The sequence below is a fragment of the Salvelinus namaycush genome, chromosome 7 (assembly GCF_016432855.1).
Source record: "Salvelinus namaycush isolate Seneca chromosome 7, SaNama_1.0, whole genome shotgun sequence".
Classification (NCBI taxonomy): domain Eukaryota; kingdom Metazoa; phylum Chordata; class Actinopteri; order Salmoniformes; family Salmonidae; genus Salvelinus; species Salvelinus namaycush.
The window spans coordinates 24375585-24512209 of NC_052313.1; the positions used below are offsets into that span (position 1 = coordinate 24375585).

At 44.0% G+C, this 136625-nt stretch overlaps 2 protein-coding genes across 4 annotated transcripts; both read left to right on the plus strand.

The window, feature by feature from the left end:
• The first annotated feature begins 472 nt into the window (after positions 1–472).
• On the plus strand, positions 473–57466 carry LOC120051122 (dnaJ homolog subfamily C member 13-like). 3 transcript variants are annotated; one of them, XM_038997795.1, is made up of 54 exons: positions 473–627; positions 5351–5431; positions 24570–24645; positions 24920–25069; positions 31737–31778; positions 32620–32820; positions 34029–34235; positions 34406–34501; positions 34846–34937; positions 35209–35375; positions 35621–35700; positions 35779–35948; positions 36895–36994; positions 37156–37263; positions 37409–37564; positions 37918–37974; positions 38074–38195; positions 38351–38426; positions 38784–38879; positions 39020–39160; positions 40403–40420; positions 41054–41136; positions 41353–41506; positions 41609–41712; positions 41886–42045; positions 42138–42302; positions 42513–42617; positions 42808–43010; positions 43170–43254; positions 43529–43683; positions 43820–44020; positions 44156–44357; positions 44476–44591; positions 44687–44765; positions 44922–45057; positions 45668–45852; positions 46134–46208; positions 46480–46599; positions 46785–47168; positions 47322–47435; positions 47607–47723; positions 48088–48265; positions 48521–48612; positions 48789–48888; positions 48974–49048; positions 49183–49295; positions 49525–49694; positions 49915–49957; positions 50128–50301; positions 50476–50655; positions 50952–51092; positions 51359–51502; positions 54613–54712; positions 56140–57466. In XM_038997795.1, the coding sequence occupies exons 2-54, from the start codon at positions 5364–5366 to the stop codon at positions 56235–56237; spliced, it is 6774 nt and encodes a 2257-aa protein (XP_038853723.1). In that variant the 5' UTR covers positions 473–627; positions 5351–5363; the 3' UTR covers positions 56238–57466. The 3 variants fall into 3 exon arrangements, with proteins under 3 accessions (XP_038853723.1, XP_038853724.1, XP_038853725.1); XM_038997796.1 differs by having other exon boundaries at positions 40406–40420; XM_038997797.1 differs by lacking the exon at positions 40403–40420.
• Positions 57467–57948: 482 nt separating this feature from the next.
• Positions 57949–92629, plus strand: LOC120051123 (DNA topoisomerase 2-binding protein 1-A-like). The gene is made up of 27 exons (XM_038997798.1): positions 57949–58248; positions 58683–58776; positions 58915–59049; positions 59209–59352; positions 60051–60232; positions 64351–64544; positions 64812–64991; positions 68560–68726; positions 68986–69149; positions 69675–69931; positions 70075–70421; positions 70558–70730; positions 71364–71575; positions 71806–72128; positions 77967–78152; positions 78263–78375; positions 78604–78727; positions 78913–79077; positions 79435–79531; positions 80940–81120; positions 81435–81676; positions 81885–82021; positions 82144–82246; positions 82734–82897; positions 83115–83333; positions 85717–85878; positions 92340–92629. The coding sequence occupies exons 2-27, from the start codon at positions 58690–58692 to the stop codon at positions 92484–92486; spliced, it is 4605 nt and encodes a 1534-aa protein (XP_038853726.1). The 5' UTR covers positions 57949–58248; positions 58683–58689; the 3' UTR covers positions 92487–92629.
• Positions 92630–136625: the final 43996 nt, after the last annotated feature.

Sequence of the window (136625 nt, forward strand, 5' to 3'; positions counted from 1 at the left end):
ATATTCACAAATGTACATTTACAAACAAAACACCACATTTCATTACCTTGGAAAAAGAAATTGAACTATATTTTAAGACAATTAAACACTCTGTCAACAAAAAAGCTGTTAGAATTATAAATGTGCGCGCAGCGATCTAAGGCACTGCATCGCAGCGCTAGAGGCGTCACTACAGATCCTGGTTCGATCCCGGGCTGTGATCGGGAGTCCCATAGCGCGGCGCACAATTGGCCCAGCGTCGTCCGGGTTAGGGGAGGGTTTGGCCGGAGTAGGCTGTCATTGTAAATAAGGTCCTTGTGTAATATTCTTTATATATAGTTGTGTTCGTCATTTTTTTTTGTTTGTATTGATTTGTTGTAAATAATAAAAATACAAATAAAGAAATCAGGCACAGAACGCGCTACTTCCTGACAAACCAATCAGACACTCATGACCGACAGATTTCGCGCGTGCGCTTTCCGCACTTTCGGCTATCAGGAATATGGCAGCGTCCTGAGCCCCGAGTGAAGATAGCGCAATTAAGCAGCTACAGCATCGGATTGGGAAAACAGAAACACAACAGCCTCGCACATTGGAGGGTGGGGGTTCAGGGTCGGAAAATAATCGCATCTGGTAGCGAACATACAGGTAATTTCATCTGCGATTGCCACAATGCACAACTCCTTTCCTTCATTTTTGAGCTCCATAGACAGAGCCCTTGCTAAGCTAGCTAGCTAGGCTTACCTAGCTAACTAGGCAGCTTGCTAGCTTCCCCCTTTTGCGAAAAAACACATCCAGTTAAAGTGTGTTGATAATAAAATAAAACACTGTGACACTTCTAGGTTTCGCTTATTGTCATGATATTTACAATGTTCATCACGGGAATGGCCATTTCGACTCGTCTTTACTCGGTCTAGAGACTCCTCCCAACTTGGCCCGCTCGAGCTGCACTTGAATGTGGCCCTACTAGCCGCTAGCTTGCTACCCAAGCAGAGCCAGCGGCTGCCAAACAGGGTGTGATCAAAGTGAGTCGGCAGTTATTTTATAGAATTGTAGAAACCCATATATACATGATCTTTCATTGTGTCTGCGAAAGCATTTACCTAGTTAATTTTTCTAACGGAAGTTACTTGTCAACCTATAGAGTGGTTTTCGAAGAGCATTGTTTTGGTCATGACCCTGTGTGATATGTACTGTGAAATACATTTTCAAGTTTTATTAGTCGTATGTACAGGACACATGGTATACACCGACCAACGAAATGCTTACCGAGAAATTTATTTTGCAGTCATACTGTGAATTTGAAAGCAGCATCTACATCCTCAGGCTGACTGCGCTGTGTTGTGGTTGTCATGCATTCAATCGGATTTCTTGTGCCCCTACAGCTACATTAAATAATGTAACTTTATTTATGGAAAGCAATTCCAGGAACAATGCTCATTATTCTGCTGTGTTATTAGTATGTGTAGGTGATTTTACTTCCTAAGTTAGTGGTGGTAACAAATGTGGGGACTAATATCTGTCGATCAAATTTGTTGTAGACCGAATGAAGGTAATCTAGGCAACTCCATCCACCCATTAACCGAGATTGAAGTTTTGGAAGTAGCCTTATATTGATTTTTACCAGCACTATCAGTGCTCAATCAGACACATAATAAGACTAATGTCCGCTACAAAGGCTGAGATCCATAAGGCCTAGGGGGGCAATTCCACGCTAACAGAATGATGCTGAGACTAAGATTCTTCACTTTAAAATGTATGTCAAACAAAAACCAATCATTGCAAAGTTAAAGAAACCGTACAACTCTTATGCACAAGGACTACTTTTAACAATTTACACAAACCGTCATTCGGTTACCAAACTTTGCATCTGCATTGTTCTAAATCTGTTTTTCTAAAATGTTCAGTGGACATTGTTAAAAGTAGTCCTTGGTCATAGAGTTGTATGCTTTGTTTAACCTTCAATGTTTTTTGTTTTTATACATACATTTTAATGTGAGAAATCGGTATCATTCTGATACCAGGGAATTGCCCTAGTCATTGATTGCATGGACGCTATGTAACGATAAAAAGACCACAAGACCCCTTTCCCTGAAGTTATCAGTTGCAGAAATATTACCAACTTATAACATTTTAAGAACACTAGTGGAAATGTTGAGGCACAGAATTATCAAACCTCAAGTGTGTGAAGTTAGACATTTCTTTCTCAGTAGCAGAGTGCTAATATATTAGCTGTCACTAGCCAGGTTTCCATACAACCTTTTTGTACAAGCTTGATGGAAATAGCACATTTTCTGGTAAACTTTCCAAATGTCGACAAAACAAAATATGCTAGACAAAGAATATTTTTGTGTCGGTAAAATTTATTATGCAATAAATGGCAGGGGAAACACTTTTATGAGCAAATATTGATATAATAACCGTCATATCGAAGTAAATTGGAGTCACACAATGATATTGCGTGACTCCAATATTGTGAACACCAATATTGTGGACCCCAGGAAGAGTAGCTGCTGCTTTTGCAACAGCTAATGGGGATAAATAAAAAAATATTGTGTGGTCCTCCCACTACGACTTGGGGAAAGCATGCAGTTTATTAGGCTACAGATTATGATGAACTTCACAGGGTGTTGAAAGTGCTGTCCACGGTAATGGGGCTTTTCTGGTGACATGATGATCGATGGTTGGCTGCCGTTTGACAAATACAAATGATCTCGCTCTTTTGTCTATAATAATCTCATCATGTAGGTAGCCTACCCGCACTGTATCTGCCAGTTGTTTGCTAGAGCACACGTGCCAAGACCAGAGTGGGCACATTCACTATATAACGCAATTTTGTTTTTGACAAAACCATCAGAGACGAAAATGCGATGGAAACCCATAACTCGTTTATTTTATTTGATACATGGGATTTTAACCTCAAGTAATTTTTCTATGCACTACATCATCACACACAACGTTTTATCCGCAACAACTACATTTGATGTGAACACATCTCTGGTGGGAAAATGCGCAGATTTTTTAAAATGCAGATTTCAGAATATTTGCATGTAAATCTGTGTTGCTCCTGGCGTGACAACTGTTCCTTTCAGACAAATACGATTCAAAGATGTAAGATTTGACTCTTTTTATTCCCATTACTATTACATAATTCTGTGTTAACTGCAAACTGCCACAGGTATCTTAATCTTGTGCAGAACTTCAATGATTTAGTGTTATTGCGCAGTCACATGAGAGCAGGTTACACAGTCACCCAATGTTCAGAAAGGCCCTGCGTAGTCAGCACTGTTCACTCACTGCTTGGAAACCATATGCGGCCTCACAGGTCGTGTAACCCCCCCCGACTGTGAGGTGTCCGTACAATCATTTTGCAGCTCTGTCTTGTGTGTGTGTATACCATCCATTGGCAAGCTAAGGAACAATTTTCTTCAGAACAAAAAGTCCAACTACTTTTCTCTAGTTCTTCCTGGTCCGAGGTGGTTTATAACTCTGCAGCAATTGAGCCACAGGAAGAGCTGGGTAGGGCCATCACATGACCACATCCTGGAATCTGGGCGTTCTCTTAATACCCCTCATCACGGTAACAGAATTAAACTGCATGGCCTTTGAGTTGAGAGGAGTGCAGGTCACGTGGTCACATCGATGCCCATCGCTATTATAAAATTCCATCCGTCTGGGCTGGATTAAATTAATTAGGTGGAAGGGTTTGATGCATAAAAAATCATGTGCTCTGATTCAGAACGGTTTCTTTTGGTTTAGATGGCTCTAGCACTGGTTCTCTTTCAGAGGAAGATTGATGACTAACTTTAGGATTAGTCAGCTAGCTCCTGTCTGGTTTGCTATAGGCTGTGTCAGTGGTGAGTCAAGAGGGAAGAACACCCATCATATATGTTGCCTAGGAAGTTTGTATGATACAGTTCTCCGTGATTTCATCTTTCCGTTAAAGAAGGGTTCGACTCGTCGTCTCTTGGGGACACACTGGTCTTTCATAAGGACTTATTTTGTTGCCCCTTGCTGCAGGCTGACATGGAGAGGAAGGAAAAGAAAAGTCCGTTATTTCCAGGAGGATCTGAGCAGAGTGCTGACAAAGGTTCCCCCTGTGACACTGACAGTGCAGTGGCCAGCAGAGAGAGGTTACTACTGCTCTCTGGGCACGATTTACTACTAGTCTACTACTACTGTCTCACTGTACTGTTTGTTTGTTTGTATGTCTGTTAGTTACTACTAGTTTTTATCCACTGACTTTTTCTGTGATTTCGTGTGACTGTAGTTACATTCCAAAGAGGCCTAGGTCTAGTATTCTCAACACAAGTACTGAAAATATGGAAACCTCTGTTTGCCGTCTCAGTATGACACATGGCCAGTGTTTCTCTTTCTAAGGGAGTCTTCTGCTACGAGTCCAGTTTAGTGTATATAAATATGGAGGTTTTTTGGGGTTAAATCACAAGAGATTTTACAGAAATGATGTCTGAAAAAAACAGTCCCCTCAGGTTTCATTGTTTTGGCATGATCAATACATTCTCTTGGTATGCTATGCTGACCGGCTCAAAGGCTACGTTTTATTTGTGCAATGTTGTTGACCACTTGCATGCAGTTTCCGTCCCATTTTGCTGTGTTGGCACTATTTCCCCAATGCCTGTAAGTAGGCTATGCCCCAGTCTACACTGAGTGTCTGTGAAAATTTGCACACAGAGGCTTTCAACGAAGAGGGGGAGAGAGATGAATGGAAATTGTATGTGAAAGTTGAGGACATCTACAGTGACGCTGATTCTAATAGTTGCTGTCAGTCGGAGTATCACGTCTATCTGTTGTGTTGATTCCACTCTAATTTGCTTTTCAACACTGTTTATTCTGTGTTTAGCACCACAGAGTTTGCCAGCGACGAGACAGGACTCTCCCAGCCAGCACAGGGAGTGTCAACAAGGATTTTCAATCGAGGTGTAGAATGTGACCCACCAGTGTGAAATGTGTGTGGCAGGTTTTTTGGACAGTGTGTGACATAATGTGCAGTAATGGAAGTATTTTAAGCTCAGGCTGGGTTCTGCCTGTGACTTCTCAATAGAACTAAGCATCTGTTTATCCAAATGCCTCCACTCCACTCCCAACTCACGTGACTACTTCAAGATAGCAGTATGAGGGGAATCCATCCCTCTCATTGATCTGTGCTCTTCACGCATAATTGAATTAGCAAACCGGAGGCCTAATTTATATGCTTGCTGCCATTCGCTCAAATGAAAGTTGCCTGGCGTCCAATTCCACTGCTCTGACCTGTATGTACTCAATGAAGAGACACTAAAGCGGGACTGTTAAAAGCCCATTTCATCATCTCTTTGTGTCTGTCTTACCCTGACCTTGTTCTCTTGTGTTGCAGGTCTTGCCAGAAGATGAATGTCATCAAAGACAACAGAGACCTGGCCTGTTTCTACACCACCAAACACTCCTGGAGGGGAAAGTAAGAGCCACCTCATATTCTAACGTTCCTTTCCCTGAAAGACCTCCCATTGATACTGATAACATTCGTTCAACCAATGAAATCCTTTCTCTCTCCTTGGGGCTGGTTTGCTAGGCTGAGTTGGGTAATTACTCCTAACTCCTTCACTAGTCAAGTACCATAACTTCTATATGCATCTCTGCTTTGTGAAAGATAGCTTAGTTTTCTTGATGTTCAGGTCACGGGCAACTAGGTAATGTCAGGTCCGGTACATTCCCTTCTACTCTTTATCGTTCTCTACCATTCCACACGGATCCTAGTTGTAGGCCTAGCAATCAGGCAGCAGGACAGACACACTGATGTCAACACCAGAACAAAGGGAAAGCACTGAAATCCCTGACTCAGTGCTTCCATTGTGTGTGCGTTTCCTTCAATGGGTGACAAGGTGTACACAAATCACTAGTGTCAGATTCTCACTAACCCGAATACATGTCTCTGAAATCCCAATACCTAGATAACGCAGGTTAGACTGCACTCGTGATCTATGACTTAAGGTCCATAAGTACAGCTGAATGGTAACAACCATGAGATCATGAATCAATGGGATCTAGGTTTATATACTGTGGAAAGGAAAGAGCAAATGTTACTAAACAAACTGGTCCCATCCCTTTTCTCTGGTAGACCTCCACAGAGGTGAGACATTGAGCAGTAGACAACAACAGGACCACATTACCGATACCTGCTTCCTAAAATAGCTTTGTCCCATTAAGGCAGCCATTGACTGTGGTAACTTTAGCAGTAGTGCTAGAGCGCGGATTAGCCACAGGCAGGGTTGAGGGCTTCATAATATGTCATCTTCTACACATCCTCTGTGTGTGTGGGTGTGGACACTGAACTGGACAGTCAGTGAGTGAGGCCAGGGCTTTGACTGGGAGGTCAAGAGAGAAGGGTTTTGTGTATTACGTAATGTTGTTGCTCCTTTTCGCTCCCTGTGGCGCATAAGGCTGAAGTAAGGTCCTTTGCGGCTTTCTCAGCTTCACCCCAAGACATTTTTTTTGTTTGTATAGCCTACAGTGGCCTATTTGCTGTGGCTTTATGGAACTTTATGGTACGCAGCCACGGTACCAGAATGCAAAGCCGGGCTTCTCTACTGTGAACACGGAACATCTGCCAGGGGGCCAACCTTAATTACAATCAACCTTGATTAGCCTGCACTCTTTACTTTAAGTCCCAGCGTGAGCAGCACGTTTGTCCTTTTAATTAGAACCTCCTCAGTCCTGAAGTACAGTAGAGAGCAGGTTGAGGAAGAAGCTAGCTACAAGCCTCAGTAGAAAAGGTTCACCACCGATTACACGGCTTCAAAGGGCTTTTTCTGATGTGTGTGTGTGTGTGTAGTAGTATTTTCCTCTCCCACGGCTGTGTCCCTTCTGTAGTCTGAGTCCTTTTGAATCCTGTGACTCTTGGCATCTTAAGGCTCTATTAGACTTGGCCCCGGCGTGGCAAACAGGCTGCTCAATGTTGTGGCCACACAAAGGACCTCTCTCAGAGCCATCGCTGCCTGGATCGTGGACCGTCAAGAATCTCCGCTCCCCTGCTGCCATGACGAATCTGCTCTGAGCCGGGCGCAAAGGATTCACTCTACACACACACAGACCACATCGGTTACGTTTAGGCTACAGTTTACACACACTACTTACACAACACACGGCTTCTAAAACCAGTTTACCAGGAAACTGGTTTTGGCAGCCATGTGATTTGTGTAAGAAGTGTGTTTGGCCAGTGGCGATTTCTGAAGGCCTCAGGTCCTGGTTTTTCTTTATTGGATTGTTCATACCTTGAAAGTTCAAGCCAAGGTTATGAGGACAAGTGCTTGCCAAGATAAGTGTTGAAGTTGTTCTAGGCTCATACTTACCTAATGGGATCTTAATGAGGATCTATGGCAGTGTGGTAGTTAGCTAGCTGGTGTCCAACCACTAGTCTACCACTTAGTTTAGCGTCACTTAGCCTAGCTTCACTTAGCTTAGCTTAACCGCAAGTGAAGGAGTGAAGGCGCCATTACTCAGTAATCTGATTGACTGACTGCTTCTTTTGTCATCTTCTGACTCAATCAAGGCTCAGACTACAGATCTCATCCTTTATGATAAAGTAGAATGGAGGTTTCTGTCCAAAGGAGTATTCATACCCCTATACCTATTCCTCATTTATTTTTGTTGTTACAGCCTGAATTCAATATTAATTAAATGGATTGTTTTTACCCAATATCGCATTTAAATAAGTATTCACACCCCTGAGTCATACTTTGTTGAAGCACCTTTGGCAGCGATTACAGCTTTGAGTCTTTCTGGGTAAGTCTCTAAGAGCTTTCCACACCTGGAATGTGCAACATTTGCCCAATATTCTTTTCAAAATGTCTCAAGCTCTGTCAAAGTGGCATATAGCCCCAGTCTCTGCTAATCTCCAGGCGAGCTTCAATGCCATACAACTCTCCTTCCGTGGCCTCCAACTGCTCTTAAATGCAAGTCAAACTAAATGCATGCTCTTCAACCGATCGCTGCCCGCACCTGCCCGCCCGTCCAGCATCACTACTCTGGACGGTTCTGACTTAGAATATGTGGACAACTACAAATACCTAGGTGTCTGGTTAGACTGTAAACTCTCCTTCCAGACTCACATTAAACATCTCCAATCCAAAATTAAACCTAGACTCGGCTTCCTATTTCACAACAAAGCATCCTTCACTCATGCTGCCAAACATACCCTCGTAAAACTGACTATTCTACCGATCCTCGACTTCGGCGATGTCATTTACAAAATAGCCTCCAACACTCTACTCAACAAATTGGATGCAGTCTATCACAGTGCCATCCGTTTTGTCACCAAAGCCCCATACACTACCCACCACTGTGACCTGTACGCTCTCGTTGGCTGGCCCTCGCTTCATACTCGTCGCCAAACCCACTGGCTCCAGGTCATCTACAGGTCTTTGCTAGGTAAAGCCCTGCCTTATCTCAGCTCACTGGTCACCATAGCAGCTCCCACCTGTAGCACGCGCTCCAGCAGGTATATCTCACTGGTCACCCCCAGCCAATCCCTCCTTTGGCCACCTTTCCTTCCAGTTCTCTGCTGCCAATGACTGGAACGAACTGCAAAAATCTCTGAAGCTGGAGACACATATCTCCCTCACTAGCTTTAAGCACCAGCTGTCAGAGCAGAGCACCTGTACATAGCCCATCTGTAAATAGCCCATCCAACTACCTCATCCCCGTATTGTATTTATTTATTTTGCTCCTTTGCACCCCAGTATCTCTACCTGCACATTCATCTTCTGCACATCTACCATTCCAGTGTTTAATTGCTGTATTGTAATTACTTTGCCACCATGGCCTATTTTTTGCCTTAACTCCCTTATCTTACCTCATTTGCACACAATGTATATAGACCTTTTTTCCTACTGTATTATTGACTATGTTTATTCCATGTGTAACTCTGTTGTTGTATGTGTCGAACTGCTTTGCTTTATCTTGGCCAGGTCGCAGTTGTAAATGAGAACTTGTTTTCAACTAGCCTACCTGGTGAAATAAATATTAAAAAAATAAAAATCTGCCCCGGGTCTCATAAATGCGCTGCTATACTCACAGAATGTTTCAGAGTTTTAAAGTTATGACGCTGCATTTCATCAAATGTTCGCACTAAAATGACTGTTACGCACGCCTCTGTGAAGAGGGAACGCAACACCCTGCTGCAACTCAACTCCCCGTGAAGTGAAATAGGTATGAACTGTAGGTGTGAGGAAGGACGACAAAAAGGCAGATTTGACCACTGGGGAACGTAACAATGACCAATAATACTGTGCGACTCTGGTTCTTTTCATGTGTTTGGTCTGGACTGCATTCTCACCTGCAGCGAACTGCACCATGGTCCAAATTGAATCGGACCGAGACCAACCTTTATGAGCGAGCCATGGTGCTAATTATTTTTTTTTAGTGCGCTACGAATAGTGTTCACACTAGTCCAAATGAACCCAACTAAGAGGGTAAACACACCAAGTTGTTCAACATTTTTATGCTAAGACAGATTTCCATGCACATGGATGTCTCATTCAGTTTGTGCAGATGTCTGTTTAAATGGCTACTGGATTTTCCTAGCATTGGCATTTTGGCTAAATGTTTGGCGTGTTGCACATAGCAGCATTCCTAATGATTTGGATTCAGTTAGAATAGTTTTTACCATTCGAGATGTGGGGTTTGTGTGAGGTGCGAAAGAGAAGTGATTGTACCAAGGTTTCCAGCAGACAGAGGAAGTTGGGTAAAGTGATGCGTTATTCTGAAATCTGAGGCCGGGAAAGGAAAGCAAAACCCCAAAGTTTGCACAGAGTGGAGGGATGGCTTTAACAGGCATAGATGACTGAAGAAGTGGACAGTTCAGTTATGCCTAGTTCATTTCTCAGGCTTTTCTGCTCTGTCAGTGAGGTTGAGGGCTGTACTATGCACTCTTCTGCATCTTGTGCTTTCTCTCATATAAACTCCCTTTATTGGAGGGTAAAACCTTCATCTCTATTACATCCTGGTAACATAAGCCACCATAACCACCCCCTGCCTGCCTTCCTCTGTCCCAGGCAACAGTGAGGAATTGTAAAGGAGGGAAGAGTCATGGATTCAGTCAATGGAAAGGCTCTTTCAGTGTGTGTTTGTACACAACAGTATGCGTGCGTGTATGTGCACTTGTGTGTACGTCATGTACCAAAGCCTGGCTGACTGTAGACAATTGATTTTCCAGCTGGAGTCAATAGCTCAGTGCCAAAGTGCTTATCACTACCTTGCTTTGCATTAGGCCTCAGTGCAACTCTATAAGCTGTGTGCAGCACAACAGCAAACTAGTGTTTTTATTTTCACCGTGTACTTTACCCTCTGAGGCGGCCAGTCCCGTCAGGTGAGAGTGATTCCTGGCAAAAGTCTCACTCGGGTTAATAGGCATACTGCATACTTTACTGTAGTTATCTATTGATGGAAATAAATCTTGGCCTTGGAATTCATCTCTTGTTCAGAATATCTTCTGGGTTTAGCTGTGGTACGGCTTTTGAGGAAATCTAGCCGGCTGGACTGAGTTTCAGTGGAAGACCTTCAAACCAAACTGCAAACGGGAGGGAAGATCTAGCCTTTACCTCCATCTCCAGTAATAATGACTAGTTTATCTATCTAGCCTATTGAGTTGTAGCACTGCCAATTAAATGTTACACTGCTTCCAATAACATTCGTATTAACTTCTATGATGATATAAAGCACTCTGAAGTCATGGCAGGAAAGACTGAACGATGACTATTCTTGTGAGGAGCAGTATACTGTTCCTGCCCTGTACATGACACAATCTCTGACCCATGTAAATAGGCTATATGCTATGTAGATTTTTACTGACCATGTGACCTGCCCAGGAAAACAACTGAGCCCCTAGTTAAGCCTTTAACCTGGGCCCAGAATAAGAGAACAACCCTGGCCTTGGCTACTACAGTACCTGTCCTGGGCTGTTCCAAACTTAGACTGTGCTGGTGAGTGGCTGTGTCTGCCTGGAGGGGATGACTAATTAAACAGTCTTGTGACGAGGTCGGGCCCAGCCACTGAGCAGCAAGGTCAAAGGGTCTGTGTATGAGGGTGACTTTCGGAGCAGAGCAGGGGCCCTGCACTTAGAGCTGGGAGGGAGAGCGAGGGAGGGAGGGTGGAGTTGGCTAGGATGAAAGGAAAACGATGTGCTTGATGATGATCGAGGAGGAGAGGGAGCTCAGTTCTGCTACTGGGATGCAGAGACTGTAGAATCCACCCAAACCTTGACTCTGATTACTCTCAATCTACCTCTGGATTTCTATACTGATATCTGGGCACACTCAGGTGTGAATAAAAGGCCTTTCTACCAGTTATATCCACTTTGTTTCTCTTTACCTAGTGAAGCTGTGTGTGTGCACAGGGCTCAACGTCAGAATGTTTTGTGTTGAGGACAACAGTGATTAGGAGGTACTGAAAGTGCTTCTTTCAGCTCACACAGACTCCCTTCAGCTATTGAAGAGAGGCAACTCTGTGTGAATTCAAGGTCTACAAGCGTGACAGTCTTCTCCTGACAATATGCCTATGCCTAAATGTGTGTTGGTAGAGATTGTAAGACGACAATAAAGCCTAATAATAAGTAGTTGAAAATGTAGGGGCGGCGTGTTGAGCAAGGAAGTTTGCATGATTGTCGTCAGAAGGCCGGTTCACCCTTCCTGTGTTGGGTCAGTCAGTCAGCTTCCACTGAATCTTTTGCCTCACTCATTCAGCACATTTTTAAAAGCATCAGCGTGACCACAGCATGGTTAGCAGTATGTTGGAAGATGTCCAGAAATAATCCCATCCATTCACTTTGTCCAATTTAACAACCCAGGAAATAAGTTCTTTGGGGTTTAGCTTAACAACATCTGAGCCTCAAATCTGACTTCAGCTTGGTTTAGTTTTATAGTTCAGTTCAGAGGTGGATCAGGGGTGCAGTTTAGCGGAAACTCTAAAGCCGGTCTGAGGTAGCTAGAGTGGGGGGGTAAATGGCAATTGTGATTATTGATTGCGTTTTTCATTCACGTTGGTGTAGACCTAGTTCCATGAGACATGGTTAAAACATTAAGGTAAGGTAGATTATTATGACTAACTAGGTTTCCCCTTTCATCTGTGATTTAGCTAGCCAGCTAGCTAGCGATTGGCATTAGCGGCTAATGAATTTTGTAGGCACAGACCGCATGCTAACTAGCGTTTTGCAGAGAATAAGATACACAAACTAATAGTATAGCAAAGTGGAAAGCAGAATGGTTTTCTCGATCTGGTTTAGAGAGATGTTGCTACTTGACAGCATGTTGACTGCATGCAAGTGCCATTCGCGGAGTGGTCAAGCCTCGAAGAACAGCCTCCTTGAGTGGCAGGGGGCGGGGCTACAGGAGGTGTGTGTCTGCGAGCGGGGTACAGGAGAGAGAACTCACCAGCAAAAAATCACAATTATAAACTGGTTGGTTCGAGCCCTGAATGCTGATTGGCTGAAAGCCATGGTATATCAGACCATATACCACTGGTATGACACAACAATTTATTTTTACTTTTCTAATCCCATTGGTAAACAGTTTATAATAGCAATAAGGTACCTAAGGTTTGTGGTATATTGCCAATATACCACGACTAAGGGCTGTATCCAGGAACATCCCTTAGCTGTGCTATATTGGCCATATACAACACACCCTCTGCCTTATAGCTTAATTAACATGCAGAGTGAACTATAAAAACGGACGTTACAAGCGACCTAGTGGAATGTTAAAATATCACAACCTGTTAAGATTTGGATTCAATTAATTGTGTAGCCCTACCACACACAGACACACACACTGAGTGTACAAAACATTAGGAACATCTGTGCGTTCCATGACATGGACTGACCAGGTGAAAGCTATGATCCGTTAATGAGGTCACTTGTTAAATCCACTTTAATCAGTGTAGATGAAGGGGAGGAGACAGGTTAAAGAAGGATTTTGAAGCCTCGAGACAATCAAGACATGGGTTGTGTATGTGTGCCATTCAGACGGTGAAGGGGCAAGACAAAAGATTTAAGTGCCTTTGAACGGGGTATGGTAGTAACAGTGTTTCCGTTAAAAGAATGTGCCGCCGGACATTAGACCGGCAGCATTTTAGATACACTGGACATTTTGAGAAATGTACCGAATCCATATGCATTGGGTGTGTAACCTGATTAGGGCGTCCACCTACAGTGCTCAGAATGACAGAAATGCGATTTAGGTGATGGTAATTCATATTAACAAAGTATTCAAGTCGAGGATGCAACGATGTTCGGTCCTTCTTACCGAATTCTGATGTTCACTTTGAAGATGTTAGAATAACTGTCCAACAAGACAAGTAACGAACAGCAAAATCACTAGCCTGTGTCAATCCACTATCACCCATAGTAGAAAAGTTGACCTATTCTATTGGTCAGCTTGTTGAGAAAGAAATGGCCTGTTCCAAACAGACTCTGGGACGCTTGTGGGACAATAAATCCCAAATTCATACGACTAGTAGGCGTAGGCTACATAAAATAAACTTTGAAAAGCAATGAGTCTGATGCAACAGATCAGAACATTTAGCTTAAGATGTTGATCAACTATTTCTTCACATTAGGCGTAGCAGTGCACACAAGGCAGTAGGATACGAGTAAATGTTCGTTCCATAATGCAATTAGCGGGAAAACACTGTTGTCATAAGGGCACCGCATATGCGAGCAGTTTCAGGTGACAGATGAAAATATCCATTAGAAATATAGAAAGAAGGGAGATGCAACAACGAGCATGTTTTGCTAGTATGACGAGGATTGTGCCTTTGGGTACTCGACAATGAAAGAAAGTTGATACATAAAATAATTGCTTCCACGGATATGGTCTGATTTTGGCTAGGATACTTTGAAGCAGGGAAAACATGCCTCATAATATGTAGTAAAACATTCAGGTTTCAAACAATTAAGAAAACGTTTTCTAAATGCATACTGCCTCCAGCTCATTGCAAAGTGGTGTGTGACGCACTGATGAAGCCTGTCTTCATTTGCTGTTTGAGATGCGATGGCTGCAACACAGTCTCACATTCAATTCGCGCATATATGTACAAAATGTATTTCAGCAGTTTTTGTGCGTTTTCGTCTGGCTTAATTCGTGAGAAAAGACACATTTATGTGCTTCTTAATTCATGCGAAAAGACACATTTAACCAGTAGGCTACACAAGCCTTTGCAACAACCATATAGACGCGATAATTTGTATTTCATTTTTGTTCTTCTTAATGGCTAATTCAACGTCATGAATATACAGAAATGTTGTCTTTGTTTAACCATGTTTTAAAATGTGTCGTTGTATGCCTATATGTACTGTTTTAGACTTGCTGAACAGAATTTGAGAAAAGACGCACATTTACGTGCGACTTAATTCGTGGGAAATATTGTTTTATTAATGCCAATGCTGTTTTCTGTGCTTGATTTCGCTTAATACTTTGGATACTGGTGCACTTGTAATCAGAACGCCTTTTTGTCATGTAGGCAACCATACACGATTTTCTTCATAACCCATTTCAAATTTCGTGGAGCCTAAATTACACAATTTTCTTCATAATGCATGTATTACATGTTAATGTAAAATAATGAATTATGTTGGCTTACACTTATGGCCTTTCCAAGGCCTTTCCATACCTTAAGGGAACATTTTAGCACTCGTCATATGGTTAGTGAGAAACGCCACATTGCAAATGTACGGTCCCTTACTAGACGTCCTGCAACATTTCTAAAATTCGCGGACGGCGTCGGGCCGTGCGTGGGGGAGAGATCTTTCAGGAAGTCATCAAACGAAATCTCTCGGACGTTCGGTTTCCGTTTTATAAAAATAACAAATTTTGGTCATTTTTCCGCAGTCTCGGAAATTCCCACCAGAGGGAAAATAAATAATATTGCAAATGCACAAGCACATTGCAAATGCATGTGGCCTTTTCTCCGAAACGGAAAATATTTCGAAGACGTAATGGACAGTTGGCCCCGAACAAGATGGCTTTGAGGCCTCAACGCTTTTTGAGTTATGGCCATTTTTCTGGGATTAAAGGTCAAAAACGCAAAGTAGGGTGCTAATTTGACCGCTTCACGTCAAAGTACATAAGCATACGGTGTCAGGAAAAAAAGAACCAGCCATTTATCTATCGTAATTTAAGAGAAATCGTACATTGACAAATTGGTAATGTTCACAAAAAGGAGTTAAAAAAAAAAGTTACAGATCCAGTTGCAGTGTGTTCAGACGAACATTTTTTAAGTGGGTCTCGAAGCTCTGCCAGAATTTTGTGATTTTATGAAATAACACACACTCATTTAACCCTCTGTAAATAAGTCAGTTCTTAACATAAAGACTTAAAACTCAATATTATATAAGAGTCTACCCCAAGGAGGATATGTGTTCACTTTCAGCTTCCTATGTCAACCGGAGTACCTTCAAATGGTGCCATAGGGTCAGTTTCGAAGGGTTAAAAAGGTCAGATCTGCCTCCCGGGTGGCGCAGTGTTCTAGGGCACCAGAGTCTCTGGGTTCGCGCCCAGGCTCTGTCGCAGCCGGCCGCGACCGGGAGGTCCGTGGGGCGACGCACAATTGGCCTAGCGTCGTCCGGGTTAGGGAGGGTTTGGCCGGTAGGGATATCCTTGTCTCATCGCGCTCCAGCGACTCCTGTGGCGGGCCGAGGGCAGTGCGCGCTAGCCAAGGGGGCCAGGTGCACGGTGTTTCCTCCGACACATTGGTGCGGCTGGCTTCCGGGTTGGAGGCGCGCTGTGTTAAGAAGCAGTGCGGCTTGGTTGGGTTGTGCTTCGGGGGACGCGTGGCTTTCGACCTTCGTCTCTCCTGAGCCCATACGGGAGTTGTAGCGATGAGACAAGATAGTAATTACTAGCGATTGGATACCACGAAGAAAAGGGGATAAAAGGATGGAGTGAAAAAGTACGGTACTTAAAGACACACAAAGCCTGCAATGGCATTGCCATTATCTCCAGGCCGTGCCGAGTTCAACGAGATGCCCCGCTTGACCGTAGCTCGCTCGGTCTGAGTGCAGCGACAGGGACAAGAAGAAGGACCCAAATGACCCTTTGACCTCAATTTCATATTTTTTTGCTTTTGGGAGACAGAGAGAGAACCGTTAAGGTTAGAAGCACAATTTGACCTCAGGAACGTTCCTAAGGTCCTCCCGATCTGTGCAAGCCTAACATTGACCGTGTGGCATTAACCCTTAATAGTTAAAAGAAGGTGTTTACATCAAACAGTTTACAATGACATCTCTCCCCATAGGAATACATTGCCTGCTCCCTTAAATTCAACCTGAAGCCTATGTGGGTTAATAATGCCTTATGAACCTGTCTTCGATGACAATCCATCAGGCCACTATGAGGTTTACCTGTGTCGATTCTAAGCTTCCTGGAGCAACCGGAAGTGGTTAAATCACCCTAAAAGTGTTTGCCATACCCAACCTGCAGTTTGAGAGAAATAGTGCATTCAACCCTATGTAAATCAGTGAGTTCTTAACGTATAGACTTAACTCAGGATTCTGTAAAAGCCCACTCCAATGAGGATATGTGTTTACTTTCAGCTTCCTGTGCCAACCGGAAGTGCCATAATTGGTGTCAAAAGGGCTGTTTCGAAGGGTTAAAAAAGTCCAATCTTTCCTAAACTTAATATATGTGAATAGGCAACCCTCATGAACTGTAAATCAGTCATTCATCCCATCAGATTTCAAGGAAAAATGTACACACCCACACAGAAAGGATGGAGTGACACACTGAGGGGCTTAGAGGCAGATAGTGCCTGCAATAGTTACTTTTGTTCGAACTTTTAAAGAACCGTCAGACCTAGAGTTCTGAAACTTTACAAACCTGTTCTAGAGCTCAGGTCGATTAAGCACGGTGAGTTATGTGGCTCTAGAAGGTTCTCGGACCGATAAAAAGCCTTGTGCATTTGCATTGATTTCAATTCATTTTGAGCATTACGAAAATGGTGACATTTAGAAAAGTCCCAGAGTTGCAAGACTAGGTGCATTGAAACCGGCTCGGCCCATAGAGACGGACCCCGACATTTCTGTCCGATAGCTCATTCAAGGACCCCGTAGCAAGGCATGGAAAAAAGTGGAATTTCAGCACCAATTAAGGTTTTGCTCGGGCACCGAATGACCTATCGAGCCGAAACTTGGGATTCGAGGTCGCCTCACATAGGGCTAAACATAATGTGGGAACTGGACCCGCAGCTAGAACATAACTACGTATTATTTGTTTTATTATGGTTTAAATGGAAGGCGCTGTGAATTTTGGGCCTGCTCTGAAATATGTGATAGTTGGCTTCTAAACGAGTTGGAAAAAGTGAGTTTGGAGTCAGATGGTATCAGTTTGGTGTCTGAAAATATCTAATTGGCTGATGGACACTGACTTGCTAGTTGACTTTTGTGCATTTGCAATATGTTTCAACAGTGAAAAACCACCAAAATAGCATTCTGAAATCACCACTAAAAATGACATCACCATAGTCTCCAGGCCGTGCCGAGTTCAACGAGATGCCCCGCTTGACCGTAGCTTGCTCGGTCTGAGCGCGGCGACAGTGACAAGAAGATGACCCTTGACCTACATTTCAAGTCTTTTGCTTTTGGGAGACAGAGAGAACTGTTAAGGTTTAGAAGCACAATTTGACCCCAGGAACGTTCCTAAGTTCTCTGTGCAAGCCTAACCTTGACCGTGTGGCATTAACCCTTAACAGTTAAAAGAAGGTGTTTACATCAAACAGTTTACAATGACATCTCACCCCATAGGAACACATTGCCTGCACCCCTAAATTCAACCTGAAGCCTATGTGGGTTATGAATGTCTTATGAACCTGTCTTCAATGACAATCCATCAAGCCACTATGAGGTCTACCTGTGTTGATTCTAAGCTTCCTGGAGCAACCGGAAGTGATAAAATCACCCTAAAAGTGTTTTGCCATACCCAACCAGCAGTTTGTGATATATAGTGCATTCAACCCTGTGTAAATCAGTCAGTTCTTAACGTATAGACTTAAAACTCAGGATTCTGTAAAAGCATACCCCGATCAGGATATGTATTTACTTATAGCTTCCTGTGCCAACCGGAAGTGCCTTAAAATGGGGTCATAGGTGATGTTTCGAAGGTTTAAAAAAGTCAGATCTTTCCAAAACTTTAAATGTGTGAATCGGTCAACCCTCATGAACTGTAAATCAGTAATTTCTCTAAACAGATGTCAAAGAAAAGCTCTCTCTCTCACACACACACACACACACACACACACACACACACACACACACACACACACACACACACACACACACACACACAGCAAGGATGGAGTGAAAAAGTATGGTGCTTAAAGACACACAGAGCCTTAAATGCTTTTAGGGGGGATCCAGACTTCCATACCCGCTCTGGGAGCGCTATACTACCGCCCCAAATCAATGGGTGCTGGCCTGAGTGATTTATGGAAGTTTTCAAAAAATATTCTATGTTTTTTCTTCTGGAAAATATTTTATGTTTTTTCTTCTCGAGTCAATGGCCTGAGTGATTTATGGAGGTTTTCAAAAAATATTCTAAGTCCAAACTTTTCGTGCACCTGGTATTTTTTTGGGGTTACCAGGCGTCATTTTTCAAAACGGTTGAAATTGCTTTTAGGGGGCATCCAGAGTGTCACATGACCGGATGAGGTAACTATTCTTGTTCTTCTTGTAACTTTCCGGTAGGCTAGAAGCTTTCCGGTGTTTTGCTGCTCGACACAGGTCGACGCAGGTATTGCACTTGATTTATCGTTATCGTAACCGTAGGTGCAGCCAAGTGGAAATACGAAAGCTTTCTAGCTATTTCGCACTGACGGTAATTTGAACACAAGAACGTTTCTACTGAAAAGGTGCTTACACTCAGAGCCATGTATTTACACTCAGCCACCCTAGCCTTATTACGGGTTAACGTTTTGGTAATTTTGGTTGGCCAACAAAATGTAAGACTACAATGACTGCATACGTTTCCCCAAATGTTATACGAAAAAAAAATGTTTTGTTATTGATGGACAATGGCAAGGCTGCCATTGTATTTTCAGTTACATTCTGGTCAATAAAAATGGTTTACACGTTTATTTTTTAAGAAATACATGGAACTACAACCGAATAAAACACCATTAACCATCATGCATTGCTTACATTCATTCTATACTGAAAAGTCTGTTCAGAAAAATCGAAAACAGTACATATAGGCATAAAACCACAATGTTTTAATAGGGATTTAAAAAAGACATATATATATATATTCATAACGTAAAATAAATAAATACAGGCGATCGCGTCTATGGTTGTTGCAACGGCTTGTGTGTCGCCTACTGGTTAAATTCGTGTCTTTTCGCACGAATTAAGTAGCACAGAAATTCGTGTATTTTCAAACGAATTGAACCACCCCAAAAATGCACAAAAACGCACGAAATCTGCTGAAATACATTTTGTACACATATGCGTGAATTGAATGTGAGGCTGGGCTGATAGCAGCCACTCCCGTGCGGTCTGACAAGGCTCTGTATCTGTATGCAGTGCGTGAGTGATGAATAAGATGCCTAACGAATATACTGTACATGCGCCGATCTTAATTGCACAAAATTATGCAAATTAACATATAGACCGATAAGCATGATCAGTCAAATGTATGTATATCGACTGGTATTTCCAGCAATGAAAGGCTAAAAAGCATTATTTCGCAATGGGATTTCTTCAGGCTTTTCAAAAAATGTTATCGGTCAAAAGTCGTCTATTACCGGCTAACGGAAACCCTGGGTAGGAGGTGCCAGGTGCACCGGTCTGTGTGTAAAACAAGTTTCCCCGTGTGTATCAAGAATGGTCCATCACCCAAAGGACATCCAGCCAACTTGACACAACTGTGGGAAACATTGGAGTCAACATGGGCCAGCATCCTTGTGGAATGCTTTCAACACCTTGTAGAGTCCATGCCCTAACGAATTGAGGCTCTTCTGAGGGCAAAAAGGGGTGCAACTCAATATTAGGAAAATATTCCTAATGTTTTTTACACTCACTTTATAAACAGTCAGCTTTACAGTGGCTGCCCTTTTCGACTACCTCTGAATGTGGCATGCGGTCACATTTCTCATAGATCTCGGAGCACACTTCCCTTGGCTTATACATTAACTCAACCACCGTCTCCCTCAGTGTCAGCTACTACTTGGTTTATGTACAGTGGGGAGAACAAGTATTTGATACACTGCTGATTTTGCAGGTTTTCCTACTTACAAAGCATGTAGAGGTCTGTAATTTTATCATAGGTACACTTCAACTGTGAGAGACGGAATCTAAAACAAAAATCCAGAAAATCACATTGTATGATTTTTAAGTAATTAATTTGCATTTTATTGCATGACATAAGTATTTGATCACCTACCAACCAGTAAGAATTCCAGCTCTCACAGACCTGTTAGTTTTTCTTTAAGAAGCCCTCCTGTTCTCCACTCATTACCTGTATTAACTGCACCTGTTTGAACTCGTTACCTGTATAAAAGACACCTGTCCACACACTCAATCAAACAGACTCCAACCTCTCCACAATGGCCAAGACCAGAGAGCTGTGTAAGGACATCAGGGATAAAATTGTAGACCTGCACAAGGCTGGGATGGGCTACAGGACAATAGGCAAGCAGCTTGGTGAGAAGGCAACAACTGTTGGCGCAATTATTAGAAAATGGAAGAAGTTCAAGATGACGGTCAATCACCCTTGGTCTGGGGCTTCATGCAAGATCTCACCTCGTGGGGCGTCAATGATCATGAGGAAGGTGAGGGATCAGCCCAGAACTACACGGCAGGACCTGGTCAATGACCTGAAGAGAGCTGGGACCACAGTCTCAGAGAAAACCATTAGTAACACACTATGTCGTCATGGATTAAAATCCTGCAGCGCACGCAAGGTCCCCCTGCTCAAGCCAGCGCATGTCCAGGCCCGTCTGAAGTTTGCCAATGACCATCTGGATGATCCAGAGGAGGAATGGGAGAAGGTCATGTGGTCTGATGAGACAAAAATAGAGCTTTTTGGTCTAAACTCCACTCGCCGTGTTTGGAGGAAGAAGAAGGATGAGTACAACCCCAAGAACACCATCCCAACCGTGAAGCATGGAGGTGGAAACATCATTCTTTGGGGATGCTTTTCTGCAAAGGGGACAGGACGACTGCACCGTATTGAGAGGAGGATGGATGGGGCCATGTATCGCGAGATCTTGGCCAACAACCTCCTTCCCTCAGTAAGAGCATTGAAGATGGGTCGTGGCTGGGTCTTCCAGCATGACAACGACCCGAAACACACATCCAGGGCAACTAAGGAGTGGCTCCGTAAGAAGCATCTCAAGGTCCTGGAGTGGCCTAGCCAGTCTCCAGACCTGAACCCAATAGAATATCTTTGGAGGGAGCTGAAAGTCTGTATTCCCCAGCGACAGCCCTGAAACCTGAAGGATCTGGAGAAGGTCTATATGGAGTAGTGGGCCAAAATCCCTGCTGCAGTGTGTGCAAACCTGGTCAAGAACTACAGGAAACGTATGATCTCTGTAATTGCAAACAAAGGTTTCTGTACCAAATATTAAGTTCTGCTTTTCTGATGTATCAAATACTTATGTCATGCAATAAAATGCAAATTGATTACTTAAAAATCATACAATGTGATTTTCTGGATTTTTGTTTTAGATTCTGTCTCTCACAGTTGAAGTGTACCTATGATAAAAATTACAGATCTCTATGTAACAGTTTAACTTAATGGCGTCCCCTCGCCCCGACCTGGGCGTGAACCAGGGACCCTCTGTACACATCAACAACAGTCACCCACGAAGCATCGTTACCCATCCATCGCTCCACAAAAGCCGCGGCCCTTGCAGAGCAAGGGGAACCACTACTTCAAGGTCTCAGAGCAAGTGACGTCACCGATTGAAAGGCTATTAGCACGCACCACCGCTAACTAGATAGCCATTTCACATCGGTTACACTCACCCCCCCTTTCAACCTCCTCCTTTTCCGCAGCAACCAGTGGTCCGGTGGCGACAGCATCAATGTAACAGTACAACCTTAGTCCATCCCCTCGCGCGAACCAGGGACCCTCTGCACACATCAACAACTGACACCCACGAAGCATCGTTACCCATCGCTCCACAAAGGCCGCGGCCCTTGCAGAGCAAGGGGAACCACTACTTCAAGGTCTCAGAGCAAGTGACGTCACCGATTGAAAGGCTATTAGCACGCACCACCGCTAACTAGATAGCCATTTCACATCGGTTACATCTACATGCTTTGTAAGTAGGAAAACCTGCAAAATCGGCAGTGTATCAAATACTTGTTCTCCCCACTGTATGTATTAGGAATGCAACGGTACAGTGGGCCCACAGTTTGGTATGTATCACGGTTTGTGGGTAACAGTACGGTTTTGGTATCTTTATATTTAAGAAAAAAATTAAAACACATCACCCTTTAAACAAGGAAGTCTTTATTTTGCCTATAGACAAATACAACTTTCCAATCAGAAAAATGGCAGCATGACTGAGTAGGCCTGGTTTCTGGCTCTACTATATGAAAAAAAAATGGCTCTACTATATGAAAAATATTTAAAAATGAAAAGTGCTTCTTAGCTTTGACAACCTGTAGCTCTTCATCTCCCAATCCAGTACATAGCGAACTGTCACAGTGAGGTAGCTTTGAGTTGCTCTGGAGGGCCAACTATCAGTGGAGAGAGCTAGATAGGGTGTCTGTGTCAATTCGTTTTCAATTTCTCTCCGTGATGTTTCATAGAGTTTGGGCATTCTGCTGAAATGTGTGCGGGAGGGGGCGTTATAATGCGGTTCATTTTTTTTCATCAGGTGACGAAATCCCGAGTCAGTAACCACCGAATAGGGTGGCAAATCTTTGGCTATGAATACTCCCACTGCGTTCGTTAATTCTTAGTTTTTCTGAATTTGTCGCAAATTGTTGTTGAAAGGCAGCAGCGAGAGATTGTTGTGTTTTCGCTAACGAGTTGACTCTCCTTGCTCCAGCTCCAGGGATACGGCCTGGTGATGTAAATGACACATCATGTTAGAAGTGTTTCCACTCGAGTAGCCGACAGTGGCAATGCTTACAGACTGTACTTTGTTTGTTTATGGTCTTCTTACCCTCGTCATTGTATTGAACGCTGAATTCAAAATGTTCCCACACAGCAGATTTGAAAGAGGTCGGTGCCTCTTCAAATTTGCTTCCCTCTGTCTCGCTAGCGCTCGCATTTGTCACGTCGGAGCAGAGATAATATTTGTTTTTTGTTTCCCATCTCTTCATGAGACCCTGTAGGGAGGTTTCCTACTGAGATGTCGTTTCAAATCGTCCATTAGTTGTTTAAGGGGGAGGTGGTTGCGGCCTCTACATTTTGAGACATTGCTGTGGAGTAAAATTTGTCAGCCCCCACAAGCTGCGCGTCTAGTTCTGTGGATCTGAATGTACAACGTGCGTGTAGTCTGCAGCGCAATAAGCACGTTTTGGAAATTATAGAAAAATGACAGGCATACCGTAATTCCGCGGTTCAAGTGTGCATATTGAACCGTGGGGGCGTACCGAACGGTTCGATAACATACTGTGTACCGTTGTATCCCTAGACTATGGATGGATGGATGGTTATTCAGTTCCAGTGACAAAACACTCAGTTTTTCAGAGCTCCACTCATCCGTATTGGTACAGAATAAACATCTGCCTCTGAAAATAGCACCATATTCCCTTCATCGCGCATAGAGCTCTGGTCAAAAGTAGTGCACTAGGGAATAGGGTGCCATTTTGGATGTACACAAGTTCCCTGGTCCATTGGTCTCACTGTCCAGTGTCAAACTCCCCAGACATAATAGGTCTTTATTTCTGCCATGGTTATTTCCAGCTCGGACGGTATTTTGTGGAGCGCTGACTAACGGGGAACAATGTTAGCATAATTTTATCAATGCTAATGGAATTCACAAGCCAAGCCAATGCTAAGCTAACCTCTGTCACTTCAGAAATACCACCACTTAGGCTACAGCAAGGGCAATCATGTCCACCTACTCCCTCACTGCAGTTCTCCACAGTCCACTCCACACTGCTTGTCTGCATCCCAAATGGCACCGTATTACCTAGGGCTGGCACAATGACCGTATTATTGTGCAACTGACGATTATGGATGAACATCGTCACGAAAATAAAATAACTGTCATAACCGTAAAAAAAAGTGTATTTTATTTATTTATTATTAGTTTTGTGTGTGGGTTAGCTGACTGCAGACAGGAAGGCCTGGCACAGATGTGGTTGAGTCGGTTTCCGCGGTAACATTGACTTTTTACAACCACTTTGGTTGCCTTGAGTTCATTTGACTGTTACGGCCCTGCTATTACCTATATACCGCTTGACCTTTGACCAGGGCCCATAGGTCTCTGCCTCTGGTCAAACGTAATACACTACGTAGGGAATTGGGTGCCATTTTGAGGTGCAGACATTGTTTTGGGTGTTAAGCTACCTCCTGTGTCTTGTAGATCTTTGTATATCAAATGTTGTGTAAGTAGGTATCGGACTTACTGAGCTCCCCTTTTCTCTGTTCCAGGTACAAACGAGTCTTCTCCGTGGGCACTCATGGCATTACCACGTACAACCCCACCACGCTCGAAGTCACAAACCAGGTCAGGGGACTCCTCTATAATCCCGTCATGTTTTCTCAGTCTGAGTCATGTGACATTATCCATGTGATGAGTACCATTATGTGATGACTGTCAACATATTTTTTTCTTCTTCTGTTTAGTCCTAAATAGCCCAGTGGTTATGGTTTTGTTCAGCATATCCCCTTTCACCAAGTTGATGAATATCTATGAACTGTCATTTTCACTGTTATGGAATGTGACTTGTTGACACGTGACATGTTGGTCTCTCTGTCTCACTCTCTGTGGTGCCCTGTAGTGGCCGTACGGGGACATCTGTGGCATCACCCCGGTGGGAAAGGGCCAGGGCACCGAGTTCAACCTCACATTCCGCAAGGGCAGTGGCAAAAAGTCAGAAACGCTCAAGTTCTCCACAGAGCACCGGACAGAGCTACTCACAGAGGCACTGGTGAGAGAACACACCATTGGTTCTGGAAGAATATACTTTATAAATACCTGAGGAGCTTGGTTTAACTGTCTTACCTCATTACAACCCAAATATAAGCTTTTTTTGGTCGATTGTTTGTAAACCATAGAATTTTAAGAATAACATTGTATAACATAAACATGGCTCAAGCTAGCATTTTGATATCATGGGTGGTCAGTCCATAGTGCCATCTATACATTTGAGAGGGGTTACATTTCTTAAGCCCCACCCCCTCAGCTGTTTTCCCCAAACAGTGGTGAGATGACTGCTTAGTAGTTCTTTGAATCCCAGAGTGCCCTTTTTAGTATGTTGTACTGGGAACTACACTCACCTCCCACCACCAGAACCCATGTGTAGCATCAGCCATTATTTTTTCATGAGAACGCTCAACACATTAGCAACTGTGGTCGACTGTTGGACGCTTTAGAAACACCATCACATACAATAAAAGTAGGGCTGTCACGTGATACAAATAATTAATGGCATTACTTAATTGCGATTAATCACAAATCAAGTTTGGCCCTGAAGAACATATTTTTCCATTTTAAAAAGCAGTGCATTGAGTTACAGGCATACTATTCTTTGATTGTAAGGGACGGAAAACACTTATCTCCATCAGAATGTTTTAGTAACATGTTCTAAATGAGTGCGAGTATAGGAATAAATAACTGGATACGTGGATACAGAGAGCTTTTAAACTTGTCCAACAATGTTATGAAAACAGTGTAAACATCTGTACTGTTCAGATAACTACACACACAGGCCTACACTCTCTCCCTCCCCTCCCTCTCTCCCACACCCGATGTCTTTCACTCCCATTCTCACATACACACACAATCATACACACCCCACTCTTGCATATGCAGCCTACCTTTTGAAGCATCTCTTTGAGTAGCCTATTACTTTTCAATTCTTCCTGTGCCATTCCAATTTGTGCTTAGCCTAGTCAGTGGTAACATTTCTTTGGGGTGGCAGGTAGCCTAGTGGTTAGGGCATTGGGCCAGTAACCGAAAGGTTGCTGGATCGAATCCCCGAGCTGACATGGTAAAATACAAAAATCTGTCCTTCTGCCCCTGAACAAGGCAGTTGTTCCCCGGTAGGCCCTCATTGTAAATTTGAATTTGTTCTAAACTGACTTGCCTAGTTAAATTTAAGGTTGAATGATAAAAGCACAAATTCGCAGCAGAAAGAAAAAACATAGCTTGGGCATAACTTTTACATGATTTTGGCTAGAGGCACACTGTCTTCAGTGACGTAAAGGCGCAAGCATTCAACACAATCAATTTGTGTTCTGCGCAATGGTCCGTGCGGAAACGCGTGTGCTTAACTACAGCCGATGTCCACGCCGCCGCCTCAAATCTAATTAGCATCATAAAAAAACTGTCTAAGCTAGAGATCCATGTTTTTTTTAATGGGCTGCATCTCAATCCGCCGTTTGACGGATTGCCAACTTCTGTCTGTGGAGTTCGAAAGCTTGGGCTACAATCAATCAATCGATCAAATGTATTTATAAAGCCCTTTTTATATCAGCAGATGTCACAACGTGCTGTACAGAAGCCCAGCCTAGAACCCCAAACAGCAAGCAATGCAGATGTAGAAGCACGGTGGCTAGGAATAACTGCCTAGAAAGGCAAGAACCTAGGAAGAAACCTAGAGAGGAACCAGGATCTAAGGGGGGGGCCAGTCCTCTTCCGGCTGTGCCGGGTAGAGGTTATAAGAGTACGTGGCCATTAAGGCCAGATTGTTCTTCAAGATGTTCATATATGACCAACCGGGTCAAAAATAATCAGTGGTTATAGTGTGTGCAACAGGTCAGTACCTCAGGAGTAAATGTCAGTTGGCTTTTCATAGGCGAGCATTGAGGTCGAGACAGCAGGTGCGGTAGAGAGGGAATCGAAAACAGCAGTTCCAGGACAAAGGTAGCACGTCCGGTGAAACAGGTCAGGGTTCCATAGCCGCAGGCAGAACAGTTGAAACTGGAGCAGCAGCACGACCAGGTAGAATGGGGGCAGCCAGGAGTCATCAGGCCAGGTAGTCCTGAGGCATGGTCCTAGGGCTCAGGTCCTCTGGGAAGGGGAGAGAATTAGAGGGAGCACACTTAAATTCACAAAGGACACCGGATTTGACAGGAGAATTACGCCAGATATAATGGACTGATCCCAGCACCCTGGCACTTAGACTATTGCGGTATAGATACTGGAGGCTGAAACTGGTGGGTCGGGGGACACTGTGGCCCCGTCCGACGATACCTCCGGACAGGGCCAACCAGGCAGGATATAACCCCACCCACTTTGTCAAAGCACAGCCCCCACACCACTAGAGATATCAACACACCCCCAACTTAGTACCCTGAGACAAGGCCAAGTATAGCCCACAAAGATCTCCGCCGCCACACGAGCCCGAGAGGGGGGGGGGGGGGCGCAAAACTGGACAGCAAGATCACGTCTGACTCAACCCACTCAAGTGACGCACCCCTCCTAGGGACGGCATGTAAGAGCACTAGTAAGCCAGGGACTCAACCCCAGTAATGGGGTTAGAGGCAGAGAATCCCAGTGGAGAGAGGCTACACACACTAACATGACCGCTCTGTTGAAAGGTGAGACTCTCGCTAACACGTCCGTTGTTTTTGCTCTAGGACGCTCACAAGAATAGTCTGAAGGTAGCCCATCTACCAGTGTTTTTTATATTTTTTTATATGGAAATATATATGGAAGTAGTTTAGTGCCTAAAAAAAGGGGTTAAATATGGTTGCAAAATGTTTTTATTTCCTGATCATTATTATATCGCTCAGGTATACACTTCAAAACAAACTTATTTTTGATACATGTTTTTCCATGTATCTGTTATTCAATGCTTTTCTATGGGCTAATAGCAGTAAGGCCAAATTCAGTGTGTCATCCCCCAACAAAGTATTTATTATGTTATACCTAAAGTGGTTGTAAAACTCAAAATCAAAAGCTAAATAATCCTTGGTGTATGACCATCTTAAAACAATTCCATATCTTGTCTTAAAGAATCCCCCTTAGACTCTAGGAGGTTAAAATGCTCCGTGCGGTGAAGAAATGGAGACGTGATTAACAGCATCAACTTTTTAAACCGACGAACATGTCAAGCGTTATTAACACGTTACGTTTACAGCCCTAATTAAAAGCAATGAAATTGTCAAGAAGGTGCGCCCGCTCACACCACACACACACACACACACACACACACACACACACACACACACACACACACACACACACACATCTAAATTGCAGTGGCGGTGGGAAACAAATAGCTGCAAAAACGCTCATTGTCTAAATATTTAGCAAAAAATGATAGCGCTTGCAAGTTACAGGTCCCTTGTCACCGCCGGTTCTCACACCACGCAGAAAACAAAATGTGTTGATGACATGAAATTGGTATTCTGAGGAGATGTAAGAGATTCTCTTTTTAATGAGTCTGATATTTCCCATAAGACTCAAGTTTCTCTTTCTAGTGAGTATATGCAAATTAGACCAGCATATTTTTCTCAACCTTTATTTTGACATGGAGTCATGCTGAGACCAAGGTCTCTTTTTTTATAGATGAGCCGTGTAATTACAAAACTATACACATCAGTACAATATGAAAATCAGAACAGAGATACAAAACAGTCATAGAAAACAAACACATTCATCATTTAAAATGCTCCTCAATCGGTCGTCTGAAATGCCCTAGAGGCACCAAAAAAACAAATCGAGACCGAAGGTATGTTTGACCGGTTCTTTGAGACCGGGTATGTTAAGTTGTACAGTGCCTTCAGAAAGTATTCATACCCCTTGATTTATTCCGCATATTGTTACAGCCTGAATTAAAAATGGATTAAATCTAGTTTTTTTCCCTCACCCATCTACACACAATACCCCATAATGACAGAGTGAAAATGTTTTATACATTTTTGCAAATGTATAAAAAATGAAATAGAAATATCTAATTTGCATAAGTATTCACACCCTTGAGTCAATACATGTTAGAATCACCTTTGGTAGGGATTACAGCTGTGAGTCTTTCTGGGTAAATCTCTACGAGTTTCATACACCTGGATTGTACAATATTTACCCATTTATTCTCTTCAAAATTCTTCAAGCTCTGTCAAATTGGTTGTTGATCATTGCTAGACAACAATTTTCACGTCTTACCATAGATTTTCAAGCAGATTTAAGTCAAAACTGTAACTCGGCCACTCAGGAATGTTCTTTGTTCTCTTGGTAAGCAACTCCAGTGTAGATTTGATCTGGTGTTTTAGATTATTGTCCTGCTGAAAGGTGAATTCATCTCCCAGTGTCTGGTGGAAAGCAGACTGAACCAGGTTTTTCTCTAGAATTTTACCTGTGCTTAGCTCCATTCTGTTTCCCTGTCCTTAATGATTACAAGTTACCCAAAACATGATGCAACCACCAAGATGCTTAAAAATATGGAGAGTGGTACTACTCAGTGATGTATTGTATTTGCCCCAAACATAACACTTTGTTTTCAGGACAAAAAGTGAATTGCTTTGCCACATTTTTTTGCAATATTACTTTAGTGCCTTGTTGCAAACGGGATGCATGTTGTAGAATATTTTTAATCTGTACAGGCTTCCTCCTGTTCACTCTGTCAATAAGGGTAGTATTGTGGAGTAACTACAATGTTGTTGATCCATCCTCAGTTTTCTCCTATCACAGCCATTAAAGTCTAATGGTTTTAGTCACCGTTGGCCTCATGGTGAAATCCCTGAGCGGTTTCCTTCCTTTCTGGCAACTGAGTTGGGAAGAACACCTGTATCTTTGTATTGACTGGGTGTATTGATACACCATCCAAAATGTAATTAATAACTTCACCATGCTCAAAGGGATATTCAATGTCTTATTTTTTTATTTTATTTTACCTATCTACCAATAGGTGGGGCCTTTGCGAGGAATTAAAAAACCTCCCTGGTATTTGTGGTTGAATCTGTGTTTGAAAGGGACCTTACAGATAATTGTGTGTGGGGGTACAGAGAGATGAGGTAGTTATTCAAAAATCATGTTAAACACTATTATTACACACAGAGTGAATCCATGCAACTTATGTGACTTGTTAAGCACATTTTTACTCCTGAATATATTCAGGCTTGCCATAACAATAAGTTGAAAACTGATTGACTCCAGACATTTCAGCTTTTTATGTTTTATTTTATTTGACAAACATTTGAAAAACATAATTCCACTTTCACATTATGGCTATTGTGTGTAGGCCAGTGACAAAAAAAAATCTCAATTTAATCCATTTTAAATACAGGCTGTAACAGAACAAAATGTGGAGAAAGTCAAGGGGTGTGAATACTTTCTGAAGGCACTGTATGTCTAAATGTTAACAATGGAGTTTTTGTGAAAGAGCTTTATAAACAAAAAGAGAGCAGTGCATCAATCTATGAGACGTCAAATATGGCCTACCTACTTTCTGATACAGAATGCAGTGATGTGTACAGGACATGTCAGCCGTAATGAAGCGTAGTACACTGCGATGAACTACATCCAATGGGTTGAGTGTGTTGGCAGCTGCATTAAATAGACGTCGCCGTAGACTAGGACCGGTAGGAACGTTGACTGCATGTTCTGCTTTCTATTATTAAGCGAGATGCATTACCTATTTTTATAGAAGAAACCCATTTTTAGCTTTTTAGTTAACTCATCAGTATGTTTTCGAAAAGACAACTTGTCGTCTATCCAGATGCCCAGATTCTTGTAAGCAGTTACACAGTCAATATTGGTACCATCCAAGGTACAGATGCTTAAAACATTTGAGAAATTATTGTACGCCCTAGAAAACACACTTAATTTTTACCCGCTTTCAATACTAGCTTGAGGGCAATAAAGGTTTTCTGTAAAACAATGAAGGCAGAGTGAAAATCAGAAAGAGCCTTGTCAACAGAATGGGCAACAGAATATACAACAGTATCGTCCGCAGACAAGTGGAGGTTACAATTTCTTCCAGACAAACCAATATTGTTTATATAGATGGTAAAAAGTATAGGGCCCAAAATCGACCTTTGTGCGACACATTTAGTAATAATATCAATGCATATCAGTAAATCCCAGCAACAAATAAATGCATACAACCAGCATCTCACATTTCTTGGGAACGGTCAAATTTAGACTACATGATGACGTGAATGTTGTTTTCACATAATTAGCCATTCCTCACCATTTTTGCAATCTAAACTGAAGATATTGTAACCACAAATAGCAATGTCCTTATCAGATACCGAATCATTCAGGCAAGTCTCTGTGAGAACCAATATGTCAAGGCTTGCGTCCAGCACCCAGATATCAAGGCCATTTTTCCCATTTTTTTCTCTCAATCAAACTCTGCACGTTTGTGTTCAACAGCCTAAGTCAACTTATTCAAAGGATACTCAATCATCTAACTAAAAAGGATACAGTGCATTAGGAGGAAGTTAAATGGATGGCAATGCATCACAGCCCGTATTCATAAAGTGTTGCAGAGTTATAGTCCTGCTCTTGGATCCGGTCCCCCCTGTCCACGTAATCTTCATTATGAGCTAAAAGGCTAAACGAGTCTTAGATCAGCACTCTGAGAAGTTTTATGAATACCTGGCTCAGATTACATGGATGTTTAATCTGATCTCCCATTCTCTCTGCAGAGATTCAGGACAGACTTCTCTGAGGGAAAGATAACTGGCAGGGTGAGTATTGAATGAGGTAATGGAGAAAGGAGTGAGGGAATGAAGACCTGAACAAAAGAGGGAAAGGAGAACAGAATGCATGATCTCACTGCAGAGGAGAATGGAATGATATGAATGCCGACATGAACGAATGAATGAATAAAAGGTGGGGGAACAGTACAAATGAGTAAACGAACCCTGCACACACCCTAGGGCCATGTTGAGTAGAGGAGGAGGAAGACTGGAGCAGCCTCTATTTCTTCTTCCTGAGTTGCTAATAATAGGATCTGTGTTCTCCCTCTCCTGCACTGAGCTGGTTTAGGAGACTCCCTGAGGGTTTTATTGTGTCGGTCCCAAATGGCATCCTATTACCTATGTAGTGTGCTACTTTTGGTCGGAGGTAGTGCACTATATAGGGTGCCATTTGGGACAGAGCCTCTATCCGTGTTGGTTTTCTCCTCCATCAGCACAATCCCATTTCCTTGTGAGAGAGAGAGAGGTTGGAATAGAACAGCTGCTCACCTGCTCCCCTAAGGGTGACTTTCATCTACAGCACAGATCGATACAACTTCCTGGTGATTTCATCGAAGAGGAGCACAATGGATGTGTCCCAAATGGCTCCCTATATAGTGCACTACCTTCGACCAAAAGTAGCGCACTACATAGGTAATAGGATGAGCCCTATGGATCTCTATGGGGTTTTCTAAGCATTATCATTACCTAGCTTTGGTCCAGGGCATTACTGTACGGCATGTGTTGAGCACATAATGCCCTGGAACAGAGCTAGGCGTGATAATGCTATATCATGCAGTGATGCTACAATTTCTGTCCACTTTGTTAACATGGATGTCCCTCCCGTCAGCGCTACAACTGTTACAAGCACCACTGGAGCGACACGCGGAAGTCGGTGAGCCTGGAGGTGACCCCGGGTGGCATCGACCAGATCGACCCCCAGACCAACCGGGTGGTATGCTCCTACGACTACCGCTCCGTGGAGGGCTTCGCAGAGGTCAACGACTACCAGGGGGGCTTCTGCATCCTCTATGGGGGCTTCAGCCGCCTGGTACGTACCCAGGGGGGAGGGTAGTGTGTGTTTACTTGTCTTTGTGTGTGTCTCTCTCTAAACCAGGGCTCTCCAACCCTGTTCATGGAGTGCCACTGTCCTGTAGGTTTTCATTCCAGCCGTAATCTTGCGCACCTGTTTCTAATAATTAGCTGGATGATAAGCTGAATCGGGTAAATTACAACGGGTTGGAACGAAAACCTACAGGACAGTAGCTGTCCAGGAACAGGGTGGGAGAGCCCTGTGTCATGTGAAAATCTTCCCAGTGTGAAATAGTTCCCAATTGTTCTGATTTGTGTTGTGATTGTGAGGTCATGTTGTAAAAATGTTGAGTCAATAATGGCTGAGCTCCTGCAGATGTTTCTCTTACACCCCCCCCCGCCCTTGATTTAGCTAGCTAGCTAGTGTAATTAGCTGTAAACTGGTTGAGATGGATTGTTCTCAGAGGTGTGCAGTTTTAACTTGTTTGTATAGCTAGCGTACAAATATATGCACGGTCAATCTCTCCTCACGTCAACCCTCAGCACTTTGGCGCGCGAGTCCGGGTATTTATATGCTAACCTCACGCCTCAACAAGCTTCTGATTGGTCAGTCAATACTCCTGGTCACCATTTGATTTGGCAGATGTGTGACGCAAATGCGCATGCTCACAGAACAGATTTTCGAGGTCGAGGGAGGGTGTGAGAAACATCCGCACAAGCTCAGCCGTCCCCATAAAGAGACGAGCTCAGCCGTCCCCATAAAGAGACGAGCTCAGCCTTCCCCATAAAGAGACGAGCTCAGCCTTCCCCATAAAGAGACGAGCTCAGCCTTCCCCATAAAGAGACGAGCTCAGCCGTCCCCATAAAGAGACGAGCGTGCAATTATACAACTGGGGACGGTTTCACGCTGGGAGTAAATTTTATAGCATGTCAAAATCGCTACACGATCAGAGGGACTGGGAACCGTTTCACGCTGGGATGGTTTTTACATGACAACCTGCTCTAAATGTTTGCTTGTCTGTGTGCAAATGTGTTTATGCCCTTGAGAAATTTGACTGTCCAGGACTGATTCACCATTTGTATTGCACCCCCACCCCCACCCCTTCCCATCCCTCTCTCTCTCTCTACCTTTCCTATTGCCTCTCTCTGTCCTTACTTTCCTCTCTACTTTCCTATCCCTCCCTCTCTTACCGATCTCTCTCTCTCTCTCCCTCCCTCCCCCTCCAGCACCTGTTTGCGTCAGAGCACCGGGACGAGATTATCAAAAGCGCCATTGAGCACGCGGGCAACTTCATCGGCATCACGCTGCGGCTGCGTAAGGACCCGCTGACCTTCGAGGACTTTGTGACGGACCGACTCGGGAAGTACGGCTCAGACGAGTCCATCACCTCCCTGGCTGAGTTTGTGGTGCAGAAGATCTCCCCACGCCACTCGGTCAGAATCGCTCCATCCATTACTTTTATAAATGTCCTTTTTAGTGTTTACCTTGTTATGAGGATGCAATTTTTATTAATTAGGATATTGAGATGAACATTTTATTTTGTAGTCAACTGGCCCTTTATAGACTTGAGACTAACTTCTTCTGTGCTGTTTGTCCCTGACAGGAGCCCGTCAAGAGGATCCTGTGCCTGACAGAGACATGTCTGGTGGAGAGAGATCCAGCTTCCTACAACATAGTCACCATCAAGCCCTTTGGAGAGGTGGGTGGCTGCAACAACTCCTACATAAACACTGGGATTGACTCATAGAATTGGTAGAATAATTTTCCATGACGTGTTATAATGCTTCTACACCTGCGTTGCTTGCTGTTTGAGGCTGGGGTTCTGTACAGCACTTTGGGGCATCAGCTGATGTAAGAAGGGCTATATAAATACATTTGATTGATTTCAGAGCTGTCTGTTCTATCCCATCCTATTTCTATGGCCCGGCCTCTGCCTTAGGCTCTGTTAAATGCCATGTTTGTCTTTTTCAAATAAATTTGACTGAAGCGCCGTTTAAAAAAAAAAAAAAAGTCATTTGGGGGAAATGCTGTTTGTATCTGCAGGTGTTTGCTCTCATCTGCGATGCGGAGAACCCCCAGGTGTTCACCATAGAGTTCATCAGAGGCCAGATCAGGAAGTACTGCTCCACAGACAGGTACAGAGAAACACAAAGCTCTTATTGTACACATACAGTATCATGAATGCCATATTTGCCCTCTACGGTTTCCTTCCACACTTTTTTCTCTTTTTACACCAAATCTATCAGTCTCAGTCTACGCTCTGCTGTTCTTCATGCGTTCATGTGTGTTGTATTTAACCCATCCCACATCTCTCTTTCTCTGTTGTTTGAAAATGTATGTATTTGTGGGTCATCTGTATCCCTAGCCTCTCCATCTTATTGATCTGTCTGACGTGTGTGTGTTTAGGGACTCCCTGATGGCCAGCCTGCTGGACGGGGTGCGTGCGTCGGGTAACAGGGATGTGTGTGTGAAGATGGCCCCCACCCAGCGGGGCCAGCGCTGGGGCCTACTGAGCATGCCTGTGGACGAGGAAGTGGAGAGCCTGCACCTCAAATTTCTGGCAACGCCCCCTAGTGAGTAACACCTTTCACGGGTGTATTCATTAAGCACCAAACGGACGCAAACAGAATGAAACAGGGAGGGATTATTTGAACTTGTCCAATAAGAAACGTTAATTTTCCGTTGCCAAACATTTTTCTACGGTGTGTCCTAATGCATACAACCCAGGTTTTTTATCAGTGACCTGAAATTGCCAGTTTAATATTGTATATCTAAAGGACTGAGGGTTTGACCATGAGTCCCTGTCTGTCTCCCTCAGATGGAAACTTTGCAGACGCAGTGTTCAGATTCAACGCTAACGTATCTTACAGCGGTGTGCTACACGCCGTCACCCAAGATGTAAGTGTGTTCAAACCTACCAAACGACTGTGTGTGTTACGCTATCTTTAACATTCCTCTCCTCTTCCGGTCTCTCAGGGTCTGTTTTCAGAGAACAAGGAGAAGCTGATAAGCAATGCTGTCTTGGCCCTGCTGTCACAGGAGTGTGAGCTGCCGGGCCCCAACGCCGAGCTGGAGAGCCACTTCCAGGCACTCCGACGCCTGGTGGCCTCCAAGGCCGGCTTCCAGGCATTCACACAGCTTCCCAAGTAAGGCCTCGACACACACACACACCATACACACACACACACACACACTGCTGCCCCTTCTTCCTGAATTCCCTCTCTCCCTTCACTACCCTCTCCCTTCAAAGCTCTGACTAATTGTGCTTTTCACCTCCTCTGCTACGTTCTCCCACTCCTTCCGCTCCTCCCTCCACCCCCCTCTCCTACTGATAGTTGTTGCTATGCAGTATTGTGTAGTAGTGTGGTGGTAAGTGTGTAGGTAACAGACGTACTCTGTCATTCCAAGGTCGGGTCAAGGGTCTGGATTCACAGATGGAACGTAAATATGAATCCATACATCTCAGTCTGCCCTCTCTGTCTGATTTCCATGTCCTACCTGTCTTCCCTGTCTGTATGCCCTCCGTCTGTCTATGCACTCTCTAGCTCTGTTTGCCTGCCTTCTGTCTAAGACTGACTACGTCTGTCTGTCTGGCTCAGATTGTTCGCTTGTCTCCGTCTGTCTGCTCTCCTTTAATCTGTCTACTACTCTCCTTTCATGTGTCACACACCGGGAGATCAAAAGAGAGGTGACGTCATCATCTCTCTTCTCCGACTCTGTGTGTGTGTGTGTGTGTGTGTGTGTGTGTGCGCGCGTGTGTGTGTGTGCCTCTCTCTCTCTCTATTTCCCTCTCTCGATCTGTCTCATGTATCCAGGACACTGTCTGTCTCTCCTCTGGGGTCACTGAGATGTATGAGAGGAATTCCATTCTTTGTTCCTGTATAGTTGAGAATGAACCCCCAGACCCTTTTAAAATGATATTTGTAGAGCAGAGATGCCATTTAAAAATGTGTCTGTTTGTCTGCGTTTTTGAATTTCCAGTGTCAATGAGCCTCCCCCTTGTCTCCATATCATGTCAAGGAAGTGAATGAGTCTTTGTCTCGTTTAATCTCTCTGTGTGTGTGTGTGTGTGTGTGTGTGTGTGTGTTGCAGGTTCCGGGAGAAGTTGGGGGTGAAGACGGTGAAAGCTCTGAAGAGGAACAACAACGGTGTGACACACGCCGCCATAGACATGCTCTGTGCTCTTATGTGTGTAAGTACCATTTGCATTCCCCTGAGCAGAACGTTCACACAGACCATCTAACACACACTTCTGGTGTTTACGCCATGACACTACAGAGAACGTGACTGCCGTTGGTAATGCACAATTTCCATTTACAACTTTTTCAATTGCAATTGTCTGCATCCTTCCAGCCGATGCACGATGACTATGACCTGCGACAGGAGCAACTGAACAAGGCCTCCCTGATGTCCTCCAAGAAGTTCCTGGAGAACCTTCTAGAGAAGTTCGTCAGCAACGTGGTACGTGTTTCAGCCTTTTTCTAACCTTGGATATTGGTGCTGAAACCTGGGAGCGAAACCAAAGGAAGCCGTCGTGTTTCTTGAACAACAGTCTCCTTCAATCTTTTTTTCTCTTTTTTTCTATATCCTCCCTCTCTCCCTGCAGAACCACGGCACGGGGGCTCTGGTGATCAGCTCGCTGCTGGACTTCCTGACCTTTGCCCTGTGCGCCCCCTACAGCGAGACCAGTGAGGGACAGCAGTTTGACATGCTGCTGGAGATGGTGGCCTCCAACGGACGCACCCTCTTCAAACTCTTCCAGGTAGCTAGGTGGGGCGAGAGAAAGGTAGTCTGGAATCCATAACTGATATGCTCCGTTTCAGTTTGGGTTCCAGGCTAAGAATAAGAGAAAGGGGAATGTAAAAAAATAAAATAATAATAAATATATATATATATATATACTTTTCACTACAAGGAAGGAAGGAAGAAAAACACTCTTAATTAAAAAGTGGAGGTGGGTTAAACTAAAAGATGGAGGACAATTTGAAAAGAAGAAATAGTATTGTTAAACAGTTTTTGTCTGATATGCTCTGTATACAGTATGAGGTATGTGTGACTAACTGTTTTGATGGGATTCATTTAACATTGTCTCAGTGAGTTGTTATTGTTTTCCAGCACCCCTCTATGGCCATTGTGAAGGGAGCGGGCCTGGTGATGAAGGCCATCATCGAGGTGAGGTCGGGGGGAGAGCAGGTCTTGATATGACAAACAGGGTAATTATTGTGATTATATTGACGATGATCAACAATAAATTATTGTTTTGTTTATTAGGAGGGGGATAAGGAGATAGCCACTAAGATGCAGGAACTGGCTCTGAGTGAGGGAGCCCTGCCCAGACACCTGCACACCTCCATGTTCACCATCAGCTCAGACCAGAGGATGCTCACCAACAGGTAAAGGACTAAGGGTCCAAATCGGTTTACGTCAGATTTTTACGGAAGTCTCCCATAACGTCCATGCATGTTTTACTTGTCCAAATTACGCATCCCTATCTCAAGTTAGGATTCTGACAAATTCACTCCTGGTTTTTAAACTGTTCCTCCCACAGGCAGCTGAGTCGTCACCTGGTGGGCTTGTGGACAGCAGAGAACCCCATCGCCATGAGCCTCCTCAAGAGAATACTGGTTAGGCTCCCGACAGGTGTTCAGTAGGGCTGTGACGATACCAATGTAGCAATCTTTTTTACCATGGCGAAAATGAAAACACAAAGCAGACCGAACTCTTTAGTCCTTTAAAAACCTGCTGTATGTAAAATATTGTGTGCTCTATCTTGGAAAATAAATACATGTGACTGGATGACAACATAATGTTTGTTTCCAACATAAATCTGCTTCGTGTTTGGTTTCCACGCCACGATGGTAAGGAGTATCGCGGTACTGCCTATCGTCCCGGCCCTAGTGTTCAGGCAATTCACTTGTGTACCATCCATACGGTTAGAGGCAGGGAATTTCATAGTGTACAATCTCGCTCTCTCCCCTCAGCCGACGGGGCTGCTGGCGTACCTGGACAGCCCTGATGCCGTCCCGGAGAAAGACGTGGACAGGATGCACATCCGGGACAATGTCAAAATCGCCACGGTAACCTGCAGCGGAGACAATAGTGACATTCCCCTTTACCAGCTCCGTACACTGTTGTGGTACCTTTAGACATGAATGTATGCTTGGATGTTTTTTTTTTTACTTTTACTCACCGGCCTTTTTGTGTCTGATCCTTACAGGACCAATTTGGTCAGCAAAAGGTGCCCGACTGGCAGCGGGTGGCGGGCAAGGCAGCCAAAGAGGTGGAGAAGTTTGCCAAGGAGAAGGCTGACATCGTGCTAATGCACTGGAGGGACAAAATGGGTATCGCCCAGAAGGAGGTGAGGAGCGACTCACTGCTCGCTTTTCTCCCCCCATTCAGGGGCTTCATTCTGTGCCAGTAGCACTAATGGCGATGCCCTCATTCAGACTCCTCTGGCTCTTGCTCCTCCTGCTGGCGCTGAGCGGTATTGCAGGCTCTACTGCTTCCATAGCCGTCTGCTGGACTGGTCCAGTTACTTTAGTACCAGTTAGCATGGCTAGCATTGCTATCACCCAGCAACTTTGCCATGGGGGAGACACTCTGGGAACCAGTGGGTTCTGAACCACATTCTAACAAATCATCTGCTTTGCTGTTTTGGACCCTGCTGAACAGATATGCGCTGCTTGCTTTGTGTGTGCGTCTGCCCTCATTTGTATGCGTCAGAGAGATCTTGGTGAAGTGTAGTATTGCTGGGATTGATGTTAAAACTCTTGGTGCTGTTATGACTTCTACTTAGAGAGTGTATGAATGATGCCACTGAGTAGAGTTCTGTGCATTATGGTGACGGAATGAAACGCAAGCATTTACAGTAACAGTGTCGCAAAGACGGTGAATGGGAGATGTCTTGTTTAAAGGACTAATGTGTGTCCTTTAAACCGACCATCTGACCGGGTCTGTTTATTAACAGGGAACACTCTCTCTCTGCCCTCTTCTCCTCTCTTCTACGGGCCGACAGCTGCCTCTCTGCTTTGGCACAAATCTTTAATCAAATCTCCTTTTAAATCAACTGGGCCACAACGCTGCCACAAACCGAAGTTCACCTATACTTTATATGACCATCACTGGGTTTTTGTCTCACCACGCTAGGTTTGTCTAAGTACCAAGATAAACAGAAACTTGTTAGTGTAGATTCTGAATGAGACTATTGTTAGAGGGCTGAATGGGTGTAGGTGAGTCCAGCTCAAATCAATCATTTAATTGAACTTTCTTTCTTTTATCTGCCAACCAATCACCTCACACATTCTAAAATTGCTACCACATCGGTTCTGATTTTCCTTTCAGTTAATGTTCATTTGATACAGTAAAAACATGTTTAAATAGATCCACTGTCATCGCATACGGTGGGTGAATCTGGACTGGAGGCTGTCGTACTGTTTTTGTCGATAAAGATTTTGATCGTATGGCGCAGATTGCCTTTGACCTAACTTCAATGAGAAGTATCTCTGTTTGATCCGACTGAGGACCAATAATCTCTGTGTTGTCTCTTGCCCCACCCTGTCCCTCTTGTCTGTTGGGGTTCTCTGCTGTCAATCAAATGCAGCAGGACAGAAATAACCTGGTAAGTAGAACTGACCAATGGGAACCCCTCTTCCTCCTTTTTGACCACTCCCACACTTACCTGTCAGATTTAGAGCTCATGTAGCACGTTATGTTGTGGGATCCCATCTCTGTAGTTGTCACTGTTTATGTCAAAGGTTGTGTGTTTTTTGTTGGTGTTTGTTATCATGACAGTATTTTTCACCTGGTGGTCAGTGACGTTAAACGTTTTGAATTCATTAATACTGTGAAAAAAGCATTTTGTAACATTGTGGGTTTACAAAGGTGATAGATAAAATACATGCCATTCAATACATGCCATACCTTTCCTCGTATTTGTCTTCATCAATCACCTGTGTTGTGACTGTGTTGTACTTTGAACGTTGTCAAGATCAATATGTGTGTGTCCTTGCCATCTCCATTACTGTCATTGTCAAGCCAAAGATGACAATTCGGCAATGACCGTGATTGACAGGGAATTGGCCTGATAGCATAAACTGACCGGCACTCAGGCTATTGAATGCTGGTATTAGTGGGGGGGGTCATAAATCATCTTACTGCAGTCGTCCACTCATGTAGACCAGTTGTCCAGCAACGCGAGTTGACCATTGGAGAGGTCTAGTGGTGACTGACGTTGTTCTTGGCTCTACTACAGAACCCCAACCAAAAACCTGTCATTCTGAGGAAGAGGAGACAGAGGATCAAGATCGAAGCCAACTGGGAGCTCTTCTACTACAGGTAGGTACATTGGTCACTTGCTCTCAAAATGGCTGCCTAACTCTCTCTTACTATTATACACTTTGTGTTTAATCCTTTATTTTTTATGTTTGTAATGTTTATCCGGCTGGAGCAGCCTCCTACTTTAAATGATCAAATAAATTAATGCATTAAAAGTGAATATTTAGATTTTGGATAAGTTGCCCCATCTCAATCTCTGGTTCTCCTGTGTCCTAGGTTCCAGTTGGACCACGCGCGGTCCAACCTCATCTGGAACCTGAAGACGCGGGAGGAGCTGCGGGACGCTCTGGAGGGAGAGATGAGGGCCTTTGGCGTGGACCGCGAGCTGGGCAACGCTAGCGTCATCTCCTGGAACCACCAGGAGTTTGAGGTCAGGGGTCAAACCAAATTATGACCATATTTATATTTTGATCATGTGGATTGGTAGCTGACGTGTGTGTGTGTGGGGGGGGGTTGTTTGCGTGTGTTGCAGGTGAGGTACGAGTGTCTTTCGGATGAGATTAAGATTGGTGATTATTACCTGCGTCTGCTGCTGGAAGAGGATGAGACGGACGAGTCGGGGGCCATCAAGAGATCGTAAGACATCAGCTACCTACAACACAATCGGCCATGTTTAACCCATCTAGTGACAATATTGCTCTTAAATCCAAACGAAAGGAATAAAGTCAAATGTTCAAATTGTTAAATTTCCCCAAAGTTTCTTTAGCAATATCCCTCTGTCTTTCTGTCTCTCTCTTTCTCCCGCTCAGGTACGAGTTCTTCAATGAGCTCTACCACCGTTTCCTGCTCACCCCCAAAGTCTCCATGAAGTGCCTGTGCCTGCAGGCTCTCACCGTCGTCTATGGGAAGTGCTGCGAGGAGATCGGCCCCTTTACTGACACCAAGTACATCGTTGGCATGCTGGACCGGGTCAGTGCTGTGGCACACACACCACAAACTAGTCAGAGATCCGTTGGGACAGTTTTGTAATGGTAAGTCTCTCTCTCCCTCTGTATTTACAGTCTACAGACAAACTGGAAAGAGACAGACTGATCCTGTTCCTTAACAAACTCATCCTCAACAAGAAAAATGTGAAGGAGTTGATGGACTCCAATGGAGTCCGCATCCTAGTAGACCTGCTCACCCTGGCCCACCTACACACCAGCCGAGCCACCGTCCCACTACAGGTAGGTCTTCACAACTGCCCTGTCCGAACCACCCAAATTGTAGCATATGCTTCTCATCACGTATCTAACGTATGTTTTGATACAGTTGCAGACCATGGAAGCGTGTAGCTGTCGGAAGTCAAATAGAATTTCGACAGCTATATCCTTCCATTACAGGCCAGTCTGTCTGGTTTCATGTTAATAACGTGCGTCTTTGTGTCTGTCTGTCAGAGCAATGTGATCGAGGCCGGGGCAGACATGAAGAGGGAGAGCGAGAAGGAGTGGTACTTTGGGAACGCAGACAAAGAGAGGAGGGGCCCCTTCAGTTTTGAAGAGGTACGTTTCTACTGAATACAAAACCAACACGGATGCTAAACTCTACCCCCATAGGTAGAGTTTCTCTGGGTCCAGTGCCATTGCTTAGATATTTTTGGGTATCCAAGACGATGTACATTTTGTAACGTCGGTGAACTATCCCTAAGCATGATATCTTGATGACTGAACACGTCCACGTTTCCCACATCAGATGCAGGAGTTCTGGAGCAATGGAGTGCTGACGGCCAAGACGAGGTGCTGGGCCCAGGGCATGGACGGCTGGCGCCCCCTGCAGGCCATCCCGCAGCTCAAGTGGTGCCTGCTGGCCAGCGGGCAGGCGGTGATGAACGAGACGGACCTGGCCACGCTCATCCTCAACATGCTCATCACCATGTGCTCCTACTACCCCAGCAGGTAGGGAGAAGATCTTCAGTTCTGACTCTTTAAAACATTTTTTATTTATATATTATTTTTATTTTTTTCTTATTGTCTCCTCTCTTGGTCGGCCCTCTCTCTCCCCATTTCTCTCTTTCGCTGTCACACAGTTTTAAAAATGTGACTGTCTTTCCCCAGGGACCAGGACAATGCCATTATTCGTCCCTTACCCAAGATCAAGAGAATGGTCAGCGATAACACCTGCCTCCCTCACATTGTCCAGGTGAGCAGAACCAGCCTATTATTAGGTATATCCGTCCTACCTCAGTGGGACTTCCTGGTTAAATACAAAAAATGTAATCAAATGTGTACTATTTCCTCTTCTTTTCACCTTCCTATATATATAATCATCTGAAGGTTGCTTGAGACTAAAACGTTGGTCAAATAAGATCCGTTCTATTCTTGGACTCAACATTAAAAGTGAGATGGAGGTTTTTATTTTTATTAAATAATATGCTTGCGCAAATGTCTCATGTTCTGTTCCCTTCTCCAATCAGCTGCTGCTGACCTTTGACCCCATCCTGGTGGAGAAGGTGGCCAACGTGCTGTACCTGGTGATGCAGGACAACCCCAACCTGCAGCGCCTCTACCTCACCGGCATCTTCTTCTTCATTATGATGTACACCGGCTCCAACGTGCTGCCTGTGGCCAGGTCTGACTGCTGGAGAGATGCACACGGACACACGCATGTCAAAAACACACACACACACACAAACACATTGTGCTCTGCAGATAGGTCTTTTATGTTGTGCGTTTTGGACTCTGTCACGTCTTGTGTTTTCCTGTAGGTTCCTGAAGTACTGTCACCTGAAGCAGGCCTTCAAGTCAGAGGAGGCCAAAGGTACAGACATCGTCCAACGCAGTGTGCTGGGGCCGGTGATGCCTGAGGCCATGGTGTGTTACCTGGAGAACTACGAGGCAGAACGCTTCTCCGAGATCTTCCTGGGAGAGTTTGACACGCCAGAGGCCATCTGGAGCAGCGAGATGAGGTAGACACAAGCTTGCTGTCTGTCTGGGGAGAGGTCTAACAAATAGTTTTGAAGGTTTTTCTATCCGTTTGTCTACATCCACCTCTTGTGTGTTGGTTTGTGTCTGATGTCTCATCCCCCTTGCCCCCCCTCCAGGCGGATGATGATTGAGAAAATCGCGACCCACCTGGCTGACTTCAGCCCACGGCTGTACAGCAACACACGAGCCCTCTACCAGTACTGCCCCATCCCTGTAGTCAGCTTCCCCCAGCTGGAGAACGAGCTCTTCTGTAACATCTACTACCTCCGCCACCTGTGTGACGCCAACCGCTTCCCCAACTGGCCCATCCGAGAGCCCGTATGTTCTGTGTGTGTGTGTGTGGTTATTGACTGTGTGAGACTTGCGAGAAGGTGTCAGTGTATGAGCGAGATGGAGACTGTTAATAGTGCTCTGTGTCGTCGTCTGCCCGCTGCAGGTGAAGCTGCTGAAGGACACCCTGGAGGCCTGGAAGAGGGAGGTGGAGAAGAAGCCTCCCTCCATGTCTGTGGACGACGCCTACGAAGTCCTCAACCTGCCCAAGGGACAGGGACAGTAAGTGGCCTTGCATACATAAAGAAGAAGCTTCTCCCTCCAAGATGTCTATCGGTACTCTCTGTGGAGTATGTTTAATTTTGGTTTCTCCACAGACATGAGGAGAGTAAGATCAGGAAGGCCTACTTCAGACTGGCCCAGAAGTACCACCCGGACAAGAACCCAGAGGGCAGGGTATGTTACCGCACCATTGCTGCACTATATAAGGAATCGGGTGCCATTTGGGACACAGACATCATCCGAGTTTGAGGAGTTTTCCATTCCTGTCTTGGAGCATTACCGTCATTGTTCAGAGGGGGGAGGTGGTAATAACTGTCTATGTGTGTTCAGGATATGTTTGAGAAGGTCAACAAGGCCTATGAATTCCTGTGCACCAAGTCGTCCCGCATCATCGACGGCCCCGACCCCGAGAACATTATCCTCATCCTCAAAGCCCAGAGCATCCTCTTCAACAGACACAAACAAGGTCTGACATTCTAATACTCTCTCCACTGTCTGTAGTATTCCATGTTATACGCATCTAAAGTGAATACGCATGGAAGGTGCGTCACAATCGCTAATTGTAAACATAACTAGAGACACCATTTTTGGAGGCGTGATAGACACGGTAGCGTTGCAATAGCTTGCAAAAGAGTGTAGGAGATACATATATATATATATATATATGTATGTATGTACATATATATGTATATATGTATGTATGTATATATATATATATATATATATATATATACATACATATACATACATATATATATATATATATACATATGTGTATATATATATATATATACATACATACATACATACATACATACATATATACATACATATATATGTACATACATACATATATACATACATATATATGTACATACATATATATGTACATACATACATACATACATACATATATATATATATACATATACATATACATATACATACATACATACATACATACATACATACATACATACATACATACATACATACGTATGTATGTGTGTATATGTGACACTTTTGCTACTTTCCAAGAGTAATATTAATGTAAACTGTTGTCCTCTTGTCAACAGAACTGGAACCCTACAAGTATGCCGGCTACCCCATGCTCATCAAGACCATCACCATGGAGACGGGTGATGAGCAGCTATTCTCCAAGACTTCCCCCCTGCTCCCGGCTGCAATCGAGCTGGCCTTCCACACGGTCAACTGCTCCGCCCTAAACGCTGAGGAACTACGCAGAGAAAGTGGCATCGAGGTAGAACTTACAACCCTACTGGCTAGTCAGATATCAGGATCATATTCATTAGGCACCAAACGGACTGAAACCGGGAGGGATCTACTTGGAGTTGTCTAATAGGAAATGGTTATTTTTGTTTTTTCATTGAAAAACTTTTTGCTTCGTTTTGGAGCTAATGAATACGGCTCAGATACTATTGTTGCAACAATATTCACCTTTTCCGACCGACATTCCTACATTCATACTTTCAATGTTTATAACATGATCTAAAAAAAGTATTCCCCCCCCTTTTCCGCTAGATTCTGTTGGACGCGCTATCCCGGTGTGTTGCTGTTTTAACCGCTTCCAGCAAGTCTGATGACATGGCTGTTCAAGTAAGATCACCAGATCCACAGTGCAGAGCCGTGGTCACTTACGATTCCCCCACCAGAGACCGGGGTTCAATCCTAGTGTCTACCCTGTCTGAATAGTGTCAAATCACCTTAATGATTATGGATGTGGTGTATTTATCTTATATATTTTAAGAATACAGCACATCCACAAACATCTGTCACATTATTAGCACTGTATTCTGACCCGTACGTGTCTGGCTGGAAATGAGTGGTACAGTTCAGTGTTGAAAGGGGTTGTGTTGCCTGTGCCTAGGTGTGCGGCCAGGTGTGTAAGTGCTACAGTGTAGCGGCTCAGTTTGAGGAGTGCCGGGAAAAGATCATCGAGCTCCCCAACATCATCAGGGACCTCTGTCATGTGCTCTACTATGGGAAGGTGAGATCTCCACTTAATCATTTAACAACAGCCTTGTATCTCTGGCTTTGTATACAACGTGATACCACTGTATCATCCAATGCAGAAAGGACACACATTTATACTTAACATTTTTTTCTTTTAAAGCATTTTAAAATTGAGCGTTTACCTTCAATTGAAAGCAATCTTCTGTTGTACACTCTCAGGGTCTCCCGCGGACGGCGGCGCTGGCCGTGCAGTGCGTCAGCTCCTTCGCCGTGGATTACTTCCTGCAGACGCACCTGTACCACGCCGGCGTGCTCTGGCACCTCCTGGTGCACCTGTTCAACTACGACTACACGCTGGAGGAGAGCGGCGTGGCCACCAGCCAGGACACCAACCAGCAGGAGGTGGCCAACAGTCTGGCCAAGCTCAGCCTAGTGGCCCTTAGCCGTCTGGGGGGCTACGCCCCACCCACCGGAGAGGGAGGTGTAGTGGAGACTAACGGAGTGGAGGGGCAACCCCCGGAGAACCCGACGATTCGTAAGAGCCTGGCAGCCATGCTCACACCCTATATTTCGAGGAGGTTAGGGTCGGCGGTACCGGCTGAGGTTAGTGATTATGGGAAAGTGTAAAAGGGAGATATGCAGATTAGACACAATAACACACACACACTCATAGACCAACTAGTTTAAAACACTCTTGACGATGCTATGCCACACTTCACCCACATTCACTCATGCTTCTTTTTCCATGTCGACCAGGTGTTGAAGCTGCTGAACAGTAACTCTGAGAATCCCTACCTTATCTGGAACAACGGGACCCGGGCCGAGCTGCTGGAGTTCCTGGAGGCCCAGCAGGAGGCCAACATCAGGAGGGTGAGCAGAGGAGAGCACATGGACTGGCTCTATCATATGTTTCAGCATGGATGTCTGTTATCGCTGTAGGATTGGCTCGTGTTCATTAGGCGCCGTACAAAACAAAATGGACTGTGTATTATTGGGCATCCTGTGTTAGTATAGTCATGTGTCTCTCTCTCTCTGTCCTAGGGGGAGAACGATAAGAGCTTTGGCTCAGAGTTTGTGTTCAGCGACCACGGTAAAGAGCTGATCGTGGGCGAGATCTTTGTCAGGGTCTACAACGAGCAGCCTGCCTATCCTCTGGAGGTGAGCCCCGACACTCGGCGTAGCGTTTGACCTTGCATCATACTCCTCCCAGTTACTGTCAACCACCGTTCAAGCAAATCGCTACTAACAACATTGTAGTCATTGTCATGTCATAGTCCTGTCATTAAGTAGCACTGAGTCACGGTAAATCCATTTGCTTCACGCAGCTCACAGTAATATCTGAAAACCTGCAGGTAATTATGTGGTAATACCTAGGTATTTAGCTACAATAATATCATTAAATAGAACGCTAGTAATTTTATGTATTTCTAGGCTATATCCATCCATAGATTTAGTTCGTAACGCCAGATAAAAGGTGTTATAAGCTTTATTATAAGCCTATAACCATGTCTCCATGGTCCAGTACCCCAAGGCGTTTGCAGCCAGCCTGCTGGACTACGTGGGCTCCCAGGCCCAGTACCTCACCACCCTGCTGGCCATGTCCCAGAGCAACAAGGTGGAGTCCCAGCAGCATGCCGAGAGGCTCCGCTGGGCCGAGATGGCCCTGGAGGCCCTCCGCAACGTCATCAAGAACAACCCAGGTACACAGCAACCTACTTCTGTGATATCTACAGTCAGTCTTACTACTACTGCAGTCAAAACTGCTACTACCATTTCTTCCACTACCGCGAAATTGACTTTTTCGCATACACGCACATTTTGCTTTAGGAGAGTTAAGAAATGCCCCTCCTAGTTGTGTGTTGTACCGTCTCCGTTGCCTTTTCTCCTCAGCTGAACAAACTGAAAGAGCTCGTTGGTCTTTGCGGTTTGCTGACTTGGCTCTTTGTGACCCCCAGGTTCGGAGACGGAGTGCATCGGCCATTTCAAGCTGCTGTTCTCCTTGTTACGGGTTCACGGGGCTGGGAAGGTTCAGCAGCTCGCTCTGGAGGTAAAACACAACTAGAATATTCATTTTATTTTATTATCGACGGAATTTGTTATAGAACACTTTCGTGTGATATCCTGTGGGCCGTATCTTTTTTTCGAAATCAACCAATCAATCAGCCCGCATGCATTGTATATTTAAATCCGCGACCTGAGACCTGTTTTTGTGTCCTCCGTAAGGTTGTGAATACGGTCACCTCCAACCAGGACTGTGTGGCCAACATCGCTGAGTCCCTGGTGCTGTCCAACTTACTGGTGCTACTGCACTCTCTGCCCTCCAGTAAGACCATAGAGCACCTACTGCGTCTACTAGTATATACACTTCATTCAAAAACCCCCTGTCTGATTTTCTGTATCCCTTTCAGGCCGACAGCTTGTACTGGAAACTTTATACGCCTTGACCTCCAACACCAAGATAGTCAAAGAAGCTATGACTAAGGGTCGGTATTATACCGATTTTGTTGTTAGTTCTTGAATATACAGTATTATATTCTGTTGTGTATATGGGCTTATATCATTGTCTGTTGCCATGGGTAACCTTCCCGCTTTCCCTCCCTCCCCCTCTCTCCTCCAGGTGCGTTGATCTACCTGCTGGACCTCTTCTGTAACTCCACCCACCCCCAGGTGCGCTCCCAGACGGCCGAGCTCTTCTCCAAAATGACCTCTGACAAGCTGGTGGGGCCCAAGGTGAGGCAGTATCCCTGTGTGGAGGATCATAGGGAGAGACCTTCTCCCTCTGTAGAGACTACTTTAGTACTGTGCCCCAAATGGCACCCTATTCCCAATTTAGTGAATAGGGAAAAGTAGTGCACTAAATAGGGTGCCATTTGGAAGTAATTTTTTTCCCCCTCGCTCATTCTCTGTCCCACCTCTTCTGTCCTTCTCTCTCTCTCTCTCCCTCATCCCTCCCTCTCAGGTGCGGCTGACTCTGATGCGTTTCCTGCCGGGTGTGTTCATGGACGCCATGCGGGACAACGCGGAGGCGGCAGTGCACATCTTCGAGGGGACGCACGAGAACCCTGAGCTCATCTGGAACGACGGCTCCCGGGAGACTGTCTCCACCACCGTCCGTGAGATGATGCTCGAGTACGCAAGCGCTTTTTTCTCTCACACACACACACACACACACACACACACACACACTGTGGCTTTGTGGTCGTTAGGCCCCAAATTTTTCGTGGCCCTGTAAAGTGTTGACATAATGACAGCACAACATTTAGCTGTGAAATGATGAAATACATTGTTTATGCTGTATATTTGATTTGTGTCTTTTGTGTACGATATATTCCTCCCTTATCCTCTGCAGGCACTTCAAACAGCAAAAGGATAATCCTGATGTTAACTGGAGAGTAAGTGTATCCACATTCAATCTAATGCTGTTCTATATGTTGTGAATTTCATTGTAGGCCTACAGTGAATGGGGATAAATGCTGAAGCAACAAAATAATCACATGTGATACCCATTGTACTGTTTATGATATGCGGCGTGTTAATGGTATGCTGTTGACTGTATGCACAGCTTCCAGAGGAGTTCACGGTGGCGTATGGGGCGGGGCAGGGTGAGCTGGCGGTGGGCGGAGTCTTCCTGCGTATCTTCATCGCTCAGCCAGGCTGGGTGCTGCGCAAACCCAGGGAGTTCCTAGTGTCCCTCCTGGAGACCCTTACTGAGCTGTACGAGAAAAACAACCCCAATGTGAGTACAGTCACGTGTTCATCTCCTTGCGACCATGAGTTTCTCACTGAGTCAATTAAAGCACATTTCGTACACTTCCTGTAACTGAGCAGAAAAAATATCTCTTGTCATCTCATAGAATAACTTGTATTTCCATTTTGGTTTGATAAACCTTTCGCTGCTCGTTTCCAACAGGGTGAGGCCCTGGAGACGGTTACCACGGCGGCGGTGTGTTTGTTCAGCACACAGACCCAGCTGTGTGACCAGGTCCCTCCCCTGGGCCACCTGCCTCGCATCCTGGCTGCACTGACCCACAAGAACAACGCCGTGCCCAAGAGCTCCATCCGCCTCATCCACGTGCTGTCGGACAACGAAGTGCGGTCACAGTCTAGGGCTACAACAAACATAAATTCATGATATTTAATGGGCAAGATAAACTGTCTTCCATAAGGTAGTTTAGCAAGCTATAATTGACGAATGTACTAATGTAGTGGTATAACTACAACCAAGCCAACTTAAACTACATACAGAGTCTACAATAGTACTGTTTGAATGTAAGGAGGTCAATTATCTTCCCATGGACACTAAATCTGTGTTAAATATATTTATACGTGTGACAGAAATAAATATAAGTCTAATGCCATGTTTCTGTATGTGTGGTGTGTGTGCAGCAATGTGTGCGCTCCATGGCCTCTCTGGAGACCATCGGTCCTCTGATGAGCGGGATGAAGATGAGGGCAGACATGGCAGGACTGGCCTGCGAGGCGCTCAACCGCATGTTCCAGAGAGAGCAGACTGACCTGGTGGCTCAGGTACCTCGTCTCTATTATGGCTACATATCAAATGGCACCCTATTCCCTGTGTAGTGCACTACTTTTCACCAGGGCCCATAGTAGTGCATTATAGGGAATAGAGCCATTTGGGATGCTTCCCATCGCTCTGATATAAAGTTCAATTTTCCCACACCATTTCTTACTGTTAATTCCTTTAGCAAAAGACATGGTGTTCTGTCCTTTTCATACGTGTTGTTATTCCATGTTATTTTAGTGTTTTAATGTGTTTGTACGTGCACACACAGGCCCTACGAGTGGATTTGGTGCCGTACCTTCTGCGGCTCCTGGAAGGGATCGGGTTGGAGACCTTAGACAACCCCTCGGCCACCAAGGCTCAGATTGTCAAGGCTCTCAAGTCCATGACACGCAGTCTGCAGTATGGCGAACAGGTAAGGCAACGCTGGCTATATGTCAAATCAATATGTCATCCAACATATCGTCCAATATATCATCCAACATATCAACAGGGCTCCAGACTAACATTTTTCGCTGTTGACAATGGTGCCACTAACTTTTACAGTTGGTGGCACCAGCCCGTGATTTGGTCGCACCTATTTATTTTGCAGCATCACGCAATAAAAAAATATCTAACCATTTTATCAAGTCATTCACCATGCTATACTAAGAGGTGTAATAGATTACTGAGATGGTATTCATCTTTAGAATGTTCATGCTGGGAATGCATGATTTAAATATATTTTGTTGTGCAACACAATCCAGGGATTGTCATGAATTTTGGGTTGGCAATTAGGCTATTGTATTTAATTGTTAAAATAGGGCTCCAGAATTTTCAGAATTATATTTTGTTCAATAGAGATGAATTTCACTACATCTTTATGTGCACTAAATATCACAGGCAAATTTATTTGGCGCTAATTCACCACCTGAGCAAGTGGAAACTCAAAACACGTTAGCTAGGTCGCTAACTGGAAACATAATACCCGCTGCTGGTAGCCATGTATTAATCTAACAGTAAATACAGTGTCCTGGCAAAAAACGGTGCAGTTGTAGCCTAGGTTACTACCCAATGAGGCTTACACTCGCAATTGCTCGTTCATCACAGCGGCAGGCCCCAGCGAAACAGAGACAGGGCAGATACTTTTATCACAGGAATCTTGAGGGTAATGCACATCACTGTTTTTAAACAAGTCACGGTTTTAGTAGCGTGAAAAAAAGAGGACGTTTTGGAGTGAGGGGAGCATGTAGAATGTGCAGCTTGCATCGATGCGACCAATTTAATAAAATAAATTAATAAATAAAAAATGTCACTCGCACAGCCAACTCAAAGGGTTGCAAAATGCGACTAAATTGTCGCAATCTGGAGCCCTGTATTAACAACCTGTAGTCTACTGAGACAGAGCACAGCTGTTTGATGTATTTGAGCTTGTAGTTGAAAGATATATATGTTGTGTGTGTGATGTATGTATTGTGTACAGTGTTCATTTTGTATACATCAATACTAGAGGTCGACCGATTATGATTTTTCAACGCCGATACCGATTATTGGAGGGCCAAAAAAAATCCGATGCCGATTTTATTTGTAATAATGACAATTACAACAATATTGAATGAACACTTATTTTAACTTAATATAATACATCAATAAAATCAATTTAGCCTCAAATAAATAATGAAACGTGTTCAATTTGGTTTAAATAATGCAAAAACAAAGTGTTGGAGAAGAAAGTAAAAGTGCAATATGTGCCATGTAAGAAAGCTAATGTTTAAGTTCCTTGCTCAGAACATGAGAACATATGAAAGCTGGTGGTTCCTTTTAACATGAGTCTTCAATATTCCCAGGTAAGAAGTTTTAGGTTGTAGTTATTATAGGAATTATAGGACTATTTCTCTCTATACGATTTGTATTTCATATACCTTTGACTATTGGATGTTCTTATAGGCACTTTAGTATTGCCAGTGTAACAGTATAGCTTCCGTCTCTCTCCTCGCTCCTACCTGGGCTTTAATCAGGAACACATCGACAACAGCCATCCTCGAAGAAGCGTTACCCATCGCTCCACAAAAGCCGCGGCCCTTGCAGAGCAAGGGGAACAACTACTCCAAGTCTTAGAGCGAGTGACGTTTGAAACGCTATTAGCGCGCACCCCGCTAATTAGCTAGCCATTTCACTTCGGTGACACCAGCCTAATCTCGGGAGTTGATAGGCTTGAAGTCATAAACAGCGCAATGCTTGAAGCATTGCGAAGAGCTGCTGGCAAAACGCATTAAAGTGCTGTTTGAATGAATGCTTACGAGCCTGCTGGTGCCTACCATCGCTCAGTCAGACTGCTCTATCAAATCATAGACTTAATTATAACATAATAACACACAGAAATACGAGCCGTATGTCATTAATATGGTCGAATCCGGAAACTATCATCTCGAAAACCAAACGTTTATTCTTTCAGTGAAATACGGAACCGTTCCATATTTTATCTAACGGGTGGCATCCATAAGTCTAAATATTCCTGTTACATTGCACAACCTTCAATGTTATGTCATAATTACGTAAAATTCTTGAAAATTAGTTCGCAACGAGCCAGGCGGCCCAAACTGTTGCATATACCCTGACTCTGCGTGCAATGAACGCAAGAGAAGTGACACAATTTCACCTGGTTAATATTGCCTGCTAACCTGGATTTCTTTTAGCTAAATATGCAGGTTTAAAAATATATACTTCGGTGTATTGATTTTAAGAAAGGCAATGATGTTTATGGTTTGGTATAGTCGTGCAACGATTGCGGCCCAAACTGCTGCATATACCCTGACTCTGTTGCAAGAGAAGTGACACATTTTCCCTAGTTAAAAGAACTTCATGTTAGCAGGCATTATTAACTAAATATGCAGGTTTAAAAATATATACTTGTGTATTGATTTTAAGAAAGACATTGATGTTTATGGTTAGGTACACGTTGGCGCAACGACGGTCCTTTTTCGCGAATGGGCACCGCATCGATTATATGCAACACAGGACACGCTAGATAAACTAGTAATATCATCAACCATGTGTAGTTAACTAGTGATTGATTGATTGTTTTTTATAAGATAAGTTTAATGCTAGCTAGCAACTTACCTTGGCTTCTTACTGCATTCGCGTAACAGGCAGGCTCCTCGTGGAGTGCAATGTAAAGCAGGTGGTTAGAGCGTTGGACTAGTTAACCGTAAGGTTGCAAGATTGAATCCCCGAGCTGACAAGGTAAAAATCTGTTGTTCTGCCCCTGAACAAGGCAGTAGACCCACCGTTCCTAGGCCGTCATTGAAAATAAGAATGTGTTCTTAACTGACTTGCCTAGTTAAATAAAGGTGTAAAAAAAAAATACAGATTTCCGATTGTTATGAAAACTTAATCTGCCCTGATTAATCGGACATTCCGATTAATCGGTCGACCTCTAATCAGTACTGTGTCTAAGAGACTTTTCTCCGTAGGACATTCAAGTTGATCTTATCCTATCCGCTGTGGTGCTGTACACGTATCAGTCTGAGTGGTCCTGTGTTGCAGGTGAATGAAATCTTGGCTCGGTCCACTGTGTGGAGTGCCTTCAAAGACCAGAAACATGACCTATTCATCTCCGAGTCCCAGACCGCTGGGTACCTCACAGGTAGGAATGGAATCTGCACACACGTTATGTTATGCGCTACAAAGATGGTAAGTTTAGAGGGGGCATTCTACGGGCTCAATCTGAATCCTTCGTTCTTCTATGCTTCCCTTGGGGCATTTTGTGGCCGCTGCCTCTTCACTTTGTGCTTAGTACCTTCCCTCCTTTTCCTCTCTTCCTCCTTTCCTTCCCTTTCTCCTCTTCCTCCACATTTCCTTCAGGTGTTTCCACTCCCTCTCTCATGGCGGCCAGCAGCCCCCTGCGGAGTGGGCTGTAGTTTCCTGTGCAGGGCCCTCCCAAGCGCGCCTCCTCTCTCTTTGCTCTGACGCAGGTAGACTTTATCCTTGCTCCCATGCCACCCTCCACCTCCACTCTTTGACATGGCACCCTCCATCTTTTTTATTATTTCTATTTTTTTACCCCCTTTTTCTCTCCAATTTCGTGGTATCCAATTGGTAGTTAGTCTCATCGCTGCAACTCCCGTACGGACTCGGGAGAGGCGAAGGTCGAGAGCCGTGCGTCCTCCGAAACACAACCCAGCCAAGCCGGAGGAATGTGTCGGAGGAAACACTGTACACCTGGTGACCATGTCGGCGTGCACTGCGCCCGGCCCGCCACAGGAGTCGCTAGTGCGTGATGGGACAAAGACATCCCTGCCGGCCAAACCCTCCCCTAACCCGGACGACGCTGGGCCAATTGTGGGCCGCCCCATGGGTCTCCCGGTCACGGCCGGCTGCGACAAAGCCAGGACTCAAACCCAGAATCTCTAGTGGCACAGCTAACACTGCAGTGCATTAGACCACTGCGCCACTCGGGAGGCCCCGTCACCCTCCATCTTGTGCCACATTTCAGTTTTTCAATTTCCACTCATCTCCATCTCCAGACATGGATTGGAGAAACACTGTACGGATGAAGTCCCTGTAGCACAAATCAATGGGTGAATCCTCTGAACCAGTAATGGGCCAGCCCTGCCCTTGATAAGCCAACAGTGTCCCTAACAAAGTAAAGTGGCAATATGCTCGCTGACGCTCTCAGTAGCAATAGTTCATAAACTTGTATACCTCCATGCCATCTCTAGCACCACCTCCCCATACAACCAACCCTGTAGCATAATCACACGATGTAGCACTTGCATCAGATAGTGACTTCCACCACATCATGCCTCCTCAGTCACCCAGTTTGAACATTCGCAGTGGCCTTTAGTATGTCTTGCGTTGTAAAAATTCTGGCAACTTTCCAAAAATTCTCGGGTTCAAAAAATCCTTTTAGGATTCCAGATTTCCTGTTTATTCCCTCCTGATTCTAGGAGTCTTCCAACCTGAATTTCTGAAACAACTAAGAATTTTTGGAAAGTTACCGGAATTTTGCCACCCTAAGTATGTCTCACTCTTATCTCATCCTCGCTCTCTCTCTCTCTGTGGTTCCTGCAGGTCCAGGTGTAGCAGGCTACCTTACAGCAGGAACCGGCTCCACAGTGCTGCCCAGCGTTCCGCCCCCTGTGGACAATGACATTGGAGACTCAGGCTGATTTGACTGACAGACGGAGAGAGAGAAGTGCTCAGGCATCCAGAATACCCTGTGGCTCACAGGCTGCAGCTCAGAGAGACTGCTCAGGGCTCTAGAGGGAGGAAGGAGAGGGGGCCATCACAGACTATCATTGACTGTCTCCAAAATGTCTGCCCTCAAACCCTTAAAATGTCGCTCTCCTTCCCCGCCTCCAAACAGCACTCGTTGTAAACCTTTGTTTGATTGTTTTAAAGCAAATGATAACACTTGTCATCGAGTCAACCTTTTTTTTTTTTTTTTTTTCTGTTTTTCCGCTTTGTTTTTTCCAATGAGACAAATAGTTTACTTTTGTATGAATATATTTTTTAATCTTAATTGTTTTGTGTGGGGGGAAAGACGAACAGAAGAAAATTTGGACCTACCTCCCTCCATTTTCTTCTCCTTCCTCTCTCCATCATGCCCGGTCTCACTGCTCTGCCTGGCAGCACATACCCTCACAGATCACAGCCACGAGTCCTGAAGGAGGGTACATTATGTGTATCCGGCCTGAACATGTGATCACTGGAAAAAGATGAACTTAATCTCCTCCGATCACCTGTTTACAGGACCAGTCAAACCTTTCCTAATTTTATAATATATGTTTTAGTGTCGTATGGAAAAGGTTGAAAAATGTTGTAAGGAGGAACTCAAAGAACTGTGGTGTATTATTGCTCTGGACCCCCCTCCCCTCCCCTCCCCTCCCCTCCCCTCCCCTCCCCTCCCCTCCCCTCCCCTCCCCTCCCCTCCTCTAAAGGGAACAGCGCCGGGGACTTTGAGACAGATGCTGACGTCTAGTCTTGCCCTGTCTACCCCTTTTTGAAGTGGTCACATGTGCGTTCATTGTCTCCTTTCTGTATTACCCCAATCATGATGATCCTGCTCCATACTTTGCTCTGCTCACTCTCTTTGAAGTTTGACCTTTCTGCCACCACCAACAAAATATTTTTTGTTATTTTCCTTCCCCAGAATGCAAAAAGCACTCTAATATTTATAGGTAAATAACGGTCTTTACCAATTCAAATGAGCTTCTGCTGAGACATGAGGAATGATGCTGACTCTGATTATAAATATATGTGAAAGACTAGTGCAATTGTGAAATGTTCAATGTAATATGACAAACTTTCTATATTGAATGTACATTTTAAAAGAATCAGTCGCACTTGTAAATACAATTTTAGGAAATAAAAAGGGAATCCACACTTGTTTTCTTCATAATGTGTGTTTCTATTGTCAGTACTACTGAGAAGAATGAATGACTATATAAAGTACAGTCAGATAAGAGAAATGTTCTACTTTATGCCAAAGTGGGGCATAGCAACACTACATACATTGACAGAACAAGCATACTCTTGTGCCATAAAGGTACAGAATCTTGAGCTGCAGTACACATACAAACAATACACATCTAATCACAATTTACAGCCCATACTTGTTACTATTTCTGATATTTTAAGTAGACTGGGCTTCAGATTTGACCATATTTTTTTTAATGTAATCTTAATGGTGTGCAATTGGTGGCATGCTGAATGAGTTACACAGCAGGCAATGGTAAGTGGAAATCGTGTTGAATTAGAGTTTATTTATATGCCTGCCAGCAGAGGGCGCACGTTCAAGTAAACTTTATTTTCTTAGGAGAACCTACAACCTCACTTCCGTCTGCTTCTGATTACGACTTCTGCGCGCGAATAGCAACGCCTCCAATATGTTTGAACTATTTGTTTTCTTTTTATTTGTTGTACACAAGTGATCGATACAATTGACGATAACGATTGTTTGTTCAGATTTAAACATCTTATTTTGATGGTCTTCAAGCTTTGTGAATGACGTTCCAATTCGAGCAGGCATCCAGTCTTCATTTGGGGCTCGTGCACCAGTGATTTTGGCCCCTTGCGAGCTCGACTTTTAAACCTGTTAATGTTGCTTGCTAGTTCTAGATAATTTAACAAACCAAGTTATTTCCGAAAGGAAAAATATTATATTGGCGGACCAATAAGGTAAGAACATTGGTGAACCAGGACCCGGTTTCCCAAAAGCATCTTAAGGCATAAGTTCATTGTTAGAACCATAGGATCCTAGCTATGGTTCTAACGTTAAACTTGAAGGTATATGCCTTTTTACACCGGGTCCTGAACTCATCCCATGTCCCAGACGTTTAGGATACACACTCCGCACATTCCCGACCAGAACAGAAAGTGACTGCCTTGCCATATTGATTTGTCAGCTAATGTTAGCTAGCTAACGTTAAATATGTAGATGACGCTATAGTCATTACTGATACTGGCAGTAAAATAAGCTAAATGTCATCTAGCAACTAGCTAGCTATGTTCTCTGTAGCTAGCTAACGTATGTCAAGAATTAAAGAGCCGGTGTTAGCCATATGACTTCCTAATTCCATATGACGAATTAATGCACTTCTGTCACATGGTAGGTTGACCATGTCGAAAGGAGATAGAGATGGCTTCGTTGTGAAGTTTGTAGAAGTTAATGGACGAAAGACAGAACTTGCTGTCAAGGCCTATGAGGTGAGTACAACTTTGATTACGAAACCAGTGCCGCTACTGTAGTGTCCATGACTAACCACTAACATTTGATATTAAAATTAGTAATGCTTTTGGTTTATGTTATTGAAATGACTCATCTTTCTATTCCTTCTGAAACAGGCCATAATGGCGCTCCAGTCAGAGAATTACTTGAAGAACATTGATGAGGAGACTGCATTACAGATGGACCGTAATGACAAGTCTCTATTTGTCTTCAGTACCTTTTCCACTCCAGCCTTCCACCACTGCACAAAGGTCTGTCTCAAGACGCACACATTCCCAAACCTGGCTTCTACCTACTTATCCTCACAAGTCACAACATGTTAAGAACACTGTCAGCATTCAGCAATGAAGTCTACTGAAAAATTGTCAGTAGTGTAAAACTTTGTTTCCCTCCCTTTGTCTCTGTGAAAGCTGGGCTGTCGAGTGGTGAGTCCACTAGTGGTGCTCTTCTGCCTGCAGCAGCAGCGCTGCGTTCCCAAAGCAGAGCAGCCTGTCTACAACATGGCCATGGCTGATGTCACCATCTCCTGCACCAGTCTGGACAAGGAGGCTAGGGTAATCCATTGCTTTCCCCTCTACTCTGCTTGACTCGTCAACATTGATGGCAAGTGTTTTTCATGCCAATTATGTAATACATCCACATAAACATCCTTACAGGGGAGCTCTTGAAAATAGAACCGCCTCCCGAGTGGCGCAAGGTACTGCATTGCAGTGCTAGCTGTGCCACTAGAGATACTGGGTTCGAGTCCAGGCTCTGTCGCAGACAGCCGCTACTGGGGGACCCATGGGGCGGCGCACAATTGGCCCAGCATCGTCCGGGTTAGGGGAGGGTTTGGCCGGGCACAGTATACGCTGACACGGTCGGTAGGTGTACGGTGTTTCCTCCGACACATTGGTGCAGCTGGCTTCTGGGTTAAGTGGGCATTGTGTCAAGAAACAGTGCGGCTTGGTTGGGTTGTGTTTCGGAGGACGCACGGCTCTCGAACTTCACCTCTCCCGAGTCCGTACGGGAGTTGCAGCGATGAGACAAGACTGTAACTACCAATTGGATACCCCTAAATTGGGGAGAAGGGGGGGGGTGAAAATAGAAACAAAGCGTAATTTTACCCTGAGCAGTGCGAGCCTCTTGCGGGGCTGTGCTGCTTAGGTCCAGGTTATATTGAAATGAATGGGAGCATCTCACGCCCAGAAAATGTTATGCATCCAATGTAGCAGGCCTGTTAGTGACTGTGTGTCTGTCTCTGTACCTCCAGGCTGACGTGATGGATCTGGTACAGCTGATGGGAGGGCGGGTCTATCGGGACCTTAACGTGTCTGTCACTCACCTGGTTGCTGGGGAGGTGGGCAGCAAGAAGTACCTGGTGGCCGCCAGCATGGAGAAGCCCATCTTGCTGCCCTCTTGGGTCAAAACCTGCTGGGAGAAATCACAGGACAGGTAATAGGGATTTTTATGCCTTTCTCATTTTGACAGAGACATTAATGAAAAGCTATGTCTGTAATCAACCAAAGATATAGCAAGTATGTTAAAAGTGTACACCTAGTTTCAAATTGAATTAGTCATATGTACGGGACACATGCTATACACGTCCAACAAAATGCTTACTTGCAGGTTCCTTCTCGACAATGCAACAACGAAAAGAAACAATAAAATATAAGAATACTAACAAAGTAAATGGTTCAGTAAAATACACTGAACAAAAATATAAGCTCAACATGTAAACTGTTGATCCCATGTTTCATGGGCTGAAATAAAAGATCTCAGAAATTTTCCATAGACAAAAAGCTTATTTTTTTGTACATTTTGTGCACAAATTAGTTTACATCCCTGTTAGTGACCATTTCTCATTTGCCAAGTTAATTAATCCACCTGACAAGCAAGAAGCTGATTAAACGGCATGATCATTGTGCTGGGGACAATAAAAGGCTACTCTAAAATGTGCAGTTTTGTCACACAACACCATGCCACAGATGTCTCAAGTTCTGAGGGAGCGTGCGTTTGGCATGCTGACTGCAGGGATGTCCAGAAAATGTCAGAAAATGTTATGTTAATTTCTTTTCCATAAGCCGGCTCCAGTGTTGTTTTCGAGAATTTGGCAACAGCTCCAACAGTCCAACCGGCCTCACAACCGCAGACCACGTGTAACTGCACCAGCCCAGGACCTCTACATCCATATTCTTCATCTGAGGGATCATCTGAGACAAGACACCCGGAAAGCTGATGAAACTAAGTTTGCACAACCAAAGAATTTCTGCACAAACTGTCAAAGTGCCTCAGGGAAGCTAATCTGCTTGCTCGTCGTCCTCACCAGGGTCTTGACCTGACTGCAGTTTGGTGTCGTAACCGACTTCAGTTGGCAAATGCTCACCTTCGATGACCACTGGCGCAGTATGATCTTCACAAATTAATCCCGGGTTTCAACTGTACCGAACAGATGGCAGCGTCATGGGTGAGCTGTTTGCTGATGTCAACGTTGTGAACAGAGTTCCTTATGTTGGCTGTGGCGTTATGGTATGGGCAGGCATAAGCTATGGACAACGAAGACAACTGCATTTTATTGATGGCAATTTGAATGCACTGAGATTCCATGACAAGATCTTGAGGCCCATTGTCTTGCCATTCATCGGCCAGCATCACCTCATGGTTAAGCGTGATGTACGGCTCCATGTCGCAAGAATCTGTGCATAATTCCTGGAAGCTGAAATGTCCCAGTTCTTCCATGGCCTGTATACTCACCAGAAATGTAGTATATTCACTAGAAATGTCACCCTCTGGATTGACGTGTACGACGGGGTGTTCCAGTTCCCGGCAAAATCTAGCAACTTCGCACAGCCATTGAAGACGAGTGGGACAACATTCCACAGGCCACAATCAACTGCCTGATTAACTCTATGCGAAGGAGATGTGTCGTGCTGCATGAGGCAAATGGTGGTCACACCAGATACTGACTGGTTTTCTGATCCACGCCCCTACTTTTTTTTTTTTTTTGGTGTTTTGACCAACCGATGCATATCTGTATTAACAGTCATCTGAAATCTGGCTCTAATGAACTTTTCTGTTGATTGGGTGGCAAGTTTTTAAATTGTGCAGTATTTAGCAATTATAATAGTCCGGTAGCAGCAGTTGTGTGTGCGTGCAGAGAATCAGAGCAGGTGGTCAGTTCAAGTGTTCAGCAGTCTGATGGCTTGTAGATACGAACAGGCTCAGAGAGAGTTTCTATCAGACGTCATGCTCCGATACCGTCTGCCCGACCGTAAGGGAGTGAACAGCTTGTGGCTGGAGTGTGTGGGGTCCTTGATTATGCTGCAGGCCTTCCTCAGGCACTGTGGTGTCATCAACAGGGGGCCCCTGTGTTAAGAGTCAGTTTGGAGGAGGTGTTGTTGCCAATCCTCACAGCTTGTGGTCTGCCTGCCAGGAATTCCAGGATCCAATTGCAGAGGGTGGTGTCCAGACCCAGGGCTCTGAGCTTGGTGTCGAGCTTCAGGGGAACAATGGCATTGAATGCTGAACTGTAGGTATTCCTCTTGTCCAGATGTGTTACGGCTGTGTGAATAGCTATGGAAATGGCATCTTCCGTGGAGCGGTAAGCAAAATTGGAGTGGGTCCTGTGTTCCTGGCCTTGATGTGAGCCATTCCCAACTTCTCAAAGCACTTCATGATGACTGGGGTGAGTGAGACGGGGCGATAGTCATTTGGGCATGTGACATTGTTTTTCTTTGGCTCTGGGACAATGGTGGTCTCCTTGAAGCAGGTGGGAACTACAGCCTGGCACAGGGACAGGTTGAAGATGTCAGAGAAGACACCCGCCAACTGGTTAGCACACACTCTGAAGACGCGGCCAGGGATGACATCTGGGTCGGCGACTTTGAGTATTCACTCTTTTGAGAGTTTTCCTCACATCAGCCTCAGAGAGAAAGCACTTGGTCGTCCGGAACAGCGAGAGACTTCTAGGATGGCTCGGTATTGTCTGCCTCGAAGCAGCAATAGAATGTGTTAAGCTCGTCTGGGTCGGAGGCTTTGGCGGGCAACACACACACCTGGATTTGCCTTTGTAGTCTGTGATAATCTGTAGTCCTTGCCACATGCGTCGCGAGTCAGTTGTCGTACATCAATTAAAGTTTGAGTCTGTATTGTATTTTTGCGTCCCTAATGGATTTGCGAAGCTCTTGCCTTATACGCATCACCGGGGTTCATTCTGCTGACATTGAATGCTGCAGTACGGGCTCTCAGCATGGTATGGATAACTCCTTTCATCCAGGATTTTTGATTGGGGTATGTCTGGATTGTTATTGTGGGTACATCATCAACACATTTCCTAATGAAGCCTGTGACTGATGATTTATATTCCTCAATGTTGATGGATGAGTCCTGGGTGGATGAATCTTTTAACATATTTCAATCAGTTCTCAAAACAGTCCTGCAGCATTGAGTCTGCCTCCTATTCAGCGCCTTACTATTCTCTGTATTGGTAGCTCTCCCTTGAGTTGCTGCTTGTAGACTGGGAGTAAGAACAGAGAGACGTGATCCGATTGGCCGAAGTGGGGGCCGGTGATGCCTTTGTATTCGTCACAGATGTTTGTATATACATGGTACAGCACATTGTTTCCTATTGTGGGGCAGGATATATGTTGGTGATATTTTGGAGAAGATTTGTTTTAGCGTGCTTGGTTAAAATTGCCTGCAACGGCCTCCCAGTGGCACAGCGGTCTAAGGCACTGCATCGCCACAACAGCCTGGAGTTCGATCCCAGGGATTGGACTTTAGCCATCGGGATACTAGGAAGAAGAGACCGTGTAGTCCGTCTTTTCAGCCTAGCTTGGAGTCCCATTTCCTCCTTTGTTGCCTTCAGTCATCTTGGTCAGCAGCAACCGGTAAGCCCGCTGTGCGTGGAACGAAAGAGTGAATGTAGTATTCCAGGTCTAGGAGGCTGAGAAGTGTGTACCTTCAGAATCATGATCCAGAAGTGTTTCAGTCATAGGACGTTATTGCGCGATCATTCTGAGCAAACAAAATAATAATTAACGCATTTTTTTTTTAAAGCCATAAAAAAAAAAAGCTAAGTCGAGCAGGGACCGGCAAGACGCGCGACCTCAGCACCTCCATCTCATCGTATTTACTAGATGCTCCATGTAGCTGCACTTGTATTTCACTTGCATACATTTAAGGTGCAATATTCAGAAATCACTCTGCCATTTCCTGGTTGCTAAAATAGTGTTTGACAAAACAAGCAATACATGGTGTAGAACAAGCAATGCATTACCATCTGATCCGCTGTGAAATATAATTTCGGTTACCAAAAATATTGTATTTTCAGCTGATTGAAGCTTGTGTACAAAACTGCAAGTAAAAGATGCAAAAACGAAACTTAAGAACAGAAAGCATAGAAATGGCTCACAAGAACAGACCTACCGCTTCTTAGACTTGCTTTCACTCAAAATGACAGATCTATAACTCGCTTTTCCATGTGAATTTGGTGGGGTCACTCAAAAAGTTACGTATTGCAGCTTTAAACCGATCTACTCATCTCCCTGTCCCGGTCTCTCTCTTCCCCTCAGCCTGTTCAGATACACTGACCTGCCCATAGAGGACTACTTGTGCCCTGTGCTCTGTGGCTGCACCGTCTGTGTCACAGGCCTCTCAACGGTGGAGCGTAAGAAGGTGCAGAGGCTCTGCCAGCTGCACGGGGCCAGCTACACCGGACAGCTCAAGATGAACGAGTGCACCCACCTCATCGTCAGCGAGCCCTCGGGTAGGTCGAACTTACCTTTTATTGTTCAACTTAGTTAGGTTCAGAATCAGTTCAGCACACATTACAAATAAATTAAGAAGGGATAAATCCTGCTTCAGCCACTCAGATATCTTTTCCTTCATAATCACAAGGACAGACATGCTTCAGCCCTGTCTTTCTGATGTCCTTTCATATAATAACAGCTTTAGGTCGTAGAGTTCCTGAGTCTCCTACTGCTACCCGGGTTCCGTCACTTTCACTGATCCCTCTCTTTGTCTGTGCCTGCAGGTCAGAAGTATGAGTGTGCGCAGAAGTGGAATGTCTTCTGTGTGTCTCTGCACTGGCTGTTTGACAGCATCGAGAAGGGCTTCTGCCAGGATGAGAGTCGCTACACGGTGGAGCGAGGGGATCAGAAAGACAGCAAACCCCACACCTCTACTCCGACCGGGACCAGCAAGAAGAAAGAGGGTGAGGCGCCAAGCTTAACATTTATTTTTACCATTTTTTATTTCAGAATTTTATGACTGATTATTCAATAGTAAGGATGTGCGTTTTTATTTGACTATCTAAATGGATGTTGGTATTCGATTTCTTGAGAATACATTTTTGCTAAACTAAATCAATATAAGCCTATTTTAACAATGAAAAGGCTTTTTCTAAATTACATTTAAAATATCAGTGTGGCATTCTTACATCCAAGGATATACCATGACATTTCAAATGATTAATTTAATAAAACAATGTAGTTATGACGTGCACGGTGCGCCCCATGAAAAGACCAGTAGCCCAACAGTTTGAGTTTTATTTTGACAGGGACGGTGCACATTAATCAACGTTGCAGTAAAAGTGACGGTTTTATTTAAATCAATAACAATACAGACAAACAATAAGCAGTGAGCACATGCAGAGCAACATGGGACAAGTAGCACGCAGACCGAGCAATAGCCCAAAAATCAACAAAACAGAATACATAAAAGCAACACTGTTTCAACACCTCACTTGCGACAGACATGGAAAGTGGTAGCCTTCGTGTGTAGCGTGTTTGGCCAATCAAAGCGGCAAAGAGGCTCAATGTGTAGCAAATGGAGTGAGCTCACTAATGCAATGCAACGTGGAATGAGATGACATAATTAAAAGTTAGTGAAATGAGAAGGAGCAGGATACAACGAGCACCCACAGGTGGGCTGTTTTATCTGAATGGGGTTGGGGAGAAAGCGCAGCATGTGTCCTCAATTAGCCTAGCTTGCTATAGCTGTCTAGCTTCTCTGGGCTACTCCCGAGGGGCTCAGCGGTCTAAGGCACTACATCGCAGTGCTAGAGGCGTCACTACAGACGCGGGTTCGATCCCGGGCTGTATCACAAACGGCCGTGATCGGGAGTCCCATAGTGCGCCGCACAATTGGCCCAGTGTCGTCCGGGTTAAGGGAGGGTTTGGCCCGGGGGGGCTTTACAAGTAGGCCGTCATTGTAAATAATAATTTATTAACTGACTTGCCTAGTTAAATAAAGATTAAATAAATATACTCCAGTAAAGACGGGAACTGTTAAATGGGATGATGAATACCATTGTGGCTGCTACAAGTTAGCTAGTCTTGGCTGTAGCCGAGTTGCCTTTGCATCTCTCTCGCCCTCTGTCTGCTCGCTACACACACGTCCTCCGCAGCTGCAGCAATAGAGAACGGTGTGAATATGGCAAGTGTCCAGTGTTCAATAGAGCGCCAGCATCTCTCCCTCGCGCCGCAGAGCTCAGGTTAAAAACGTAGCTACGTTAAAAAATAAATATATTTTCGTTATCTGACAAATTCACGATACTGTTAGAATAGTCAAATTATTTCAAATCCCTATTCAATAGATCTGTATTGACCTTGAAGGGCAATTGTCGTGTAGCGTAAGAATACACATGCATACATTAACTCATTAACTAAAAAAAGAAGCGTCCCTTTTTCAGGACCCTGTCTTTATAAGATAATTCTTAAAAATCCAATTAACTTCACAGATCTTCATTGTAAAGGGTTTAAACACTGTTTACCATGCTTGTTCAATGAACCATAAACAATTAATGAACATGCAATGAGCCTGAATCTCAATCCCATTAAGCACATCTGGGACCTGTTGGATTGGAGGGCTAGGGCCATTCCCCCCCAGAAATGTCTGGGAATTTGCAGGTGCCTTGGTGGAAGAGTGGGGTAACATCTCACAGCAAGAACTGGCAAATCTGGTGCAGTCCACGAGGAGGAGATGCACTGCCGTACTTAATGCAGCTGGTGGCCACACCAGATACTGACTGTTACTTTTGATTTTGACCCCCCCTTTGTTCATGGACACATTATTCCATTTCTGTTAGTCACATGTCTGTGGAACTTGTTCAGTTTGTCTCAGTTCTTTAATCTTATGTTCATACAAATATTTACACATGTTAAGTTTGCTGAAAATAAACGCAGTTGACAGTGAGAGGACATTTCTTTTTTTGCTGAGTTTACATACATACAATGGCAAGAAAAAGTATGTGAACCCTTTGGAAATACCTGGATTTCTGCATAAATTGGTCATTAAATTGGATCTGATCTTCATCTAGGTCACAAAAATAGACAGTCTGCTTCAACTAATAAAACACAAACAGTTATACGTTTGTGCCAATTTGATTTTCATGTCTTTATTGAACACACCATGTAAACATTCACAGTGCAGGGTGGAAGAAGTATGTGAACCCTTGGATTTAATAACTGGTTGACCCTCCTTTAGCAGCAATAACCTCAACCAAATGTTTTCTGTAGTTGTGTATCAGACCTGCACAACAGTCAGGAGGAATTTTGGACCAGTCCTCTTTACAAAACTGTTTCAGTTCAGCAATATTCTTGGGATGTCTGGTGTGAACTGCTCTTGAGGTCATGCCACAGCATCTCAATCGGGTTGAGGTCAGGACTCTGACTGGGCCACTCCAGAAGGCGTATTTTCTTCTGTGTAAATCACCCAACTTCTGTTGAGCTTCATTTGGCAGACAGACAGCCTAACATTCTCCTGCAAAATGTTTTGATAAATAATTTTTCCATCGATCGCAAGCTGTCCAAGCCCTAAGGCAGCAAAGCAGCCCCAAACCATGATGCTCCCTCCACCATACTTTACAGTTGGAATGAGGTTTTGATGTTGGTGTGCTGTGCTTTTATTTTCTCCACACATAGTGGTGTGTGTTCCTTACAAACAACTCAACTTTAGTTTAATCTGTCCACAGAATATTTTTCCAGTAGCGTTGTGGAAACATCCAGGTGCTTTTTTTGGACAGCAGTGGCTTCTGTGGTTGTCCTCCCATGAACACCTTGTTTTACGTATCGTAGACTCGTCAACAAAGATGTAACCATGTGCCAGAGATTTCTGTAAGTCTTTTGCTGACACTCTAGGATTCTTCTTAACCTCATTGAGCATTTTGCGTTGTGCTCTTGCAGCCATCTTTGCAGGACGGCCACTCCTAAGGAGAGTAGCAACAGTCCTGAAATGATAAACATCAAGGCTTTTAGATACTTTTGTAACCCTTTATGCAAGTCAACAATTCTAAATCTTAGGTCTTCTGAGATCTTTTGTTCGATGCATTGTTCACATCAGGCAATGCTTCTTGTGAGTAGCAAACTCAAATTTTGAGGTTTTTTTTATTGGGCAAGGCAGCTCTAACCAAATTTTCCAGTCTCGTCTCATTGATTGGACTCCAGGTTAGCTGACTCAATTAGCTTTTGGAGAAGTCATTAGCCTAGGGGTTCACATAATTTCCCCAACCTACACTGTGAATGTTTAAATTATGTATTCAATATAGACAAGAAAAATACAATTTGTTTATTAGTTTATGCACACTGTCTATTGTTGTGACTTAGATCAGCTCAAATTTGATGACCAATTTATGCAGAAATCCAGGTAATTCCAAAGGCTTCACATACTTTTTCTTGCCACTGTACATAAAAACACATGCTGCAAATATCCATATTATAATGCTTCAAAGCGCTTAGAAATAGCCCCTGGTCACAATGAGGTCATTTGTTGTTTTCCTACAGAGAGTGCGTCTCTACTGGGCTTGAGCCACATTTCTGTGAACAGCAGCATGACGGTGAATGACACGGCCTTGACCAATGCCACGCTCAGCCGGCTGGACACACCAGACCCTATCGACGCTCTGGACATCACAGTCGGCCCCGCAGACGACTTGCTGGACGGCTGCAAGGTCAGTAGGAGGTCCTTTCAGCACTTCATCTTGATATGAGCCAGTCGCTGGAGATCCTATAAATCTACTCTCTATGGAGTAATCAAAGGTTACTTTCCCCACTGAGGCCTTATAGAAATGTGCTAACCAGAAGTTCAATTCCGGTCACTTACAGACATGTCATATACCTTTTGGTTCTGTATTCCTTACGTTTTTTTATTGTAAAGCCACTTTGGCTTTTAGAGAACGCAAGTTGAATTTCTGCTGTCTTCCCCTGTAGCTGTACCTGTGTGGGCTGCCAGGGATGAGGCTGGAGAAGCTGCGTCGCCTGGTCAACATGGCCGGGGGCCTGCACTTCAACCAGCCCAGCGTGGAGCTCACCCACGTGGTCATGGGAGAGACTGACCAGGAAACCAAGACCTTCCTGGCCAAAGCCACACACAGGTCAGTCAGGACCACAGAGCTGCTGTTAGATACACACAGCTGTTGCATATCCATAATGTACTACGTTTAGGTTGATAAGCTTTGTCATTTAAACCATCATTTGTTCAAGTACGGGTATCACGAGGTTGGTGGCACCTTTAATTGAGGAGGACGGGCTCGTGGTAATGGCTGGAGCCTAATCGGTGGAATGGTATCAAACGCATGGTTTCCACGTCCTCCCCTTAGCAGCCTCCACTGACGGATATAGATGCAGGAAAGCAGTCTTGGATCCAAGCACTGTAGATAGGTTTGCAAAATTCCATTAATGTGCACAAAATTCCCAGGTGTTGCAGAAATCCCAGTTGGAATATCCCTGGAATCAGGAGGGAATAAACAGGAAATCCAGAATCCACCAAACTGTATTTCTGGACAACCTGGGAATTTTGGATAATGAATTTGCAAACCAACCTGTTGTCAAGTAGGAAATAACCTATGACGGTTATCTTGTGCCTTGACGTGATCCCATCTTTCTGATCTCTCCCCCAGGCCCCATGTCGTGACGGTGCAGTGGCTGCTGGATAGCTTCTCCAGAGGCGGCCTGCTCTCCGAGGGGGACTACCACCACCCGGCTTGTCTGCCCCCCGCCTCTTCAAACGTGGCCATGCCTGCCCCCCGCACCTCCGCTTCCCGTCCCTCCTCCACCACCTCGGCTGCCCCCCTTGCCCACGAACCAGCTACCCCTCGACACAGGAAGGCCGAGGAGGACATGCTCTCTCAGTACATGGATGACGACCAGACAGTGGGTAAGGGAGGAGCTCCTCTGTGTAGCAGCTAGACCACAACTCAAAGGGGTCACAGCACGGTCACCTGCAATCCCAGGTACCATGTACCACCATCATATCCTCCTAACTTCCTCTCTTCATCTGCTATTTTTCTCCAACCCCAGTGGAGATGCCTCCACCAGCTGACAGCAGCATCCACAGGAGGCAGAGCTCTATAGCACCAGAGCCCTGGGTCTCAGCCCCAGACCAGGCTTCTACTATAGCCGAAGGTGGGGCCGGCGCTGACACCACCCTGCAGGAGGCCAGTGAGGCGGGCCTGTTTGCGGGGAAACGCTTCCTCCTGGTGGGCTTTGGGGCTGAGGCGGAGGCCCAGCTCTCCATGCTGGTGACGGAGAACTGTGGGAAGGTCCTGGTGGGGCGCATGCGGGCCGTGGCTGACTACGCTGTGGTGCCCCTGCTGGGCTGCGAGGTGGAGGCCACTGTGGACGAGGTGGCCACTGATACCTGGCTGGTAAGAGAGGGAATTTTGACAAACATTCTGGCTCCATGTTTTTGATGTCTTTGGTGTGGGTGGGCTCTTCAGGCCAAGTGTGGGATTCTTCATTAACCCATATTGTGTGCTTTTTAATCAATGTGTCTTTGTGTAGGCTATGTGTGTGGAGCAGCAGTGTGTGTTAGAGCTGGGCTCCCACCCCTTGTTCAGCCCTGTGTCAGTGATGGAGGGCCGCTCCCCTCTCAGAGACTGTGTTCTCTCAGTCAGCCAGTTCACCGGGGCGGAGAGGGAGTCCCTGGTAGAGCTAGCCAAACACCTGGGAGCCAGGTAACCACCTAACCACCACACACACACACGAGGAAGGACACAGTTTGCTCTTGTAGTATACAGGTTGCACAGTAGGTAAATGGCACCAGCTGAAGTTAAAAATAATCAAAGATTATCAAAGCTACAGTTCGTAAAGTACAGCGGTTGCTAAGATGAAGGGCCACATGTTCATATGGACAGAGTATGTTCCAGCGTTCTGTTATATTTAGTGTTTGAATGGTTTGTTTTTAAGAGATAATTGTGATATAATGGACACACTTACATCAAAGGACTGCACATTTTCATATGGGCCGTAGGCGGATCCAACCTTTCCAATGAGACCTTAGGGAACTCCTAAGTCAATACTTGATGAAGACACCATTAGCAGCAAATACAGCTGCAAATCTTTTCAGATAAATGCTTTGTTGTTTTTTTTGACATTCTAATGTTAGTTATGCATCATACTCAGTCACACACACACACTGGATATACTAGTCCCTTGTTACAAACAGACATGGATTGCGCTGAGAACAAAATAACCTGTGGCTTATGCGTCAAACTGAAAGCCTGCAACAAGAACCTTTGTGGCGTATTTGAGTAGTTTCTCTTGTCTTACTACCTTCTCTCCTTTCCATCTATCCATCCTCCGGACAGTGTCCAGGACTACTTTGTGCGCATGGCCAATCAGAGGAGGGGCATGCTGGCTAGTACCCACCTGGTTCTGCAGAGCCCTGAGGGCACCAAGTACCAGGCGGCCGAAAAGTGGGGGCTGCCCGCCGTCACCCTGCGCTGGGTGCTGGAGTCTGCCAGGACGGGCCGGAAGGCAGAAGAGGGGCGATACCTGGTGGACTTGCCCCGTTCTCCAGGTCAGTCTGCCTCGCAATCATAGACACTTCTTGGATTTTAATTTAATGCCAGCATCAGTGGGGTGATGAATTACGTTTTTGCAACCGTTTTAGTAACTTCTGGGCCAGTGAAAGCTTAGCATTTCATTTATTGAGAGGGGATGAGTTTTGCACAAACAGTTTATTCTCTGCTGTATGTGATAGATCTCACCTTCATCTGAATCAGTGTATGTATTCCCTCTGTTCCCCAGAGAGAGAAGAGGAGAGTTTTGTGGGCGGTTCGCAGAAGCAATCCATGCCCCCTCCCCCAGCCCGTAACAAGTCCCCAGAGATTCCCCTGCTGGGTCCCCAGAGCGGGGCGGCCGTCACCCCCCTGGACACGCGCCGTTTCCAGAGTAAGGTGTTCCGCTCCGTGCTGGACCAGGGCCAGCTAGACAAGGACTGTACCACCCCGGGAGGTCAAGAGGGGGACAGGAAAGCAGGGGGGCAGAAAGAATCCCCAGCGCTGCCGTTGGACACCCCCTCCCGCTTCCTCTGCCGAGACCAGCTCTTCAGACCCACCTTCAATGTCAAGGTAAGATTCACTTGTCTCTATAGTATACAACATTTTAAGAATACCTGCTCTTTCCATGACAGAATGACCAGGTGAAAGCTATCATCACGTATTGATGTCACTTGTTAAATCCACTTCAGCAGTGTAGATGAAGGGGAGGGGATGGGTTAAAGAAGGATTTTTAAGCCTTGATACAATTGAGACATGGATTGTGTATGTGTGCCATTCAGAGGGGGAATGGGCAAGACAAAAAATGTAAGTGCCTTTTGAACAGCAGGTATGGTAGTAGGTGCTAGGTGCGCTGGTTTGTGTCAAGAACTGCCACGCTGCTGGGTTTTTCATGCTCAACAGTTTACCGTGTGTATCAAGAACGGTCCACCACCACAGGACATCCAGCCAACTTGACACAACCTTGGGAAGCATTGGAGTCAACATGGGCCAGCATCCCTGTGGAACACTTTCGACACCTTGTGTTGTCCATGCCCTGACGAACAGAGGCTGTTCTGAGAGGGGGGGGGGGGGGCAAGTAACTAATGTTTGGTATACTCAGTGTGCAAAAACAGTCATTGACGGAATAGTGTTGAGCATTGGGCTGTTACGGTGACCGTGTTACCGCCACACCGGCAGTCACGAGTCATGACCGCAGTCAAATTCCACCTGACTTGAGTCATAGTAACTAGGCTTCTCCAAAACTGCGCTTTGATGCCGCTGATGGCCGTTAGTACCCTACCAAACTTGCTAGCGGCCAGTCGCTAATGGCCTAATACCCAGCGCCCTTGAACGCGGCTGGAAAGCACATAGGCTGGAGAGCCTAGTGAAACGTGTTCTTATAAGCCCAATCATTGCCCAATCTTGTGTGGAAACAGAGTTTTGACTGTCTGCTTTTTAAGAGGATTCCAGCTTTCTCGTGCTGCTATATTTATTTCTCAATTCTTAAAATTAAGCACATTAATTTGATTTACAACCGGTGTATCCTACCTGGCATATTAAAAAAACTTAACCGCACATAACTTCCATTCGCTGTTCGAGTGCAGGCTACAGATGTGATATTGCCAACTGCTTTAATGATTTTCTTTCATTGGCAAGATTAGCAAACTTAGGTAAGATATGCCAGCAACAAACGCTGACACTACACATCCAAGAATATCTGACTAAATTATTAAAGACAAGCATGGTGATTTTGATTTCTGTTAAGTAAGTGTGGAAGAGGTGAAAAAAGTATTGTCTTTCAACAATGAGGAGCCACCGGGGTCTGACAACTTGGATGGAAAATTACTGAGGATAACAGTTGATGATATTGCCACTCCTATTTGCCATATCTTCAATTTAAGCCTACAAAAAAATTTGCCCTCAGGCCTAGAGAGAAGCAAAAGTTATTTGCCTACCTAAGGATAGTAAAGCCCCCTTTACTGGCTCAAATAGCTGACCAATCAGTCTTTTGGAAAAAAATAGTTTGACCAGATATAATGCTCTTTTACAGTAAACAAATTGACTTTCGGCACGCTTATAGGAAAGGACATTCAAGCACAGCACTTACACAAATGACTGATTGGCTTAGAGACGTTTATGATGAAAAGATTGGGGGGGCTGTTTTGTTAGACTTCAGTGTGGCTTTTGACATTATCGATCATTGTCTGTTGCTGGAAAAACATGTTTTGTATTTATTATGGATCCCCATTAGCTGCTGCCAAGACCCATACTCCACTACCACATACTGTTGAAGTCGGAAGTTAACATACACCTTAGCCAAATACATTTAAACTCAGTTTTTCACAATTCCTTGTCTTAGGTCAGTTAGGATCACCACTTTATTTTAAGAATGTGAAATGTTAGAATAATAGTAGTGAATGATTTATTTAAGCTTTTATTTCTTTCATCACATTCCCAGTGGGTCAGAAGTTTACATACACTCAATTAGTATTTGGTAGCATTGCCTTTAAATTGTTTAACTTGGGTCAAACGTTTCGTTTAGCCTTCCACAAGCATCCCACAATAAGTTGGGTGAACTCCTTGTTCGCACACGCTTTTTCAGTTCTGCCCACAAATTTTCTACAGGATTGAGGTCAGGGCTTTGTGATGGCCACACTACAACTTTGGAAGTATGCTTGGAGTCATTTCCCATTTGGAAGACTCATTTGTGACCAAGCTTTAACTTCCTAACTGATGTTTTGAGATGTTGCTTCAATATATCCACATCATTTTCCGTCCTCATGATGCCATCTATTTTGTGAAGTGCACCAGTACCTCCTGCAGCAAAGCACCCCCATAACATGATGCTGCCACCCCCATGCTTCACGGTTGGGATGTTGTTCTTCAGCTTGTAGGCCCCCTTTTTCCTCCAAACATAATGGTCATTAGGGCCAAACAGTTCTATTTTTGTTTCATCAGACCAGAGGACATTTCTCCAAAAAGTATGGTCTTTGTCCCTATGTGCAGTTGCAAACCGTAGTCTGGCTTTTTTATGGCGGTTTTGGAGCAGTGGCTTCTTCCTTGCTGAGCTGCCTTTCCGGTTATGTCGATATAGGACTCGTTTTACTGTGGATATAGATACTTTTGTACCTGTTTCCTCCAGCATCTTCACAAGGTCCTTTGCTGTTCTGGGATTGATTTGCACTTTTCGCACCAAAGTACGTTCATCTCTAGGAGACAGAACGCGTCTCCTTCCTGAGCGGTATCACGGTTGCGTAGTCCCATGGTGTTTATACTTGCGTAATATTGTTTGTGCAGATGAACGTGGTTCCTTCAGGCGTTTGGAAATTGCTCCCAAGGATGAACCAGACTTGTGGAGGTCTACAATTTCTTTCCTGAGGTTTTCTGGGATTTTCCCATGATGTCAAGTAAAGAGGCACTGAGTTTGAAGGTAGGCCTTGCAATACGTCCACAGGTACACCTCCAATTGACTCAAATGATGTCAATTAGCCTATCAGAAGCTTCAAAAGCTATGACATAATTGTCGGGAATATTCCAAGCTGTTTAAAAGCACAGTCATCTTAGTGTATGTAAACTTCTGACACACTGGAATTGTGATACAGTGAAATAATCTGTCTGTAAACAGTTGTTGGAAAAATGACTTGTCATGCACGAAGTAGATGTCCTAACTGACATGCCAAAACTATAGTTTGTTAACAAGAAATTTGTGGAGTGGTTTAAAAACAAGTTTTAATGACTGCAAACCTAAGTGTATGTAAACTTCCGACTTGAACTGTATCTACAACACAAAATCTGTGTACCTGTTGTGTGACTGTTTGTTGCTTCACAGTCCCCGCTGTTCCTGAAGGTGTATTTTTATCAGGTTTTTAAAAATCGGATTCTACTGTTTGCATCAGTTACCTGATGTGGAATAGAGTTCCATGTAGTCATGGCTCTATGTAGTACTGTGTGCCTCCCATAGTCTGTTCTAGATTTGGGGATTGTGAAGAGACCTGGTGGCATGTCTTGTGGGGTATGCATGGGTGTCCGAGCTGTTTGCCGGTAGTTCAAACAGACAGCTCGGTGCATTCAACATGTCTATACCTCTCTCAAATAGTGATGAAGTCAATCTCTCCTCCACATTAAGCCAGGAGAGATTGACATGCATATTATTGTTAGCTCTCCAACAGTCAGGTGTGCTTCCCAGTTCTGAGCCAATTGCAATTTTCCTTAGTCCCTCTTTGTGGCACCTGACCATACGACAGAACCGTAGTCCAGGTGTGACAAAACTATGGCCTGTAGAACATGCTGTCGTGTCTTTGGCAATGCCGGATTAAGTGATATGACATGCTATTCTATAAAATCCTTTCTCTGTAATTAATATTACCTGATTGAGCTAATCATGTAAATGTTATTAACTAGAAAGTCGGGGCAGCACGAAATAATATTTATAGAGCCGTTATCTTCCGAATAAACTCTTATAGACCTAGTAATATTTTACATCAATAGCAGTCAATATTAATCGTTACCTTATTCGTCTCATCTGAAAGTTGTAAATTCTTGGATATCTTCACGAACCCTAGCTAACAACTTGAATCAGCAATACAAAATTGGGTTTAATTATTTATTTACTAAATACATAACTAATCACACAGAATTACATTTACACAATGAATCATACCTTGATTACAAATTATGTCATAAAGGAAAACATCCCTAGCGGACGGAACAGATATGATAGCTGGTTATACAAAGAAAAGGGGGTTGGGTTTGAGTGAAAAGAGCGGGAGGACTGAGGAACAAAGGGAGAAGCTATCGTAAATACAGTATCTTATGCATTCTAAATTACCGCCCATTTGGAAAAGGAAAATGCAATAAATATTTACTCTGAGCTGCGCTTCAATAGGTTTGTGGTAGATGGAAGACCGTGTTGCCCAACAGTCCTTTGTCCTTTGAAGAGTGTCTCAGGTGGTGAACGGGATACGTTGTAGTGTCGTCGTTGTGTGGTAGACGGGATACTCTGTCTGTCCTCTCCTAGCCCACGTTTACAGCGGCCGCTGCTAACTTAACGGCAAGGTGGTATCACTTCTGTAGCGAATAAGAGTTCAATGTTCATACCATTCGCAACCAAAGCTCACGCTGAGGTTGGCTTCGTTCTGTAGTTATTATCTGAATCCTTCTGACATCGGACCGTCGTCCTAATGTACCCGGAACAAGAGGTTACATTTTCGTCAAGGACTTATATAGTGGAGGGAGAGAAGGGTGTGTTTCATAGTTTATAACTCATGTCTCTTCACAGGGGCGGGCCACTGATTTGAGCAGAGCTCTAATCTTATGAAAACCCAATTCTCTCATTTGGAAGCAAAAATTACATTTAATCTTTTCACATAGTTTCATTTAAATTGCATTTAAATTGCACAACAATTCCATGTGAATCTGATAACTATAATGTGTAGACTTTCCCAGATACAGTTTATTTTGTCCTGTCATCAGTCATAATGTCTCAGATGACAACCGAACTGTCATCATATTCATTAAGTACCAACGCATATTTTCAACTGGTTCTATTACCGAAATATGGTTCCTTTCCCTCCACTTGTTTGATGTTCCCAGACTTTCTATGTTTAACAAAGGCTATTCAAGAGTCCCTCAGTAGAGTCAAGGTAGAGGGAAGGGAGAAAGGTATTTATGGGGGGGGGGGGTCATAAACCTTACCCACAGGCCAACGTCATGACACTGCCTTGTTATATGTGGTAGTAGAGTAGGGGCCTGAGGGCACACACTTAATGTTGTGAATGTATTGTAATGTTTTTAAAAATATATATAAAACTGCCTTTATTTTGCTTGACCCCAGGAAGAGTAACTGCTGCCAAGGGGGATCCATAATTAATACAAAATACTAATTGGTTGATAATGTCATTGGAAACACTTATCTTCCTCTTATCTTCTTTTACTACAAAACTTAGAAACGCAGAATTTTCTCATGTTGGTGTTGCTGGATATGAAGTTGAACATTTAGAAATGCCCCTTTTTTTAAATTAACTATCAATTACCTGGAGACCGGCAGTTATTTGCATGACAATCACCGGCTGACAAAAGGTCATGACAACTACAGCCCTCGTTGAGCATTATTTAAGCATAAGGCACAAGAGGGTGTGGTATATGGCCAATATACCATGGCTAAGGGCTGTGTTCAGGCACTCCGCGATTGCGTCGTGCCTAAGAACAGCCCTTAGCCGTGTTATATTGGCCATATACCATAAATCTCTTGAGGTGCCTTATTGCTATGATAAACTGGTTACCAACGTAATTAGAGCAGTAAAAATACATGTTATCATACCCGTGGTATACGGTCTGATATACCACTGCTGTCAGCCAATCAGCATTCTGGGCTCAGTTTATAAATTGTAATAACACACCTTGAAACTATGTACTTGTATGACATTCCAGGCTGCGTTAGCGGCGTTGGACACACCAGGGGGCAGGTCACAGCAGAGTCAGAAGGTCGTGACCCCGCTGTCAGAGGTCATCGGGAGGAACCTGAAGGTGGCCCTGGCCAACAGCACCCGCAGCCACGACCCTGACCTCCAGGCCTTCACAGCCAGCCCCCAGCTCAGCAAGGAGACACACAGAGCGGTACAGAACACACCCTACAGTCTTCACAGCCAAGTTCATACACTCACAAGCCCATGTACACAGTTTCTTAAATGCCTGCGTGGCGTTTGTGTGTGCATGTGTGCCTTTAGGTGGAGGAGGAGGCTGCTGCCCTGACTGGTGTGGTGATCTGTGTGAGTAAGAAACTGAGCAAGAAGCAGAGTGAGCTCAACGGCATCGCTGCCTCACTGGGAGCTGACTTCAGGTACTCCTCTCAACTCAACAGTACATGCTCGCAACTATGTCTACAATGTTAGTAATTTCAGTCACAACACTTGCCATTAATGATGTATGTCCCTCTATAATCCAATACTGTGTGTGTGTGTGTGTGTGTGTGTGTGTGTGTGTGTGTGTGTGTGTGTGTGTGTGTGTGTGTGTGTGTGTGTGTGTGTGTGTGTGTGTGTGTGTGTGTGTGTGTGTGTGTGGAGTCCAGGTGGTCGTGTGACGACACCGTGACGCACTACATCTACCAGGGTCGTGTGGGGGACAACACGCGGGAGTACAGGGCTGTGAAGGAGAGAGGGGTGCATGTTGTGTCCCAGCACTGGCTTCAGGCGGTACGGAAGGTTTCCATTACACCCAATAAACACAAATGTACTGCATGAAGTATACGACAGGCACGCTCCATTCTTATATCAGACATAACAGTCACAAAAGTGCTGCTGTAGTTCGTCTGTGTAGTTTGTCTGTGTGGTTTTGTGTGTGTGTGCTCAATACTGACTCGTTGCTGTTGTCTGTCCAGTGTGCTGAGGATCAGAGGCACGTGTCGGAGTCTCTCTACCCGTTCACCTACAACCCCAAGATGAGCCTGAACCTCAGCCAGGTGCCTCCTGACAGTAGCCAGAGGTCTCCCCCTGCCACCCGCACCACAAAACTCGGAGACCTCACTGAGGCCCAAGAGAACAGGGTACGTTCCTTACAGAAACTGCTCACTGAAGATCTGGGGCTGTATGTATTGAGCATCTTCGCGTAGGAGTGCTGATTTAGGATCAAGCCCCCCCTCCATGTGTTTTGGAGGACGCATGGCTCTCGACCTTCGCCTTTCCCGAGTCCGTACAGGAGTTCCAGCGATGGGACAAGACTGTAACTACCAATTGGATATCACAAAAAAGGGGTAAAATGTACCCCCCCTAAAAATCATACTACTACTCTGAGATGCTTGATACTTACGGCCCCTGTATTTGTTCAATGGTTTGAGTGTCTGGAAAATGGTGCAGGGAGGCTGTCAGTTCAAAGCTTCACATCATAACCTTGTCCCCCTCAGCCTGAAGATAATGCCGTAGAAGACGCCACAAACTCCCATCACGTCAGAGAAGGAGAGACTGATCAAGAGCAGGGCCGGGACAATGCAGAGAAGAAAGGTGGGGCTCTTATACACGTAGACTTAGTTGTTCTTCTTGGTCGGACGTAATCAAAAACGTTTCAATAAAAGAACCCGTAACAAATGTGAAACGGCACAATCTGCTAGTCAAAGTAAATAAATCATGTGTTGGAACTACTGGTCAAATAGAACAGTGTAGCGAGCCTAGCACCTGGTAAATTTCGCAGTTTGCGGCAAGGGTTCAAAATCTCAGAGGATCTTTTTTTTGTACTTTGAAATGTAGAAGTTACACTTACTGTGTTAGTGTGTTGAGAAGGGAAGTGCAGCCAGCACCTTGAAGATTAATGAGGAGCTGCTTCTATCGTTAGCCTCGTAGACAAACACACTGCTAATATTCATACATATTACATAGTCCTGTACATTTAAATGTACGTTTTATATGCATCATTATATGTTGTACTTCAACACATGCGTTATTTACTTGAGGACCAGCAGTAGTTTTTTTTCTAACAAAAAACGAAAAGTTTGTCACGAAGGGTCTTGAACCCGCACTTACCGAATCCAAAAGATTCCAATTATACTACCTTAATGGAGGACGGCAACTGGCAGTGACAGCAGAGATAGAAGAGGAAGTGAGACGTTCCACTCTCATTTTTCCTGGTTCATGTACAGTCAACGAACTAAGCAGACCAGACACAGCTGCTATCGCATTGGTGTCTTTGGGAGAGCCACCCCTTAAGCAGACCGGAACTGGGACCATTTTAAAACAGCCTGAGTAAGACATTAATTTATCCACCATCTTTTGTGACAGTAATGGAGGGTAAATTAGAGCTATTTGACAAAGACCGTGAGCCTCTTATTTCACTTAACAATAAATTAGTATAAAACTTACATTTTGTATAATTGTCCTCTATCTTTTTCTTTAACAGCACATGGACGTGTGTGAAACAGAGAGGCAAAAACAATGAATTTTGTTCATTAGCTGTTTTCTAAAAGGTTTATACCGGTAGTTTCAGCAAGAGTTAATTAGTCTGGACCCGGAACGTTTCAATTCAATGCACTTGAGCTATGGCACAGCAGGGCAGACCGGTGGATCATCAGTGTATCAGTGGGTGATTTTTTATTTATTTATTTCTTATTTTTTCTTCTTTCTTTCTATCTTCCCTTCGTTGTAACAAGCTAGCTAATTGTGACATGTTTTCCAATGGGAAAAGCTAACCGCTAGCATAGTTCTAAAAGCTTTAAACCTGTGGTCTAAGCAAGCATTTTTAATTATGGACACTCCTGGTTCATACAGAATATGAGGCTGTTGACTGATAAAAAGTGAAGTTTGCACTTATCAGGAGTCAACTGAATATTCCGTGAGTGCAGGTCCCCAAAACACACACATACATACACACTTCACTTACTTTCATTCCCCTCATCCTCTGACCGTCTCTGTCTCCCAGACCTGTCAGAGACCCTGGAGATGAGGGAGAACCTCCAGAGGCAGCTGCAGGAAATCATGTCAGCCACCAAGAAGACCACCAGCAGGCGCTCTTCGGCCCGCCTAGGCTCCGTGGGGACAGACTTTCATCCCCATACTCCTGGCCGCAACGCAAATGTCCGACGCACTCTGGAAGCACTGCGGTATGAGACACCGACACACCAGGGGGCTGAGAAACGTCAAAATAATCGTCAATTTACCTTCACTATTCAGTTTCCCTATGCCGATGAACAGATCTGTGTCCAGACAGTCATCCCATTGTTTGGTTTTCAAATTTCTCTGCACTGCAAAGGTTTAGATTTTACTTGAGACTGAGTTGAATTTGTGCTTTAAGTTCGTTGGATGCTTATTAATGTAAATGTCTTTGTTTGCCATGTAAATAAGGCATGTACATCCGTGTCTTTACAGTGTGAAAAAGTGCTAACTCTCTCGGTCTCCCTCCTTTGGTGTTATTCAGGATGTCTCGTCAGGCAGCAATGGACCTGAACACAGAGCCGTCTCAGAGTGAGCAGATCGTGTGGGATGACCCAACGGCCCGGGAGGAGAGGGCAAAGCTGGCTGACAACCTGCAATGGCCCGGCAGCCCCTCCCAGCACTCTGAGCCCCTGGCTGTACCTCTAGCAGCACCTCTATCCCACTCTGACAATGCCGGAAACACACTCCGGGACTCCATGACCGACTCTGAAATGGTGGAAATGGGTGAGGGGGGGGGGGATTAAAAAAGTAGTCCCCTGTCTTCAATCACACTCAAGTGTTGTAGAAGTTTCAAAGGAGTTAAAAAGAGTGCAATAGACTTCGGAAAATCAGTTTTTCAATCTTGTTATATATGCCAATGCACCTGCAGCAAGAGATTCTTGCTATTGCGTTGCCAAATATTTACCTATGAAACGTTCTCCCTCCTATTCAGTGGAGTGTGACGTGATTGACCAGCAGATAGGTGAGAGGGTGATGACCGTGCCAGGGGAGGAGCCTGACCTCCTCACCCCTAAAGCCCCCAGCATCGCCTTCCCCCTCGCCAACCCCCCCGTGCCCCCAGAGCCACAGGTAATCACACTCACCCTCCCTCCCTCTTGTAAGGTGATATTATAAGTAAATGTTTAGATGTGAATCGTTACTTAGCGGCACGGTGGTGTACTGTGATGCTAAAAAGGCTGTGCTGTCAACAGATAGAAGAGGAGAGTGAAGCGGAGAAGGAGCCTCCTCGGTTCCAGCTCTCCTCCCTCAACCCACAGGAGAGGATAGACTACAGCGCCCTCATAGAGGAGCTGGGTGAGTCTCTGACCACCTAACTAACTAGACTCCATCTTTACCGTCTCTTTGGTACATATGTGGTCCCGTGTGGCTCAGTTGGTAGAGCATGGCACATTCAACGCCAGGGTTGTGGGTTCGATTTTCCCCGGGGGACCAGCATAAAAATGTATGTACCCACTACTGTAAGTTGCTCTGGATAAGAGTGTCTGCTTAATGACCAAAATCTAAAGTAGCCTCAACTCGTTGGTTGCGTGTCAAATTGACACCCTAATTCCTGTATAGTGCACCATTTTAACCAGGGCCCATAGGGTTCTGGTTCAAACTAGTGCACCATATAGGGAAAAGGGTGCATTGGGCACTCACCCCGTGCCTACTTTTTTATTTGCAGGGGTCTTAAAATATCTTGTTTCTTTCTCTTCTGAGACGGTCTGTCGTCCTGTTTGTCAGTCCCCCTATTGCATTTGTCTGTGTCCTTGTCTGACTCTACATGTCTGTGTTCCTGTAGGGGGGGTGGTGCTGGACAAACAGTGCTTTGACCCCAGCTGCTCCCACATCATCGTGGGGAGCCCCCTGAGGAATGAGAAGTACCTGGCAGCCATGGCCTCCGGGAAGTGGATCCTGCACCGTTCCTACCTGGAGGCCTGTCGCTCCGTGGGACACTTTATCCAGGTCAGGATTTGCATCAGACCACCACAACATGCCTCCACAGACTCGTAGCGCCATCTTTTTGGATCGAATCTTTATTTAACCAGGGAGTCCCAATGAGATCAGAAGACATCTTTCACAAGAGAGACTTATCCAAGAAGGAGCAGCTCAATTTAAAAAATACATCTTGTTTATGCTTCTTGAATTTAATGGAGAAGGGTGTACATACTGTGTGTTCCAGGAGGATGCGTACGAGTGGGGCAGTAGCTCCATCCTGGATGCCCTACCCTCCATCAGCTCCCATCAGAAGAGGCTGGCATTGGCTGCCATGCGCTGGAGGAGGAACCTGCAGGACCAGAACAACCTGGAGGGAGCGTTCAGCGGTTGGACCGTCATGCTAAACATCGACCAGACCAGAGAGTCAGGGTTCAGACGACTACTGCAGTCTGGTGGAGCAAAGGTACCAACAAAGCTCTTAAAGGGCAACTCCACTTTTCAAACTCATTGTCATTATCTCTAGCACAATACCAGTGTCAACATGTGTGAAAACGGCACATTTCTACATTTTTTTTTTAGAAAGAAATATAAAAGTTCTACCCGATGACAGCAAAAAACATTTGATCAACTTTGATTTTCAAACGCTATGAGATTCACGGTGACGTGGGAGCAAGAAAATACCCTCCCTTGGGCTAGAAACTCACTGCAGGTTTTAAAAAATCTTCATTTAATCCTGTGATGTCACAGAGAAGCATTTCTTAGGACCTTATTTTTATAACCACAGATCATAGAAAAATCACGTACTACTGGAAAAATAATATGCTGCTGAAAATATTAGGATAGGCTATTCATCCTATAGCATGAATCAGAAAAGGAGCTTGGCTTCATTTCATTCAGTTGCACCCCATTTAATAAGAAAGGAAACGCAAAACTGGCACCTGTCGTCATTCCTCGCACATATGTTGACCAACATAACGCTTGCTGCCTACAGTTTTCTGTCCATCTGATTTTAAAGGATGAAGTCCAGATAGGCTAGGCCTGAGAAACTTTATGGATGGACATAGAGAATTAGTAGCTCATACACGCACACCCACCCACCTAAAAGGACCTATCAATCAAAGCCGCCTGCAACCTATCTCAGACACTTAACTTCTTGTTAATCCAGCCGCTGTGTCAGATTTCAAAAAGGCTTTACGGCGAAAGCAAACCATTCGATTATCTGAGGACAGCGCCCCGCATACAAACACATGAAAATCATATTTCAACCAGGCAGGTGTGCCACAGAAGTCCGAAATAGCGACATAATTAATGCCTTACCTTTGAAGATCTTCTTCTCTTTGCACTCCAGAATTTCCCAGAGACATCACAAATGGTCCTTTTGTTCGATAATGTCCTTCATGTCCCAAAAATGTACATTTATTTGGCGCGTTTGAGTCAGAAATACACAGGTTTCAACTCGCCCAACATGCCTACAAAGTATCTAATAAGTTACCTGTAAACTTGGTTCAAACAACGTTCCTAATCCAACCTTAGGTACCCTACATAAATAATCGATCAAATTTAATAAATAAACTGTTTCTAATACCGTATAAAAACAATGTGAGGCACGCTCCAGTTCACGCGCACCAAAACAGTAGAGTCCACCTGGAGTGACACTTACAATGAATAGGACCACTTCTTCATTTCTCAAAAGAAAAGCATTGAACAATTTCTAAAGACTGTTGACATCTAGTGGAAGCCATAGGAACTGCAACCAGGTTCCTAATAATAAGGGTATCCCATAGAAAATGATTGGAAAATCCTATGACCAACAATTTATTTTTTCCCTGGATGGTTTGTCCTCGGGGTTTCGCCTGCCATATCAGTTCTGTTATACTCAGACATTATTTTAACAGTTTTAGAAACTTTAGAGTTTTCTATCCAAATCTACCAATGCATATCCTAGCTTCTGGGCCTGACTAACAGGCAGTTTACTTTGGGAACGCTTTTCATCCGGAGGTGAAAATACTGCCCCCTACCCAAGAGAGAGAAGGGAAAAAAACAACACATTTCTTATTTTTTTTAAAACATGTAAAAAACCTTGCCTTAGATTCAAATCCTTTCTGTTGGATATCAAAAACTAGTCTGCGTTATAGGATAATGCTAAATTAATGTAGCCTATCATATAAATTGACGAGGAAAGTTGAGGAGATATAAGCTGGAGACTGATCTTCAGTATTCATACCCCTTGACTTATTCCACATTTTGTGTTACATCCTGAATTCGAAATGGATTCAAGTTTTTTTTTTTCAGCCATTTACACACAATACCCCATAATGACAAAGTGAAGATGTTTTTTGACATTTTAGCAAATTTTATTGAAAATTAAATGCATATGTCTAATTTACGTACGTGTTCACACCCATGAGTCAATGCATGTTAGAATCACCTTTGCCAGCGATTTAAAGCTGTAAGCGTTTCTGGGTAAGGCTCTAAGAGCTTTAGCAGTGTTCCAGATAACAATTTATATTTTCGCTTGCAAAAAGACTCGAATCAATCATGTTCCGAATAAATAATTGATTGCGGCAGGACTGTATTTCGCAATTGACGTGAACGATGTCGTAAGCAAGACGTGCTCATATAAAAAAAAAAAAATGTAAAACAGACTTAGTGAGATGGCCTTTACTCTGTCATTCTGCACCTCAGTCTTCACTTACTGTTTCTTAGTATGGAGAAAGCTTATGATATATACTTATCTGTTTCTGACTGCCCATCTCCTCCATACCTTGTAGATATTGACAACGTGTACACTTCTGGATGTTACTCCATCCATCCTCTTTCTCTCTTCTCCCTAACCCTCTCTCCAGGTTCTCCCCAGTCCCTCTCCATCTCTGTACAAGGGAACCACGCACCTGTTTGCAGAATTCAGTCGGTTGAAGCCGGGAGACTTCCGGGTGGATGTGCCAGAGGCCATGTCCCAGGGAGTCAAATGTCTGAAGCCAGAGTTCATCGCAGATTACCTCATTCAGGTTGGTGGAACTGTAACTAAAGCACGTAACTGCCTCATAAAGGGACATTATGCTGGAGGGAATATGTGTCTGACTGCTTTAAAGGCATTTTACAGTGCCTTCAGAAAGTATTCCAACCCCTTGACTTTTTCCATATTTTGTTACCGCCTGAATTTAAAATGGATTCAATTGAGATTTTTTCGTCACTGACTTACACACAATACCCCATAATGTCAAACGTGGAATTATGTTTTATACATGTATTAAAAAAAAAAGCTGAAATGTCTTGCGATAAGTATTCAACCCCTTTGTAATGGCAAGCCTATATAATTTCAGTAGTAAAAATGTCCTTAACAACTACCATAAGTTGCATGGACTCACTCTGTGCAATTTTTTAATGACTACCTCATCTCTGTACCCCACACATACAGTGCATTCGGGAAAGTATTTAGACCCCTCGACTTTCTCCAAATTTTGTTACAGCCTTATTCTAAAATAGATTACTTTTTTCCCCCTCATCAATCTACACACAATACCCCATAATGACAAAGTGAAAACTGAAATATCACATTTACATAAGTATGCACACCTTTTACTCAGTACTTTGTTGAAGCACCTTCGGCAGCGATTACAGCCTTGAGTCTTCTTGGGTATGATGCTACAAGCTTGGCACACGTGTATACGGGCAGTTTCTTCCATTCTTCTCTCCAGGTCCTCTCAAGCTCTGTCAGGTTGGATGGGGAGTGTCGCTGCACAGCTATTTTCAGGTCTCTCCAGAGATGTTAGATCGGTTTCAAGTCCAAGCTCTGGCTGGGCTACTCAAGGACATTCAGAGACTTTACCCGAAGCCACTCCTGCGTTGTCTTAGCTGTGTGCTTGGCGTCATTTTCCTGTTGAAAGTTCAAACTTCGCCCCAGTCTGAGGTCCTGAGCGCTCTAGAGCAGGTTCTCATCAAGGATCTCTCTGTACTTTGCTCCATTCATCTTTCCCTCGATCCTGACTAGTCTCCCTGTCCCTTCCGCTGAAAAACATCCCCACTGTGTGATGCTGCCACCATGTTTCACCGTAAGGATGGTGCCATGTTTCCTCCAGACATGACGCTTGGCATTCGGGCAAAGAGTTAAATCTTGGTTTCATCAGACCAGAGAATCTTGTTTGTCATGGTCTGAGTCCTTTAGGGACCTTTTGGCAAACTCTAAGCAGGCTGTCATGTGCCTTTTACTGAGGAGTTGCTTCCGTCTGGCCACTCTACCATAACGACCTGATTGGTGGAGTGCTGCAGAGATGGTTGTCCTTCTGGAAGGTTCTACCATCTCCACAGAGGAACTCTGGAGTTCTGTCAGTGACCATCGGGTTCTTGGTCACCTCCCTGACCAAAGCCCTTCTCCCCCGACTGCTCAGTTTAGCCGGCCGGCCAGCTCTAGGAAGAGTCTTGGTGGTTCCAAACTTATTCCATTTAAGAATGATGGTGGCAACTTTGCTTGGGGACCTTCATAGCTGCAGACATTTTTTGGGTAACCTTCCCCAGATCTGTGCCTCAACACAATCCTGTCTCGGAGCTCTGCGGACAATTCCTTCGACCTCTTGGCTTGGTCTTTGCTCGGACATGCACTGTCAAGTGGGGGACCTTTATAAAGACAGGTGTGTCTTTCCAAATCATGTCCAATCAATTGAATTTACGACAGGTGGACTCCAATCAAGTTGTAGAAACATTAAGGATGATCAATAGAAACAGGATGCATCTGAATACTTTTACTTAATACTGAATACGGTATTTCTGTTACAATTTTTTTTATTTGCTTTGTCATTATGGGGTATTGTGTGTAGATTGAGATGTTTTATTTAATCCATTTTTGAATACGGCTGTAACTTAATAAAATGTCAACGGGTCTGAATACTTTCCAAATGTACCGTACAATTATCTGTAAGGTCCCTCAGTCGAGCAGTGAATTTCAAACACAAAGACCATGGAGTTTTTCCATTGCCTCGTAAAGAAGGGCACCTATTGGTAGATGGATCAAAATAAAAAAGCATACATTGAATAACCCTTTGAGGATGGTGAAGTTATTAATTACACTTTGGCTGGTGTATCAACCCAGTCACTACAAAGATACAGGTCTCCTTCCTAACTTAGTGGACAGTGAGAAAGGATTTCACCATGAGGCCAATTGTCACTTTAAAACAGTTTTGATTTTATTGGCTGTGATAGGAGAGAACTGAGGATGGATCAACAATATTGTAGTTAATCCACAATACTAACCTAAAATGACCGAGTGAAAAGAAGGAAGCCTGTACAGAATAAAAAATATTCCAAATCATGCATCCTTTTTGCAATATGGCTCTAAAACTGCAAGAAATGTGGCAAAGAAATTAACTTGGTCCAGAATACAAAGTGTTATGTTCGGGGAAAATGTTTATATTTTCAAGCATGGTGGTGGCTGCATCGTGTTATGGGTATGCTTGTCACCGGCAAGGAGTTTTTTAGGATAAAAAGAAAGCTGAATAGAGCTAAGCACAGGTAAAATTCTAGAGGAAAACCTGGTTCAGTCTGCTTTCCAACAGACACTGGGAGACTTTCAACAGGACAATAACCTAAAATACAAGGCCGAATATGCACTGGAGTTACTTACCAAGACGACGTTGAATGTTCCGGAGTGGCCTAGTTAGTTTGACTTAAATCTGCTTGAAAATCTATGGCAAGACTTGAAAATGGCTGTCTAGTAATAATCAACAATCAACTTGAGAGCTTGAAGAATTTTAAAAGAGTAATGTGCAAATATTGTATAATCCAGGTGTGCAAAGCTCTTCGAGACGTACCCAGGAAGACTCAAAGCTGTAATAGCTGCCAAAGGTGATTCTAACATGTATTCCCTCGGGTGTGAATACTTATGTAAAATAGATTTCTGTATTTCATTTTCATTACGTTTGCCAAAATCTCTAAACATGTTTTCACTTTGTCATCATGACGTATTGTCTGTAGGTGGGGGGGGGATTTAATACATTTGGAATTTAGGGTCTAACGCGACAAAATGTGGAATAAGTCAAGGGGTATGAATACTTTCTGAAGGCGAACTGTATATGGGTCTTCCTCACGAAACTGACATTTTAGCCATTTATAATTTTTCACAATTTCCTCATGTTTCACTGAAATTAGCATCTGTACTTGTCTATTTCATAATTATTATGCTTTTGGATCCGATATTATGCATTCTACCACAATTTTCACAATTCTCTAACGCAAGTAGAGGTCCAAAAAAGTTAAAAGCAAATCAATTTCTAAGATGTTTTTTTTAAACATTACTCCTCTAATGAAAAGGCCTGCGCTAAACATGACACTGAAAATATTAAATTCAGTCATGCGAAGGCCGAGTGGGGTAAGGGGGTGTTTTGATAAGAAGAACCTCATTCTGAAGGCATTTAAGCAAAAAAATAATAATTTTTTAAAAGCTTTTTCTCCCACATTTTGTGATATCGAATTGTTAGTTACTGTCTTGTCCCATCGCTACAACTCCCGTACGGACTCGGGAGAGGCGACGGTCGAGAGCCGTGAGTCCTCCGAAACACTACTCCGCCAAGCCGCACTGCTTCTTGACACAATGCGAGCTTAACCCAGAGGCCAGCCGCACCAATGTGTTGGAGTAAACACTGTACACCTGGCGACCATGTCAGTGTGCATTGCGCCCGGCCCGCCACAGGAGTCGCTAGAGCGCGATAGGACAAGGACAACTCGGCCGGCCAAACCCTCCCCTAACCCGGACGACGCTGGGCCAATTGTGCGCTGCCTCATGGGTCTCCCGATCGCGGCCGGCTGCGAAACACTCTGAGATCGAACCAGGATCTGTAGTGTAGTGCAGTGCCTTAGACCGCTGCGCTACTCGGGAAGCCCCTAACGAATACATTTACTAGTGCTCATCTAAGGACTACTCCTCTTGATCAGTGGTTCTCAACTGGTTTTGCCTCAGTACCCAAATTGAACCAGGTTGTCTCAGTAGCGACCCAATATTCACATCACAAAAATACAATTTGGTAAGCTATGCTATTTTCAATGTTACAACATTCCCACGTCTTTCATTGTCAATAATAAAATGTTGCCCATATTCTTGATGAATGTTAGTAAACTCAATGGTTTGAGACTACAAAATCAACCAAAATTGCGCTGCTAATAGCTCTATATTAAAAATATATCTTTTTTGTAAGTTCATTATAATTTCTAAACAATTTCTTCCTGGTTTGAGTTCAGACTGGAGTTTTTATTTTTTTTTATTTTAATTTACTCAGACACAAGATCCATTCAAAACCTCCCTGGTCGTGACCTACCAGCTGCTCTAGATAGAACTTTATTTTAAAACCAATTGGAGTTTTACAGGAACTAATGAGACGTGTTCTATTCATAAGAAATATAGTTGAATGTGAACTTCAACCAGTATACCATTTTTTAAAATGATTTATTGACAAACTACAGCAACATTTTGTTTTATTCAAATAAGTTAGGTTTTAATAAAGTAAAATTGTATTAACTAACCTGAGCATTTAATCTGGAAGCATTTTAGTAATGAGAATTTGGGGTGAAAATGTACAAAATTCTGACGACAATTTTAAATTAATGTAAAATAAGACACTTTGCCAAAACTAGACTTCTTAGTCCTCAGAATGATAGTTGATTTTTGCAGATTCATCATAATTCTGTAACCAATTTGCTACAGACATGTTTAAAACTGGTTTCATGGTTGTCACCCATACAAGTAATGTTGGGAAAGTCTAAAGCACGTGTCAAACTCATTCCACGGAGGGCCAAGTGTCTGCAGGTTTTCGCTCCTACCTTGTACTTGATTGATGAAATAAGATCACTAATTAGTAATGAACTCTCACTCACCTGGATGTCTGTCTTCATTGAAAAGGAAAAAGGAAAAACCTGCATGCACTAGTCCTCCATGGAATGAGTTTGACACCCCTGGTCTAAAGTGAAACCAGTTGGTTAATATTTGGTGCCTTAATTTAACCATACTATGTGATCAACCTTCTCCATAATACCCACCCTGGCCAGTTAAAGGTTCTCCATGTAACATTTCCACCTGCAACTAGGGCCCAAATACCAATTACATACCAGTAGTAACAAAGAAATATAAATTCACCAGAGAAAAACATATGTTTTTAGAAAGGCACGTGGCCTCCAACTGCTCCTAAATGCATGCTCTTCAACCGATCGCTGCCCGCACCTGCCCGCCCGTCGAGCATCACTACTCTGGACGGTTCTGACTTAGAATATGTGGACAACTACAAATACCTAGGTGTCTGGTTAGACTGTAAACTCTCCTTCCAGACTCAAATTAAGCATCTCCAATCCATAATTAAATCTAGAATTGGCATCCTATTTCGCAACAAAGCATCCTTCACTCATGCTGCCAAACATACCCTAGTAAAACTGACTATCCTACCGATCCTTGACTTCGGCGATGTAATTTACAAAATAGCCTCCAACAATCTACTCACCAAATTGGATCCAATTTATCTCAGTGCCATCTGTTTTGTCACCAAAGCCCCATATACTACCCACCACTGCGACCTGTATGCTCTCGTTGGCTGGCCCCCGCTACATATTCGTCGTCAAACCCACTGGCTCCAGGTCATCTATAAGTCTTTGCTAGGTAAAGCCCCGCCTTATCTCAGCTCACTGGTCACCATAGCAGCACCCACCCGTAGCACGTGCTCCAGCAGGTATATTTCACTGGTCACCCCCAAAGCCAACTCCTCCTTTGGTCGCCTTTCCTTCCAGTTCTCTGCTGCCAATGACTGGAACGAATTGCAAAAATCATCTGAAGCTGGAGACTCATATCTCCAGATCATTGCACCTGTACATGGCCCATCTGTAAATAGCCCACCCAACTACCTCATCCCCATGTTATTTATTTTTTGCTCCTTTGCACCCCAGTATCTCTACTTGCACATCTATCACTCCACTGTTTAATTGCTAAATTGTAATTATTTTGCCACTATGGCCTATTTATTACCTTACTCCCTAATCTTACTTCATTTGCACACACTGGATATAGACTTTTCTATTGTGTTATTGACTGTACATATGTTTATTCCATGTAACTCTGTGTAGTTGTTTGTGTCGTACTGCTTTGCTTTATCTTGGCCAGGTTGCAGTTGTAAATGAGAACTTGTTCTCAACTGGCCTACCTGGTTAAATAAAGGTGAAATATATATATTTTTTAAACAGTGCAAATTAGCTTCTTTTTTTCTCCCATGACTAGCCGGTCCGGCTCTTGTGTGTACTAGTTCTACACATCCTTGCAACTGATGTTTTTTGGATTGTGATAAAGTAAGAAGCAGTACCAAGCCATTTTAGGCGTTTCTAAGCAGTGTTCTTGTAAAACCATGAAGGAATCTAAATTATGGCTAAAATATTCCATGTTGCTCCACTAGGAAAATCAAGACTGATACTAAAACTCTCATAAGTCTATTGTCTTTTTGTCCAGGAGCCGTCTGCACCAATAGAGATGTACTATCTTCCTCAAGCGGCCCAGTGTCTGCCAGCGGGCGCAGACGTCAGCCGCACCACCCCGTCCCACAAGCGCAAAGTATCAGGAGATTCCTCCAAGCTCAAGAAGACCCGCCTCAAGTGAGAACATCGGCATTTAGAGCTGTGGTGTCAACAAGTAAATTCCATCATTTTAGAAACGCCTTTGCAAGCCTTAATGATAGTATGTCTGTAAATAAGATATTTTTTTTTAAATTAGTTGTATGAAAATAAAATGAATGTGACAAATGTTTGTCATTGTGATTGATTGGCCCTTTCAGCAAGAGTCAGACAATGTTCTCAAGCACTCGACACTGAGAGATGCACTGTCAATGTATGTCCTATAGAGGGCACTCTACAATCGGTTTGAATCCAAAGCTTCATACCTGGAATGAGTGCATTGTAGTTCATTGTTCTAAGCATCATATGCTGAACCATTTAGCTTTTTTTTGCACCTCTAAGTGTACTGATACCAAAAGCAGGGATAAAATGTTTTAACCTCTCCTTTTTTAATTGACAGCGTGAGTCCTCTTGAGATCAATTCTACCTGCTATGAAGTGATAATGGCATTTGTTCAGGGTGTCACACCAGTCTCTGACCCACGCTGTCACACATCCGTTGCCATTACTGGCACCAACCTCGTTACTCATGGCAACCACTTACCACCACACTGCTGCCATTGCCTCGCTAAGCTATAATTGTTATTTTTGGCATGATGGAACATTGATCTCACCTACCAGATTCCACATATGCGTACGTATAAACGCAGAACAAGCTGGCAACGGCTAACCATGGCAGAGGTTTACTTATTGTGCTGGAGAACAAAGAAAAAACAATGGAAAAATTAGAAATCCCCAGAGCCCACTAGATGTGTTCCAAGCAATTGTGCTGACCTTGCAACAGCTGTGTGGTGCTCCGGTACTGTAAACCCCAGATTTTGTTTTGCCACCTCTTACCCTGTTATGTGCCAATGCCAGGCTGGTGAGGGGCAGGGTTTCTACTACACGGCTATGTGGAGGGGTAAGTGGTTTAACCTCAAAATGGCTAAGCTGTTGGTTGAATGCTGCAGGATTAGGGGAGAAGATGGGGGAGTGCTCCCCGCAGAGCAATAGGGTGACACAGGCTTTCTGAACCAAACTGGATCCGTAGCCTACATTTCCACTGATATGGTGCTAAACATGCTACAATATTGTCTTGTTGGTTACAAAAGTGGTCCTCTCGCAAGTGCAATACTCCCCATTTAATCGACTTAGTGTTTAACAATTGTGCTTCCATGTTGGCCAGCTATAGGACATTCACAATGGGAAGCCCAATTATATTCCTCTGTCCCAGGTCTGTTTCTGTAGGCACAGATAAGTGTTCTCTCCCCCTCCACGATCTCACTGGCCATGGTTGTGTCCCAAATGGCACCCTATTCCCTATATAGTCCACTATATAGGGAATATGGTGTCATTTGGGATGCATTTCATAAGGCGAATGCTGCAGGGGCTGAGGAACCTAATGAGAAAGTCGGACCACTGGGACAGAGCACAGCATGATTCCCACAACAATGCCATGTTTCCTTGGTGATGATGAGAGGGACATGGGAGCCTGTGGCAGTGTTGTGTGCTCTCCATCTCTGAACACAATAAACATTGCAATAACAGAAACCTCCACTCATAGTGAACTGATTTAGTAAATATTGGTTGTATAAGCGAGAGAGCCCATACCATGGCCCATAATTAAAAACCTTCCAAAGTGGGGTGTCTCGGCATCAAGGACAACCTAGTTAAATTGAGTCAATTTGAATGTTTTCTGTCAACACTTGTATTTATTTAATGGGGTAATCTTTGTATTCTGTTAGAGGGTATTGTCTTGGATTTTTAGGCACGCGTTATTTTGTCTGGTTTAGCGTCCCAGATAACGCTAAATATTTTTTGCTCATATGATTTGAAAAACAAATCATCAGGACTAGGCAGCACCATAAGTAAGTAAACTGAGATATGACTAAGGAGTTAATCAGGGCAATTTTTCCATAAATAGACAGGTATTTACCTCTCCATGGTTGCAGGATCTTGTTTATTTTTACAAGTTTTCTATTGAAATTCATTGTGGAGAGCTTATTTATATATTTTGAGATATGAATACCAAGTATGTCTACTTCACCATCAGCCCATTTTATAGGTAAACTGCAGGGTAATGTAAAAGTTGTATTTTTTAAATATCCAATACGTAATATTGTACACTTATCATAATTAGGTTTTAGTCCAGAGAGTACAGAAAAGTTATCTAGATCTTCAATGAGACATTGCAGGGATCTAGCTTGTGGACTTAATAAAAAACTTGAGTCATCGGCCTACATTGTTTTTAAGCCTTGGATTTCTAATCCTCTAATGCTGTTATTGGATCTGATTTTAATAGCTAGCGTTTCGATGGCCATAACGAATAGATATGGTGACAGCGGACACCCTTGTTTAACTCCTCTTGACAATTGAAAACTCTCTGAGAAGTATCCATATTTACTAATTTACACCTGGGGTTGCTATACATTATTTTTACCCATTTTATAAGAGAATCACCGAAATTGAAAAAATTCTGGCATTTATAAATAAAATCCAGTCTTACTTTATCAAATGCCTTTTCAAAATCCGCTATAAATACCAGGCCTGGCTTCTTAGATGTTTCTTGATGTTCTATTATTTCTAGTAGTTGTATATTATCTCCAATGTATCGTCCATGTAAAAAAACCTGTCTGATCAGGATGAACAATACGTGGTAAAACCCTTTTAATTCTGAGTGCTATGCATTTCGCTAGTATTTTTGCATCACACATTGAAGTGTAAGGGTGCGCCAGTGTTTTAAATAGACTGGGTCTTTATATTTGCTATTTGGGTCTTGTTTTAATAATAGAGAAATCTGACCTTCCTGCTGAGTACCTGACATACTACCATTTCTATAGGAGTAGTTAAAATAATCTAACAATGGAGCTTTTAATATATCAAAAAAGCCTTGATATACCTCTTTTTCACCTTTTTTTAACCAGGTAGGCTAGTTGAGAACAAGTTCTCATTTGCACCTGCGACCTGGCCAAGATAAAGCAAAGCAGTTTGACACATACAACAACACAGAGTTACACATAGAATAAACAAACATACAATCAATAATACAGAAGAAAAATCTATATACAGCATGTGCAAATGAGGTAGTATAACCTACCAGTATGCCATCAAGCCCTGGGTTTTTTCCAGACTTAAAGGATTTAATAGCCTCAAAAGGTTATTCCTGTAATTTGGCCTTCGCACTGATCTTTCTGTACATTTGTTAATTTTCCATTTTTTATATTATTTGGAAAGAATTCCTTACTGTAATCTTCATTCAGTGGGAGAGGATGAAATGGAAAAGAGACTATCTGCCTAAAATATTTCGATATTTTGAAGATATTTAGAATTACATAGATGACTCCGTCTTCAGTAACGGGTTTATGCAAATCATTTTTGTTAGCGTTCCCGTATTGGAGATTCAGGAAGAATTTTGTGCATTTTTCTCCATATTCCATCCAGTTTGCTTTATTTTTGTAATAGATTACATTATATTGTTCTTGAATAAGTTCCTCAAGTTTTTTTTGTTTTCCTCTAACTTATTTTTTATCTCTGTAGTATCGTTTTTATTGCCATCTACCTGTACTATTAGTTCATGGATTTCCCTTGTTAGTCTTTTCTCTTTAGCCAGAAACTGCTTTTTTATTATTGATGAATATTGAAGTGAATTACCTCTGAAGGTACATTTAAAGGTATCCCAAACAATAAGGGGATTTGCTGAACCTATATTATACTGGAAAAAATGCAGTTATTTCCAATATCCCCATCCATGTGGAAAATCTATAAGAGTTATGTGAATGCCAATTAGATGATGATCCGATCGCATTCTGTCTCCTATTAACTTTTTTAACCTTTGATGCAAGAGAGAAAGAGACAAAGTAGTTAAGACGACTACCTTGATTTAGTCTCCTCCATGTACACCTTACCAAATACTTTTAAACTCAGTTTTTCATAATTCCTGACATTTAATCCTTGTAAAAATTCCCTGTCTTAGGTCAGTTTGGATCAGCACTTAATTTTAAGAATGTGAAATGTCAGAATAATAGGAGAGCAAATTATTTATTTCAGCTTTTATTTCTTTCATCACATTCCCAGTGGGTCAGAAGTTTACATACACTCAATTAGTATTTGGTAGCATTGCCTTTCAATTGTTTAACTTGGGTCAAACGTTTTGGGTAGCCTTCCACAAGCTTCTCACAATAAATTGGGTGAATTTTGGCCCATTCCTCCTGACAGAGCTGGTGTAACTGAGTCAGGTTTGTAGGCCTCCTTGCTCGCACACGCTTTTTAAGTTCTGCCCACAAATGTTCTATAGGATTGAGGTCAGGGCTTTGTGATGGCCACTCCAATACCTTGACTTTGTTGTCCTTACGCCATTTTGCCACACCTTTGGAAGTATGCTTTTGGTTGATGTCCATTTGGAAGACCCATTTGCGACCAAGCTTTAACTTCCTGACTGATGTCTTGAGATGTTGCTTCAATATATACACATAATTTTCCATCATCATGATGCCGTCTATTTGGAAGTGCACCAGTCCCTCCTGCAGCAAAGCACGCCCACAACATGATGCTGCCACCCCCGTGCTTCACGGTTGGGATGGTGTTCTTCAGCTTGCAAGCATCCCCCTTTTTCCTCCAAACAATGGTCATTATGGCCGAACAGTTCTATTTTTGTTTCATCAGACCAGAGGACATTTCTCCAAAAGTACGATCTTTGTTCCCATGTGCAGTTGCAAACCGTAGTCTGTCTTTTTTGTTCTAGGATTGATTTGCACTTTTCCCATGGTGTTTATACTTGCATACTATTGTTTGTACAGATGAATGTGGTACCTTCAGGCATTTGGAAATTGCTCCCAAGGATGAACCAGACTTGTGGAGGTCTAAAAAAAAATGGCTGAGGTCTTGGCTGATTATTTTTGATTTTCCCATGATGTCAAGCAAACAGGCACTGAGTTTGAAGGTAGGCCTTGAAATTCATCCACAGGTACACCTCCAAGCTTCTAAAGCCATGACATAATTTTCTGGAATTTTACAAGCTGTTTAAAGGCACATTCAACTTAGTATATGTTGCTTCTGACCCACTGGAATAGTGATACAATGAATTACAAGTTAAATAATCTGCCTGTAAACAATTATTGGAAAAATTACTTGTCATGCACAAAGTAGATGTCCTAACCGATTACCAAAACTATAGTTTGATAAGACATTTGTGGAGTGGTTGAAAAATGAGTTTAATGACTCCAACCTAAGTGTATGTAAACTTCCAACTTCAACTGTATATCTCACTAGGTCGGAGATTTTTAGTCTCCAAATATCCACTATTTCTAATGTGCCCATAATATTTGAGATTTCCTTAAGGGCACGGTGTTAATCGTTTGTAGAGTGATTACCTTTACGGTCCATTGAGGTACTTAACACTGGGTTATAGTCTCCTACCATAATTATATGATAATTTGTTGCCTGTAAGTTCAATAAATTGGTATAAATGTTTTTGAAGAAGTATGGATCATCCTGATTTGGACCATATAGATTAATGAGCCAAATCTCTTTTTCGTCCACTTTTATATTCAAAAGGATCCACCTTCCTTGCGAATCATTCCTGACTATTTCCACATTCAGATCAAATTTTTTGTTAATTATTATCATCACACCTTTTGAGTTCCTTTGTCCGTGACAGAAAATTATTTCACCACCCCATTCCTTTTTCCACACAACTTCATCTAAGGATGTAGAGTGAGTTTCCTGTAAACAGTATATGTTATATTCCTTTTGTTTTAGCCACGTAGACTGATCTTATTTATAATCTGCTAAAGCATTACAATTTTAACTGGCTATACTTATTTCAGCCCTTAACATTACTAGATACTATTCTTAGTCTAAATTGACCATAATTAGTGCTTGTAAAGTTACTGTCGTCAGAGGTATTATGACGGTCAAAATTAGAGCTTTCAAATGTCTGATATTTAGAATTCAAGAAATAGGTTCTAGCAATATTTGTTTTATTCCCTTGCCTGTTTGCTTGTGAGCCAATGCTAGAAAATTGAGACAAGATATGTGAGTAGTAAAATTGAGTAGGTTGATGTGTATGATATTGGATGTGATTTAGTGAGAGTGTGTACGATGTCTGTATAAGAGTAAGACTATAATGTGTGCTATCCAAATAAATAATAACTCTGCCAATTTGCATGGTTGAGTGTCTATGTGTGTAACATGAAGTGAGTATAGCCTTAATATTCATGATGATAATTGTAATCCATATCGTATCACCGTCATAGTTGCATCATAATTACCTTTAACATCATTGAAAAACACATTCCAGCATTTCCATAGCAATTGATGTTTCACATGATCACGAAAGATACCTTGCATTACTCTAGAGACGGCTTCACTACAGTACAAATGTATTCCGTACAATGTTATTTTTCCCCAATGCCCCTAATCTGATATCTCCCCTTGCTTGTTGTAAACATATTTAAACAAATACATAAAAAAGATACAACCGATACAAACGAAAAACAGATACAAACGAAAAACATATTAAATTATGAAACCGTTCTCGACAATAGAGAGTGAGAAGAGAGAGCGAGATCAGGTGTGTATGTGTATGTATAAGTCCGTATGTGTAAGCAAGCATGTAATTGAGTACCTGTGTGTTCATATTCACTTCATAGTGTTCAGATATTTTTACAGTTCTCATACTTTCTTTTTATCTTGAATGGTAAGTCCCTGTAGAATTTAGTACAGCCATGGTGTTTTGGAGCTGTCTTGGAATAGCTGTCCATCTATAAAGAGTTTGTCCACAATGAGAAAGGCACGCTTACCCTTCTACCTCTGTTGCCTTTGTACTGGATACAGTTTCTTACTAAGTTCATTTATCTACCTTGGAAATTGGTCATTGAGACTGAATTTGGTCCCTTTAAGCTCCCTTCACCTGCTTTTGATCAGCTCCTTTTGTTGGCAGTGTTCAAATTTTGTGATGATCGGTCGGGGACCCTTGGTCTTGTCGCTCCGAGTTCCAATCCACACAAAAAATGGAACACAAACTTGCAGTCCCAGCCGTAAAGGCTAACTGCGTCATGGAATCCTTAGCAACAAAACTTTAGTTCTTAGATTTGTTTGTCTCGGATTTGTTTTACATTGGCTGCCCTTCTTTTCTGGGCCTAAACCCAAACACTGAAGAAATTATTGTCTACATTAAATCATTTCATTTTGGCTATAAAACTGCTGTCATATGTAGGAATGAATAGAAATATTTGATACAATTTGAAATTTTTTAGTTTTTTTTACACCTTAAAATGCCTTATGGGTAAAACCACATACGGACAGATTGGTATAAGCTACAGTATCTGCTCTGTTGTCAGGGCACATGTTGACAAGATGCTGGGGATTCACTTGAGGGGAATATGGACCAGCTGAGCATTTTTGAATAGTCACCTCAGTGTAGCTCAATAAACAAACTAGGCGTTTTGTTATATTTCAGTCTTCTGTGATGTATATAAAGTGTAATATTGGGTTGCAAACTTACATTTCAACTCTACCATACATGGTACATATGTATTTAATTTAAGCCCATAACCATGTGTGTGATGTGTATACTTTTGTCTCAAAGTAGATTTGTTAAAGAATACCAAGAAACGCTCTGTGTGGACCCCTGTTTAAGCCACAGGTTAATGGGACAATTCATGCTTATCCGCAGGGGCTCTTGGAAACCTAGCCCCTAATCTGAATCAGGACCAAAAAGCTGTGCCTGCTGTTGCAGCAATATGTCCTCATTAAAATTCCGCGGCTGTACTCACGCCACGAAAATCCAACAGTCCTTTAGTACCTTGTGACCCGCACAGTAGCCTAATCACATAGGATGCACCTCATATTTGCGAAGCCTGTTACCTCCACCAAGTGGTTATTTGCGAAGCCTGTTACCTCCACCAAGTGGTTATTTGCTAGCGTTGTCAGGACCAAGGATTTCAGTGGAGGCATCCCCGCCATCCTATTGTGTTGAAAAAACCGAATGGCTCCTCCCGGGCAGCAGTATAGAGCTCCCTCATATTGAACATGGAGCTCATGTGACTTTCTGGTTCAGAACCAGACACGTGCGCGCGGCTTGTGTGACTGGAGTGGTGACACAGCGGCTTTTGGGGATTCATTTGACTGGGATACGCGGAGTACCCGACGTACCGACGCACCTTGTGTAATAGGTAAGTGGAATCATTTGTGTGGCCCCTAGGCTATTATTTGTTCAAATTGTAACATGTTTCGTGCATTCGTGAGTCGATAGTCGATATATGCATCACTGGGTTACTAACCTCGTGTTTAGATGTAGCTACTCTGGCGTTTGTTGTTACATTGTTACAACCGCGGTACAGTTATTTTCGCGCGCGTAGCCTATGTGAGTGCGATTGTCTGCGACTCTTGAATGTTTTCAGGAGACTCACTCTATCGGAGTAATGATATCAATAGGCCTCCAGGCTACTCGGGCAACTCTGTCTAATCAATTAATAACCCATTCATCAGCTATTAATTACAGTTCACGGTTGTGAGAGCCAGGGGAATACAATACACGAGTCATGGTTTAGAAACAAAGACGCTCAATAACTGGCTAAAATACTAATTGTTGACTTACTGTATCTGACTGTGGTGGTGTTGCCTCCGGTGTAAATCGGTTCAATTTCTAGTAGACTGTTGCAGCACTTGGCATGTGGGAAAACGAACCTGATGTTCTACAGTATGACAATAATTGGGGAGAGATACTGTAAAAGTACTGTACATTCCTGTTAAAAAGGATGCAGAGCAAACAATTGTGGGTAAATTTCCACCATCATCAAATGCAATCGAACAATTTTATGTCATATCATTGCCATTTCTTAGCCAAGTTAGGGATTCATCCATGCATGTGGAGACTTTGGGAGGTGGGGGCACATGGACGTTTTCGTAATTGCCCCTGAACTAATGACCAACCGGTGGTCTCAAGTATACACTAGATGCCTGACCTTAAACCCAACAGGAGTGGTGACAACCTACAGTAAGCTCTAAAAATATTGGGACAGTGCCTCTTTTTGTTGTTTTGGCTGTGTACCCCGGCACTTGGGATTTGAAATAATACAATGACTATGAGGTTGAAGTGCCAACTGTCAGCTTTAATTTCAGGGTATTTTCACCCATGTTGGGTGAACGTTTAGAAATTACAGCATTTTTTTATACATAGTCAACCCATTTTAGGGGACCAAAAATATTGGGACAAATTCATTTATCTGTATTAAAATAGTAACAAGTTACATATTTTCTGTATTAAAATAGTAACAAGTTACATATTTGGTCCCATATTCATGGCATACAATGACTACATCAAGATTGTGACTACACATTTGTTAGATGATGCATTTGCTGTTTGTTTTTGTTGCGTTTCAAATTATTTTGTGCCCAAAAGAAATGAATGGTAAATAATGTATTAATTTCTATTGGGCACAAAATAATCTGAAACACAACCAAAACAAGCAGCAAATGCATCCAGCAAATGTATAGTAACAAGCTTGATGTAGTCATTGCGTGCTTTGAATACGGGACCAAATACGTAACTTTTTACTGCTTTAATACACATAAGTGAATTTGTCCCAATACCTTTGTCACTGTCCCAATACTTTTGGAGCTCACTGTAGGTCATGTTTACTGAACCCTGAGCCATATTCATCATAACAATTAACACTTCATCTAATCTCGTCCCCGGGCTATTGCATTTGGGCGGAAGTGTCTGGGACCGAGATTACACCTCATCAAACAGACTGTTTTACCACTTGACCGTTATTTCCATGTCGTAATTCATCCATTGTTGATGTAGTTGACTGGTTATAGAATGTATTATTCATGAAAACTACTGTGTATGTGAAACTGAGAAACCATTGAGAAGGAAGACATGGCAGAGACAGCAAGTACATTTTTCTTCCATTAAAGGGTAAATTCCCGCAGGAAATGCATTATAAGCGGCACTCTCTTAAACAGTAAGACGATTATCTTCTCCCTCACATTGAAGACCTTCTTAGCTGGAAACTTCGGCTTTGTTTCCTCAGCAACAGTGAGGTAGTAAATTGTGTAGTTAAGTGCGTGTTAATTGAACCTGCTGGTCACTCTTACCATTGTGATTGGAATGTTGGTCCCCAGTTCTCCACAGAACCCCCCCACCCTCTTTGTTCTGTGGATAATCCTCCACTGCTGTGTGTGGGGGAAGGGGCGGGGTCATTAAGGGGCATTGACATCTGTAACTGACAGCTTCCTCGGGGTCCATTTGACATGCTGTATGTGGATCTCAAAGACTGGTTAGTGAAATACATGAAGGACGCATCCAATCCAAGGGACTAAGTAAAAAAAATAACCCGCAGGATGGCAGTCTCTTTAGAATTTAGATTGTCTGTCACCCTTGATGAGTTAGCTACATGTATTTGTCAAGTCAAAATTAACTGTTTTAATACTGATCCAGGTTGTCCAAGATAAAGACCAAATTCTGTCATTGTTTACCATGACAAAGAACCAGAACCAAAATGTTGTGACTGGCTTTTATTCAACCCCAATGTTATGGTGTTCTAACTGGAGGAGTGACATGTAGAGGACATGAACCATTCCATCTGGGAGATTAATGGGTTATCCCGGTCCAATCCCCCATGATCCTTTCTGATGTGCTTGTGCCGGAGTGATGGAGGGCAGACCTGGGAAAGTGTATCGACTGTCTGGTATTGACAGCAACTGCCTCCCAATTTATAGACCTATCTGTCTTCTCTCATCTAGAGGAGCGTCAGGGGACCAGTGGTTGGACATCCTGCGGTCTTATCAAAATTGTCAGGAAAAGTCTGCTTCAGCAGTAGAAAACACCCGGAAAGTATCTACTTTCCCATCCAAAACATCAGGCCCACTCAAACAAACTTATCAGGGAAGGTTCAGGAAAAGGGAAAATCTGGTGTTTGACTCTGGGTTGTTGAGAAATACGGTAGTAGTGAAGCTCTGTGATTGCAAGACCGTGTGAAAGTGTTGGAATGTAGGCTAGTCAGGGCATCAGACTACATAACAGTCCCACAAGAGCCCCCATGACTGGCGGAGCATGGTACGACTAGGCCTTACAGCATGAGGTGGAATTCACCCGTCTGAGTAAATATGGCCCCCACAAACTATACATGCTCAGGGTAGACTTAGAACTCACTACCTTTAGTGCTGACAAAAGCACCATGCTGGAAAAACAGGATTTCATAGAACAACAGAGGGAAGGAAAAACAGCCACCTGCTTCTCCTTTCCTCCATTTTCTAAATGTCACACAGCATTAGCGACTAGCGATGCGCTTTCAGACTCGGCTGCCTTAGAAATGAGTTTCGTTTTAAGCCGAAAGAGTTGAGGGTTCACACACAGGAACCGCAGGAGTTGGTGACATGCTGAAGACTATTTGTTTGGAACAGCGAAAGCGCTCTATTCGAACCAGGAAATAAAGTACATTTCCCCCTTTAGCCACTTATGATCCTATCAGCTAGAGAGCGCTCCCATAGGAGATGGAGGAGCGTTGGCCAGCCAAGCAGAACGGTTAGCCTCGCAAAAAATGGCTCTCAATGGTGGTGACATTTCAAAAGCCATTACACTGTATAGAGACCAGTATCAGACTGAGGTCTGTCTGTGCATTGGGGGGTATCTGAGTGAACGGTGATGTACCAACCACCGGACGCTTTAGGAACACAAAAGGCCAGGCCAGTGCTAGCAGAGGCCCCAGCTGCACAATCACATCAGCAACTACAGGAAAAGCAGTGGTAATAGATAAGTAGCCATTATGTTGATTAAAGGGACCGATGGGCACAGGGAGATAAGAGCGCAGGCAGTGGCCGGCCAAGCATGAAGACGACGTGTTTACATTGGGAATTCCTTACATTCCTCAGCTGCAGCCACGTCGATCCGATTCTACACCTCCACCCACTGACGCTCGGGTCGTTCATCCCCTGTGGCAATGGGGTCCCCCAAGGGGAAGGGGTAGGGTCCTCTCCGGCCAACTTCTATGTGACGACACGCTGGTCTTATGATCCTCTCTAACTTCCAATGGAAGCTCGGCTGAGTCATCTTGCAAAAGCACCCCTAGGTTATCTTCTTCATACGTTTTCAGTCTCTAAGGAAGTATCAGCAGCAGGTTGAAGTGATTGTGCCTTTAATTCATCATACATCCTGTTTACTGCTTTTCAGCATGGTTGGCTGATCTTACTCTCCACAAAACACAAAAACAAGAGCTGGCTTAGATATTTAACCTGCTTATGTCAAACTCCCAGATGATCCCCAGTCCCTCTGGAGACTAAGGACCAGTAATTCCCAGTGGATTTCAACAGGTTTGGACGGTTATCTCAAAGAGCTGCACTCAAGCCTATAAGACTATTGGCCAAGACAGTCAACAGATACTGTATATTTTCTAATCTAGCCTACATAAGGACTTTCAAAGCTAGAGTCCTTAGTTACATACATTTTTTGACTTATTCATTAATTATATACAGTGCATTCGGAAAGTATTCAGACCCCTTCCCTTTTTCCACATTTATTACGTTACAGCCTTATTCTAAAACGGATTAAATTATATGTTTTCCTCATCAATCTACACACAATACCCCATAATGACAAAGTCAGTGAAAACAGGTTTATATAAAATAAAAAAAATGTATATATAAAAAAAATTAAAAAACTGAAATACCTAGACTCTTTGCTATGAGACTCAAAATTGAGCTCAGGTGCATCCTCTTTCCATTGATCATCCTTGAGATGTTTGTACAACTTGGAGTCCACCTGTGAAATTAATTTGATTGGACATGATTTGTAAAGGCACACACCTGTTTATATAAGGTCCCACAGTTGACAGTGCATGTCAGAGCAAATACCAAGCCATGAAGTCGAAGGAATTGTCCGTAGAGCTCCGAGACAGGGTTGTGTTGAGGCACAGATCTGGGGAAGGGTACCAAAAAATGTCTGCAGCATTGAAGGTCCCCAAGAACACAGTGGCTTCCAACATTCTTAAATGGAAGAAGCTTGGAACCACCAAGACTCTTCGTAGAGCTGGCCGCCCGGCCATACTGAGCAATCGGGGGACAAGGGCCTTGGTCAGAGAGGTGACCAAGAACCCAATGATCACTCTGACAGAGCTCAAGAGTTCCTCTGTGGAGATGGGACAACCATCTCTGCAACACTCCACCAATTAGGACTTTATGGTGGAGTGGCCAGACAGAAGCCATGACCGCCTGCTTGGAGTTTGTCAAAAGGCACCTAAAGGACTCTCAGACCATGAGAAACAAGATTCTCTGAACTCTTTGGCCTGAATGCCAAGCGTCATATCTGGAGGAAACCTGGCACCATCCCTACTGTGAAGCATGGTGATGGCAGCATCATGCTGTGGGGTTGTTTTTCAGCAGCAGGAACTGGGAGACTAGTCAGGATCGAGGGAAAGATGTAAGGAGCAAAATACAGAGAGATCCTTGATGAAAACCTGCTCCAAGGCGCTCAGGACCTCAGACTGGGGTGAAGGTTCACCTTCCAACAGGACAACGACCTTAAGCACAAAGTCAAGACAACGCAGGAGTGGCTTCGGGACAAGTCTCTGAATTTCAGTGAGTAGTCCAGCCAGAGTGCACCGCATCCAACCTGACAGAGCTTGAGAGATCTGCAGGAAAAAAATGGGAGAAACTGCCCAAATACAGGTGTGCCAAGCTTGTAGCCTCATACCCAAGAAGACTCAAGGCTGTAATCACTGTAATCACAAATGTGCTTCAACAAAGTACTGAGTAAAGGGTCTGAGTACTTATGTAAATGTTTATATTTCTGTTTTTTAATAAATTTGAAAACATTTCTAAATTTGAGCTTTTTCATTATGGGGTATTGTGTGTAGATTGTTGAGGGTAAAAAACAATTTAGTTTTTCACAATTGTTAACACACGTTTGCTGGAGCTACATCTCAGGTACTCAACTCTAAACACAAAACATTTAGCCAATTTCCACAAACCCCAAAGACATCTTGCAAAATGAAACACAGCAATCAAAATCATGTCTTCCCTGCATACAAATGAGACACACACATCAAATGAATCTAACTTCGTGACGAACGAGATCACACTGTGACATTCAAAACCTGTTTCAGTGTAAAGACTAAGATTGTTGTTATACTGTGTATTGTTTGTGTGTACTCAAACAAGGAACACAAACATGTTTGTTTTATATTTCAACATGACTCAGTACATGTCAAACAGCAAACTGTAAGCACACATACAGTAAATATATTTAGCATATGCAAAATAACTACTGTACGTTAGATCAATTATACAGAATAGATAAAGAAACTGTCAAAATACTCCATTGCGAAAAAACAAAAGCAGTGTTGGAAAAAGGACCCAATTTTCATAACTTGAGTAAAAGTAAAGATACCTTAATAGAAAATGACTCAAGTAAAAGTGAAAGTCACCCAGTAAAATACTACTTGAGTAAAAATCTAAAAGTATTTGGTTTTAAATATACTCAAGTATCAAAAGTAAATGGAATTGCAAAAATATACTTAACTATCAAAAGTAAAAGTATAAATCATTTCAAATTGCTTATATTAAGCAAACCAGAGAGCATAATTTAAAAAAATATTATTTACAGATAGCCAGGGGCACATTGACAATTTACAAACAAACATTTGTGTTTAGTGAGTCCACCAGATCAGAGGCAGCAGGGATGACCAGGGATGTTCTCTGTTTAGTGAGTCCACCAGATCAGAGGCAGCAGGGATGACCAGGGATGTTCTCTTGACAAGTGTGTGAATTGGACCTTTTTCCTGTCCTGCTAAGCATTCAACATGTAACAAGTACTTTTGAGTGTCAGGGAAAATGTATGGAGTAAAAAGTACATTACTTTCTTTAGGAAATAAAAGTTGTGAAAAATATAAATGGTAAAGTACAGATTCCCAAATAAACTACTTTTTTATAAAAAAAATGTATTTCACCTTTATAGAACAAGTTCTCATATGCAACTACGACCTGGCCAAGATAAAGCATAGCAATTCAACACATACAACACAGAGTTACACATGGAATAAACAAAACATACAGTCAATAATACAGTAGAACAAAAGAAAACAAAAAGTCTATATACAGTGAGTGCAAATGAGGTAAGATAAGGGAGTTAAGGCAATAAATAGGCCATGGTGGCGAAGTAATTACAATATAGCAATTACACACTGGAATGGTAGATGTGCAGAAGATGAATGTGCAAGTAGAGATACTGGGGTGCAAAGGAGCAAGATAAATAAATAAATACAGTATGGGGATGAGGTAGGTAGATAGATGGAATGTTTACAGATGGGCTATGTACAGGTGCAGTGATCTGTGAGCTGCTCTGACAGCTGGCGCTTAAAGCTAGTGAGGGAGATATGAGTCTCCAGCTTCAGATATTTTTGCAGTTCGTTCCAGTCATTGCAGTTCGATACAGTCACTTAAGTAGTACTTTAAAGTATTTTTACTTAATTGTTTTACACCACTGCAAAATCAGTCATGTCTGTTGTTTTGGTCCGGCAACAGAGTTTCATCAACATCACAGGCGATATTCTCCTTGGCCAGACAGTTTGGAAAATAGCTTCTGGCATGACGCTTCCACCCCTGACAGGACTCTGCTGGAATGTCACCACAGGCCTCCTCCATTGCCTGGAGAAGTGCCATACGTTCATGGGGTTTGCGATCATACACCTTCCTCCGCCATGCTGAAAACAACTCTTCAATGGGGTTGAGAAATGGGGAATATGGTGGGAGATAGAGAATTGTAAACCTGGGATGGTCATGGAACCTGTTGCGGACCTGAGCAGCCCGATGGAAACTCACGTTGTCCCAAATTAGAACATGCATTTGCTGTTCAGGATCACCTGGCCCTCTCTGCTCTGGCTGAAAAAGATTGTAATTTAAGCTGTTCAGGAAATTAAGGAGATGGGCAGTGTTGTATGGTCCAAGGGTGGCATGGCGGTGGAGGACCCCATTGTGGCTAATAGCTGCACATATAGTGACATTTACCCCACGCTGGCCAGGTACCTCAATGATAGCGCGTTGACCAATGATGCTCCTTCCTCTCCTCGTCTTCGCTAAATTTAATCTAGCCTCATCTATGAATATGAGTTCCTGGGGGATGGGACTTGTATCCAACTCCATGATTCTCTGAAATGACAGTAAATCCTGTAATTGCTGTATAGTAAAGTTCACTGGCAACAATGAGTCTAATGTTTCAAGAGTGTACATTACGTACTTGCACATATTCGTACCGTTTATCCTTCACTGTTTGAAAATTCCTTTCAAATGGGACTCTGTAGATTTGCTTCATCCGGAGATGGTTGATAAGTTCACGTTGATGTTATGGAACATGGCATAGTTTTCAAAAGTCTGTTGTTGGATTTCCCCACAGTCTTATGGCATTATTTTCAACTACCATTTGCGCAATGACAGCCTCCTGTTCATCTGTAAACAGACACGTTCTACCACCAAGTGGGGGTCGTCTTTCAGTTCTACAAAAACAAAATAGCATACAGTTCAGTAAACACTACAGTAATACAGTATACAAGATAAACATGTTACAAAGTAGTATTGCTCCCAATTTCATACATACAGTAATACATTAAACATTGACTTTGTTTCCCCTTACAGTATGTATTGGAATCTACGGTCTTTACTGTGCTTTATGTTGTTCTACTGTCAAGTAGGTTCAATGAATGCAGTACATACAGTTGAAGTCGGACGTTTACATACACTTAGGTTGGAGTCATTAAAACTTGTTTTTCAACCACTTCAAATGTCTTGTTAACAAACTATAGTTTTGCCAAGTCGGTTAGGACATCTACTTTGTGCATGACACAAGTCATTTTTCCAACAATTGTTTACAGACAGATTATTTCACTGTATCACAATTCCAGTGACTCAGAAGTTTACATACACTAAGTTGACTTTGCCTTTAAACATCTTGGAAAATTTCAGAAAATGTCGTCATGGCTTTAGAAGCTTCTGATAGGCTAATTGACATAATTTTAGTCAATTGGAGGTGTACCTGTGGATATATTTCAAGGCCTACCTTCAAACTCAGTGCCTCTTTGCTTGACATCATGGGAAAATCAAAAGAAATCAGCCAAGACCTCAGAAAAAAAGCAATTTCCAAATGCTTGACGGTACCACGTTCATCTGTACAAACAATAGTATGCAAGTATAAACACCATGGGATCATGCAGCTGTCATACCGCTCAGGAAGGAGACGCGTTCCTATCTCCTAGAGATGAACGTACTTTGGTGCGAAAAGTGCAAATCAATCCCAGAACAACAGCAAAGGACCTTGTGAAGATGCTGGAGGAAACAGGTACAAAAGTATCTATATCCACAGTAAAACGAGTCCTATATCGACATAACCAGAAAGGCCTCTCAGCAAGGAAGAAGCCACTGCTCCAAAGCCGCCATAAAAATGCCAGACTACGGTTTGCAACTGCACATGGGTACAAAGATCGTACTTTTTGGAGAAATGTTTTCTGATCTAATGAAACAAAAATATAACTGTTTGGTCATTATGACCATCGTTATGTTTGGAGGAAAATGGGGGATGCTTGCAAGCCGAAGAACACCATCCCAACCGTGAAGCACGGGGTGGCAGCATCATGTTGTGGGGTTGCTTTGCTGCAGGAGGGACTGGTGCACTTCACAAAATAGATGGCTTCATGAGGATGGAAAATTATGTGGATATATTGAGGCAACATCTCAAGACATCAGTCAGGAAGTTAAAGCTTGGTTGCAAGTGGGTCTTCCAAATGGACAATGACCCCAAGCATACTTCCAAAGTTGTGGCAAAATGGCTTAAGGACAACAAATTCAAGGTATTGGAGTGGCCATCACAAAGCCCTGACCTCAATCCTATAGAAAATTTGTGGGCAGAACTGAAAAAGCGTGTGCGAGCAAGGAGGCCTACAAACCTTACTCAGTTACACCAGCTCGGTCAGGAGGAATGGGCCAAAATTCACCCAACGTATTGTGGGAAGCTTGTGGAAGGCTACCTGAAACATTTGACCCAAGTTAAACAATTTAAAGGCAATGCTACCAAATACGAATTGAGTGTATGTAAACTTCTGACTCACTGGGAATGTGATGAAAGAAATAAAAGTTGAAATAAGTCACTCTACTATTATTTTGACATTTCACATTCTTAAAATAAAGTGGAGATCCTAGGATTAAATGTCAGGTGAAAAACTGAGTTTAAATTTATTTGGTTAAGGTGTATGTAATCTTCGGACTTCAACAGTACCTTTTCTCATTCTGGAACGTCCGGATGCTACGGTGAAGCGGCTCAGATTGGGCTGCACTCTCTGCCCAGCCTCTCTCAAGGTCAAACCATGGTTGACCACATTGTCCACCACAGTTGCCTGAATTTCATCAGAGATTACTCTCCTTGTTCTTGGTCTTGGTCTTGGTCTTGGTCTTGGTCTTCCTCCACCTCCACCTTTCTCTGCCAAGTTTGCTTCCATTGTTCTCCAAACACAGGAGTACTCACCTGTGGCCTTTTTATCCATACCAAAGGTTTGATTGCAAAGTGAACATTTACGCAATTAGTGTTTGCACATGTGAAAGTGATTAATTGGTAATTGAGCTTAGCTTGTTATTAAACAGTGTTGCTTTTCATTTGCACACAAGATATTTTAGTTGTGAAGGTAGGCGCCAAAGGTAGAGAATTGTGTGTTGTGTTTTGCGAAATGTTTGTTATGGAATTGCAATCTGAGTGTGAAGCCAAACATATGCCAGTAGTATTGCAGATTTGGTGTATGGTTCTGCTAAATGAGTTACTGGTTTGGGTCATTGTGCCTCATGGGCCAGTTTTAGTTTATAAACAATTAGGAAAACTTTCATCCGTTTTAGAATAAGGCTGTAATGTAACATGTGGAAAAAGTCGAAGGGGTCTGAATACTTGTCGAATGCACTGTATACCCATTGATTCTTGAAGAATATAACTTTTTGAATGCCCCAGGAGCTTATTTCAACAGTCGTACCACATCAGAACTCAAAATATAAGCTTTTTTTACTCCCCTGTTTGTAAACAATGTAAATGTAAACGAACAATGTATAGTTAAAACTATAATTTTGACATGATGGATGGTGATTCCTTGCATCAATAGCTCTGTCTATGAGTTTGAGAGTGGTTGCATTTCTCCAGGCCCATCCCTCAGCTTTTTACCACAACAAGTAGGGTGACCGCTTTCTTATTGTTTCAATTAAGGTCATTCTTTAGCTAGTTTTCAGATTGTCCTGAAATAGTCATGGCCCTTCTTTCTGCTGTCTTCTTCAATGATCATAGAGAGAGTTGTTTTTGCGAATCACGTGGACACAATTTGAGTCTAATTTGGTTATTGGAATTTGGCATTCCAGGACATATTGCTAAATCGCCTCAGGGTTAAGGGGTGCACAAATCTCTGGTACCCTTTGTACAAGGAAGTCATAAGGCTGGGCTTAACACTAGACTTTATCCCCCAGTTGTCTGAATTTTTCACCAGCTCAGTCTTTGTCACCCAGTTCATTGTTAGTTTGACAGGTGTTGCATATTTGCCCTGAGAAACTCTAGACTTGTTTTAACCATAGATTCACTACTCAGCTTGAAGAGTTGATAACAAGCTTGGAAGTCAACCTGGTCTCAGAGCATTTCGTATTATTATAGCTGGCTAACGTTAGCTAGGCTAGGGGTTAGGGTTAGGCTTAAGGGTTAAGGTTAGGGGAAGGGTTAGCTAACATGCTAAGTAGCTAAAAAGTAAATAGTTGAAAAGTTGTCCGTGATGAGATTAGAACTCGCAGCCTTTGGGTTGCTAGACGTTCGTGTTATACGCCCACCCATCCACCTAGCCCAATGTTTTTGCCTTAAGTAACCATCTGTTTTATATAACCATACTAAATGTAACATATCGTATTAATTTGAGTGTCCCGGATTTACGTTTACTATGTTACATCTGAGACAGCTTCTCATGGTCAGTAATGGTCAATAATGGCTGCCTAAGTGTGAAAGGTGAAACGGAAAGACATTTGGAGGCATTTGTGAGTGAAGGCACAGCGAGGGCTTGTGTTCAGGATCGATCTGACCTTTCAATGTGGTACAGATGAATGGGACTAATAGGATTATAAGGAGGGCCTGGTGGGTGGAGAGGTGAGGGGGGCAACATGCCACTCCTACCCCTGTGCTCTGGCCCAGGATGGTCACCCAGGGTCATGTGATGAAGGGGAACAATGCTGGCAGGTGTCGCCCTCCCGATTATTGAGGCTGGACTGTGCTCAAGCAGGAGGACTACTCCGACAGACCCACTAATGGTGGATAGGTTGTGACCCCTGTTGACAAGCAGTGCAATTAATGCCCTCATCACCTTTCTAAAGTGGCTTTCAATCTGTTTAAAAAGGTTTAAATGGGCACTTCTGTTTCCTTGTCAACTCCTTTGGATAGATCTCTTTCCAGTGAGCCTGAAATACTGTGGCAGATATACAAAAGGAACAACATTTCTCTTTTCTCCGCATGACTTCAGAACATTTAGCACCTTTCAACAGTAAAACTCAAGCCATGGCAGCGGTGCCCATGCAGGCCGGGCTCATCAGAGACGGGCTAGAGATGAAACCATGCACCATATGCTGAGGAGCCAGCCCAGGGGGACTACTGATTAGTGGGCTCCCATGTCACTGTCGCCTGCTAGAGGATGAAGGGTGCTGAGAGTGCCTGCAGGAATGGCCTGAGCAAAAAGCTCTTCAGGAGAGACAGATTGAGAGGGATGAGGGTCTTCAGAAGGCTGGTTTTAGAAGAGTATCCAGTGTTAGAGATTAGTTTGTTTGGAAACCCAGAGTCTATCCTGTTTTAATAGTACGGATTATTAACTGTTCTCATCATGTTATTGCTCTCAATGTATCACTCGGGCTCCCGAGTGGCGTAGTGATCTAAGGCACAGCATCTCAATGCTAGAGGAGTCACTACACACCCTGGTTCGATCCCGGGCTGTATTACAACCGGCCCGTGATCGGGAGTCCCATAGTGCGGCGCACAATTGGGTTAGGGGAGGGTTTAGCCGGGGTAGGCCGTCATTGTAAAATAAGAATTTGTTCTTAACTGACTTGCCTAGTTAATTAAAAAGTAGCTGACATTTCACCAAAATCCCTGAATTAGCCACCCACGCAAGCACTGTACTAGTCAAAGGTTTGGACACACCTACTCATTCCAGGTTTTTTCTTTATTTTTACTATTTTCTACATAGTAGAATAATAGTGAAGACATCAAAACTATGAAATAACACATATGGAATCATGTAGTAATCAAAAAAGTGGTAAACAAATCAAAATATATTTTAGATTCTTCAAAGTAGCCACCCTTTGCCTTGATGACAGTTTTGCACACTCTCGGCAGTCAATCAACCAGCTTCACCTGGAATGCTTTACCAACAGTCTTGAAGAAGTTGTCACATATGCTGAGCACTTGTTGGCTGCTTTTCCTTCACTCTGCGGTCCAACTCATCCCAAACCATCTCAATTGGGTTGAAGTCGGGTGATTGTGGAGGCCAGGTCATCTGATGCAGCATTCCATCACTCTCCTTGGTCAATTAGCCCTTACACAGCCTGGAGGTGTGTTGGGTCATTGTCCTGTTGAAAAACAAATGATAGTCCCACTATGTGCAAACCAGATGGTATGGCGTATCGCTGCAGAATGCTGTGAGAGCCATGCTGGTTAAGTGTGCCTTGAATTATAATTAAATCACAGACAGTGTAACCAGCAAAGCACCCCCACACCATCACACCTCCTCCTTCGTGCTTTATGGTTGTAACCACACATGCGGAGATCATCCGTTCACCTACTCTGCGTCTCACAAAGACACGGCAGTTGGAACCAAAAATCGCAAATTTGGAATCATCAGACCAAAGGACAGATTTCCACCAGCAAGTCTTTTCTTCTTACTGGTGTCCTTTAGTAGTGGTTTCTTTGCAGCAATTCAACCATGAATGCCTGATTCACACAGTCTCCTCTGAACAGTTGATTTTGAGATGTGTCTGTTACTTGAACTCTGTGAAGCATTTATTTGGGCTGCAATCTGTGGTGCAGTTAACTTTAATTAACTTATCCTCTGCAGCAGAGGTAACTCTGGGCTTCATTTCCTGTGGCGGTCCTCATGAGAGCCAGTTTCATTATAGCGCTTGATGGTTTTTGCGACTGCACTTGAAGAAACTTTTAAAGTTTTTAAAATGTTTCAGAATTGACTGACCTTCATCTCTTAAAGTAATGATGGACTGTCATTTCTCTTTGCTTATTTGAGCTGTCCATAATATGTACTTAGTCTTCTGTATACCACCCCTACCTTGTTACAGCACAACTGATTGTCTCAAATGCATTAAGAAGGAAAGAAATTCCACAAATTAACTTTTAACAAGGCACACGTGTTAATTGAAATGCATTCCAGGTGACTACCTCATGAAGCTGGTTGAGAGAAAGCCAAGAGTGTGCAAAGCTGTCATCGAGGCAAAGGGTGGCTACTTTGAAGAATCTCAAATATAATATATATTTTTTTCTCTGGGGTTGATTCCAAGTGTTATTTCATAGTTTTGATGTCTTCACTATTATTCTACAATGTAGAAAATAAAGAAAAAAGTAGGTGTGCCCAAACTTTTGACTGGTACTGTATGTCTATTCAAATAGAGGCTTTTGGCACTTGTCTTTGTCAATTAGAGAGTACTTTATATGGTTCTTTCTCTCGCTCTCTCTCTTTCTGCCCTCTGCTCTAAAGAGATCCCAACTCCCTGGGGGTTGGAGTAGAGCTGTCTGGTAATCTGAGGCGGCATTAATATTGAATAAGATGGAGAGAGGCGTCAGCCACACAATTAATTTCCATATACAGAGCTGCTGACAATAATGAATAAAGCCTCAACAGAGTAGGGAAAAAACACAGTCACTGCAAAACGACACACTGGGATATTGTCTAGAGAGAGAGTGTGTGTGTGTGGGGGGGGCATCTGTACTAGCCACATCACCATGGAGACAGTGGATTCAATGGATCTTGGGAGGTCTCTGGAGTGGACACAGCTTGGAAACAACACAGGAGGGGGCATGCAGATAATAAACATAGTAACACATGAAACAAACTCCCAGTCACACAAACACAGCTACTCCCAGTCACACAAACACAGCTACTCCCAGTAACACAAACTACACCGTAACTCATTGGCAGAAAGAACAACTGGGCAGCCATTGGGAAATGTCTGCTTTAGTAAGCTGTCCTTCGCTGTGTCTGCCTTCCTGGCTGCTGGCTTTGATGTTATGGCTGAGGGGAGGGGTTACGACACATGAGTTATGGATATGATTCTGGACTTGTTTCCATCGCCCATATGTTCTGTGTTCTCTCCCAGATTTCCTAGCTAAGTGTTCCGACTCTATGGAAGATAGACTCTGTTCTGGATGACAGCCCTGAGCCAAATGAAATGGCCCTACTGTAGCTGCTGCCTGCCTGCTGGACAGTCCGTCTTCTTTAGCCGCATCTTTGAGCCAGAGATGGAAGCATTTCAGGTTCATCTGAAGGTGCACCTAAATTGGACAAGTGGTTGCGGTACAGACTGTTTGTGCCAGTAAAATCACTGCAGTTCATTGCAGTGCACTACAAGTCAGACATGCCTCAGAAACGTTGATGATTTATTCTCTGTGTATAGTACATGTACTGTCTGTGATGCTACTTTTAAACTACTGGTATTATGGTATTAGCTCCTTCTTCCTTTCTCTCACACACACACACACACACACACACACACACTGCTCTGTTGTCCGCGGTGCTGCAGTCATCCCCTCAGGAAACTGTCACCACAGCAGCTCTTAAAATAATGTCGTTGAGGAGGCTTGGCTCCACTCCTCCAATCTTCCACTCCTCCATCCTCCCCTGCTCCATTCACTTCATTTTTCACCCTTTCGCTAATAATAGATCCTGCTGATCATACTGCCTCGTTGTCCCGCGCACAACACTTCACAGGAGAGCGTGATAAAGGAACAAGAGCAAAGAGTCACCTGCGAGTTTCTTGCTCTTTGTCTGCTGCAGTTGCAAACTCTCCCCTGGGCCAAGCGTTTGACATTTAACTACCACAGCCATAAACTGCCGCTGGAATGCCATTGACATTCATTTTGTCTGGCACACACGGTCTCTCGCTGGGTGTGTTTTGTCTCCGTACCTTACTCAACCAAGATCCATCACAACTCAGGACAATTTCTAGTGCATACAAGTGTTGGTGGCCTACCATGTTTTATCTATTTAACAAGGCAAGTCAGTTAAGAACAAATTCTTATTTACATTTACAGCCAAACCCGGACAATGTTGGGCCAATTGTGCACCGCCCTATGCAACTCCTAATCACGTCCAGATGTGATGCAGCCTGGATTCGAACCAGGGACTGCAGTGACACCTCTTACACTGCCTTAGACCGCTGCGCCACTCGGGAGCCCATTCACCAACACAAATGTGTAGAGGAGGAAATTCACCCGTATAACGTGTTTTATTAACATGGTGAATATCAAGAAGGGATGTAAGTGAACTTTCATTGATGGGACACAATCGTAATTTGTTCAAATCTTCTCCCAGCCGACACGTCTGTCTTCCAAGTAGAACAGCAAGCAAATCATCACCTTCCATCAAAGCAATGTTGCCACTGCACATAAGCAAAATACACTTCAATCAAGCTTCGCCTCCAGCCTAGCGCTGGACCGTTCGCTGCCTTCATCCATATTAATAAACAGTTCTGACTGTGTGGGTTTGTGATCTCTCATGTTATTTCTGAGCCGCTGATTCTTCCATCCACTATACAAACCATGCTGGGGCCTGCTATGCTAGGTACCTCCTCCTCTGTTTACCTATTCATTTATTCAGCAATGACTGATGACACGTACAGGCCAACCGTAGCTCTCTTCGTCTTCTGGTAATTAAACATCTGTTGGGGGTCGTTTTTCGCCTTGAAATCACTCCAAACACAAACACACACACACACACACACACACTCACTGCGTCGGTGCCGGCAGAAACAACTTGTCCCGGTCGAGCAGGCTAGCGTTTGGTCATTAGTGTGCTGAGTGGTCGCATTGATTACTTCATTATTTCCCAGATAAGCATCTACGCGAGGCAGTTGATTGATGCTGCGGGTTTGACAGTAATACATGCGAAAGCTCCTTCAAATTGCACTATGCAGAAATTGCTCCGCCCTTTGCTGTTTGCTAAAACTCAAATTGTCACGTCCTGACCTTAGAGATCCTTTTTATGTCTCTATTTTGGTTTGGTCAGGGCGTGAGTTGGGGTGGGTATTCTATGTTCTATGTTTTCTATTTCTTTGTTTTTGGCCGGGTGTGGTTCTCAATCAGAGACAGCTGTCTATCGTTGTCTCTGATTGAGAAACATACTTAGGTAGCCCTTTTTTCCACATGTTGTCACGTTCCTGACCTGTTTTCTGTTGTTTTTGTATGTGTGTAGTTGGTCAGGGCGTGAGTTGGGGTGGGCATTCTATGTTTTGTGTTTCTATGTTTAGGTCGTTGGTAATTAGCCTTATATGGTTCTCAATCAGGGACAGGTGTTTGACGTTTCCTCTGATTGAGAACCATATAAAGGTAGGCTGTTCACACTGTTTGTTTGTGGGTGGGTGTCTTCCGTGTCTGTATGTTTGTTCGTACCACACGGGACTGTAGCGTTTGTTCGTTCGTTTGTTATAGTCTGTACCTGTTCCTGCGTTCTACGTGTTATATGTAAGTTCTCATGTTTTAGGTCAGTCTACGTTCGTTTTGTTATTTTGTAATCATTCCAAGTGTTTGTTTTCGTGTTCGTTTTCGGCAGTTAATAAATTCATTATGTTTTCAAAACCCGCTGCATTTTGGTCTGATCACTACTCCTCCTCTTCGGAAGAAGAGGAGCTGGAGGCAGCGATATGAGGAGGCAGCACGGAAACAAGGCTGGAAGCCCGTAAGTCAAACCCAAAAATGTCTTGGGGGGGGGCTCTCGGGAAGTGTAGTTGGGTCAGTCAGGAGACGTGAGCCAACTCCTCCTGCTTACCGTAAGGAGCCGGTGAGGGCGGAGTTGGAGGTGAGTGACGCAGAGACAGTAAAGGAGTTAATGGAGAAATTGGAGGAGAGAGTTATGAGGGATGTACTGGTTTGGTGCTTTAGGCACGGCATCCGTCCGACTGAACGTGTTGGTGAGTTGATGTCACCGGGTACCGCTCTCCATACTCGTCCTGAGGTGCGTGCTAGCCGTCTGGTTAAGACAGTGCCTACACCACGCACCAAGCCTCCTGTGCGTCTCCAGAGCCCTGTTCCTCCTCCATGCTCTCTCCCTGTGGTGCGTGTCTCCAGCCCAGTGCCACCAGTGCTAGCACCAAGCACCGGGCCTCCTGTGCGTCTCCAGAGCCCTGTACGCACTGTTCCTTCTCCCCGCACTCGCCCTGAGGTGCGTGCCATCAGTCCGGTACCACAAGTTCTGGCACCACGTACCAGGCCTATAGTGCGCTTTGAGAAACCAGTGTGCCCTGTTCCTGCTCCACGCACTAGCCCTGTGGTGTGTGTCTCCAGCCCATTACCACCAGTGCCTACACCACGCACCAGGCCTACAGTGTGCCTCAGCCGGCCAGAGTCTGCCGTCTGTCCAACGGCGCCTGAACTGCCCGTCTGCCCAACGGCGTCTGAACTGCCCGTCTGCCCAACGGCGCCTGAACTGCCCGTCTGCCCAACGCCGCATGAACTGCCCGTCTGTACTGAGCTTTCAAAGCCGCCCGTCTGTACTGAGCCTGCAAAGCCGCCCGTCTGCCATGAGCCTTCAGAGCCGTCCGCCAGACAGGAGCCGCTAGAGCCGTCCGCCAGACAGGAGCCGCTAGAGCCGTCCGCCAGCCATGAGCAGCCAGAGCCTTCCGCCAGCCATGAGCAGCCAGAGCCTTCCGCCAGCCATGAGCAGCCAGAGCCTTCCGCCAGCCATGAGCAGCCAGAGCCTTCCGCCAGCCAGTCAGGAGCTGCCAGAGCCTCCAGCCAGCCAGGATCCGCCAGAGCCGCCAGCCAGCCAGGATCCGCCAGAGCCGCCAGCCAGCCAGGATCCGCCAGAGCCGCCAGCCAGCCAGGATCCGCCAGAGCCGCCAGCCAGCCAGGATCCGCCAGAGCCGCCAGCCAGCCAGGATCCGCCAGAGCCGCCAGCCAGCCAGGATCCGCCAGAGCCGCCAGCCAGCCAGGATCCGCCAGAGCCGCCAGCCAGCCAGGATCCGCCAGAGCCAGCCAGCCAGGATCCGCCAGCCAGTCCGGTGCTGCCCTCCAGTCATGAGCTGCCCTCCAGTCATGAGCTGCCCTTCAGTCATGAGCTGCCCTCCAGTCATGAGCTGCCCTCCAGTCATGAGCTGCCTTCCAGTCATGAGCTGCTTCCCAGTCGTGAGCTGCTTCCCAGTCATGAGCTGCCCTACAGTCATGAGCTGCCCTACAGTCATGAGCTGCCCTACAGTCATGAGCTGCCCTACAGTCATGAGCTGCCCTACAGTCATGAGCTGCCCTACAGTCCGGAGCTGCCCTACAGTCCGGAGCTGCCCTACAGTCATGAGCTGCCCTACAGTCATGAGCTGCCCTACAGTCATGAGCTGCCCTACAGTCCGGAGCTGCCACTCAGTCCGGAGCTGCCACTCAGTCCGGAGCTGCCACTCAGTCCGGAGCTGCCACTCAGTCCGGAGCTGCCACTCAGTCCGGAGCTGCCCTATAGTCCGGAGCTGCCCTATAGTCCGGAGCTGCCCTATAGTCCGGAGCTGCCACTCAGTCCGGAGCTGCCACTCAGTCCGGAGCTGCCACTCAGTCCGGAGCTGCCCTATAGTCCGGAGCTGCCCTATAGTCCGGAGCTGCCCTATAGTCCGGAGCTGCCCTATAGTCCGGAGCTGCCCTATAGTCCGGAGCTGCCCTATAGTCCGGAGCTGCCCTATAGTCCGGAGCTGCCACTCAGTCCGGAGCTGCCACTCAGTCCGGAGCTGCCCCTCTGTCCGGAGCTGCCCCTCTGTCCGGAGCTGCCCCTCTGTCCGGAGCTGCCCCTCTGTCCTGAGCTACCCCTCTGTCCTGAGCTACCCCTCTGTCCTGAGCTACCTCTCTGTCCTGAGCTACCTCTCTGTCCTGAGCTACCTCTATGTCCTGAATTATCTAGGGGGGACCGGTGTGAAGGTTCCTAGACCAGGGTTGGGGGCGAGGATCACCACTCGGAGGACGCTAAGGAGGGGGACAAAGACAATGGTGGAGTGGTGTCCTCGTCCTGCGCCGGAGCCGCCACCGCGGACAGATGCCCACCCAGACCCTCCCCTTGAGTTTTAGGGGTGCGCCCGGAGTTCGCACCTTGAGGGGGGGGTTCTGTCACGTTCCTGACCTGTTTTCTGTTGTTTTTGTATGTGTGTAGTTGGTCAAGGCGTGAGTTGGGGTGGGCATTCTATGTTTTGTGTTTCTATGTTTAGGTCGTTGGTAATTAGCCTTATATGGTTCTCAATCAGGGACAGGTGTTTGACGTTTCCTCTGATTGAGAACCATATAAAGGTAGGCTGTTCACACTGTTTGTTTGTGGGTGGGTGTCTTCCGTGTCTGTATGTTTGTTCGTACCACACGGGACTGTAGCGTTTGTTCGTTCGTTTGTTATAGTCTGTACCTGTTCCTGCGTTCTTCGTGTTATATGTAAGTTCTCATGTTTTAGGTCAGTCTACGTTCGTTTTGTTATTTTGTAATCATTCCAAGTGTTTGTTTTCGTGTTCGTTTTCGGCAGTTAATAAATTCATTATGTTTTCAAAACCCGCTGCATTTTGGTCTGATCACTACTCCTCCTCTTCGGAAGAAGAGAAGAATAGAAGAAGAATATTGCCACCCCAAAGAGGAGCTGGAGGCAGCGATATGAGGAGGCAGCACGGAAACAAGGCTGGAAGCCCGTAAGTCAAACCCAAAAATGTCTTGGGGGGGGGCTCTCGGGAAGTGTAGTTGGGTCAGTCAGGAGACGTGAGCCAACTCCTCCTGCTTACCGTAAGGAAGCTCTTCTTCCGAAGAGGAGGAGGACAACCGTTACACATGTCTTGGGGGGAAGTTGACTTTGTTTAGGGCTCATAGCCTTTAGCTTCACGGTTTGTTTTTGTAGTGTTTATTGTTTTGTTCGGTGTCATTTTGATTAAATAAAAGAAAATGTACTCTCACCACGCTGCACCTTGGTCTCCTCCTTTCAACAGCCGTGACACAAATAGTTCGCCTGATTTCAGTTTGTGTCAAAATAGTGTAGAGCAGTGGTTTCCAAACTTTTTATAGTCCCGAACCACTTCAAACATACAACCTCCAGCTGCGTACCCCCTCTAGCACTAGGGTCAGTGTGATGTAGATTTTTTTGCTATAATTGTAAGCCTGCCACATACACTATACAATACATTTATTGAACATAAGAATGAGCGTGAGTTTGTCACAACCTGGCTCGTGGGAAGAGCCAAAGAGCTCTTATAGGACCAGGGCACAAATAATAATAATCAATTCTGCTCTTTATTTAGCCATACATATAAAACCTTATTTGTTAATCAAAAATTGTGAATAACTCACAGCAGGTTGATGAGAAGGATGTGCTTGAAAGGATGCACATAACTCTGCAGTGTTGGGTTGTATTGGAGAGAGTCTGTCTTAAATCATTTTACACACAGTCTGTGCCTGTATTTAGTTTTCATGCTAGTGGGGGACGAGAATCCACTCTCACATAGGTACAGTTGAAGTCGGAAGTTTACATACACCACTCCACAAATTTCTTGTTAACAAACTATAGTTTTGCCAAGTCGGTTAGGACATCTACTTTGTGCATGACACAAGTCATTTTAACAAACAATTGTTTACAGACAGATTATTTAACTTATAATTCACTGTATCACAATTCCAATGGGTCAGAAGTTTACATACACTAACACGGAACCCAAACCGGCTGCGCGCGTGCGCTATCGTGCATAAATGTATTTTGCCCCCCCCACACCAAACGCAATCACGACACGCAGGTTAAAATATCAAAACAAACTCTGAACCAATGACATTAATTTGGGGACAGGTTGAAAAGCATTAAACATGTATGGCAATTTAGCTAGTTAGCTTGCACTTGCTAGCTAACGTTAATAATTAGCTGGTTTGATGACATGAATCAGGTAAGTTACAACTGGGGTTGGAGTGAAAACCTACAAGAAGGTAGCTCTCCAGGAACAGGGTTGGAGAGCCCTGCTCTACAGTCATGGCGATGATACCATCACCATTAAAGCCTGAATTCAATTCTAGCAAAGGAGAATCCGCAGATAGAAGCTTGGCTGGGAGGAATGAAAGGAACAGGTTTTTTAGGGTGCATCATGGCTCAGACCCCTATTGCCTTGTTAAGACCATTTACTTCAAAGTACGTCACCTGAAGTTATTGGCGTGTTTGCCCATTGCTAGCTAAATCCGATGATGCTTGCTGGACAATGTCCTGGTAAATCCTCAACTTTGAAATCAACGTTTCCGTGATGGCGGAGCTTTCAACATTTTCAATGCACTCAACAGAAACCCATAGATAATGGAACTAACAAGCAGTAAACTATCCAGGGGTGCAAATAAACCTTGAATAAACTCTCGAACAGCATGGAGTTATGCTCACTTTAGCATGGCCAGACACCAGAGAGATGTCGGACAATGAGGTTTAGATATGATCTTCAAATCAATTGATAGGAAGTGCAATCTCCTCTTCCGATCCAGCCAAGTTATCTGTGCTGATGCGCTCTAAAGGGCGTAATGAATTTGTAAAGTGCATGGCAGACGCTTTGTGTTGCTTCAGGCACTGCCAGTCAGATGAGGCCAATCACTGCTAGGTATGCTCTGATTGTGCAGTGCCTGTATGGATGTTTATTAGCTGCTTATCCAATAATCGTGTTCCACCCTTAGATTGCTCTCTGGGCTGGGTGATAGCTCCTAATGTGTCTGAACTGAGCCCATCCGACACCTATTCTACTGGTCTGAACTCACAGCAGAATCACATCTCCTATAATAACCAATCTGCCTAGACAGAGTCCACACCCTATATGTCCTCATATCTGTCTGTCTGTCTGTCTGTCTGTCTGTCTGTCTGTCTGTCTGTCTGTCTGTCTGTCTGGTCAAGTAAGCAAACACCTCTCCATACCCACAGGGACTGGCTCTTTCACTAGCTCCATGATGGCCTCGGATGCCCTGTTCCCACTCCTTTGTCATCAACTTGTACAGCCAGGGTTCTCCACAAATTGCAACTGCTTTAATCATGGATCTCCTTCAGTGGCTGTGGGGAAAGGTCACCTCTAGCCTAGTAGTACCCAGGCAGTGGATAAGGCTGCAGGGTATAAGAGTTCTAGTTCTGCCACTTCCAGCTCTGGTGAATTACTCTCAGTGGGTGTCAATCATGAACACCCTCGTAGAGTCAAACCACTCCAACTCAGACCCACTCCACTGTATGGGAAGAATCCGAAGGATGAAGGACGTAGGATGTAAATAGAACACCGTGCAACCAGCCAATGACACTGCAGCCTTGAGTAAGGGATCCTCAGTCATCATTACAATCCTCATGTTCTCATACACAGACTGTCTAGCATCTGCCTTTGACTGTCATGTCATAATCATTGCGTAATTAACCAAGCTTACAGTGGCTGATTGTGCACATGTTTGGAGTGTTGTGCTTCCCTATGGGTGTGGGTGAGTTTGTTTGCATGTGTGTATGTTTGTGTGTGTGAGCGCCGAAGCCAGACATGCTTCCATGGCCAGCCGCTTTCTTGGAGTTAATCCGTCTCACTGGGGGTTGGAGTAGAAGGAGAGGGGGAGAGAACAATGCAGCATCTCCTTCTTAGTCTTTCTCGTGATTCTTGGACGCTCTCCCGGCAGATGACTGTTCTTCCGCTCATCTCACAGCTGTGTCTTTGAAGTCCCTGGTCCGTGGCTCGACAGTCAAGGAAGTCCCCCCCCCCCCACTACCCTGCGTTCCTGCCATTGTCACCGTGACAAGCGCAGTCTGCGTCAAGAGGTAAAATGTTGTGTGTGTAGAGTATGGAACTTCCTGGACTTGTCGTTCCTGCATTTTTTCGTTACGTTATGTGTGTATCTGTGTGTGCTAGGCAGATTTTAAAGAAGGAAGAGAGAGGAAGTGTAGACACATTGGAGAGTTGTTATTTCCCGCACAATGCAGGTTATTTTGTGTTATCTCCACAGACAGGCTTGCCGAGGCACCCTCATGGAAATACTTGGACTTTCAAGGCCTTGTACCAGACATAGCATTGGAGTGGGTCATAGTTTCGAACATGGAGAAAGAATAGAGATTAAATCCAGATCAAATCTCTCCATAAAGCACAAATACCATAGTTGGTCATCGTTGCTTGTTTTTCCAACCATCTTGGATACCATGTTTTTGACTCATACTAATAACTCACAAGAGCTTTAATAACAAATACTGTTGCCTCATGCTGTATGTCTTTACAGGGGTGTTTATCTGAGCCTAGTCTGTATGGTGTGTGTGCTGTGTCACTCCTGATGCCTTGAGAAAGAGAGCATTAGTCCATGAGACTGGTTTTGAGAGGACACCCCCTTTGTGGTAAATATTTGGCATGTGCATGTCAAAACCCATCCGCATGTTGAAATGAATATGATGATATCTGTTTATCTGAGCAATTAAGTCTGTTGCCATTATAATGTTCACTCTGTTGGTGTGTATTAGACCTTTTATGGAGAAACATCAAAAGCAACCCAAGTAGCATGCTTCAATTCTATGGCCGCATAATCTATGTTAACCCAGAAGTAAAATGTCACGTAATTTGGTCAGCTGCGTGATGAACTTCTGTGTTCATATGTGTTAAAAATGGAGAGTTCCAGCAAAAACTAAGTCATCACCCTCGCAAAAAGAAACTCTCAGCCAAATAACACTACATGACCAAAAGTATCATTGAGCATCTAATTTCAAAATCATGGGCATTAATATGGAGTAGGTCCCCCCCTTTGCTGCTATAACAGCCTCCACTCTTCTGGGAAGGCTTTCCACTAGATGTTGGAACATTGCCGTGGGGACTTGCTTCCATTCAGCCACAAGAGTATTAGTGAGGTTGGGCACTGATGTTGGGCGATTAGGCCTGGCTCACAGTCGGCGTTCCAATTCATCCCAAAGGTGTTCGAAGAGGTTGTGGTCAGGGCTCTGTGCAGGCTAGTCAAGTTCTTCCACACCGTTCTCGACAAAACATTTCTGTATGGACCTCGCTTTGTGCACGGGGGTATTGTCATGCTGAAACCGTAAAGGGCCTTCCCCAAACTGTTGCCCCAAAGTTAGAAGCACATAATCCTCTAGAATGTCATTGTATGCTGTAGCGTTAAGAATTCCATTCATTGTAACTAAGGGGCCTAGTACGAACCATGAAAAACAGCCCCAGACCATTATTCCTCCTCCACCAAACTTTACAGTTGGCACTATGCATTCGTGCAGGTTGTGTTCTCCTGGCATCTGCCAAACCCAGATTAGTCCGTCGGACTGCCAGATGGTGATGCGTGATTCATCACTCCAGAGAACACGTTTTCACTGCTCCAAAGTCAAATGGCGGCGAGCTTTATACCACTCCAGCCGACGCTTCAAATCAAATCAAATTTTTTTTGGCTTTTCGGATGGCTTTGCTTTGCGGATGGTGATCTTAGTCAGGTGTGCGGCTGCTTGGTCATGGAAACCCATTTCATGAAGCTCCCGACGAACAGTTATTGTGCTGACATTGCTTACAGAGGCAGTTTGGCACTCGGTAGTGAGTTTTTAATGTGCTACGCTACGTACTTCAGCACCCGGCCATCCCGTTCTGTGAGATTGTGGGGCCTTTGCGGCTGAGCCGTTGATGCTCCTAGACGTTTCCACTTCACAATAACAGCACTTACAGTTGACCAGGGCAGATCTAGCAGGGCAGAAATTTGACAAACTGGCTTGTTGGAAAGGTGGCATCCTTTGACGATGCCACGCTGAAATTCACTGAGCTCTTCAGTAAGGCCATTCTACTGCCAATGTTTGTCTATGGAGATTGTATGGCGGTGTGCTCGATTTTATACACCCGTCAGCCACGGATGTGACTGAAATAGCCGAATCCACTCATTTGAAGGGGTGTCCACATACTTTTGTATATATCGTGTAGTTTAAGCGTGGCCTTCCCCCAATCCTGATACGTCCAAATAACCCCAAAACCGGAACTAATGTTGGTTGGATCTCACCCATCACATTAATTCTGGCAGATTCTCTTGGCCTACACGCATAATCTGCCCACAGGAGATTAATGGCTGTAGAATACAGCCCTTATATATGATATTACACCATTACATTATTAATCTCTCATGCAGATAGATACCCTAAGGGCCACTAAAATTGCGTTAATGTTAATGCATTATACTTTATCATTGCATGAATCATTTAGACAAGCAGCAGGATACTTCCACTGTCCTCCCAATCTTAGAGGAATTCTCATTGTCTCTGAAACTTGAATCTGTCTGGATACAAGGCCAACTCCCCTAACCACTACACTCTGCTATCCTCTACACACATGACTCACCTCTCCTTCATTGATGAGCAATAGGACCATGGTTACCATGGGTACCTCATAGGCTCATAAAAACATCCAATTGACAAACACCTTGACAAACCTTCCGACTCAATTACATGCTCTCAACTGCCAGTATTACGGTCCTCGAGCGTCACTTCTCATTTGGTTTTGTCAGGGAAAAGCATTGTTTTTCCTTGTACTACCTCTCCCCATCCATCATGGCTGGCTGTGTCAGGCTGTGTAGAACAGTCTGCACCACAGTGTGTCAGGGCAAGAGGTGGAGGGCTCACCGGAGGGCTCACCGGGTAACTGCAATGCCCACTGTGATGGGCATTGTGATGGGCATTACTGTCGAAGGATAGATAGTCGTTGACAGGTCCCCTGGCGTTGCGGTGCTAGCCGCTGCTGCTTTGTCATGCTACAGCGTGGGCCATGGGACGCTGGGTTGTTTGTCTCCATTTGACATCACTGGTGAGGAGACTCATCTGATACTGCTGTGTCTCTGGGGCAAAAAATATCCCGCACCGGGCTGTCCGACCAATCAATGTTGAGAAAGGGCTGGACAGTGAGGTCTCATTGGTCAGGACATTGTCCCTCCCATGGTGCTCTCTGACTTACCATTGTCTGTCCCCACGGTATTGAACTATGTGAGCTCAACTGAATCTAAAACAGCTGAATCTGAGAGTTTTTAATTCCCTCATTAATACGACCTCCACGCTCTTAGAAAAAAAGGTGCTATCTAGAACCTTAAAGGGTTCTTCGGCTGTCCCCATAGGAGAACCTTTTTTGGTTCCAGGTAGAACCATTTTGAGTTCTGTGTAGACCCCCTTCTACAGGGGGTTCTACATGGAACCCAAAAGGGTTCTGACTGGAACCAAAAAGGATTCTACCTGGATCCAAAAAGGGTTCTCCTATGGGGACAGCCAAAGAACCCTTTTGGAACCCTTTTTTCGAAGAGTGCAGAGCATTTGTTTAACATAAATTGTGTTGTCTTTCAACCACTCTTGTCTGCTTTAAAGTGAAATTTGAATGAGCCAGCACCCTTTACCAGTAATACATTCCTTATTATTGTGCTAAACTTATTCCATGCTGCATTGAGTTCTGTGCTAAAACCTTGAAGACAGTAAATAAGTTCCTAGCCTCCTGCATGCTTGTCTGTGGTGTGGACCTTCAGTAATATTCCCTTGCAGTTGGAGATTAGTTTACCCCGCAAGTGCTTGTTCTCAGAACCTGTCAGACGGTGCAGGGAGACAGACACCAACGGGGTTAGCTGTCACACACAGCTGCAGAAGGAGACAGGGAGGAGTGACAGGTGTCGGGCCCGCCGCACATTGTCAGATCGTTCGAGGACACACACGTCCGTGGTCTTACAGGAAGTCTCATTCGTTGACACACACACACACACACACACACATACATACACTGCATTCAGAAAGTATTCAGGCCGCATGACTTTTTCCACATGTTGTTACGTTACAGCCTTATTCTAGAATGGATAAAATACAAATATTTCCTTTTTAGAATTTCTTGCTAATTTATTTACAATAAAAAACTGAAATACCTTCTTTACAAGTATGCCGACCCTTTGCTATGAGACTCGTAATTTAGCTCATGCATCCTGTTTCCATTGATCATGCTTGAGATGTTTCTACAACTTGATCCATCTGTGGTAAATTCAATTGATTGGACATGATTTGGAAAGGCACACACCTGTCAATATAAGGTCCCACAGTTGACAGTGCATGTCAGAGCAAAAACCAAGCCATGAGGTTGAAGGAATTGTCAGTAGAGGTCCGAGACAGGATTGTGTCGAGGCACAGATCTGGAGAACGGTACCAAAAAATGTCCACAGCATTGAAGGTCCCCAAGAACACAGTGGCCTCCATCATTCTTAAATGGAAGAAGTTTGGAAAAACCAAGACTCCTAGAGATGGCTGCCCGGCCAAACTGAGCAATTGGGGTACAAGGGCCTTGGTCAGGGAGGAGACCAAGAACCCGATGGTAACTCTGACAGAGCTCCAGAGTTCCTCTGGGGAGATGGGAGAACATTCCAGAAGGACAACCATCTCTGCAGCACTCCACGAATCAGGCCTTTATAGTAGAGGTGCCAGAAGGAAGCCACTCCTCAGTAAAAGGCACGACAGCCTGCTTGGAGTTTGAAAAAAGGCACCTAAAGGACTCTCAGACCATAAGAAACAAGATTCTCTGGTCTGATAAAACCAAGATTGAACTCTTTGGCCTGAAAGCCAAGCCTCACGTCTGGAGGAAATCTGGCACCATCCCTACGTTGAAGCATGGTGGAGGCAGCATCATGCTGTGGGGATGTTTTTCAGCGTCAGGGACCGGGAGACTAGTCAGGATCAAGGGAAAGATGAACTGAGAAAAGTACAGAGAGATCCTTGATGAAAACCTGCTCCAGAGCACTCAGGACATACTGGTGCAAAGGTTCACCTTCCAACAGGACAACGACCCTAAGCACACAGCCAAGACAACGCAGGAGTGGCTTCGGGACAAGTCTCTGAATGTCCTTGAGTGGCCCAGCCAGAGCCCTGACTTGAACCCGATCTAACATCTCTGGAGAGACCTGAAAATAGCTGTGTAGCGCAATCCCCATCCAACCTGACAGAGCTTGAGAGGATCTGCAGAAAACAATGGGAGAAAGTCGCCAAATACAGGTGTGCCAACATTGAGGCTTCATACCTAGGGCTGTGGCGATCACGAAATATCGTCAGCCGGTGATTGTCAAGTGATTGTCAGTCAAATAACTGTTGGGCTCACAGTTATTGACCGTTAATTAACATAAACACATTTAGCCTCTCCCGGCTTCCACACATAACCTACAAGCCACTGATGCAGACCTTTGGAACTAGGTCTGCAACATAACCTACTTTTAAAAAGTCTTCCTAAATCCATGTAATATAACCTACACCTTCACAATAAATCCATTATTTATTTTAGACAGGTCTAAAAAAGCATGATATGAAGAAAATGTTGTCTATTTCAGAAGATCAAAATAGCATACTCTGAGATGTCCTTATGTTAGGTCCTGATCTGGCTGTGCCAAATGGCTTTGGGCTACACTAGTTCATTTAGCAGACATAATTTGCTTAAAATTCCGTGGCATTATTTTATAGTATGAAGAATACAATTGAACAAAGCTGAATAAAATTTAAAGGATATTTTCGCCAAACGATTTGAGGGAGTGTGCACATATTCTGTGTTGAGCAGTTAACAAATAAATAGGTATTCCTATGTGCTTAATTTAGAGATGTTAATGTAACTTTCGTTGTTCTACAAACGTTGGACTATATGATTAGATTTTTAATACATTGTAAGGCTGCATGATGTGACTCTAATGAAAGGCTTGAGCTCTGCTTTGCATCAGTCACTCATTCACAATTTGACAAGCACTTATAATGCCTAGAATTTCTCAGCGGCATCCCCTTTGTGTGGCCTTAATGCACCCTAAAAAAATCATTGCCTTTTTCGGCCAGTGGCCGTTGTGCGCGCTCCATCACCTTCACTTCTCACAGGCTACAAGTGAAGACAGGCACATCGGGGACGCAACTGCGCGTGTCCTTATTCAATTCCGAGGTGCATATTGAAGATATTGGAATAACTGTCCACATTTACTTTTCGTCAGCCAACAAAATTAGTAGGCCTAATGAACAGAAAAAGCACTAGCCTGTGTCAATCTACTGTCCCCCATAGTACAAAGGTCGACCTATTGTATTTTGTGCGAGAAATAAATATTCCAAACATAGTCTGGGACAGTTGTAGGATGCGGGTAGATAGCCTACTACCATGTGCGCAATGTGGCTGACGCAACAGATCAGAACGTTTAGCTTAAAATGTTGATAAACTATTAGGCTATTTCTTCACATTATAAGCGCTACAATGCACACATGGTAGTAGGCTATAAGTGCCAATGTTCCATTAGCGGAAAACACCATTATCAAAAGTGACCGCAAATGCAATTATGCATGTAATGCTTTTATTATAAAGGTGCATTTTTATAGTGGAAATTATCATCCCCAAACTTGACACTCACTCGCTGCTTATGTATGCCAGTTAGGCTCTACACCTCTTGTAAAGCGGATTAATGTGCCTCATTTTAAGAAGTTATTTGGCCACTTTAGTTGTGATGCAAACCTTATCAAAACATATAGGCCTATGGGCTAGGCTACATGAGGTGTGCGACTAAGATTAGAAAAAGTCGCAAAAAAAGGCATTGTTTCTTATGTTGGGCATCATTCACAAGTGATAATATATAATTCACAAGTGATAGGCTAATATTGTCACCAATCAGACTATTCTTGATTTAATCTTGTCTTAACATATACTAAATAATAAATGTGTGAAATTTGTTTCGATTTAGAATGGACCATTATCATGGACCTGTATCGAAACAGGGTCAGCGGTACAAAATGTCATCTCTGCACTTAAATAGTGAACGGAGGACGCTTTTCCCCATGTTTTATTTTCATGCCAGCCAGGTACGCTATACTCCTGTTGTAAATATATATAACAATGTGCTTAATATTAGGAAAGTTGAGAAATAAATATAGTAGGCCTAGCCTATAGAAAGCTGATCCTCCTATTTTTAGTAGAGGCCATCACTCTGTTTTCTCGCAACATGAGCTCATGGGCTCTTATGAAGTGTTTGATAAGATTTTCTAAACAATTTGCATTGATGTCAGAGTGATTAGAGGGACAATAGAGTGCTGAGTACCAGGCATTTTGCAAGTTTGGTAGGCTACTAATGACCGTCAGCAGCATCAGAGCTTGGAGAAGCCTAATTACCGTGACTAAACGGTCACATGGAATTTGACAGCCTTCATGACTCGTGACCGCCGGTGTGGCGGTAATACGGTCACCGCAACAGCCCTAGTCATACCCAAGAAACTTGAGGCTGTAATCGCTGCCAAAGGTGCTTCAACAAAGTACTGAGTAAATGGTCTGAAGACTTATGTAAATGTGATATTGCCGTTTTTTTTTTTTTTTATACATTTGCATTGAAACTTTTTTTACTGTTTTTGCTTTGACATTATATGGTATTGTGTGTAGATTGATGAGGAAAAAATACAATTTAATCCATTTCAGAATAAGGCTATAACGTAGTCAAGGGGTCTAAATACTTTCCAAATGCACTGTATACACACACACACACACATTACCCCTACTGATGTCAGCCACACTCATCACTCTGCGTAGAGGCTACTGATGAGGTGGTCTCTTCAATTTGACCCCTAAACAGGTCAAATAGCAGACAATACATTATAATAAAATGTGTGAAGAAGTTCAGGAGTCTGACCAGAGGCTGACATATAGTTCCTCTTTAGGACATCCTTGTGATTCCATGATTTGGTATCGCCAGACAGTTATGAAGAATCAACTGCACATTTCAAAAATGATTTTTCTGTGATGTTTGGTGCTGTGATGTTAAAGTCCCAGAAGTGGTGCATGTCCTAGTATGATTCTTTATTAAGCATTGCTGTTCTGTTTAGTGTTTATTGGCTTATTTCACTGTAGAGCCTCTAGCCCTGCTCATTATACCTTATCCAAACTTTCAGTTCCACCACTCACACATGCGATGACATCACCTGGTTTCAATGATATTTCTAGAGACAATATCTCTCTCATCATCACTCAATGCCTAGGTTCACCTCCACTGTATTCACATCCTACCATACTGTACATTATACCTTGAAGTTATTTTATTGCCCCCAGAAACCTGCTCCTTTTACTCTCTGTTCCGGACGTCCTAGACGACCAATTCTCATAGCTTTTAGCCGTACCCTTATCCTACTCCTCCTCTGCTCCTCTGGTGATGTAGAGGTGAATCCAGGCCCTGCAGTGCCTAGCTCCACTCCTATTCCCCAGGCGCTCTCTTTTGATGACTTCTGTAACCGTAATAGCCTTGGTTTCATGCATGTTAACATTAGAAGCATCCTCCCTAAGTTTGTGTTATTCACTGCTTTAGCACACTCTGCCAACCGTGTCTGAATCCTGGCTTAGAAAGACCACCAAAAACTCTGAAATCTCCATCCCTAAATACAACATTTTCAGACAAGATAGAACGTCCAAAGGGGGTGGTGTTGCAATCTACTGCAGAGATAGCCTGTAGAGTTCTGTCCTACTATCGAGGTCTGTAGCCAAACAATTTGAACTTCTACTTTTAAAAATCCAACTCTCTAAAAACAAGTCTCTCACCGTTGCCGCCTGCTATAGACCACCCTCTGCCACCAGCTGTGCTCTGGACACCATATGTGAACTGATTTCCCCCCATCTATCTTCAGAGCGCGTGCTGTTAGGTGACCTAAACTGGGACATGCTTAACACCCCAGCCATCCTACAATCTAAGCTTGATGCCCTCAATCTCACACAAATTATCAATGAACCTACTAGGTACCACCCCAAAGCCGTAAACACGGGCACCCTCATAGATATCATCCTAACCAACTTGCCCTCTAAATACACCTCTGCTGTTTTCAACCAAGATCTCAGCGATCACTGCCTCATTGCCTGCATCCGTAATGGGTCAGCGGTCAAACGACCTCCACTCATCACTGTCAAACACTCCCTGAAACACTTCAGCGAGCAGGCCTTTCTAATTGACCTGGCCCGGGTATCCTGGAAGGATATTGACCTCATCCTGTCAGTAGAGGATACCTGGTTATTTTTTTAAATGCCTTCCTCACCATCTTAAATAAGCATGCGCCATTCAAGTAATTTAGAACCAGGAACAGATATAGCCCTTGGTTCTCTCCAGACCTGACTGCCCTTAACCAACACAAAAACATCCTGTGGTGTTCTGCATTAGCATCGAACAGCCCCCGTGATATGCAACTTTTCAGGGAAGTTAGAAAAGCCAAGGCTAGCTTTGTCAAGCATAAATTTGCTTCCTGCAATACAAACTCAAAAATGTTCTGGAACACTGTAAAGTCCATGGAGAATAAGAACACTTCCTCCCAGCTGCCCACTGCACTGATGATAGGAAACTCTGTCACCACCGATAAATCTACGATAATCGAGAATTTCAATAAGCATTTTTCTACGGCTGGCCATGCTTTCCACCTGGCTACCCCTACCCCGGTCAACAGCACTGCACCCCCCACAGCAACTCGCCCAAGCCTTCCACATTTCTCATTCTCCCAAATCCAGTCAGCTGATGTTCTGAAAGAGCTGCAAAATCTGGACCCCTACAAATCAGCCGGGCTAGACAATCTGGACCATTTCTTTCTAAAATTATCTGCCGAAATTGTTGCAACCCCTATTACTAGCCTGTTCAACCTCTCTTTCGTGTCGTCTGAGATTCCCAAAGATTGGAAAGCAGCTGCGGTCATCCCCCTCTTCAAAGGGGGACACACTCTTGACTCAAACTGCTACAGACCTATATCTATCCTATCCTGCCTTTCTAGGGTCTTCGAAAGCCAAATCAACAAACAGATTACCGACCATTTCGAATCCCACCGCACCTTCTCCGCTATGCAATCTGGTTTCAGAGCTGGTCATGGGTGCACCTCAGCCATGCTCAAGGTCCTAAACAATATCTTAACCGCCATCGATAAGAAACAATACTGTGCAGCCGTATTCATTGACCTGGCCAATCACCACATCCTCATCGGCAGACTTGATAGCCTTGGTTTCTCAAATGATTGCCTCGCCTGGCTCACCAACTACTTCTCTGATAGAGTTCAGTGTGTCAAATCAGAGGGCCTGTTGTCCGGGCCTCTGGCAATCTCTATGGGGGTGCCACAGGGTTCAATTCTTGGGCCGACTCTCTTCTCTGTATATATCAATGATGTCGATCTTGCTGCTGGTGAGTCTCTGATCCACCTCTACGCAGACGACACCATTCTGTATACGAGCTTCAATGCCATACAACTCTCCTTCCGTGGCCTCCAACTGCTCTTAAATACAAGTAAAACTAAATGCATGCTCTTCAACCGATCGCTGCCCGCACCTGCCCGCCCGTCCAGCATCACTACTCTGGACGGTTCTGACTTAGAATATGTGGACAACTACAAATACCTAGGTGTCTGGTTAGACTGTAAACTCTCCTTCCAGACTCACATCAAACATCTCCAATCCAAAGTTAAATCTAGAATTGGCTTCCTATTTCGCAACAAAGCATCCTTCACTCATGCTGCCAAACATACCCTTGTAAAACTGACCATCCTACCGATCCTCGACTTTGGCGATGTCATTTACAAAATAGCCTCCAATACCCTACTCAACAAATTGGATGCAGTCTATCACAGTGCCATCCGCTTTGTCACCAAAGCCCCATATACTACCCACCACTGCGACCTGTACGCTCTCGTTGGCTGGCCCTCGCTTCATACTCGTCGCCAAACCCACTGGCTCCAGGTCATCTACAAGACCCTGCTAGGTAAAGTCCCCCCTTTTCTCAGCTCGCTGGTCAACATAGCAGCACCCACCTGTATCACGCGCTCCAGCAGGTATATCTCTCTGGTCACCCCCAAAGCCGATTCCTCCTTTGGCCGCCTCTCCTTCCAGTTCTCTGCTGCCAATGACTGGAACGAACTACAAAAATCTCTGTAACTGGAAACACTTATCTCCCTCACTAGCTTTAAGCACCAGCTGTCAGAGCAGCTCACAGATTACTGCACCTGTACATAGCCCATCAATAATTTATCCCAAACAACTACCTCTTCTCCTACTGTATTTATTTATTTATTTTGCTCCTTTTTACCCCATTATTTCTACTTTGCACATTCTTCCACTGCAAATCTACCATTCCAGTGTTTTACTTGCTATATTGTATTTACTTCACCACCATGGCTTTTTTTTGCCTTTACCTCCCATATCTCACCTCATTTGCTCACATTGTATATAGACTTATTTTTCTACTGTATTATTGACTGTATGTTTTGTTTTACTCCATGTGTAACTCTGTGTTGTTGTATGTGTCGAACTGCTTTGCTTTATCTTGGCCAGGTCGCAAATGTAAATGAGAACTTGTTCTCAACTTGCCTACCTGGTTAAATAAAGGTGAAATAAATAAATGAAATTAAAAAAATTGCTGCTGTACATGTCAGCTAATGACCGGTTCTGAGCGTTAATACTAGTTGTTTCTGAAGTCAATACAACAGAGAGTTAGGACATGGAGTCATCAATCTTGTCTATGGAAGATAGAGAGCAAGATAGATAGAGAGCGAGATAGAGAGAGAGCGAGATAGAGAGAGAGCGAGAAAGAAGGCGGTCGTAGGGATGAAAGTAGGAGTTCTAAAGGAGAGAAGACCAAGGGGAGATGGGAGATGGAGTGTTAGACGGCAACTTGAAACCATGTTTACCGCTATAAGATCAGATCATAGTGAAGCGCTATCACAACCTCTCCCACTCACAAACCTCTCACAGTAGGTTTGTGAGTGGAAGCAGGCCACTGCAGATACTCCGTCACCCACAGCCCCCCACTAGCTAAGAACCAAGCTTGAGGAACATAGCATAGAAACTACCGGGCTTATGCAGCTAACCAAGCCTCAAATGTCAACTCTAGCTCGAGCTCAACACCCCTAACAGTCACCCAACTGTTGCATACGAAGTACAACACCTACACCAAACCGCTGGGTTGTTGCATAAAGGATATT

Excerpts from the sequence above, each read along its gene's own strand:
- LOC120051122 (XM_038997795.1), top strand. The coding sequence starts at position 5,364 with ATGAATGTCATCAAAGACAACAGAGACCTGGCCTGTTTCTACACCACC. Across the intron at positions 35,701-35,778 it reads TACACGCCGTCACCCAAGAT|GGTCTGTTTTCAGAGAACAA; the intron begins GTAAGTGTGTTC and ends CCGGTCTCTCAG. Across the intron at positions 44,592-44,686 it reads CTGCCCAAGGGACAGGGACA|ACATGAGGAGAGTAAGATCA; the intron begins GTAAGTGGCCTT and ends GTTTCTCCACAG.
- LOC120051123 (XM_038997798.1), top strand. The coding sequence starts at position 58,690 with ATGTCGAAAGGAGATAGAGATGGCTTCGTTGTGAAGTTTGTAGAAGTT. Across the intron at positions 69,932-70,074 it reads GGATGACGACCAGACAGTGG|TGGAGATGCCTCCACCAGCT; the intron begins GTAAGGGAGGAG and ends CTCCAACCCCAG. Across the intron at positions 82,247-82,733 it reads CGCCCTCATAGAGGAGCTGG|GGGGGGTGGTGCTGGACAAA; the intron begins GTGAGTCTCTGA and ends GTGTTCCTGTAG.